Genomic DNA, 116,944 nt, shown 5'->3' with positions numbered 1-116,944 from the left:
CCTTGCTCTGAATCCTCTTTTGAATAAAGGGAGATACTGAGCCAGTGCCCCATAACGAACGAGTCCCCCCGTGAGTCCCGCAGTGCAGGACGTTGCGGTGAGCTCCCGGCGATGCCGTGTGCTCAGGGACAGGCACCGGGTCCCCACGGCCACCAGCCTGGGCCCACCGTAGTCCCTGGTGAAGGAGAGGAAGGAGTCACCCTGCTGTCCGCTCCGGGATGGCACCGCAGTTTCAGCCCTGCTGCGCCCGCTCTGGGGCAGCCGGCGGCTTCATGCGCCCCACGGGCTGAGGCGCTGGTGTTACCAACACCACTGCTGAAGAGTACAGTAAAAAAATAAAAATTAAAGGTGGCCTGGTCCCGTCCCACAGCCCGGCCCTGCAGCAGCACCGGGGCCGCCCAGCGGGGGAGCGTGCAAAGGGGTATGAGGGGGGCAGCGCCTTCCTGCAGCAGTGCCGGCCATTGATCGGGGCTATTGCAAGGCTCTCAGCCCTTCTCGGTGCTAAAATATTTCTGGCTACCTCTAATGGCTTGTCAGTTGTCAGTGCTAAGTAGTAGGGCTAATTACAAATATCGATTTTGTTTTACCTTCCCTTTTTGGGTTTCGATTCAGGCTGCTTTGCTGGGATTAGAAATGATTTTTTTTGTTTTCATTTTCCAGCGATGCGTTTCCCAGCCAGCCCTGCCGGAGCTCTGGTTCGTAGGCAGCAGTAAAAATAAATAAAAATCTGATCACAATCGCCACCTGGGGAGGGCAACCCGAGTCCCCGGGCGATGCCGGCGGGGGAGCGCAGGGATCTGGCCCAGCGCCACCGCAGCCACCTGCTCGCTCTGCACCGGGGTGACCGAGCTGGCACAGCCCGCCCTGCTCAGCCCCCAAAATCAGGCCAAAACCCACCCCAATCCTAAAGGTTTATATGGAAACAGGCAGTGGCGGTGGGGAAAGCAGCCCCCAGTCCTGCTGCTGTGCGCCTCCCCCTCCCCGTCTCTGCTCTCCAACGTGCCTGCGTGCGGGGACCCAGCTGCACGCACCGCACAGATGCAAATAAGCCGCGGCGCAGATATTTGCACTGTAACAGCAAAACACCGCGTGGAGCCGGCGGGGAGCCGCGGCGAGCAGCTTATGAATAATTACACCCACTGGCATTTTCCCTCAAACTGTCAGAGGAACGCAGTGGAGGAAGAACATGGTCTTAAAAGGAAGCAAAAACCTAAAATAATGAAAAAAAAAAAATCCTGGCATTGCTTACCAAAAAGCATGCTGAAGCTCTCTGAAGATGCTGAGCAAAGGCTGGCTGAAGTGCTCGGCCCACGCTGCTGGGCTTTGCTCTCAGTGGCCGTGCCCCAGACCTGCATCCTCTGCCCCAAAGGGGTCTGTGGTGGGGCCAGGTCTGGAGGACGCGGGTGCAGAGCCCCCATGGCTCTGGGTACCTGCAGCCCCGTGGGGCTTTGCTGGAGCCCGCCCCAGCTCCCAGTGCCCTGGGGTGGCACCGAGCCCCCAGCTGCGTGCACGGGGCCTGGCGGCAGAGTGGGGACTGCTCCCGGCAGCACTCGCAAAGCCCCCGCAAATCCAGCACCTCGGATCGGTTTGGCCGGCTGCTGGCACTTACAGGCTGCACGGCTGTCAGTGCTCGGCCTCGGTGATGGAGCCATGGGTGAGACGTGGCCGGGACGGGTGACGAGTGGGGGTCACCGGGTACGCAGGGAGCACCCGCCTGCACCCCGGCTCTCAGACATGGGTTTGGGCTTTTCAGGCAGGACCAGCTCCAGCTTTCTGCTTGGAAACCACGTCAAGAGACCACGTGTAGCTGCTCTACGGTTAATATTTTTCGTAACTTAACCAGCTGAAATTTAGAAGAACAGAAAGCAAATCAAACCAGTTCTTCCCTCACCATGCTATTCACTGTGTTGTAGTTCCCGTGCCCACGGTGCCGTGCGTTACTCAGCTGGGGCCGTGGGCGATGCGAGCAGCATCAGCCCTGAGCCTGGCTGCTGCCTCCCTGCCCTGCGGCCGTGCCCCCTTTCCGTGCCCCCTGGCCAGCAGCAGCCCAGCAGCGAGGAGCAGCGGGGAGCAGCGGGGAGCAGCGGTGTCGCTTCTGCTCTGCCAGCGGCCACGCTCCCACGAGCGTCTCAGCAGTGCTCCTGGGTCAGCCCCAACCCCGTGGGATCCCACCTGGGCCATGCAGGGTGCGAGCTCCAAGCAGCGAGGCCGGCCCCGGTGAGCAGAAAGCCTTGAAATTAAAAGGAGCTGTTAAATGGCATTAATCCCCGGTGCAGAAACCTTCACACGCAATTAAAGCGGCATAAATTCAATGCGGCTTAACTCACCGCTGAATTGAATTAAGACCCCTTTGAATTGCGACGAGGACTATCTGCTGGGGGAGTTAATGTGGTTTCACTAATTGCCTTCACGGCTACCGCGGGTTCATCTCCCCAGGGCTGGGGCAGGCGGGACGGTGCCAGGCAGCGGCGTGATGCTCGTGCCCGGTGTCAGCGCTGCGCTGAGCGCGGCCCCACGCCGGGACAGGGCTGCAGCAGCCTGTCCATGGGCACCAATGCTGCCCCGCAGGGAAGCCCAACGACACCTGCCCACGGTCAGCCCCCGCCAGCTGTGTCCCAGGGCTTGGGGACTGTGGAGAGGACACAGTGAGGCTGGGGACATGCGCACCTGTGCAGGACAGGTCCCCGCTGGGTGACCTCGCAGCCCTGCCCTCCCTGAGGCCGCTGCCTGCATCCACCCCAGTGCTCGGTCCCCCCAGTTTCTTTTCCTGTTAAGTGCAGACGTGTTCCCATAGCAGGGCCAGGGAAGGAGCAGCTCGCTTCTTCGTGCGCCATCTGGGAACGTGGCTGAAAACCTTCCCAGTTCCTACATGCACATTTTTTAAAACTTGTCTCAGTTGTGCTCATTCGCTGCTGCAGGAAGAAGAGCATTCCCCTCCAGCAGCCGCAGATGAGACAAACTGCACAAGTCCTTCCCCAGCGCTTAATTACATCAAGCAGTAATTACTGTAATTCTTTTCAATTGGCTCTAATAAAGTTACAGCTTCACTCCTGTGTCAAGGCAGCAGCTCACCGCCTGGCCCCCATCGCCACCCAGCACGGAGGAGCTGCTGGGGAGGGAGCTGTGCCGGTCTTCCCAGTACCAACATCCTGGGAGCTCTCAGGAGAGCGAGGGAAGCCCATGCGGGGAGAGGCCGAGGCGTGAGGCTTGGCTGGGCGGTGACGGTGGCTCCATCTGTCCCCGGGCACCCTGAGCACCGCTGCTCTCACAGCACGAGCTGCTGCTGCTGCTCTCAGTGTGCCCTCTGCACGAGCCTGGATTCAGCTTCACCCTGGAGGAGCAGTGAGCCGTGAGCAGGAAACCCAGGAATTTGCCCCAGGTGTAAAAGCAGATCTTCATTAAGGTAATAGATGGAGCACCTCCCTTCAGACACGGCTCTGGTGAACAGCAGCAGCTCAGGAGCTGAGTATCGATAACCCAGTGCCCGGCCATTTGTAGGGCAGCGCAGGAACTGAACATCGGCTTTAACATTACCCTAAATCCTCCCTGCTTCTGCAAGGTAGGGCTCTGCCTCCCCACCAGCCGCTGACAGTGCATTTCTAAATGGACCGATTAAGTAAGTTACATCCATTAAACGTTTACCCTGATGCACCTCCCCTCCGCAAACCTGCGCTCCTCTCCCGCAGGAGCAGCGCAGGCGCGGCGAGAGCGGCTCCGGGTCCTGGCTCAGGTGGAGCCGCATTAACTGGGTGCTGACCTGGTGCTGCGGAAGTCTGTAGCATAAAACCAACCCGTGTCTACTCAAAGTCTAAATGGATATAGATGTCCGTTCCTTTTAATATACAGTTTTTTATTTTTTAAAGCCAACTGATGGAATTTGGGGGGAATAATGCATTTATTTTGAAGAGAGCTACTGAGCAGCCCAGGGAATATAACCTTTAAGACAATTATATTAAAACCAGGAGAGAAAAAAAGGTCATATTGTATAAAAGCAGAAAACAATTACAAATAAGATCTGCAACGTAGCTACTTCATTAACCCTTGACTGCCAGCGGGACGAGCTCATTAGCTTGCCCTTTTAGGTAGATGCCTGTTCAGATGTTAAAGGCTTACAGAAACTGTTAGGAAATCCAGCTATTTATCAGTTATACTCAAGAGGCTGAAATGCTTGGAAGCATAATAAATTCAGCAAAATTATCCCAGTAACTATTTAGTCTGATTCTGATCAGCAATTTGGTAACCTGACAGCAATAAGCTTGATATAGTAAATTGATCAAGATAAATCAAATTATAACTTAAACACTGCCAGCGACTGGCTCCCAGATTTAGTTGCAGTTAAAAACATTAAATACAGAACAGGCCTCTTTCCATTTTAATGGATGCTTTACAAAAACAACAAACAAGACTTTGACCTGCTCAAACCTTTCCTCGGGAATGCCGGACTTTATTGGTAAGTGTAAAACACACTGAAATTCATAAAATTTAAATAAGACAGCAAAATTATACCTTGTAGCTACAGTTATCACAAATAATGTATAGTCTAAATTGCAGCCTGAACAAACATTATTCGCTGGGCTCCTTCGCAAGCCCAAGGCAGGATGCATAGCAATTATTAGAAATGAGCACAATGCCAATTTGCATCTGAATGCCGGGGAGGGGGAGCGGGGCGGGCTGCAAACACGCTCCATTCACAGCACGACAATACACCGGCTGGTAAAAGCAACTTTATTAGTGTCCCGCAGCAAAATACATTAGTAATTTGTAACCAGGCATTAAAATTCTCATCTCGTGTCATACAAAAGTAATCGCTTTCCTTTCGTGACGCATCGAGTGTCTCACCAGATTGTCCCCCGCGAACACGACAGCCCCAGCACAGGGCCGGGGCGTGGGCTGGGGCTCAGGCTCGGGCAGGGAGCAGCAGCAACGCGTGGCACGGGCAGCACGAAGCTCTCCCGGGCCCGCTGCCCCTTTCCTCGCCCCCAGCCAAGGCCACCCCGGCTCCCCGGGGCCAGGCGAGCGCTTCTGCAGGTGCTGGCCAGGCGTGAGCACGTGGCCGGGGCAGCGCAGCCAGCGCCCGCTGTGTTTCCATTCTCCTTTCAGCGTACAGAGCTTAGTCCCTCTCCATCCCCAGCAGGAATACACTAATACATACAATAATACATTTTTTTTTTCTCATTCTCGAGTGAAAAGATCTAATTTTTCCCTCTTGATCACAATGCAAAACTGCAGTCTCCAAGCAGAATGATTCAACTATCAATGTTAACTGTTAGTGTTATTGTAAAACCCTCTTTGGTTATAGAATATTTTATTTAAAGCAAGATTATACAAAATATTTTTCAGCTAGAAATACACCCCTGAAATCTAAAAGCAATCTAAATTAACACACTCTTGTAGGCTGAAGCTATACTGAAAGGACTTATAATTTGAGTATTTCCCCACATGATCTAAACAAAGTTATCAAAATTATATTAAGTAAATACATTTTGAGGAATAGTAAACTTTTGAAAATCCTTAGAATATTAAAAGTTAGAGTTCAGGAAGTAGCAGTAGTGGGCTAAAGGAAAAATAACCAACAGAGACACCGCTTTAAATACTCTCCATAGCCTTGAATTCACTGAGAGCCTGCACCGGGTTAACGTGTTTCTTCTGGGACGCTCTTTTGATCTTAGTTTGGGTCTCATCTTGTTTCTCCCTCTTGACCAGGGGCTTCTTCTCTGGAGCCTTCATTTTCCAGGAGACGGCGGGGAGGTTGAGCGAAGCCATTCCCTGGGACTTCTGGTACTTGGTGGATGCCACGTAGGAAGCCTTCACGGTTTGCACCACGGCGTTCATCAGGTTCTTGGCTGCTTGGATCAGAGACATGGCACTGTCCACCTGCCAAACGTCAACGCGAGAGTTACCCACTGTTAACGTGCACACACACGGTATTCCAGAACACACGATGGGCCTGGGGTGCATTTTGTATGAGCACTACAAGTGACTGGGCTTTCTTTTGAAATCTGAGCTTCCGACCTCAAGGCAGTACTTTTCCTTCGACACCCCGCGGTAAGGACCTGCCTTGTGCACCAGGAAATAAAAAGAGCAGCATTTGCACATTATCTGTGCCTTTTCCATATTCACGGCAATTGAAAAGATTTGTATTCCGCTGTTTGCTTTTGTGACTAAGCTTTAACAGTAGCTTATTCGCTAATGAAATTAATAAAGTCGTGGTAATATCTTAATCACTGGTAATAAACATTTAAATCACCCTAGAATATTAAGTTGTATTAGAAAGGAAGGGATGTAATTGCCTCTTCAGGCCGAGGTGGTTCCTGATCGACAACAGCATTAAAATGAGAAAAAAAAAAGCTGTGTTTGCTGAAGCTTTGGTGTGTGGCAGAGCGACCAACGGGGAGGCTGGCAGCGGGGTGCAGGCAAGGGGACATGAGGGTGCCAGTGCCCTGCTCTGCTGGGTGACAGCACCCAACCAATGAACCTAACACACATCGGCAGCCCGGGCAGTCAGGTGAGTGCCCACCCTCGCCTCCCTGCAGCTCCATGCCCTCAGCAGCAGCCCCCACCCGCTCCCCCACTCACTAATGCTCCCGCTCGATGATTTATGACCCTGGCTGAAAAGCAGCCGAGCGCCAGCAGAGATGGCACGGAGCACTTCCAGCTGAGCCTGGCCACCAGCCTCGTCGGGAGATTTGGGTCTAAATGCTCAAAGGCAAAGGGAAGGACCGCCTCCAGGCTCGGGCAGGAGCGTTTCAGTGCAGGAGGCGGGCTGGGTCCCGAATGCTGGTGGCCGCGGGTGCCGTGTCTGTGTGTGTTTGGTGCCATCTCAGCTGCCACACGCAAGATCAGGACCTGCGGCGTGCGAATGCCAAACAGTCTTTGGCAGGATTTCAGCATCTCTGCTCAGCTTACACAAGAACCCGGCTGCCTCCATGCATTTCAATTCCAGCACTGACTGCATCTAAGGAAGATTCGGGGGAAGATCTCGAAGCCATGGCTCACCCAGCAGCAAAGCCGATGCAGCAGGGGCTGGTTGCTTTGCATGGCGCTGGGACCTTCCCTTCCATCACGCCGTGTTCTGAGCCTGACAGCGGCAGATCTGATCTGCACCCTCCAGCAAACCAGTGTCATCTGCTTTCCCTGCCCCAGCCATCACGCTGGAAAACACTTTCACTGCATGTTACTAGTGCCATGATTCTTCACAGTGGGAAGAATCGTATTAAACGCAATGAAAGCAAGGAGGTGCTTTTCTAAATGAACTGCCAGATTGCTCAGGGTGCAAGCTCTTACTGCCTTGGTTATAGCTCTGCTTCCACAGGATGTTTGCTGCATCCAGATGGGGGAGGATGCCAGCGCTGGAGAGAATTTCACTTTTAGACAGCGCTTTCAGAAGTCCCTGGATCAGCCTCCACAAGCAGGTCTTCACCTGATAATCTGACAGAGGCTTAGCACCACTACTGGCAGCATTCAGCCCCAGTGGACAGATTCGTGGAGAACAGATAAAACCAGGAGATTAGACTACAGATGCCAGCCTGTTCATATAACTAATTTATGGCAGAAGGGTATGTAAATTCTAAAGACACTGAATAACTGCAGTAAAACCCTGGAGTACATATTATTGCATAATGACACATCTACTACTTTGACAGCACAATGCCTTCAGCCTTACAGATAATAGGACATCAGGCATGCAACAGAGCTGCACAGCAACACATGTTCCAGCACATCCCATCACTCAGCACCACGGTGCTGGCAGCACGAGCGTGTGGGGCTGGCAGGAGGAGCAGCAGACGGCCAGCACCCCACGAGGGAGCTCAGCTCACGGCAGCGTGGCCCATCGCTGCCTCTGCAGCTCCTTGTGCAGACCTCCCCCAGCTACGGCTCCTCAGAGCACTACTCCTTGGGTCTGTCTGTGGGGAGAAAGGGGCTGTAAGTCGAAGGATCTGAAGCATTTGAGTGGCAGGGGGTGCTGACTTCTGCTTGATTTTAAGGATTCAGACAGCAGTCTGGGACTACCAGCCCCTTCTGTTCCTTCTCCGAATTTCCTGCCTCAGTCATGACAAGGATGGGCAAAAGCACTGGAGGCCACACGTGACTGTCTAGGGCAAGGAGGAATATGCCAGAAGAAATTAAGAATTTAGTTCTGCTCTCCTCCCCCCAGATGACCCCAAATAGATTCCTCTTTGGAGGAAGCGTTTCATGAAGTACAGTGAAAAAAATTATTTGCTAAGTAATGGCTAGAATAAGGAAGCAGGCTGGCCTACGGCAGCTTTCAGCTGTCATAAAACAGAGCAGCCACTAAAAATCCCTGCACTCTTCAGGGCAAAGCTATTTTGAAATATTAACATCTCTGGAGCATTTCGGGACCCCAGCATGTTCCAAGGCTGTGCAGACACATGGGGTAGGGTTAGCTGTGCTGATTAAAGTGATTTAACCTCACTGAAAGTGAAAAACAGTCTGAAAAAATGGTAGATCACACAGAGGTAAAGTGAATCTCTCCACACACACTGCTGAGTATGGAAACGTGAAGTGTTTTTCTGCATTTCTGTGTTTTCCCCCTTTCAAACGGTAACAAAACCAGTGAGGCAGGGCAGGCGGGATTACAGACTTGGCATGCACTGAAACTTGGACTGAAAGCCCCAAAACACCTTGTTGATATTCTGTAATATTTAGCAGAATAGCTTAGCCTGGAGTAATTGTTACCCCTGGAGGACAAACCGCGTGGAGCGGGCACACTGCAGCTCCTACGTACCCCGGACACAACCAGCTCCCCGCCGAGGTTCTGCACTTCAGCCTTCACTTTGCTGCAGATGTTCAGCTGGTGGCAGTACAGGGCGATGCGCTGCAGGTAGGCGAGCAGGTCCTGCTTGCAGGCGGAGTCGGGGCACTGGAAGGAAAACCAAAGGTGAGGTTTCACTCGGAGATCGACAGAACCGGAGCTGAGCCACTCAGCGAGAAAGCAGCCAAGTGCATGCGGTGCCGGTCCGGACAGCACTACGCTTTCTGTGGAGCTTTGGTTGCCAAAAGACAACCGAGCAACACACAGGCAAAGCTGAACGCACACAAACACCCACAGGCAATGAATTCGGCCATCGCAACCCCAGCTCCCTGCGAGGACACAGGGGGTGCCCAGCCCTCCCAGAGCAGGGTCACTGACTGCCAAAGCCCTTCCTGTACACGATGCAGGACACAGCAGCCGTGATTTGACATCCAGATCTCAAACTGCGACTCACAGAAGTTACCGAGTCCAGCCTCAATCCCCAGTCTTAAGTACCTGACGCTAGCAAATGACAAACCCGCCAGTTACTCGATTATATCCCGCAAAACAGATATTTCCCTGCCTTCTGCTCCCATTCTGTAGCGGTGTGGGAACCAGATTCCTCGCCATGACATAAAATGTTTCAAGTGCACGCTGAGGCACTCAGCCATGCAGACGGCAGAAGTCTCTGCCAGCTGAGCAATTGAGACCGCAGCGGTTCCAGGGGCCGCAGTGCAGCTCGGAGAGCTGCCTTCCCCAGCCCAAAGGAAGGACGGTCCCTTGGCTGGCAGCTGGATGATCGATGAGTCGGCCTCGTGCTGGGTCTTGAAAGAGGAGCCCAGCTGAGGGGCAGCCACAGTCCCAAACAGCTCTGCATGCCTACGCCCAAGAGGTGACACGAAGCCTTTTGCTGCCCACGCCGGTCCCGCAGCCCCGTTACGCACGGCAGCGAGCACGGGGGCGAGCAGCAGGCCTAGGGACAGCTGCCCACCTCAGGGCTGCTGGCACACTCGGGTGTGTGGAGGCTGGGGGATGAAGGACTGACGTGCCCTGAGCTCTGAAAAGCCTCTGCCCGTCAGCCTCCTGTGCTGCTGCTGATAAATGAACACAAGGGTGGGCAGCTCGGAGCCCCAGACATTGCCAGCTGTGCTCACCCAGGACAACACATTTTAAATGTCTCTGGATGTACTCACGAGGGCAGAAGCTGCTGCAGTGGGTGCACGGGGTGCTGCGGTCTGGCAGGCTGTGCTCTCGTGCCCACGGCAAGGCACACCACGGCTGACAACTGTCCCATCTCTGAGAGAAGCCGGCGGTTCAGGCACTGTGCCCACACATGAACAAACGCCTTCAGCTCCAGCTCGACGTGCTGCATGTGGCGCCGTGCCCCACGCACCACCCCTTACACCCCAACCTGGCCCCAAGCAGGTGGGGCTGGGGGCACGGCACTGCCAGCTCACGTGCCAGTTCCTCCTCTAAACATCTTCCTCGCATCGTCCCACCGGGCATTCACAGCTCCCCCTCCTCACAAAGCCAGCGTCAGACCCAACGAGGTTTTGTTTTCTGCCCTAGGGCAGGCAGTGCCCAGCACCACGGCAGAGCAGGAATCCAGGCAGCGCTGATCAGGAGCAGGGCTAAGGCCAACCCCTGCCACAATCTCCATCCTTCCCGGGTGGTCACACTTCAACCAGGAACTCCTCGAGCTCTTGCATCAGGGTCTTTGTACACAACCCTTTGATCACCCAAGGCAGCCTTGCCAGGCTCTCACATACAAAATTCAAACACCTTTCCCTGGCCCCACGGCAGAGCCTGATGGCAAGCAGAGCACAGCACCCTCAGCTTTTCCCCTCCAGGCTGTGCTGGCCAGGGCAGAAAGCCCCAGAGCCGTGTGCTGGCTGAGCTCTGCCTGGCACTGCCTGCCCCAGAGCAGCACCAAGAGCTCTGCAGAGCAAGTGGCTGCAGTGATTTACCAGTGTCGGATGTGAGAGGGATGGAAGAGGCTGACTCTGAGCAGCACTCACTTCTTGCTTGCTCTCCCCAGATTCTGCTGAAATGCAGAGAGCTGAGCAGGCTGCGAGAGCTCTTCTACAAACACCCTCATTCACTGCCAAATCCCATCTCATCCACTACTCTCTGATGCAGTACAAGGCACCGGCAAATGAAGATTCATAATGGACACAGTAGGCTGGGAAGAATAACCTTAAATGTGGCAGCAATTTACTACTCCATGCTCCGCTCGGAGTCAGGTTTATTGCCTACCACCCCACAGCCTCTGCTCGCCTTTCAGAGAAAGGCAAAACCCCATCAGCAGCAGGGGCTGACCCCAAATTCTCACCACAGACCTCCCGTTAGCTGCAGCTCTGGCTCTACAAGATGGGTGCAGCAACCCAAGCTTCCCTGAACAAAAAGCCAGAAAAGAAGGCACCCGAGCAGACCCCTGCGCTGCCACGGTGTGCACAGGTGGGGCGATGTGAACCAAGCAACTGATCTGCTCTAGCAGCCTTTTAACTCTAGGAGCGAGGCATGGGTAGGTAATAAATGCATTTTCCAGGGCCTGAACAAGTGTTTTTTAAAGCCAAGATGGTATTTCAGCAGAGCAAAGACAAAACAGCTGTATCACATGTTGTATGGCAGCCTGCTGAGCCGTGATTGAAGGCAGCCCCGGCACACACACACACAAAGCACCACCACGGGGCTGCGGGCGTGCTGCGACAAGCACAGCGACATGTGCGGAGCTCTGGGGGCATCTGAGCCCGTGTGAGCACACAGAGGCTGCAATCACCTTCTTACTCCCAAGGAAAGCTAATGAAAACACCTGAGGCGGCTGCAGCTCGTTCCTGGGTGCGTTGTTTCCATCAGTGAAGTGCGAACTGCGGGTAACAAAGCAGCAAAGTTTACAGGTTAATTTCTTAAGTGAATCAGTATTAGTCAGCAGCGCAGGGTGTTTCAGAGGAAGTCCATAAACACTGCTGGCCAAAGAGCTAATGAAAAGCTGGAATTAGCATTTTGGAAAATGCTCTCCATCTCCCAAACAGCTCATCTAACAAGGCGAGCGAGTGGCACGGCCGTGGCTGGAGCTGCACGCTGACAGGCGCACAGTGCGGCACGGCGCGAGCATCGCTGAACGCCAGGTGCTTGATGGGCTGTGGGTTTATGGAAAGCATTTAAGGGAAGGCACTTTCCAGGGAAGAGTCTGCTGCATGTTTACCAATGGCTGAAGAAGGCAACAAAACATTAGTGGGGTAGTAAAAAATGGAATAGGGAATGTTATTCAGCTGCATAGATCAGCGTGACAGGACTTGGCAAACCACCTCCTTACCGTGTGTGCCATTTCTGTGAGCAGAATGGAAAGCTCAGTTCAAAGACTGATGGTGTTTGAAAAGAGATATATAACACGAGATAAAAGACAACAACAAAAGGCACCTGTGTATGCCTCTATAATCCCTGTTTCTACATAGGAACACTCAGAAAAACACCCAAAAGGCAACAATTTCACCCCCGATTAACACGCTGCCGCAAAAGCCAGCAGCCAGGGCGAGCTGGGAGGCTCCCACAGCAGGGCACCAGCAGAAAGCTGTGCCACAGACAGAAACAAGCATGTGTTGGGGGCACCCCTAACAGCACCACCCCCTAAAGAAGCCCAAGGAGGACACGAGATGTCTGTGAGCAGGTATTTTGCGTCCTGATGGCAGACCTTGCCAAGATGCTGCTACAGCCTCGGTGCTGGCTGCTGGCAAAGCTGTGCTGGCTGCTCCCCTTCACACCCAGGAGCTGTCCTTGACCCTCATCAAATGCACGCACACATTCGCATCCCACCACCCAGCTGAGCTTCTGCAGAAGCAGAACCACTTTCTTCCTCCCTTTGTGCGAAGGAAAGGGGCAGGGAGGGACAGAAGAGCTCTCCGACAGGGTCTGCTTCCTGCAGGCAGGCTCCATCCCCACACCTGGTGGCTGTACGGGACCAACCGCAGACTTTCTCACTGCTTTTAGGGTATGAATGCCACTGTGATGCTGTGCAGCAGCTGGGCCTGGCACTGCTTGGTTGTAGATGCCGAGAGAAGGCGTGCAGGGGGAGCAGCTCTTGCTACAGGCCGGGCAGTGGCTGTGGTTCTGGTGACAGAGCAGGACAGTGTGGCACCCAGCACGTGTCCCCAGGCCAGCCTCCGTGCATACCGACCCGCAGGAGGCTGCTGGAGCCCTTTGCTGGGACAGGAGACACGGGGCAGCCCCTCAGCTCCACCCCGATGCTGTTATCAGGTAACTGGTAGCAACCGCCCACCGCTATCAAAGAGCAAAAGCAACCTTTTTTTAACTTTGCGAGTATTTCAACAGTGAGCGAAATACATGACAAATCGTTGTCTTGCTGGAAATCATTTTCATTTGTGTTGTACTCATAACTTCTTAACATTCTCCCATTCAAAACAAGCAGACTGCTATTTTGAGTGAAAGATGGAATACCTTTGGGGAAATTTGCAGGCTGATGGCTAGACACTTCTCAGCAGACGTGAAATACCTTGTGTAATAGCTTTTATGGTTTCAAAGGAAATGTGTCGTAAAACTGCCTGACAGCACAAGTTAGGAGCTCCTGACATGTGAACACGAGGGGTCATGATTCACCCGGTGTCACATGGTTAACAGGACCCAAAAACACCTCCATTCGTTAAAACCCTGTATTAGGCACAGGAAGGCATTAGTGCTCCACCAGAACGGCCGTACTGTAAGTCCTCTGTGGCTGTCAGACAGGTCTGCATTAACAGATTGCTACAAGTTTCTAAAGAGTATGTAAGCATATCTAATGAAATATGCAGGCTGAAAGTATTAGTAGGGGATGGAGTTAGAAAAAAAAAGCTATATTCTTGTCAAAATGACTAACTGTACACTCCTGCTCGTATTTATCTTCAAACCTGTGCTTAATCTTTTATATTTGTAAGGACTTTATGTCTACTAAAAGCAACCATTTAGCTCCCCTTCTATCTTTTGACATGGCTCAGTGCAGAAAACCGTACATCAAGTTTGCATAAAACACATGAATTAAAAAAAAAAAAAGCATTGTAAACCTTCAGCATAAGATCTCCTGAGATCTATAACACAAACTGTTCCTTGCTTCATTTACCTAAGGTAGCAGTGACACCTGATTCTCCCAGAAATATGGTTGTCAAAATGCTGTAGCAAGGAGACCCATTTTAAAAACCACTTTTCAACTTTACCTCCTCATCAAACACTTCACCGCATCATTAATATATTCGGGTGAACACAACATCCTCTGGATGCAACACTTAAGAAAGATCTGCATTACGAAGATTTACTTCCAAAGACAGCTTTAGTTGAAACCTTGTATTATGAATTTACATTCAAAGAAAGACCGAAAAGCAAGCAAGAGCTGTACAAAATATAGTTCATAGTCAGTCGGTTATGATCTCAGACTTAACCTACTTGCATTTCAGGGTCTCCCTTGCAGGCAGAGCATTATTACTAATGCTGATGTCTCTCTGCAATTTGGGTGTGGGCTGAGACCAAAGGCGCTTTTGCTCAGCCCAACCCAGTTTCTGAAGTGGCACAGGACAGGCAGCTGCATTACATCAAACCCCCAGCTGGCCATACTCAGACCTAGAGAACTCTTCTCAAACACCTCGGTGCACACAGCACAGCACCGTGCACCACAGCCTGTGACAGCGCAGCAAATGCTCAGCTCACGCCAAGCCTTGCTTAAGTCTCCATCAGCTCTGACTGGACAACAAAAATACACTAGAGAGCTTCGATAATCTGATCATTCGGTCTAGGGGGCATTTAAAAATTGTTTAATATTATAAAGCTGCCTCAGAAATAATATTAAGGGTTGTGCAATAGGACACATGTAATAATTACAGTATTGCCTACACAGTCTCGCCATTGCTTTGGAAAGTACTCGGGCATATTCTGAGCGTGACAAAAGCAGCTTGAATTTAGTTTCAGTCCTGTTCAGTTAGAGAAACTGGCCTAGATACTATGTGACATGAAGCAGTGTTGTCATATTGCTACCTTAAAATGGTAGGTGTTTGATTTAAGCCAGGGAGCTGCTAGTTTCATTGCTGGACACATTTAACATTTTGCACTGCTTAGGGTGGCAGGAGAACAGCTAGAAAGAAAAGACTATTAGACAGCTCTGAAAAAATCAGTTTAAAAAATAAAATGAAAAACCTCAAAACTAACCATATATTCTTGTATTCACTATGTCTGCAGTACTGAAAGATCTCCTATTGCTCATTTGTGCTGGAGGGTTATGAAAATGAATTGTGACTTACATGGTCAGCAATAGTCCGTCCCAGCTTGTCCATCCTTGACCCAGCCTCTGCAATCTTCTTGGCTGCACTAATCACATCTGATGTATTTTTTAGTGGACCTTTACCTCTGCAAAACAGAACAGAGTCTACCTCCTAGCACCAGAAAAGCAGAAAAATGAACAATACACTGCTGTTTCTACTCCATATTACACTGGCAGTACACCTGACTGCGCGAAGGTTGCACAGCAATAGGCAGGTCACCGGTGTGACCATTACAGCAGCCTCATTTCCCAGTCAGTTCCCACCCCTCCACCCCACCCCCAGACTCTCACCATGTTCAGATTAAATCTAGGAATAAAAACAACTTAAATTTTACTGTTTCGAGCAACCTAATTATGATGAGAGATAACATTTTACAAGACAGATTTGTAATTTGCATGGAATGCAACATCAAGTTTAAAAAATAGCGTTGTATGAAGTCTAGTAAATGGATTTCAAAAGGCATCAAAAAAACACTCTTTCTTTTGCAAATCACTGTACTAGGAACTGTTTCTGTAGTATAGCAATATCAAGAAGCCCATAGAATTTAATGTTTTAAAGAACTGAGCAAATATATATATATACTCTTTGGGACAAAAATCGCCCTCAAGGAAGAAAGAATGGCAGGAAATAACTGCTATGTATCTATAGATCAATTTAAACAGTTATTACCACCCAGTCACTGCATAGTAATGCATCTCCCAAGTTAATACACAGGCTTTAATAGGGTAACATTTAAAGGAAATTATAAGAAGTAAGACTCTTAAGAGCACTTGCAAAATATTTCACTGAAGGATCACCAGCTCAGCCAATGCTGAGACAAGGTGGTGTGTGCACAAACTAGGACTCACCTGGTGAAGTCTGTCATTTCCATCATAATCATACACATTTGTTTTGCCAGAACAATTATATCATTACCGCTGTCATCCCATTTTGATACTTCAGCATCCAATTTACTCTTTTCTTCCTGGAAGCTTGCTACTTGCTCAGCAATCTTAGCTTTTTGCTCTTGAGGGAGCTGAGCCATGATAGCCTGAAAGAGAGAGTTTTCTCACATTTCCTTCTCCAGCTGCTTGTAGAAGGCTTCTTGGAACATTTCACTAATAACCAATTTAAGTCATGTAGATGGGGGGGATAAAATTTTAAAAGCAACCCTCTACCTAGAGGGTTCACAGAACTATTTCCTTCCATTTCAAACACCAAGTTTATGCTGTATGCATTACTACCAGCACCAGAGAAGAAAAAGTGCCCACAAAGACAAGTTGACATCTGAAACACGGGCACTGCATAGTAAAAAAATGTGCAAGTTTGCCACATGTTGCTATCCCTCAAAGAAAAACTGCATGAAGAGGAGGGACTTGCCTTTTCTGTAAAATTTAAGTGTTTTAAAAGGAAGATCCACTTGGGTATCTTTCAGTGTTGGAATACACAAAAGAAACATTATGAATCTCATTCCTGCAAAACGCTAGAAATGCTATTTAGAAGCATGCACGCTGAGAAAAGACTAAGTGAAAATAAAGAGTATGTGCTTACTCCTGAATAAAATCTATTACACCAGGTTTACAGCCTGTGTAAGTCTCAATGCCCTTGCCTTCTTAAATAGTAGGGGCCTTCATGCCTCCAGGAGCACACGAAAAGGAGTCTTAGGATGAAAAAGCATCTGGCAGCTGCAGTACTAAAAAGTAAATTAGAAATGTCTGCATTTAAATAGAAGGAGGAAGAGGGATATAGGAGTAGAGTGCTTGCCCAAGGAAGGAGAGCATAAAAACCACTCTGAGTTAGTGTAATTCCAAAGCCAATGTGGCAGAAGTTTGATAAATAAGGCCTCACTACTCCTTGGCTGGTTTCAGACCAAAAGAGCCTTCTCAAAAATCTTTCATGGCACTTTCCCCAAGAGGATAAAATTGTTATTGATCCAGAAAGGAACATGTGAAATAAAAACAATACGTAAGGCCTGTTTTTCCCTCAATGTACCAATTTAAAGTTTTCATCTATTAATGATTATATATTGCATATCAATGCTTTCATTTTTTGCAGTCATAGGGAATGTGGTTAGTTTAAATTATTTCATTTTCAGGCTGCTTCGAACATCATCTTGATTAAATGCTCAGTGGCCAAACACATGCGTAAGAAGACATTTTGTAAAAAATGCCTGAACTGTAAAGTTATCTGCTTCTTGCCCACAAATTTAGCATTTGCCTGTTGTAAAAAAATGTTTGTACAATGGAATTATTTGCCCCATATCTCCCTGCAGAAACTCACTTGCCTAACTAAATGGCAGTGCCTACTACAATGTCTGAAGCCAAAGTATCACGTAGTTCATCGCTATTAAAAGGATTTTGATCTTTCAGAACATTCAAGATAAAATGCAGACACCAGTGATGTCCATGAGACCAACACTGCTACATTTTTCTTAAACTCCTTTTCAGAAGACAATTAGAAACAGAGCACGTCTGTTTTCTGATCCAATGTTTTCACCAAAGAAGGTAAAATAAGTTGGATTTTCAAGCCAAGCTAAATTGTTTCTTGAAGGTGGGACACGCTTAAGTAATACTCAAATTTCTTCCTTACCCTTGCACTTTGTCCAGCAATGAGCTGATCATCTTCAGTCTGAATGCTTGTTCTGCTTCGGACATCAAAATCCTCAGTCTCAAAGTCAGAATCATCCAGCTCTTCAGGAGTCTGAGAAAAGATAAATTCAGTAAGAGTCAAACAGATTAAATGGCTCTAAAAAGCAAAGAGAGAATGGAAATAAGTTCCTGTAAAAAATATTCAGTGTTTTCAACAAAAAAATTAGGACCATACCCAGCTTATCAATGTGTGACTATGTACATGGCACTGCTCAGGTTAAAACACGATAGGGATCCCCAAAATTACTGACCAGTAACTAAACATCTGACATTTGTCAAAGGACACTAATGCACTCAAGAGTTGAAAGACACACACACAAAAAGCCTATACAAAATGAATCTCGCTATTCGTGACTTGGTTAACAGTAAAAGCCTCACCTGACATTCTGAAGCTAAAATTACATACAACTTCAAGCCCTGCTTCACAACCACAGATGTCTTCTTTAGCACAATTATGAATCAAAGCATCGATTGAATTAACAACAGACAAAATATATCGAAATTTATTCTTATCCCCCAGGAAAAGCTTAAAATTTTTAGCTAGTAAGGGCCAGCTTTTATGCTGTAGGCTAAACTCATCTGACCTAGTTCCTGCTTGCCTAGAATTTATTTTTGTTACTGCCAGTCTACAGCTGGCGAAATTTTTATAAAGCTTATCAGTTTAAACAGCATGTTTGTTAAAATACTACATCTTTGCCTAGAGTGGCACTTCATGACAATTTTGCAGAGCTGGATCAACAAAGAACTTCACTGATAAATGCAATGAGTTGTGATTAATAGACAAGATGCAAATAAAGTCCCTGTTCTTCCGATTTCTTTCCTATGATTTGATTTTTATAAACTTGTTTTCCAATACAGACATCTTGCAATGCACTTAAAGATAGTTACGCAAAACAATTGCCAAAAATCAAAGGTGGCTGACTATGCTGACATCAAGACCTAGAGAATCTCAGCCCCCAGCTCCTTCCCACGCCTTTAATAGAGTATGTCCGCAAAATTAGAGTAAGGACATACACTAATGAGTAGATGGGTGTGTGTCAGTATTTAAAAAAAAAAGTGAAAAACAAAACCAAAACTATTCTGTTGCATCTTTAGAGAAATGCTTACAGTATTCAAGCCCCTTCTCTTCCCATCTATCTCACAGCCAAGGGCAAAAACCGCTCTGGGGGCTGATGGGAGATTGCCTGGGCACCAGGGAGAAAAGAGCTTTATTTCAGTAACCTACAGGTACAGGAAGATTTTAATTCCGAAAACAGGCTGCCTAAGCACAAAAAGTAGGTGTTGGAATGACTTTTCCTTCCAGTTTCTATAAAGAACAAGTGAACCAGCTCGTTTGCCCCAGCAGCCCCCCGCAAGCGTGGTTACTCCTGGGGCTCAGTCACAGCGTCCTGGGGAAGCAGTGGTCTGGCACCTTCTCTTTTAGCCCAAGTGCTTTCTATACCTTCAAGCCCTTTGGACAACAAATGCTAACATTCTGGCTTTTTTTATAGGTCACCGATGTGCAGCAGCGTGCTGCCGTTAGCTCTTGGCAGCCGCGACGCAGCCGTGGCACCCTGAGATGGGAGGCGCGGCGCGAGGGGAGATGTCAGGATTCCTGGCACTGCCAGCGCTGCTAATTACTGGCGGCGTGGAATTGGCAGTCGTACTTTCATGTCCTGAATAACAAGGACTCTAGCAGGGGGTGAATCCAATTAGTTTGTCTGCATAGCAGGAAAGCACTGATATCTTCATATAGCGTTGGCTGTCTGTAAATCCTGGGCATAAGTATGAAGAGCATTCTATGGGGAGCACATATGTGGCTGTCAGCTTTTCTGATTTTCTGTCCGATTCTTTGCTTTAAGCAGCAAACATGGCAGATAGCATTGCAATGGTTCCTATAATCACATATATTCTGCGGCTGGATTTTGTCGATTTGCTTATCACCAAAATGCATCTGCAATGGTTACCACTCTGAGAGATGACGAGAGTTTATCTGCACGGCATTTGCATTAGAGTCACAGGGGTACAAGGGAAAAAGGAAACAAGGAATAAAACCACTACATTTATCTTTGCTGTGCCTACCTCCTGACCATTTTTACCATGCTAATATTCAAGAAACCAGCCGATAGGTCAGCCTCAACCAGAACTTTCTTTTCTGCATCCCTGCAATTAACTGCAGGAGCTCTTCTGCATCTTCACCTCATGCCTCCCACCAGACCAATGCTGCCTGACCCACCAGCAAGTAGGACACCGACTGCACCTGAATGAAACATGCACGTACGGAAGGGACAAAGCTTCCATCAACTGGTCTCTGTTCAATGTGTTTAGCTAATTAATGAATCATGTGCTTTAGAAACACACAGAGAACTATAGCTGAGCTCACCTAAACCTGTTTTCGACTAACTAGCATTAATTCTCAAAACTTACTTAAGAGACATCAGGTTTTATTTCTATGCTCTCAAAGCATCAAGAAGCACCTATACCAGGAATCCACTCGCTATTGTTAAATCAAAGGTCACTGATTTTAGCACATTAATAAGCAAGGCATTAAACACGATTTTATAGAAGATGTGTGAAGAGCATTTAGCATCACCTCTCATGGCTATCATTGCTACTCACATCTCTTTAATGAATTTGAGTCAAAACGTACTTCTGCAGTACTACACGGAGTGATTAGCAGTTTTTAGACTGAGAATGTTAGTACGAGCTAAATGAAAATCTTACGCTGTCTGCTCTGAATAAAAGTGATGCCTGTCAGTTCAATGAAGGTGGGGGAAAGTGAGTGGAGAAATAAGAGAGCTGTTCAGTAAAGTTGCACTCACTCTGATCATCAATACAGCTTTCCGGATATCTCTTATTCCATCGTACACCAGTCGTGAAGCATCGATAAACTCGTTTTCATCCATTGGCTGAGCAGGGTCTGAACTCAGTGCTTCCACAGCAGCTTCTACTTGCTCAGTAAACCGTGGCATAACTGTATGAAGGACACAAACCAACAGTCAGTCCCCACCCCAATACCATTTGCTGCTACATACCCCCATGTGCATGTCTCATTGTTAACTACTACTGGAAACTCTCCAACGGTTCCCTTTAAACTCAAAACATTTGTTACAAATGAATACCAATGCTGTTGCTCCAGTCTTAACTTCATTTCGTTTTCTGTTTACCCTGCTGCTATTTGTTCCTCCCCCCTGCACAGTGAGAAATTTGTCACACCCTTTTCGTGGACAAGGGGAAAACGCCCAGGGAAGCAGTTAGAATCTATGGGATAAAACATTAAGTGTTTATTTAACATCCCCTGCAGATACACATCAATGGGGGGGAGCCATGAAGCTCGAGCTGAACAAGCCACTGAGGCAGGGCAGTTTGCACTTCTGTGCTCCAGTGACTCACTGCAGCCACAGGAAGAACATCACAGAACCATTTACAGTCTGTTCGGTTCCTCAGTGTCACCCGTGATTCTTCATCAAAGTTGTAATTAAAATAAAAACAACAACCAACGCTTGGCACAGCACTCACTGAGGCAACCAGAATCATTCCTTACCCTACATGGATGTTACCGGCTAGTTCACAGGCAACACCCACATGTGTTGTTATGGGGTGGGGGACAAGAACCTACAAGGCTTCTTTTAAAAGCTCTACAGACATATTACAAAATTTACCCTCCGCTCTGTTGTGTCAGTGCCACCGAAACCTTTCCAGCCCTGGGTACAGTGCTGCAAGATGGTCAGCACATCCTTCAGGCCCTGACTCACCCTCTGGTTCTCTGACTTTCTGCGGCTCACTCAATGACAGCCGGCACATCCAGGGAGACCTTTCGCATTGCTGAGTTTTGAGCCAGTCAACAAAGCAAAATTACTTTTCTCATTTTGCAACAGCTCTGCAAATAACTCCCCCTAATTTTCATTATAGTATGTAAATGGAGCCGTTAATAGATTTCACGGGTACAGTAGGATCCATCTGCCCATCCACTTGTAAGCAATACGAACTCAGAGGTCCTGGAGGAACCACTCTTACCTGTGTTGGACAGTAACTTCGTTGCTTCCAACACCTTCTCAGTGTAGACTCCAGGCTCGTAGTTATCCATTTCAGAAGTGACAACATGAATGACTCTAGCAGCACGTCCTCGGATTGCACCAGCTGTGCGGTCTAAGCCATCAACATCTTTTTCTTGGAGAGCAATGACACATTTGTTTACATCTTCTAAAATATGGTTCTCTGGTGGTAAAAGAAGGAAGATTTAGACAGTAATATCTTCTTTTCCGCCATGCACATCAGCATTACAATTTCTCAGTTTGTGATCTGCACTAAAAGACCTCCAGACAGATGCTGTAAAGCATTAATTTTTAACCTTGCTACAACCAGCAAACAGCTGCCCTTCCAAACCGGCTGTCAGACAAAGGTCAGTCCATTCATCTGGTGGCATCCAACGCTCTTGTCCCCTCTCTGTACTCTATTTTACCAACAGAAAAGCTGAGTTCAGCCCAACCCTCCCTAAACATGTTTCTTTCCATATTCCTCCCCTCAACTGCCGAAGCCCTCGCTCCAAATATTTGCAGGCCACTCCCGCTGTCATTACGCGGGGGTGGGACGATGAGGCACCGGCCCCAGTGCCACACCTCATCCACTAATGCCCTGGCAGACTGGGGTGCTTGTTGCACATTTCTAGCTTCCTACATAGTGTTTTCCCACAACCAGACACTTACCAGCAGAGTATTACACTGTTAGTCCTGGATACACTTTCGAGACATGCAACATATGCAGTGATTTATGCAGAAAGCGTTCCAGCACCAGAGTGCTCACTGCCTCCCAAGAAAACAGAAAATAAAGCCAAAACCTCCGTTTCTAATTTACTTTCAGGATATACGTTTTTATAAAGAGATATTTTCCCTCATTTATCAAGCTCAAGAGGTCCAAATGAGTAAAAACCCTCAAGAGATTTCTGAGGATGCCTAACGAGGTTTGGATGCTCATCTGCTGACACCTACCCAGGATGTTTTCCAAACTCCGTTAGGCACTTCTTTAATGTATCAGTACCAATGATTTGACATCACAATCCAACATTTCTGCTGCTTTGTAAGAAACCTCCTTGGAAACATTTCTGCTGTGTCCTTTAAATAGTTTCCAGCGTTACTTACCATTGCCTTAATCACACCACGCTGCCAATCTGTGCTACCGAAGTGGCTTTTATTCCCTACACAGGTAGTAAAAGAGACATTTTGCAAGAGCTGGTAGAGCTGAGCAGCCCATTGAGTTGGCTGATAGAGGATTTGTATGAACTGGCTGGAAGGACTGCTGCTGGAAGAGTCCTGCATAATTTACATAAAATTAACAGAGCCAGATGCAATATTGCAAGACTTCTGTAAGCAGCCTGGACAAAAATGACACTTGTGAAACACCTCTGAAGCAACTCGGAATGAGCAAGTTCAGCTGAGGGCAGGATGTGGCCCTAAGAGAGAAAAGTGCAGGTTCATCAGTAATCTGACAACTCGGTGAGCAGACAGCCAGGCTACAAGAGCTCCAGCAAGGAGCACACGCAGTGTCGGTATTAAAGCAAGAGGCAGACATCCCTGCAAGTTACAAAAACAAAAAGAAAAGCATCAGTGTCAGGCCAAAACAGGGACTGCTTATTGCCTGAATTCCTACAAGAATAAAGTACATTGGAAAGCCTCTTCAGATGATGTGAACTTTAATAAAAGGCACTGACAAAATGAGGATTGGTATCTAAATGCCGGCTGATCAGCTGATGTCTTCCGCAGATGCAAAGTGGCCAGAAAGGTAATTCTGTGGGAAGACAGATAATCCTCCGCAGGGAGGTCTGCGAGGGGCCCTGGGAAGAACGGGCCTGTCATGTGCATCTGCTCAGGTTATATTCTCCAGCTGGATGATAACAAATAAGACTTGACACCGTTCTGTGTGCTCGTCTACACACACGCTACTACGTGTCCTACAGGCATATGGACCACGAGTGTCTGGCACAAAATGCCATCTGCTGAGGCCAGGGTGGCAGCGCCGGGGAAATGCTGACACAGGTTCAGCGCCAGTACCTGCGGGGACATTACGGAGCTGTCCTACATCAAAGCTCACAGCTCTCGTGCTGCTGAGCGGGAGAAAAATCTCACAGCAACGAAAGGTAACACAGAACGGAACAGCAGCAACAGCAAAGGGATCGTGTCCTACCCAAGGAAGTGTAGGGAAAAAATGGTGCAGGTTGGTACTGAGGTACGAGAGGATAAAGTGGAAAGACCGCATTTTTCCAGTAAGAATATTTTTAGAGCAAACAAAGAAATACAAAGAACAGTGAAAAGGTAACAGTTGGAAGTCCCCATGCCTGTCACTCCTCAGCCCACCACCACAACACACCTTCCACCGCCTCCCCATCACAGCAATCAGGAACTCCTTCCCCAAGCATCATACGAAGTCAGCCAGGGGGTCTGGAGGCTAGAGGAGGACCAAAATGTGGAGCAACACCCAGAAGCTGAAGCCACAGATACAAAAATATAACCCTGCTTTTCTGCTGTGTTCCCTGGGGAAGGGCTCAGGACCATTCCCATGGTGGACCTTTTCTTGACAAGGGACACTGGTGAAACCAGGTGGAGCTGTAGTGTCAGTAGACACTGTTATAATCCGAATCCTTGCATGTTTGCACATTTCAAAACACAAGATGCATTTTGTAATGAAGAAGGATAACCACGGGGACCATGAAGGCTTCAGCCACACGCTCTTAAGATCAGCACTGTCATGATGAGCAACCTCTAGCTTACACCTCTGTCAGCCCCAGAAGAACAGAAGGCAGCACACGGGATGGGTTTTAAGAGGTTTGGAAGGAAATCCAGGTAATTTTAGAGCCCTGAATGTGATGATTACACGGTGCCATCAGCAACTGCTCTGAAGAACAGTCAGTGGGAACACAAACACACGCAGAGAGCTAGGGAGGGGACTGACAAGGGGATAAGTATTGCGGGAGGTACAGAAGAGCTCTGAAATGAGCAATGAACCAGGCAAAGTCTTTGCAGACGATTAAGAGATGACTGAGTAAGCACACGACAGAAGTCTGTACACTTACGAACAGCATGAAGAAACTGAAAAGGGAAAAAATTTGTTGTAACTTGCAAGCTTAGCTGCAAAACTGCGCGTTCAAGCTTCCTGGTTCCTGTACAGTCTCCTGCTATTATCTAAACCCAGCACCTCTTCCATCGAGCCTGCACAATTAATACAATTCCAGCCTAAATTGGACAACAAAGCATACACTTTCTGCTAGACAGCACAACAAATTGTAGGAACGTGGTATTATACACACGCACACACAGACCTACAAGAACGCTTTTTAATTTTGCTTACATCCCAGTTAGTTATCAATTTAAACCCTTCTGTGCACCAAGATCCTCATAACCCCACGAGGAACCTGGCATAAATCATAGCCATCACAATCTTATCCAAAGACACGTTTAGGCTTTTAGCAGAGAACTGGAGTGGTGGCATTTATATGGAAAACATTTATCAAAGTTCAAACAAATAATACTCGAAGCAGTATTTATTGCTTTAATATTTTTCAAACATCTCTTTGATAGCGCAGCAAAACCAGTAATTGCTGGATGCAGTTGAGCATCTGAAACAGTCCCAAACCACAGCACTGCCCTGGCACTGTTTTGGGGAGCATGCACACCCAGGAGGTGCTGTCTGCGAGGCAGCCTGCTGTCACCCCAGCAAAGAAACGGTCCCAGCCTATCGCCAAACCCTTGACACTTCCCAGAGCAATTCAACAGTGAGCCAGCACCGCATCCTGTCCCTCAAAAGCCGGTACCCATCTCTTTGAGGGACCTACACAGGGAACAGGACCAGCCAGTCCCCGTGGTTTGCCCCATTTTGAGGCACACCTCCAAGTGAACACAGCCAGGCGGCTCGGTACGCGCTGTGTTTTCACAGACCGACAGTTTTTTCCCTTTGAAACGTTTTGCACACTTGTGGGCAAACTCCAAATGGAGCCGTGAACTTCAGCACGCAATTCTCTCTAAATATATTTCCCCAGAAATAGGCTCCTCGCAGCTGTGCCATTTCAACTGCTGCTGCAACGAAGAGCACGCAGAAAGAGAGAGAGAGGAGGACATGCAATTGCTGAGAAAGTTTCTGCTAACTCATTGCAAAGGAACCTGGTGTTCAGAACCCAGGGAACCACAATAAAACATGTAAACAGGTGACTCTTTGTAGAAACACTACCTTTTTAAATTTATTTTGAATATTTATTTTTTTTTAAAGAGGGTCTTTTAATTCAGTACCTCAGTATTTCATGTACATTTTCTAGGTATGTTCACTTGGTACCTCTGATCCCACACATCCTTCTCTAAAATCCTTCCTTACGGCTGGGGTTTCTAGGTCACTGGAGATGCTCCAGTCTGCTCTAGGAAAATCAGACCCTCAATTTGTAGTGGTAATTTGTGAAAGCTAGCGCAGGCACAACTCATGTGGTTATAGCACTGTGTCCTCTGACTACAACGGAATTAGAGGACATGAAAATAAAAATGCCCCTATTATTTCTAGGTCACTGCAGCTACTAGTGGGTCTTTATCACTTGATGCTGATAAAACAGGTTATCTCGGCAAGCACTGTGACAAAAGGAATTATTACTGTATCATGATAAGTACATGATCTTCTTTAAAAACGTTAGGAGAACTGACGGGATTAAAAATATTCACTGAACATTTTCTGTGCGAACAGTTTTAATTAACTTGTACGATCATAGTTTGATATTAATTTTTGTTTTTGCAAGAAGAGTCTGAGTTGAACTGAGGGATCCTTTTTTCTGCTAGCTCCTAACTTGAATGTGAACATGTTCTATTTCCCCCAGTGTTAGAGCGAGGCTTGTCTCCAGTAGCTACACGGCAGCTCACTGGAAGCTCAGCTAGCGATTCAAGATCCAGAGACATGAAGTGTCTTCCACTATATTTAAGCGGATCTGTCTACTGACATGTAAATATATACATTTATGCATGCTCACTCTGTAAGTGCAATGACAAGTTTCCAGAGTACCTGCTAACTAAACTAGCACTGTTTTCACACTTGGAAAAATACCTTTTCTCCTTGTGCCAACAGCTCCCGCTCTATTTTTACACCACACTCGGCAGCAGACAACGTGTACCAGGTGAAGTGTACCAACACCATCCCTTCCAAACGCCGGGGAAGGCTCCAGAAGGCTTTTATTCCAGGAATAAGCTGGGTTACTGTGTCTCAGGTCACCCCCTTACCTGATACAGCCAGGAAGTCATCAATGGAAGTAATGTCATCGACGGCGTCAGTCAGCACGCGGACCTGCCTCTCCCACTGCTCCTTGAAGAGCTCCATGTTTTCCTGAGCCAGCTTGCTTTGGGGTTTAGCAGCCAGAGCCAGTGCGGCATTAATGACCTGCAAAACACCTCTGGATTTTTAAAGCATGTTCTGAACTCGACAGAAAGGTTCTTTGTGTTTATCCAATGAACTCAGCAGCAAACAAAGCAAGTTGAATAAGTTTTCTGGAACTTGATGTTTAAACACAAAAGTGTTTATTCTGATGCTTTCATGCCCAGCTCATACCTGCTCCCGCGTTTATTATGGGCAGTTATTACATGCAAGGACACTTGGCCCGTATTCACACCAGCCAGCTTCACCTTTCTTTAACAGCTCATGTTAAAGAGGTGCAGCTCTCTGAACACGGGTCATGCTGTTACACATTTCACACAGGACGACATTTAGTACATTGGAGGCTGCATTTCCTAAGCTAGGCACTAGAACCTGAGGAAAAAAGGTCAAAATAGGATTAAGTTTACACGGTTTGAAGTAGGAACAATATACAAACACAAAAAATAAGGACAGATTTTATAATTTACCTTCTTTTCTTTAAAATCTTAGTCTGTACCTTGCCAGTAATTCTTACAACAGCTTAGGATTCCTATTATGGCTCTGGAAAAGCTGAATTGGCCAGAAAACAGGAGGTTTTTTTATCTGATGCTCCTCCCAAACCCCCTACAAGTTTTTTTTTCAAACCCTTGGCCTGTAATTTCCTCCGATCCTGTTGATTTTCTGAGCAGAAGAAATGTTACGCACACTGCTGGGCAACAAACTTTTTGCTGTGCTAACTCATCAGGTAAATACCTAAAATAGCCTCCTCACGTGTGGGAAGGAAGCAATCACAAAAGCCTGTTCCTCTTCCAGCATCAGCTCTGGCTCCGCGATGCTTCAGCAAAGTGACCTGGGAACATGCCAGGCACGAGAAAACCTCCAGTCAGACCGACACGACAATCCCAGCCTTGTTTTCAAACACCTGGGTGCTGGAGCTAATTAACTCCTAAGCTCAGCGTGTAATTTTTCTTCTCCACTTTAGGACTGCATTAATTTCACGAAGCCGTTGAACAAAACATGCAAGCACCAGATGTTCCCGCGTTTACAAGATCTACTTTTTCTACCTGCTTCATTTGGAAGTGTCACAAAGCATTTAAAAAAATCCAGAACTCACTAAACGCGGGAATGATGGTGATGTCAAACATGTCATGATGGCACTGAGTGAGTCAGGCAGGAGAAGGAGGCTGATTCACCCGAGGGACGCGAGGAATGGCACTGGCTGAGCGAAACTACCCTGCTCTGCGAGCTGCCAGCCTGCCTCCAGACAGGCTGGGAGCTGGGGTCACACCTTGACACGGGCACGAGGACGGGCTCTGTAACACCGACAAACGTGAGAAATGACCTGCCATGGGCTGCGGTCTGATGGGGAGACCTGCGGGGCTGAAACACACCTTGAAATCCTGGCAATAACGACACCGTCCCTGTGCTGACCGAGCAACGCGTGGGTCTGCTGCTGCTTCCCCTTTCCCCAAATTAAACCATGAATTCTCGCTTTGAGGGTATGCAGCTGTGGGAACCAGGAGTCCCCTTTCAGAAGACTGCTGGGGTGCTGGCTGTTCTGACCAGCCTCACACTGCCCATGGGGTCTGTGGCTCCCAGGTCCTGCAGGCTCTGAAAGAAGCCTTGTGACACCCACAGAAATGAAGTTCAGAACTCTAAAATCAATCAGAAATGGAGTTTTTAGAAAGGGAAGCCCATTCTCTGCTCAAAGCTCCTGTTTCTTCAGTCTAGCCAATGCCATTTCTTGCTCCAGACTCATTTCTGTAATGCACTATCTATCAATGCAAATCGAGATATCCAAATTTTATGAAGATGAATACAAATAACAGGCATTATGCAAACAAAAAGGGTGAGACAGGCAGTGTTCCAGCAGTCTGCTCTGCGCTGTTCTGTAGCTAGTAACCACTACTACAGAGACAGAGATGGTGATACGAGGGCTCGGGACGTTTTATCCTCCTCTCCTGTAGCTACCTTGGCTAATATTGGCCCAGCAAACACACTTTAGGCACTGAGACAGGTCAGCCCTCGTGCTGAAGGAACATATTGCCTCTGTACCTGTGTGCTGTATGTCAGGACAGCAGCAGCTGTCTGAACAATTAATCTTCGTCAACAGCCCCTGTCCAGCCCCAGATGCCCACATTAAGCAACTCCTCATATCTAACACGAGAGCTGTCAGAGAGAGAGGGCTCAGCGAGTGCCCAAATCGCTCAAATAAGGCATCACCCCAAACCCAAATGCAGGAGGCACAAGCTGCACCGCTGTCCTCCAGGCAGGCCGCTTATCCAGCTGGAATAAGATTCTCGTTTTGTACGTGACACCAGAAAAAAATGATGGTCAACTCAAATGCGCCTTAAAAAATCTGCCCAGCAAAACCAGCAGGCAAGACCTGCCTTGCCCACGGACCCCTCCTGTGCTTAGAAAGCAGCCAGCAGTGCCAGAGACAAGGGCAATGCACTGGTGGGGACATCAAAGGCTACTGAGTATCTCTGCAGAGCTAAATACAAAATACAGCTCAGTTCTCACAAACCCACAAAGGTTTGTGGGTTTTGTAGGTGTGCTCCCATGCGTGCTCAGGAGGAAGAGCCCTTTTTATAGCACATATTCCATCTCACGGTCCTGAATCCATTTCTACACATCTAGCATCTTATCTCCATCTGCAAAGCGGTCAAAATGTTCAGTTTTAGCAAGGATGATCACAACCTTCACTCTGTCAAATATGCAAAGCTTAAGCTTTACACAGACAAGTTATCCTGGACATCGCTCACATCTATTTGGGTGAAATATCCCAGGGATTACTGATAAAATCCTAAAAAATATCTATTCAGGTAAATATGCTCTTGCATCATGGCTGGTATCCAGTGACTGATTTGCCAACAGATGCTTAGGAAGGCATGGCAAAAGGACAGAAATACCGGATTATACCTAGTCTGTGGGTATGGTGGGTGGTGAGCACTGTAATTCCTTTATTATCTAAAAATGAACGCTTTGGAGGTAAGGGTTAAAGGATTGACTGAAGTACACTATTGCTCCTCCAAAAACATGAAGCACTGAGCATTTAATTGTAAGAATTAATTTAAGATATGAATAACTTACAGGAAGGATATATATAGTCCAAAAATAGGAAGAACATGGCAAGACTACCTGAAATGTGGCTGTTTCCATGTAAAACATTTGGCAATTGCAGGGACATATTCTGTATCTCAGAGCTCCTCAAAATTCTGCCAGAGCACTGTGATCACAATGACTCACTGAAGTTGTACAAAGCAAAGAATCAAACAGGGACATTTTAAGACTATCCAGAAGGAAATGAAGCATGGCAAGAAAGCACACTATTTTTATCGGTGCTTTGTTTCATGTAGCAATTGCAATGTTCAAGTCAGCCCAGCGCTCGGTAGCGTGGTTCCAGCCAGTTGCTTGGAGCGCCTTTCCTCTGCCTCCAGCACAGCCAGGGCTTGGCAGCTCCTGCCCTGAGATCTGCGAGGCTGGGGATCCAAAAACCTCGCAGCTGATGGCTCAATCTGCACCTCACATCCTCCTGGGAAGAACCTGCCGCCTTCCTCCTCGCTGAAACTAAAGATCGAAGACAAAACCCTTCTGCCCCCCATCTGGAAGAGTGACAGGAAGGCCTGAAGGAAGCTCTTGCACGCTGTGCTTTCCTAGAGAACCCTTCTCAACACTGGGCTGGCACAGCCAGAGGAAGAAACCTCACCTGGCAGAAGGAAATTATTGCCTATTTATTTCGCCTTGCAATCCTCACCTCTTGCCCCTTAATGTCGTCTCGGTGCACACAACACCCAGAAGCCACGTAGCTCCCTGGGTCGGTGGCTGCAGGCACTCATTTCACTGTTGCCTCAGTATTTTTATAGGGACTTTTGATCTTTACAGGGCACTGTTCCTTCTGCACTGGCTTTAGGGTGTTGCTGTCCCACAGCAAGAAGCACCCAGCCACCTCCCCTCTGCTCACTGAACACCTGCTCTGCTCAGTTCAAATATTTGGGATTTTTTTTTTATTTGTTTTGTTTTTAAATAAAGATCTTGGTGCATCAACTTTCTTGTGGCCATTTGGGTAATGAAGTGGAAAAGTAGCTACATGGCCTTCCAATTTAGGGTATTTTACATTTGTAGAAACAAAACCAAACCAACCCTGAAGCAACCCAACAAAAAAACCTGATAAAACGAGGAAGGGGGAACAGAAGCAGAGGGAGCCCAGCCTTCAGTTCGGCACCAAACCAGTTCGTGCCCTGTACCTCCAAAGCTGCCACAGCAGCCGAGCCCAGCTCAGGTGGATGCTAACACCGGTGTTTTTCTGTTAGCTTACTGACAGCTTGTAAAAAGCTGCTCATAACTTGATTTTCCACACCCTAGGTCCCAAAGTTACCTCCAGCATCCACCCTCCTCCTGTCCCCCCCTCTGTTCCTAGTTGCGTTTTGCTCCGAGAAGGAACACGGGCTGTGAGCAGGACATTTCAGTCACTTCCACTTACATCCAACCCCGGGCTCGCATTCGCATGTCCGTGTGTGCTAACCCTCTCTGTACCTCCATACAGCAAAAAGCACTCTGCAGAGACTGATGAGCTGAGATGCCTGGAAGCAAAACACACAGCAGATTGTTTTGCACTTTCGCCAGCTTTAATGGCAGCGACCAGCAAGTGCCTGGATGCTGAGGCACCAAAGGGAAAAGTTTGCTCCTGACTTCCAGTTCTGCGCTCCTGTATATGAGAGGTTCTCTGACCACTTTCCCTTCCTGTGGTTACTTTAGGTGCCTACGCAGAGGATGCTTGCTGCTGTTGGTCACTGACAGGCTTTTACTGGAATAACATGACCTTTTCCAGTCTAGCTTCTGCTGCTGTCAAAGTGATTTTCTATTTATATCCTGTGCATGCATAATTATCCTATCAGTTTCCTGTATAAAGAAAAGCATTTTCTTTTGTAGCTGAAGGCTCGCATTATAATACCAGCCACTGCTGAAGCTGCAAGAATGTTGGAGGCATTTGTCTTGGTGTCCCTTTGTGCTGCTTTGTTCTGTGTTTCACTGACTTGAAGCAATGAAGCTTTGGGAGTTTCAGGGCACGATGTTTTTTCTGGAAGATGTTCTGCTACAGCACTCCCCACATTACACTGTGCCAGTGATGAAGAGACACAGTCCTTACCCACTGACATGCCTCTTACCTCAGAACTGAATCCCTTTCTCCTATCATTGATTCTTTTAATGTACATGCAGAGAATCAGTAACTGCTCAAGCTTCTACTATTATTCCTTGGATGGCCACCCCTGTCCTGTGGTGGTTCTTCACAGGGAGCCTGCACGGCACAGATCTGCACCTAAACGTTAACTTTTCAACAGAAGTTTTCATGCACTTTGGAGCCTCTATGCAGGACTCCTCATATGCTTTTGCATTTTGTTTGTCTGTGGCAGTAGGTGTGATCAGCATATGTAACCATCTGCCTCATCAGAAATCTATACGCAGCAAATTGCTTTTCAAGCTTTTCCAAATTGGAATGTATGGATGTGGAACAGCAGTCATTAAAACAAGACATTAATATGAAAAGAGCCAATTTATTTTTATTATTTTTTTTAATAAAAAATGTAATTTAATGCAAGAATCATCGGAAGCCTGCTTAATCGGTGCCACTCACTGAGTGTGCAGGGTGGGCGAGCTGCACCAACTGCTGCCTGTGCTACAGCAGGCATGGAGCGAGCACGAAAAGCAGAGGTGGAGACGGTGCCTGGTGCCCTGGCGAGGCAGCCTGTGGTGCTCAGAGCCACCCTTGGTGCCCTGCAGCTGAGAAAGCAGGTCCCAAGCACCCGTGCCAGGGAGCTGTGGGTCCACCCTGCTCCTGCAGGCTGCCACCCAGGGGATGTTGGTCCCAGGGGTGCCAGGACCCAGCCTGTTCTGGAAGAAGCAAGCACCCAACCGACAGAAGCTCTATTCCATAATTATTTTCTGAAACTCCCGGTCGCCTACAATTTGGCTAGGAGTCGACAGATGAACTTTACAGAGGCTTTAAAGAATGCGAAAGTCAACAAATAGCTGGTAGAAGCAGCTGCAAGTGACAGCAGACTGTCACATCAAAAGGATGGAGCAATCCTTTCCCTTCAAGAGCTATACTGGGGCATTTTCACTGTTGCTTTCTAAACACCTACAGCTTGTATGATCAGAAAGACTGCTATGGTTAAGCTCTCTTCTCAGACATCTTTAATTCAAAACGCTGTTACAAAACAGCTTTCGCAGGCTCCCAAAGCAAGTACTTCTTGGAAACAGAACTCAGAAGCCAAAGTTGCAAGCAAGGATCCAGGTTTTTGAGTTGAGATAAACAAAATCTTTCACTAATTTACCATTGGCAAGCTCTGTGTTTAGCAAGAAGGCAAAGAAAACTTCCCCCAGCACTCTGCTAGGCAAATGGAAGCACAGGCAACTATTCCAAGTATTTCGCAGCAGTACTTTTCCATTTCCACTACGAAAACATCTTAAATGTTTAAAAAACAAAATGCTTAGCTGTAATGATCGAGGTCTTTTGTTCCTTCCTCCTGACACACCGCAGACACACCTAGCAAGGCACACGGATGCAGGAAGGCAGGTAAACCCTGGGGGATGCTGGAAAAAAGTCCTTTCACTTCCACAAGCAGATTTTCAGCAACACATGCCTTCACAAACAGAACTCGGGCTGGCTTCCAAGCCAAAGCTTCACAGAGCAGCACCAGTGCCCCCCGAGCGCTGCGTGATTTCTCCCCTGCACGCCCAGCCTGGCAGAAGCGACCCAGCGGGCTGCTGCAGAGCACGCAGCTCGTCCTAACAGCCCTTCCCGGGCCATCAGAGGAGGCTCTAAATGCTATATTTAGCCTCCAACTTTGCATTTGATTCCCTGCTAATTGGCTGGGGACTCGCAAACAGCAAGGATGATGTTACTCACACGGCTTTTCTGGAGGAAACAACGATTTGCAGCAAGCCACACGATCCCAATTTAACTGCTTGCCGGTGCAGTGACTTTTCAGACCATTTTCTGCACTTTTTTGCTCAAAGAATTAAATTTCAAATCTGAGAACGTCTGAGCCCTTAGGTGACAGGGGCAATGAATGAATTCTCGTCTGTACCAACAAAACTTCCAAGCTTTGCCTAAAGAAACAGTTTGAAGTGTTGCACATTCCTTACTCCTGCTGCCAGCTCTGGAAGGCTAGTTACGGCAAGGGACTGACTAACTGCTCTGCCCGAGATACAGCTTTTATAATTAACTCTACAGATTGATTTCTGCAGAAATCATTCTTTAACCAGGAGTTCCCTACTCCCAGAATGGCCTCTACACTGCTAAGCTATTTAAGAGGTTACCTGGGAACTTAATCAAGCGCATTAAATTTCAGTTTCATCCTTTCCACCAGAGCAATGCCCTGAATTAAATTTCTTACATCGTACCTCCACGTGATATTGATATATTTGCTTGAGTTTCAGAGTGTATTGTAATTACTGATTGACTTGACTCATTCTGAATGCAGCATCTTTCTGGAAAAATACCATCTAAGCAAAAAAAAAAAAAATGTAGATAATATTGGAGTAAATTTGTATTTTATGCCTAATTCACATGTTTGTAACCTATAGAGATCCAAGAACAAGCTGTGCTTCTTGTCAGGAATAAACTGCTAAATAAGCATATAATTGCCTTTAAAAAAAGCACCTCACTAAGCTGTGTAACTAGAAGCATTTAGAGATTATACAGAATGATCAGAGTTTGGGGGTGATCAGCAACACTCAGTGAGGACAAGTGTGCTGCATCGCTCACGCTGGCATTGGACAAACTCCTGTACTGTTAAGAGAAAACACAGATGCCATTTGTAAAACAGTTTAAACAAGTGCCCCTAATTATCTCAGGATTCACAACACGTTTAAATACTCCTAGAGCATTAAACTATCTATTGGAGAACACATAATGTAACATAAAAGCGTTCTTTCAAGTACTAGGAACATCTATAGTGTCATTTACTGATCTCTTGGTGACTACCCTAAAATCAAGGCAGACTGCACTGTGGAGCAGCAGAACTGAAGGCTTGGAAACTCAGCCATGGAACTTACATAAGCCCAAACCCATCAGTTCTAACCTTCCTCACCCGTTTATAGATAATCAAAGCTTCCAACACATGCTACATGTGTTAGCACAATCCCTGAAAACAAAGGTTAACAACTGCACTTCAGTCTTTGTGACTACTGACTGTAGTTGATTATTTCATGTTGACTTGATTTTGTCTAGCCTGGTTAGTTTCTTTAGGAAAGAGCAAGCCCTCATACCAAGTATGATGACTTTGACTTTTAAAAACCTATTTCTTACACATGCTTAATTCCAGCTCTAAAAATTGGGACCTTTACTTTTAACAAGCCATATATACCACCTGCCCTGGATGTGGGAGGATGGTAACAGCACAGCTGATGCGCCGGTCCCAGGGTCTGATCCAGGAGTGCAAACCACACAAGTCCACCCCAGGACAATAAAAGGTCTCCTGGATAGTATTTAATGTTTTATGTTTAGGTGCTGATCTTCACCTATTTAATAACACTGCTACTAGAAAGTAATAGGAAAAATTAAACTGGTCCTCCTCCTACGTGCACCTACCTATAGGTCGGTGTACATATCTCACTTCCTTTAGACTGATTTCAAATATATATATCTATGGGAGAACTTGAATAAACTCCAAATAATTCTGAGATGATGAACCTTATTTTCATTAAATGACATTTGACAACTTTTGAGTACGTATTTTCCGTTAGCATCCAGTTACCAACAGCAGCTAATTTGTGTGTTTTAGACCTGAACTTCCTGATGCTTTTAAAGACGTAATCGCAAGAACTGACAGCACTCCGCAGTCTTCAGGGGTTCATTCAAGTATCTAGTTGTTGACATTTAAAACATCAGTAGTATCAAAATGAAAGAGGATAGCCTAGTTCTTATATAAACCTAATTTCCTTCGTGCCATTAAGAAGTTATTAATTAAAGGATAGTCTCAGCCAGGTTCAAACTCTTCATGCATAGCCAGCTTCCTCTGATCCTAGTCTATCAGGAAGGTTTTTTTGACATATTTACAATCTACTCAGGAAAAAAAAAAAGCCATTCATCTTATAGCATATATCAGAGCAGAGGTAGTGTCTTCACAACACATCTTCCCACAACATGAACGTGCAGAGTAAATCACTGAAGCTTCACTGGGTTGCTGTCTCGGAGGTTACCAGAATACTCAGGCACAAGGAAGTTACAGTTATTATGTGAAGAAGAGCCGAAGATTCATTCTCATCACTAATGACTTTCTGTCAAGTAGTTCTAGATTTCTAAGTTTTGATGCATTTGATTTACTACCCGCGTTAAGGAAAACACCAAGTTCTGCAGGCAGACAGGTCCGTAAAGGTACACCAAAGGCCAGCACTGTGTACGGCGCAGGCCCACTCGCCCAAACAACCTGGGTGAGCCGCGTGCTCTTTGTTACCTGGGGACACAGGGCCTCGAGCTGGCTGGCTGACATGCGGACCAACTTCACACCTTCTTCGTTATTCGAGATGGAGCAGGCCAGGTTAGCAACCTGTGTCAGGGGAAAAGAAAACAGAACTGTTAGAACTGATTGTTACTTTCCTCTACAGGAAACTTTTCACCCACCCCAACAGTGACCACTAAAATGCAAAGTGCCCACATCGATTCAGTTGTAACAAATTTTGAAATCACTAATGACATTTGCTCTGTCTCGAGCCATAAAACATCAGGTCATAAAACCATAGCCATACAAAGAGGACAGAGATCTGTGTTACCACCCTTTCAGCAAAGTTCTCACCAGTAAAACAGACAAGAGCGTCACTGGCAGCACTTGAAGTCACAGTTAAAATGCCCACTCCAATTCAGGAGTGAGACAGCAGCAATCACACAATTAAAAAAACAAACCTGCTCCAGTGCACCTCGGGATTAAAACTGATGCTTGTAACTATATGGAAACTCAATTTTTCTTAAAAGATTTCTACACCCTGCTGCGCGTGAACCCTGCAGATAGGCACACCAAGCAATTCACGTGTGCAAGCGGTGCCGAGGTGCTGCAAAGCTCAGGCTTTGTGCAGCATCAGCAGAATGGTGCACGTCAGCTACAGGATACCGGTGTTTGAACACACTGCTTTAAACTACTTGATGCACTTCTTATTTAGTCAAAGGCTGCAGAATCAGAGAGGTGTTCCTCCAGCCCTCCATTTGTGCTGTGCTTCAAACAAAGGCACGTGCTGGTACAGGTGATTTGAAGAGCCATCCACAATCCCCTAAAATCAGAATAGCATCTCGTGATGCTACAGCTTTACTCCAAAACCTTGACCTGCTGCACAGCAGCATCCCTAAGTAGGGCATCTTGAAACAGAGGACCTTTTGTTAACAACTGCCTTTTAAGAGTACACAGGATGGGGACAGCACAGACTTTTTTGGTAATTGGAGATGTTCCTCATATTGGAGCTACTCTCAGGGGAAGGAAGTCTGAACTAAGTTACGTTTCGTGGCTGACAGGTGAATGACAAGCATGTTATTCTGAGCCATTTGAAGACAGAGCTGTAAAAATAGTACGAAGTGAACTGAGATGAACACTGAGTACTGTCCTTTCAGAGACAGAGCAACCTGCAAAAGAAAACAGTAAATGTGTTGTAGAAGCCCCACTGTAAACCAGCAGATGCTCGCCAGCACCAGTGAACCAGATTTCTCCACGTCCTTCTCTCCATAACCTGGGAAAATTCCATCCTCCCTCTAATTAAACCATCCTGTGCGTTCGTATTCAAGTTGCTTTGAAGTAGTATCGGCAGCTACAGCGTATGCTTTCCCCCCTCCCCAAGTTGTTCCCTTTACAGCAGATGTTCCCACACGGAATACATTACTGTCCCACCAACCACATGCCAACATGCCTGCACACTCTTTCATCAATTCCGTTATTAATTTTGGGACCACGGCAAGTTCCCATCGTGAGGCACGCAGCATCCTCCTCCCCCCAGAGCCAAATCAAGTTACAGAGGATGTAAAACTGTCAGCTGTCAAGACGAGAGGTAGGTTTCCAGCGCTGAACGACTCAGTAAACAGATGCAGTGGCATATATTTGGATGAAAACAAACTGAAGTTGAGAGAAAGACTATGCAGCATCAACACGCGGCACGCGGAACTCGGCCAGCTTTCAGATATCCGTGCTTTACTTCCCAACTTTCTTTTCCACCAGCCTGCAGAGAAAAGACCTCCATATCTCTAGGTGAAGCTGCTGCAAGTCTTGAGCTCATTGCAAGGTTGTGCAGCTTGCGCCCAGCTCACCAAAGGCTCTTTTGCCTCTCCTCCGTTGGCACGTTTGCTGCAGCCCCACACCCTGCTCCCCTCTGCAGGGCATGACCACCGACAAGCAAACAGTAACAACTCGTCAGGAAGGGATTTTATTTTGAACAAGAGGGGTTTTGTCTTCTAGATTTGCTGTATCTTAAATCCCCAGCTCACAGCGAGCTGCAGTATATTAAGCTTTTGTTTAGAGGCTCAAAAATAAAGAGACAATAAGATGCCATGATTTAAAAGTCAAATAAAGATTTTGTTGTTGTTTTAAGCACAGGTCATATTTTGGAGAAATACCAGTTTGCCAATACTTTTTATGGTCCATATTTTCACGTCATTTCTGCCTCCCCGGCAGCAGTTACAGTTTCTAGAAGTGAGAAGAACACAAAGCCCTATTGACTAGGGGCTGAATAAAAGCTACATTGAGGCACTACAAAATCAGCCTCTCCGCTATCTGGAGATGTTGTGCTCTCTCTCAAGCCAAGTGTGATGAATCAAGCACAGAGAATCCTCGCTCTGTCTGAATACAGAGAGGCAAAGAAGTTGGTAATTGAGTGTCCCCGCCATGGTACTATGAAATTTTGCTTTTTTGCACAGTCATTTTTGTACAGTCATTTTTCTCCTGAATACCTCACTGATGGCAATTCTTCTTTAGAAACTGCCCGACTGGGACTGCCAACCTTCATGAAAGAAGTGTGTGTGCTTCCGTGACTGAGCTTCTTTGGCAGTTTAAAACAATCCAGTTGCTGGCTGCCACATCCCATCCTACTTCTGTGCCTCCAAATCTCAACACTTCATTTCAGCATGCTAGTCCAAGAGAAAGCTATTCGCTCTGGCAGATTAGCTTCCCTGCCAGATTAGCACGCAAACGTCCCAGCAAACCATTTGCTGAACACCAGACCAAATGCAAGGAGGTGGGGATGACTTCAGAGCGCAATGGACTGAGCCCTACGTCCACAGCAACGCGGCGCTTACTGCACCCAGGGGCAGACGCTTTCAATCTGTTGAAAGAACTCAAACCTCTTAAAATTCAAACATTAAATGCTATTTCAAATTATTAATCAAGTTGCAAATGACATTACAATTACATCTTTTAAATCGTCGTTAACTATCAGGTGCTCTATGGCTTGAATCCTGAAAGGGCACGTACCAGCTGCAGCGGGTGGCTCTACGATTAAGAAATTGAATTTTAAGAGTATCCGAAAGCACAGTTCATCAATAACTCCTGTGTGATGTTTGACAAACAGCTTCAAACTCCCTGTCAGAGGAAAGGATAAGGAACTCCCAGCCAGTTATCTGGCACGTGCACATAATACATAGAGTTTTGCAGCCCAGATGAAGATCAAATGTGACTAAATTTGTTCTAAAGCATGCAGAGCACCTGGAGATCACATATATTTCTTTCAAATAAAACAGAGCACCTCAAGCAAACAGAAGTTCCCTTTAAATCAAATGGAAATGAAATAGTTTTTCCATCTCGCCAACAACGTAGCTGACTGTCATAGTAAGTGGTCAGATTTGATTTAGAAAGAACACTTGTGCTTGAGAGCAAAATAGCAATTGAATTCCCGCTGCATTTGTTCATTCTTACCATTCAATATCATCAAGCCCCTTTACATAAGCACTGCTGGCACAGGCATCAAAGGAGACAAAAAAAAAAAAAAAAATTGCAAATAATGTAATCAGCCATAATGACCAATTTCTTGAAAGAAGTTAAAAATACATAGGGAGATGAGGACGGGCTGGAGAAGTGAGAGCGAGGCGGCTCAGATACCTCTTGCAGCACAGACAGACCAAATTAAAAGCCTCTTTTTGATGCAGTACGAAGACTCTAACAGTGGAGTACACAGCCACCTCCCAGACTGCCTCACATACCCTAAAGGGCCGGACAGACCCCACACAGCTGCAGTTTGGATGGATGAGCTTCAGCCCAGCCCAAGGACAAAGGCGCCGGGCAGCAGCAGGACGCACGCGGGCACAGCCACGACAGTGCCGCTCCTTGCTACAAACTACGTTAAGGAATCGTGCCGAGTGAAACCCCAAGCTGGATGAACTGATCTGCTTCTGGAACTCAGATGTGATTGTTATTAGCAATGACACGGGAGCACTGTGAGACAAGGGACGCCTTTGGAGGCGGCACTGGTCAACCAATTCCTCCCAGCGGCAGGCCCGTGCAAAGGGTCAGCCAGAAGTCATTAGCAACAAGATATGTTTCCAAAATTAAAAAATAGAGAAAAATCACGCCATCTGTCACAGAGATCCCATCTTCAATTCTAGTTAGTTTTCTGCAGAATTTTCTATTTTTAATCATGAAGAGTCCTGGTATTTTTACAGCAATTTTTTCCTCCATTAGCAACAATTTGCCAGCCCACGTGTGTGGTGCCGGCTGTTCTAGACAATTGCCTCCTCTGACATTAGGAAGGTTTCACCTTTTTCACCTGAAGTTCTTTTATTTATTTATTTTTTTACCTTAAAGTCTGTTCTGATGCCAGTTAAGGAGCTGTGTCTTCCAGCAACACAAAGACTCCAGCAGCCTCACCTCCACGAGCTTGGGATCATCGCCAACCTTCTCAATTACACTCTAGGAAATTTTGAAGAAACACAGCCGCAGCTTTGCAGCAGTTAAACTGCCTCTGCACTGGACATCCTAGCTTAGGGAGAGGGGTTACTTTATACAGGACTGTTTATTAAAGTCTTAACAAAATGTTTTTTCAATAAAAGACAAAAAGCGCAAGAGAAAAAAGGAACCATAACCTAACACATTAACTCTTCTTTTTTTTTTTTTTCCTCCCCAAGGATTTTGAAGGCTGATACTGAAAACTTGCATTACAATTTTTGCGTTGTGCATGTGGACTGACTTCAAAGCAGCAGCACCGAGCTTCTCCTTGCTTACAGGTCGTATTTTCAGCACAACTTCTTCAGCAAGCCAAACGCACCACGTGCTCTGTAGTGGGTGCTGCATGCAACCAGCCAGCAAGCGTAGCCCCCAGAAGGCTCTGTAGTGTTTGCTGTTCCATAATTTACTTCAAATTGGCAGAGCCTGCCCCAGCCACACGGCACCGTTATAAATAAGGGTTATATATGGCTATGCAGGAGACACTAATTGAATTTAAGAGTCTGACTACTCTTGCTTTGAAGCCACAGTTGAAAAAATACCATTGCAGAGTTTTCAGAGTCTTCCTATGGAAAAAACATTTCACATCAACCAGTATCCTGTCGCAAGCGATGCCCACAAACCCCAAGCAAAAATAACACAAAAGCCGTGTTCCTTTATGCACAGGTGATTCAGGAATTTCAGTAATGTGGAAACAAAGCTTTCAAAAAGTGTCCTTTCACTTTTTAATTTCTGATTAAACTTCAAAATTTCTGTTTTTTTTTTTTTTTTTTTTTTTTAACTACAGTTTCTCTGGGAATCCAAATTCCTGCTTTTACAAGCTAAAATTGCCCACTTTAGATGATTAAAAAAAAAAAAAAAGACAAGCAGCCATCAGATACTTTCCTCTTGAGGACCTGCCACAGAAAAGTATATCAGATGCTCACAGATTACATGTGCTGTAGCTGAAATTTTTTTCCTCCCCCATGTTAAGAAAACAGTGCAATGCAGGATGGTCAGAGCCCAGAAATTCATTTAACTGCAGGAACAACTGTTCTGGCAAATGTGGCAACTGTGTACTTCCAGAAGAGATGTGTAAATTATGCAATTTCCACCTATCTTGGAAATAAAGGCTTTTATTATTCAGCAAGTCCCTATATTTATTAATTTGTTTATGTACCACAATATTCAGGATGATTCAAGATAAATGCAAGCATTCTAACGCCCAGCCCTACAAGGTACTGCGTGAGTGAGCTTGCCCTCTACCTACAGCTCTGCGAGTGCCCCAGTTTTGCAGAGGCACGGCCAATTAGGAATTAGGCAGAGCAGCTCCACTGCTGGTGTGTGCGGAGGGATGGCAGCGAGGACGTCCGTCCAGGTCCGCAGGGACTTGGAGCAAGTCACCAGGAGTCATGCTGTCAAGTGCTCCCTGATTTTATATGACTTAAGTAGTTGCAAGTGGCTGCAGCTCCGTAGCAGGTGCCTTGCAAGAGATTGTTGTGGGCACCAGTATCCTAGTGTATTAACTTAAAATAGTAAAGGCTTTAAATAAAACAAGCCACATGCATAGAAAAACTCCAGACGTAAAGCACCGTGGGGAACGATGGACTAAAACTGAGATAAGGGCTATTTCTAGAGTGCTGCAAACTCATGATTACTCTCGCGCAGAAGACGATAGCAATTTCAATATCAAGTTTTGTTATAAACACATGGTTGGGAAATTTAACCTAGACGGAACAAAACTGGCAAGCAAACTGTTTTCCTTTTTCATTCAACAGTTCACAGGCAATGAGGAATGGGGGTTGTGAACAACGAGCAATGGTTGTGCTGTGAACTTTCTGCTCTCCATAATTTTGAAGCATCCACGTTATATTTTCACAGCAACCTTGCTCTTGAGATAAAATCTCAAAACTTACATACTGTAAGCTGTGTCTGGGTGTATAAAGATCTAGTTAATGAAGAAAGCATCCCATTTGGCTCTCAACCCAGATGAGCTGTCTACAACTGCCTCACCAGCTATCCAGTGCTGTCCTGTGAAAGCCCTGTTCAACACTGGTGAGCATCTTCCATACCACAAGAAAACATCTTTCTCCAACAGTCAATCTCACATGTTGCCAAAGCTGCACAGAAAAAGGCACTTTTTCATGTAGTTCTGGAAATAAAGTGGTTTTGCATCATGACAAACTGAACAGGGCTCCATTAACAGAGCAGCTAGCACAGAAGGGAGAGCGCTTCTCCCTTTCTTGCAATTCCCATTTGCAATCAAAGAGGGTGGAAGAGGTGTGCAAAGAGGTGTGTATCTGCAGCATAAAACACGCAGTAGGAATGTGCTAACTGTACAGAAATATCTTTATTCACATCCTGGTAGATTATCTTTTCTACTGACCTGACCTATAGAGCAGAGCTGGTAAAGGAGAACCAGTGTATGACGTGGGCACCGTGCCCCTCAGAGCTGCAGCTGGAGCAGCAGATGTAACGATTGGCACGGGAGCTATTCCTTCCTCAAACAAACAAGCTAAAGTGATAAAATGTTGTTATAAGCACAAAACACATTAGTTACACAAGCTGATCTGAGCTACCATGACAGAAATCACACCACTGGTATGTAGCGCGGATCTGATCCTAAGCAATAGCAAATCCTCACCTCGGATGCCTCTTAGCAACACAGATGTTTTTCTGTAAAATCAAACCATTTCTAATAGTGCTATCTGGACACTACCCGGATAAGTATCTTTATCCGAAAAAGCCTCTGTGTTTATGAAACTGGAGATCTTTCCTATCTCGCTTTGCTTATCGCTCAGCATGCTGTGTTATCATATTACCGAAGGTTTCCAGCTTGATACCTATCGTTAGCTGTTTAAACCAGTTTTTGGTGATTCAGCCACCTGCTCGTGGCAAATTTAATGGGAATTATAAATACATTATGCTCTTGACGAAGGTGACAAAATACTAAGAGGAATGAGCTCTACACAGACTTCAGGCAACTCCTTGATGGCACTACATGACTAATAGTCCAATATTGCTAATGAGTAAGATGATGAAAATCCAGTATTGCATCAAGGTTTTTAATATATTAAGAATTAAAACATTTATGCCACATCTATAAATATTGTACCCAAAAAGCTATTTTAAAACGCTGTTCAAAATCCAAAGACTCAAATATCTGGATAAGAAAGCAGTCCAGGACTCCAGTGCTTTCTACCTACCTCTGAAGCCATCACACCAACAGCACCCATGCTCAGCCATGCTTACATTTCCTGACAGCTTTTAGGGAATTCCCCTGCCCTACCAAATGCTGTTTCCAAAGGAAGAAGGAAGAGAGGAAATACACAGCTGCTTCTAGCAGGGTAAAAGGACATTAACACAGTTTTCCAGACCCTAACATCACTCACCTCCAATTTCTACGCCCTTGGCCCAAGAGGTTAAGGGCCAAGCCCCTCACTCTCAGCAATCACACGGATAATGTAACGACTGTCCCTGGGGAAAAGGAACAGCAGAAATACCTCTCCTCCAGGGAGCAGTAGCTAACCGGGGTGATTTTCAAACAGAAGAACATGTATCCAAAACGCAGTCACTGTCCAGATACATGAGGGTTTAACTTCTTCAATCACTTCACCCCTCCATTAGTTTCACTGTTAGATTGATTACTTTGCTTCTTGTATGTGTATTTGTGATAGAATCTAGATAGAAAAATTATGCTGAAGTCTCTTATTATTCTTTCTTCCAGATTTCTTCCTACTGGATTTTCAATCTCCACCACCATTCCTCAAGCCCTATCATAGGTAATTTGGTGTAGCATGGAACATGGGCTGAAAAAAAAAACCCTTACAAAACCAAAAGTCACCCTATTAAAGGTCACTTCATTTTATTTATGTATACTGGATTAAACTTGTACACGCAGTTTTGTTGGAAAATTAACTTTTTTTTTTTTTGCTGAGGCTTTCCTACTTTACTGATTATGAATGTGTATAAGGAAAGCATGTTTTATGAGTAAAACTTAATTTATTTATGAATTAGTTGACTAATCAAATGAACTTGCAAGGGAAGTGCATCGGTTCTTGAAGAGTGTCAGATTTTAGAGGGCATATTAGAGTTATGCTGGTCATTTACTGAAGACATTTGTTTTAAATTGCTGCCAAGGTTATCCATAGACAAATTAGAGAAAACGTGCTTGTTCTTTGGAAGAGCTATTTTGCTGTGTGTCTTAAAACGGGAAATTACTCTCAAGTCGAACCAACTCTGCCTCTCCTCTCCAGACCACAGCACAAGGACATTTCTCTTGCAATACACACTTATCTTCAAAATAAAAGCAAGATGATGACAAACTTCAGTTTGCAGATTTTCTCCCCCCCTGTAAATTAGCTCACTGAAGAGGAAAAACAGGAGCTCAGACACCATGGTAATGACTGATAATGAGCCTAGCCTGGTAAATGCCAAGCTTTGAGACTAATATACCCCAAAATTCAGAAAAGCATTTCACATCAGTGTTTGATTTGGGTGTCAAGGGCTGTGCACTTTTCTCCCAACACTTGTTTGTCTTTCAGTATTGATACATACCTCTAATGGCAAGCATGAAGAAAGGATATTTAAAGAATGAGCAAAGCCAGTCCCCTCCCGCCTCCAAAGATGCTGGTTTTATACACTTTATATAGCTTTGGAAATCAGTTAAAAAACAGACAACAAATTATAATCCTATGAGCCCAGATTTATGTCTAGACCTGCTAGTCCTGTGCTTCATTTTTAATAAGTGTGCACAATGTCCAAACTTTAACCTTTCTACCTTTAGTAGAAAGATAACTGGCCACACCGAGGCAAGTTGCATCTCATGACCACAGGATAGGCAAACCTCAGTTTTTCAAAACCTTTGTGTCTCAAGCCATTCTCCAGGTGCCCAAAGCTAGCTGTTATTTTAAACCCCAAGCTATGCTTTACCCACTTCAGATTTTTTAAAAGCCTTTCACATGAAGAGAAGAAAAAAAAATACAACATGAAAAACAAAAAACCAACCCCGCAGCTGTTAGGCTCCCTGAAGAACATACAGGCTGCAAGTATGAACAAATCAGGGTTAAAAAAAAAAAAAAAAAAAAAAAAAGACACAAAAAAACGTTGTAAGTGTGCAAGGCTTTGGGCTTTTGGAGCATGGTATTTTTAGACTGAGGTCTGAAGAATTATTCCAGAGTACTGGGCTAGACAGTTAGGGCAACAGAAGGGGAAAATGTCAGCATGAGAGGCTATGGATAGCTTACGGAGTTAAAAGTGCCCAAATGTGATTCTTTCCAAGCAAATAAATTTGCAGTCTGCATCTGTTCATGGGTTTTCACTGGAGATGAGAAAATCATCTCTCTGTATGCAAAATACAACCCAATGCATTAAAAAAGGCATCAGATAAATTAAAGTAATTGGGAAAAAAATGATGCTTATGAAATATCATTGAGAGCGTTCACCTCCCTGCTCTTATCAAAGTTTCTCCAAGAGAGATTTAAGAATAAAATTCAAGTCAGGAAAAACATCTGACACAGGGTACTGGACTCATTCCTGTACAAGATTATTCTCTATTTTCAAGAAGCTACAAACTCTCCTTTTCCAAAATACTCTTCAGCAAGCAGCTATTGTGAGCTTTTACCTGCACTCTGTCCTCAGCTGTCTTTTCACTACCTAATTTCTTAAGGTCTGAAAAAACTTTTAAATTAAGATTACACACTACAGGGACAAATCAAAATCTAATTTTTATTTTTTCTAGAGCATTCAATAGTGTAGCAAAATGTTTCTTCTCTGACATTTATGGCTTTCTCACTTTTCTGAGAATAGCCAGAAGTGCCATTACAGCGGCTACAGCGAGCGGCAGGGAGGCGGTTTGTACATAAGCACACTTCAAAGACTGGGATGAGTGAAAAGTCAGCACCGTGCTAAGTGACAACACTGAAAAACAAGCACCGCGTTTCAGGACAGTCTAGTTTCTAGGATGAAAAATTTAATTTAAGGACATATCTTTCCTCAAGAGCAAAGTTACAGGTTGGAGAGCCACGGCTGCTTCACCCACCACCAGAAAACCCACCAGAACAGAAGTAGACACTTTACAATCAGTAAATTAGGAAGACTTTCAGAGTTCACAAGTAAATTTACCTCTCTCTCTTGCACTGGTTCCCAAAGTGGTATCTCTTCCATTATTCTCATCTCCTGCATTTAAATTGGCTTCTCTATCCCCGAATCAGACTCGGGAAGAGTGCTAGCTAGTTAATGGGCTGTTAGTGCAATTCTGAAAGCTATCTTGGAAATATATTATTCATCTGATCTCACTATTTCACCATTTCTCAGTTTTCAAAAAACAGGATAAGGGGGCTGTTATTTAACCACAAGAGAAGAATTAAATGGAAGCTCGTTTGGATACGGCTTTGGCAAGGCTCATCTAAAAGATACAGACCCAGAGGGCAAAGCAGGCTGCTGGGGTCATTACTTACGTTGGCTGAATTTGTCTGCCTGGCCTTTAGGAACTACAAAAGCTAGGCAGTGGTTTGCTGCCAAGAAGGGAAGATTTTAAAAATAAAAATACCCCAACCGCATGCCTGGATATCTTTGTAGCTGCTTGGAGGGCCCATGAACACCTCTACAGTGCAGGAGCAAGAGCTCCCCATGCTAACCCAGGGCAGAGCCAGCTCTGTTTAGGCGATACCTGCAACAGTTTAGTGACAAAAATAAAATAAAACCAAGTCCCCTCTAGTGCCTGGTTCACCAGGAACACAGCACTGGCTCCTCCAGGTCCCAGGACGGAGCACTGGGTACCACAATCGAGCTGCAAAACTTTTAATTAATTCAGCTGGGAATCCTCCAAGTTCCCTCTTGCAGCCTGCATCTCTGATGCACATTTCTTCCCTTTTCCTAGTATTAAAGGAAAGGGCACATTCTGTTCTGCGTCTAAAACACAGGAGCCTGTCAGTCACGGCGTGCTACACACCACCACCCGGTGCTGCACTGCAGCTGTTTTGTCACATTTGATGCCCTGAGTCACCCAGCAGCGCTTCGGAGGGTAGGTACGGGAAACTCCCCAGCACACTTATCTTCCCCTGAAAACAGGTGGAAGCAATCACTCCTAACCTCACCACGTGGAACGTCTCCTCTTCTGCTCTTACACAACCTTTGTTGTTTCTCTGGACACCTGCAGTTGGGTTTTCTGCCCAAGAGCAGACTGGTAGGGGAAGTCGCCAACAGCCCTCTCCGTTCTGGCAGAGACATGCAGAGATGCTGCAAGTGCATCCCTTCCCACCCCGACGTGCCTTCCTTCACCGTGAATTTGACACCAGATGACTCCGCAGCCGCTCTCTATCCCCCTGAGAGAGGGGCTCGCCAGGAGTACTATTCCCCTCCTAGGCTAAGCAGCAATATTAATCCAGCTACATTCACGGAAGAGGCTCATAAGTCACCCAAGTCATGCTACTCTGTAGTTACAGTTACATTTTAGACAGCAAAAGCAATAAGCAAGCCTTCAAAAAATTGTTTCAGAAGCACATCATTTCAGCAGAACCTTTTGCTATCAGTCAGAAATATTGTTTAACACATATTTCCACAGGAGCAGCCCTTCTTGAAAGGCAGGCTGTTTGCCTGAATAGAGGTTCTGTAAAATCCATTTGCAGTTTGGCATTTTGCACGCAAGGTAAGGTCAGTAAAAACCGTCCTTGCACGCCAATGCCTAGAGCTACCCACTGCTTTCCAGAAGCCACACGTAACGTGAGCGGGCAGGGAGCGAGGGGAAGGGTGCAGCAGGGCACCTGCTCCTCTGCCTCTGCTGATAAATGTCTTGTGTGGGTGCTGTGCATCCCTTGAAGAGGTGCATCTACAGCAGAAGACGCACAAATTAGCTTTGTAACATAAGAGGGGAGGCTTTAGGCAGAGCCCCCTGCAAAGCGTTCCCACCCCCTGACACGGGACGGCCGCCTCTGCGCTGTGGTGCCCTCCCCCTGCTGCTCTGCCAAACAACCAAAAGCCATGAGTCTGTTTAGGATTAAATAACTTTGAAACTACCTGAGGATGGCATTTACACTGAAACATGTCAGGCCAACCAAGAAGAACTGAGAACTTCAAAAAAAAATGAAGATATTCCTGACCTCCCCAGCAGCCCTGAAGAGCTGGATTAGCTCCGTGTACCCAAGACTATGGGACAGTTCCATGCACTGTGCTCAGCGCCCCTAAGGCTTCAAAAAGGAGCAAAAATACAACAAGAGGAGTCAGAGACTATGCTTACTGATAGTAGGTAAGTCTTATTCTTGAGTAATTTAAATCTGTCAAGTCGCATGAAGCAACTCCCAATGAGCCTAAGAGCTGCACGGGCTCAATTACAGTTCAGAAGCAGTGACACTACGACAACAAAAATATGCTAAGCACTTTCTGACAGTTTCTGGGTATCTGCTGGGGTTAAACACAATGAGCAAGCAGATGCCTCCAAGTGCAGTGAAATGCACAGGAATTTTTTGAAGTTTATTCCTGATGGCATGTTTCTTCAGCAATAACTAGAGATGTTTGTTTGCTCCTTGGCATTTAGCATGAACATGCACAAAACTGTCATGAAAAAAATGGCAAGAGGACAAGGTTACCAAAATTTTATAAATACCAGGCATGAACTTAGCTTTCTCTTTTAAATGCACTTATCTGTTGTAAAGTACTACCCATCGTGGTAGACTAATGGACTTTAATGCATTTTAGTTAAGACTCATTCTCATGCAAGTTAAATGCTCCCACCGATTAGCTTTAATGTGTGCAGCAACATGTGTTCAACAGCCTTTGTTTCTTTTATTAGGAAAAGGTGGGAGGGATTTGGTTTTGTTGTTGGAATATTATTATTTTTTTATGTCCATTGTTTGCTCTTGACACACATGTGAGCAGGTCTTCATCACGGAGCCTTCATTTAAAAGGCCTGTTCACAGGCACTGGTATTTTACAGGAAAAAAAAAAAAAAAAAAAAAAAGAAAGAAAAAGAACTCCAGGCTTCAAGCAACAGGTAAAATGAAGGTCATGCAACCATCTCCCTTACACTGTATCTTTTTAAAGTAAAAGTAACAGCATAACATACTTACGTTATATAATCTCTAAAATTACACGGGCTATGTAGCAGTAGCTGCAACAAGCTTACATTTTTTTTTAATATTAAATTGTATTTAAATCCATTAAAATAAAACTAGAAATCAAACTTACATTCTACTATTTTCTTTTACGTGTTTACTAGTTGTTTCAACAGAATTGAAAATAGTATTTTGCTCAGTTTTGCCTTAATTTAAAGAGTGCTAATTTAATTTTAATTCGTACCGTCTTACCTCAATCAATTTATTGGCATGTTCACGGAAAACCTGGGCATATTCTTTAACTTCTTTTTCGTTCCCATTCTTGGCAGCTTCAATCAATACTAGAAGTGGAACATTTGTTTCCAGAAAAGAATCTGATACATGGTCCATAACAGCTTTGCGGAGCTGAAATAAAAATGAAAGAATGAGTAATTTTTCACTAGTGTTCCACTGCTATTTTCCTTTCACTGTATTAATATATAAAGCTTAAGTACTTCTGGTGTTGATCCTTCTTTCTTTGTGTGACCAAGATTTTCTCTGGTCTAAGTCTTGTCTATACACTTTTTGCTTCAATTTAAATTAAATCTCCTTAAAAAAAAAAGGATTAGTTATACAAGTGCGAGTCACCAGCTTGGCCACAAATATTGATTTAGCAACTCATATTGGTTTTGCCTGAGCAAATTTGCCACTTTCCCTCAGCTGATTAAGTAACATGCTGATTTAGCTTTTAATTTTTCTCTACTAGAATAAAAATATTTTTGAATAAGCTTGATCCATGTTCACATTTACTTGAAAAAGGGAATATGCTGCTATAAAAAACCAGAGAAAACAACTGACATTACATTACAGTTCTCAATGAAAATAAGCTCTACAAGACCAACAGAATTATAAAATGTAACTGATTATGTTTAAAAGCCATAAAGTATGATTATTTTTTTATTTTTTTTATCCCTTTTGCAATGAGGATGGTAAAGACTCCAATACCTTTATCACACAGTTAACAGGGCTACATCTCCACCCCACGCTGCCATATGAACCAGGTACTGGAAGTTTCTAGCTTTTAATTCACTTCTTAATTCACAAGAAGCAGGCAAGCCCTTTACAGTTGGAAGCAAATCAACAGATGAAATACTTCCAAGAGAGAAAACATGCAGAAACGCATCCATTCGTTTCAACGAGTATTAACTTCACACACTAATTACCTGTCTACGCAAGTCTCTGGTCTTTTTGGTCATTTTATCGATCGCAGAGTTCAGCGCATCGCTTCTTTCCTTACGTCCAGCCTGAAAAACAAGAGGCAGATGTAAAAAGGTGTTCAGGGTCCCAAAATAAAACCAGCATTATTCATTTCAAGACCGTCAGCTTCCTTACTGATGTAAGAGATTACACAGGTCAGAAGCAGAGCCTCTGCCTCCCTGATCCAGCACCATTCCTCCTGGCAGGTTTCAGCAGCTCAAGAGCATCTGACAACAGAAGGCTGCATCTTTAGCACTCATCAGCTCCCTTTCTGGAAAAAAGGATGATTTCCTACACTGAGACTGCTTTTTGCTCCTCAGCAGCCAGAGCCCATATTTAAGCTGCAAGTTTGAGATTTCTCCGACAGCTCTGTCAACAACCACACGGTTTGCCCTGGATCTCAAGCCCCAGACAGCTCTCCCTGCTTCAGCCCTCAGTCTTTCCCCATCTTGGCTGCTGAGATCGCCCAGGTCGATGGATTTGACCCAAATATCCCCATGCTGCAGATGAGGCAGGGTACGAGCAGCCCCGGGGGCTGTGCAGCCCATGCAACGGAGCTCCCTTGCACAGCTTCAGGCCTGACTATCACAGAAGGCTGTTCTTGAGCAGCCAATTGTAAGCCAGAAATCAATTATATTAAGGTAAAATCCTTATAAGACATTTGTCAGGGATGAAATCCAACATCAAATAAGTATCCAGGCTCACCCGCTGGGAGCTGGATCTCACCGAGGCTCGGTGCAGCAGGTTTCACATTAGCACCGTTGTTAAAAGACAGAAAGGGGACAAGGTGCAGTGGCAGCTTCTCTGCCCCTAAGCAGATGGTGGGCTAAAAATGTCCTAGTATGTACCAAAATGGGAGAGCCAGACACAACAGTGGTGGCCTTACGGTGTCACAAGGAGTTTTTTGTTGTTTTTTTTTTTTTTTTTTTCTTATGTAATACGGCTGGTATGAGAGTTTTATGCAGCACATTTTATGTGACCACAAACTAATTTCTGAACTTCTACGCCATGATCAGGATAATTGTCCTGGTGGGAAATAAACTGATAAATCAATTTGCAGCACTGAAGTGAAGGCATGCCAATAAGCAGTTCTGCAGATGCCAGGCTGGTTTGAAGCCCTTGCACAGGCAGCCTTGAATCTAAAACACGAAGCAGAAATAAAAATTAAACAAAAACCGAGAGGGGGAAATTGGGATGTTGTCAAGTCATTATAGTTTAATGAATTTTTGAAGTTTTGTCACTTCCCTGATCAAGCAATTTGATTCTCATCACAAAAGGTAACTGAAAGCTGGCTGAAATGAAAACCAGGAGCTTGTTCCAACCATGCCACAGGCTCCAGCAGACCCGATGCTGGGCCATTCTTCACACTCAAAAATGAAAGCAGAAATCTTGAAATAAAGTGAAAATTAATGCTGCTTTTTATTGAACAGCATGCTGTTCCCATGCCCGGTAGACACAAAACCCGAAGCCCAGTGAGGCTGGGAGGGATTTGTTCAGCCTGCACCGAAGGCGGCCGTCCAACGGCGCTGGGCTCTGTCCGTCTGCACCCGATGCGCCCCGGGGCAGGCAGCGGGCTCCTTGCAGCCACCAAGCCACCTGAAACGACTGAAATCTGCCCAGTGTCACCAAACAAACTGACATCCTGCTAGGAATCACAAACCTGTGATTGCTCCTGCTCCATATGCTCTAACAGCCCTGCAGCACAACCATTTTAATGAACCCCGAGCATCCACCCCAGTACGCCTGGGCATTTTTTCCAGGCGCACCTTTGGAGACGAGATATATACTCATCCATTAAACAGAAAGCCAAACATTCGGCTGCTCCACAAAGTGCCATTTTACTTCTCCCCGGGTGCCCCTGCATTACCATCTGAACGGGAGGCAGGAGCACGCTTTTGATGTGAATCCACCGATCGCTTCCACTTTGCCGTCCCCGGCTTCACAGCACGGAGCAGCCTCGGCGCGCGAGGTCTGGGTCCCTTTCGGATGAAAGGAAACCAGGAGATGGCTTCCACTAATGGATGTTCAGTTCATGAGACCTGACCACAGCCAGCCCTACATAAAATGCCCTGAAAAGCGTGCAACGCATACATTAGAGCCCAGGCAGCTCCAATTTCATGCCGTTGATCTGTTCCTATTAAGCCGCGCCATGTACTAACACAGAAATAGCTGTATAATCCCAACCCAGCACATTCGAGCAAGGCAGCTCTGCTTTATTTCCATCCTGTTGGCATTCAGAAATTTTAGCACAGAAGCTTGTCAGAAAGAATTAAGAGCACTTGGGACAGTCGCGACACCAACCACCCTGCTAATTGAGCCACAGTAATTTAGCACCTCCTGAGTCAGCTGCTAACCCCACACCTTCCCTAGGGCTGGGGCAGGGGCAGGAGCATGGGATGAACACCAAACACCCCTCTGCAGCTGCACAGAGGGGACCTGTGTCATTCCCACCCAAAACCACCAAACCAATTCTAAGCGAGGCCCTGGCCTGAAGACAAGGATGTCAAGTTGTGCCAGTCTAAAGTTGCTTGGCTTTTTTTTAATATATACGTATTATTTGCATACAATTAAACACAGCACGCTAGCTGTGGGGCCACGTGCACCCCATAAAGTCTGAGTGGAGCCAGGACACTGGCTGCTCTGACCCTCGACAGCATCTGGAGCAGTTACGCACCCTCCTTGGCCATGCTGATCACCTTGTCCAAGCCCCATGAATTTCACCCCCGGGTTCCACCCTACAGCTCAACAATTCCCGCTTGAGCTGGGCTCTACAGCAATAAATCACGCTTTAAAGGCTCCAAGTGAGTGCTCAGCACCTCTGGGTAATTTGTTCCAGTAACCAATTACTCTTGCTATTAAAAACTTGGCCCTTGTTCCTAGCCTGAACTTCCTCGGAAGCCCCCTGATGCCACGGAGAGGAACATCTCCCAGCAAGCAGCTTCTACGCATGGGATCCGGACTGACAACGGCAAACCCCGAATATTCAGGCTGCTGCTGGGATTGTTGGGGACTGTTGGCTATCCAGCACGGCGTGCTGCTATCTCTGAGGGGATCACGAGCTCCGCAGGCAGCGGTGCCGGCAGCAGCTGACAGATTCAGTGGGTTTCATGGGGTCACGCTGACCACGCCACTCATTTTGCATCATGACACCACCGCGCTGTCCAGTACAACGGGTAACTAGCTTAGCCATGCGGCAAATTTACTTTCTTTTAAATCAGATCTTCATAAAAAAGGCTAGAACTGGCATTAAAAATCTCACGTTTCCCTCACCCCGTCATTTTTTGCTCTCCCACCACCATCGCTAGGCTGCTTGGGAAGCAACACAAGCACTCCCTGTCACATCCTTGCTGTTCCAGCTCACGCAGCTATCCCCTCTATTTTTTTTTTTTTAATTGCTTAAAGCAAAGAAAGGGGATTTGTATACAAGGAGGCAAAGTGGAATCACTAACTCAACAAAGCATTCCCTTTGTAGGCCTGCCATCTGACTCAGAAACAAAACCCGAAACAAGTTTTTCCTGCAGCTACTAACGTTAAAATCCAACCTCAACCGATTCACAAATGTAAAAACGGAGAGCACGGCGGTGGTAGCAAATGAACGCTATCTTAAAGCGACCAGGATCAGCAGTGCACGTCCTACAACGCAGTTATGCAGCCATGTTTTTATAGCTAAATATCAAAAACTTCCATTATTCATCTCGGAGTTTCACCTAAGACCGGGGAGCTATTGAGGACCGGTGCCCCCTGCCCCACAGCCATCCCTCATGCTGCTCTACCCAAATTAAAAAAAGGTCATTCACAGAGGGATTTCTGCTTCAGGTAATCTCCAAATTGTCTTCTACCCTGTTGGTAGAGCAGGCAGCACCATGGTTAATGGCTGTGATTGAACAAGTGACAAATGTGTGCTTGGCAAACCTTCCTCTGGGCAGGCGGGGGAAGTTGTACATCAGCGTGCGGGCGCTGAAGCAGGGCTTGGTGGCGAGGCATTAAGATGTAGTGCTCGGATTCACGTTTGTCACATGCTTAATTTTCACCTTGACGCCTCGCCTAATTGCATGGCTACGAAGGATGACCGCCCGTACTCCTTCATTACCCCCATAGCAGGGCTGCAAACAAATTCCAGATGCAACAGTGCTGATTCAAGACCAGGAAGGGTAAGCACCGAAGCATGATGCGTGAATTCCAGCAGCGTTTACCTATCTGATACCTGACGGCCGAGGAGACAGGAACATGTCCCAGTTCCTTATGGACACGAATGCAGAGTCTCCTGCAGCTCCACCAGGGCTCCCCAAAACACGGGGCTGCATGGCGTCTCCTCCATGCCAAAAGTGCAAGGAGGTCGCCCAGCCCACATTTCCATCGAGTCAAATTAGCTCATTTGTTGTACTTAATACGCTAGGAAGGCTTCCACAAGATGTCAGCCTAACGAAATGACACTGCTGGCCTCGGGGTGCAGCTCTACTTTGTGAGCGCGCGCATCTAGCAGGGAAACCAGCTCCACTGCTGGGCAGCGAGCAGGGCAAGGGAGAAGCCCCCGAGAGAGGCATTTGGTCCGAGCACGCTTATGCTCGAGAACAAGCTGGTTTTCCCCCATTTTCCCTCTTGGGTGTTACACGTGAGGATTTTGGTTGTCACCTCGAAGCGCCTGTTCTGGCGGGAGGCTCCAGATGGCACTCGTATGTGGCTTTCCCCAGCACGCAAGCGAGTTTGCAGCCTCCGAAGAAATGCAACGGTGTGAACTCTGCAGGCAGCTGGAGTTTCTTCCCAGCCTATTGCACCTTGACACCCCAGGCAGCTCCCAAGGCACAACGCGGATATCAGCACAGAGTTTCGGATTTAAAAAAGAATCAGATGCGTGCTTTCGGTAATAGCTGGTACTTCATGACAAGCGTGCATAAAAACATGTTTTGCTGAGAAAAGCGCCCATAAAGTTCGCGTTAACTGTTTCCCAAACAGGAAACCTGCTGGCAAGGTGCTAAATAGCCCTTGTTTGGTTACGGGCCAAAGAACTGAGAGCTTCAGAAAGGAAGCAACTTACCGTGTTTGAACACTAACTCTTAACTCCGTGCCAGATTACACAATCTTCACGTGGGAGGAACCTACCACCAGGCAGCAATGCAAAAAAGCAGAACCCTTCCAAAAGTTACCTAAACTCAGCCTCCTGGGAATAATGGGAAGAGTGGCACAGGAGAGTAACCACCTTTGATCTCCGAGCTCTTTTCATTTTATTAAATTACACCCTTGGAACGTTATTTTAAATATCGTGTTATCGCATTTAGGCGTTATTAAAATTCAAATCAAGGCTTCAAATCAGGGTTTTGCACCAGCTTAGCGCTGTGAGAAGCACAGCTACAGGTACATTGCTGCAGTAGTCCCACAAGACAGCTGGCGGCTCAGGCTGGATTTCAGTTTGCATATTTTTTGCACAGTGAATGTTAACCACGGAGAAACTCTTTGAATAGGTTTGCGCAACTTCTTTGTGTGTGTTTCTTTCAGTCTGCAGCAAATGTGAGAATAGTTACCATGACGGTGCAATTCAGTACATTTACCTAGCATTTTCTGATTTATCATTAAAGATAATTATTTTCCTGAGGTGTTTTTTTTGTTTGGGGTTTCCCTTGTTTTTAAGCAGTTCACCTTTCTCCATGCCTCCACTTCACCTAATGCTTCCTCCTCAGGCATGCTCTGGAAGGGACAATGCCACAGAACGCAGGTGCTGCAGGCAGTGTGGGTTAGTTGTGCTGTGGGACACAGAAGGGAGAAGAAGCAGGCAGAAAACGAGAAGTCTGAGTTTAAATTAAGAGCCAAAGTTTAATAACAAAGGTAAATGGCTGCTTTCTTCTAAGACCTCCTCTGACAATTCATCATCTCCCCCTGTCAGCACGGGCAGTTTGTTATTCTCAGCTCATCCCAGTCCCGAGGTCATAAATGATCCCTCGCTGCTACAGAGCAAACATCGTCAAGTGCCTCGCGTTGCACCGTCGCTTTACATCTCAAGGTGAAAATAAAAGACAAGAGTAAAAGATGAGAGCTGCTCCGAGGCGCTGGCAGCAGGAAGCTGACACCCCCGGCTCACCCAGAGCAAGTCAAGGCCAGGGCAGCCTCTCCGAATGGCTGCTGCTCGCACCCAAATCCTAAAACCCCCAGACAGCTCTGATGCCGTCTATTCACACACCCCTCAGTGCCAGCTGTCCCGCAGGAGAGCTCGCTGGGGATAAAGGGACCGGGGAAATTTGGGACCAGCAGCCAGGAACTGGGCCGTGCCGCCAGCTTTGCAGGGTCACGGGTTCTGCAAATGCATCTCGGCTCAACAGCGCGCACGCTGCCCGCCACCTCCTGCACCCACCTCCGAGCTGCTAAGGCACCGTGCCCCTGCTCCCGGGGTGCAGGGGGACTGCCAGGAAGCCCTCAAACTGCTCCGAGCCCCAGCTGGGAATGCCAGGCTCCCAACTCGCTCCCCTACGCTCCAGTGCCCAGCAACAAGCGAGCCCAGGAGTCAGGGCTTGTGGGAATAAAAGGGGGAAAAAAAAGAGAAAAGATTTCCCAGTTTTGTAACTGCGTGCTGTCAAGCTGGATTCCAATTAAGTTCTTTCCTGTGCTCTACCGCCAGCTTTCCTTTTTTTCCAGAAATTTCCCATCATTTGAAACATTAGCTCCCGTCCTTTGTTCCGGGGACGTGTGCTGCACTTCCCGACACGGCAGCTTCCCCTAGAGGAGTGCTCTTTCTCTCCCCCTTTCCCACTTTTGCAGGGACCCCGGTCGCATGCAGGCTGTTGTTCTGCGGAGCTCCGGGCTGCCAGATCCCTCTCACCTCCCCGAGAGGCCGGTGCTAATCAGCATCCCCTATTCACACCGTGTGCACTCGCCATCCAAAAGTTGCTTTCCCGCAGCCAGGTTTAACAGGCAGCCGGCAGCAGCTAGCGGCGAGGCGCTCCCAGCCGCAGCTCTGCGCTGCTCCCAGCGCCGGCTGAATCGAGCGAGGGTGCGGGGGGGAGCGGGGTGGTGCAAGGCTCTCCCCTGCCTCGCATCGCGGGGACGAAGGACTCCTACAGTTGATTTTTCTCCCCCTCCATCAGTGGTCTTTAACGCGATCACAGGATGCAGCACAATGCTTTAAAACAGCAAAGCTTCTGGAAAACCCAAACAAAAGGAACGTCACCAGGTGACGTCAGCCTATATACAGTCCTGTGTGGTCGCAGCGCATAAGCAAACCCATTCTTGTACCGCTTCCCTGAAAAGCTTTTCAGTAAATGCACTCATGCTACTCCAGGAGCTTCTCTCAGCAATAAGCCACCCATCTGCCATCAACAAGTTAGGACTAAAGGAACCCACAGCTGCGGAAAAAGAAAACGTGAGCTTCAATTAAACAGCTGAGCAGCCACAGAGGAAGAAAACTTGTATTAAGCATTGATTTTAAAATTACAGACCTGTCAGAGGAGATCAAGCCAGCGATTTCAAAAGGAATATTCCAAGAGAGCATCGTGGATTCAATTTTGCACTAATATCAAAGGACCCTAAAACGCAGTAAATTATTCAAAGGCTATCTTACATTAGAGCCTTTCACAGACTCACTGCGTTGAGTCTAAAACTACGACTGAATGCAACCTCCAATGTACTCAAAAGAATGGGTAAGTGTATGCCTTTCTCTCTACCTTTTAAATGAATGATCGGCTGTGTGTTACAGCAGCAGCTAGGTGCTAACGCACGTTTTGCTGAAGTGAACCTTGTGAAAGAAATGTTTTCCGATCGTGCCGCTGTAATCCTCCGTGATAGCGCTAAAGGCTCATCCTAAGTGTAATATCCGAGTATGCTGTGCTTAGTAGTAAGTTGTTTCTTGCATTTAGAGTAAGCTTTTCGGAAATGCATGGAAATGTTATCTGCAGTGAAATCTTCCACCGTGATGTTCAAAGTATACTGATAAGGATATCCTATCTTGTTGTTTTCCTAAATTATATTCTGCAGGCTTACATTTCAAGTGGCCATTAGGGGCTCGTATGCTGGCAGCACTATATGCAATGAGTATGGTTTTAAAAATGCTGCCTGCCTTGGGCATGGCTTGTCCACCAAAATGTCGCTGTGAGAAGCTGCTCTTTTACTGTGACTCTCAGGGGTTTCACTCAGTGCCAAACACCACTGAAAAGGGCTCTCTAGGTTTGTCACTGAGGCACAATTTTATTACTGAACTTGAAAGGGATCAATTTGCAAGCTTCAGTCAACTTACTTGGCTTCACTTAGATCATAATCAAATTGCAACAGTCAGAGAAGATTCTTTTCAAGGACTATATAAACTTAAGGAATTAGTCTTAAGTTCCAACAAAATCTTTCATTTGCCAAACACAACTTTTAGCCAGCTGCTTAACCTGCAGAATTTGGACCTCTCTTTTAATCAGTTGTCCTCTCTGCACCCCGAGCTGCTCTACGGCCTCCGCAAGCTGCAGACCTTGCATTTGCGCTCCAACTCCCTGCGGACGATCCCCGTCCGCCTGTTCTGGGACTGCCGTAGCCTTGAGTTCCTGGATCTGAGCACAAACCGCTTGCGAAGTTTGGCTCGCAATGGATTTGCAGGATTAATCAAGCTGAGGGAGCTTCACCTAGAGCACAACCAGCTGACAAAGATTAATTTTGCTCATTTCCTCCGGCTGAGCAGCCTGCACACGCTCTTCTTGCAGTGGAACAAAATTAGCAACTTGACGTGTGGGATGGAGTGGACCTGGGGCACCTTAGAAAAGCTCGATTTGACTGGAAACGAGATCAAAGCCATCGACCTCACGGTTTTTGAAACTATGCCTAACCTTAAGACCCTGCTCATGGATAACAACAAGCTGACCACCCTGGACTCCAAGATCCTCGGCTCGCTCCCGTCCCTCACCACCGTGGGCCTCTCGGGCAATCTGTGGGAGTGCAGCCCCAAGATCTGCGCCCTGGCCACCTGGCTGAGCGGCTTCCGCGGCCGCTGGGAGCACCCCATCCTCTGCCACAGCCCCGACCACACCCAGGGAGAGGACATCCTGGACGCCGTGCACGGCTTTCAGCTTTGCTGGAATTTATCGGCCGGGGTTACGTCCGCGGCTCCGACCTCCGCGGTCCCCACCACCGAGTACACAAAAAGAATAAGCTCCTCTAATTTCCATATGGGAGACAAAGAAATTCCAACCACGGCAGGCATGGTCGTCACCACCGAAGAACCTTTCCCGGAGCCAAACAATGCCATCTTCACTCAAAGGGTAATTACAGGGACAATGGCTTTATTGTTTTCTTTCTTTTTTATCATTTTTATAGTCTTCATCTCCAGGAAATGCTGCCCTCCCACATTAAGAAGAATTAGGCAGTGCTCAATGATTCAAAACCACAGGCAACTCCGATCCCAAACACGGCTACATATGGCAAATATGTCAGACCAAGGACCGTATAATGAATACGAACCCACCCACGAAGGACCCTTCATCATCATTAATGGCTATGGACAATGCAAGTGTCAGCAGCTGCCATACAAAGAATGTGAAGTATAATACCTACATGCCATCAAAAATTAAACCAGATAAGTAACCTATTTTAAAATTGTAGGGGACCTACATCAGATTCTAATTTTTACAAATGTTGACATAAAGCCTAATTTTCCAAGCTACTTAATGGAAGCATTGTTTATGGAGTGGTGCAGTATTTTTAAGTTTTTTTAAAAAATAAATCCATAATATTTTCAGTGTTAAAGAAGCAATGATTACATTCAACTTGCACTCCTAATGTTTAAGAGTCTAAAAAGATGCTCACCTCAAACTATGTACAATGTTTCATGTTATGTAATTCTATGACTGTGTGTAAACATTTATACCGGAGTCTCCATATTCTACTTTTTCTAATGAAAACAGCCCGAGTGGAAGGAGATTGGGTATCTGCACAGAGATCTGCAGAGGAACATACACTGCATTTGTTCGCCTGCAGCTGTACGATCCCAAACATCCCAGCTGGCTCAGCTCACTTTAAAAGGCAGACTTGGAGGAAGGTTTTCCTCCTCTGATCATTTCCACTCGAGAGTAAAAAGGGGAGAAGGGAGGGGGGAAAAAAAAGTAACAAATGTTCAGGTGGGGATTTCGATGCATTGGGGACCGGTGAATTTATTTTAACTACAGTTTTCCTACCTCCATATTCATAGTTTGGCTTGCTTAAACGTACCTTGCTAAAGCTCACAGCAAACACAGACAGGAGCGGTTCACACGATCACAAATTAATCAGGATGACTCTCCCGGCGCTTGCAAAGTAGCCAGCGTGGCTCAATTAGGAAGGCTCGGTACGATGTGATCGATTCTAAATATTAAAGGCATTTAAATCGCATTGGATCTCTGGTCTGACTGGGTAATGCTTTTCATGAATTCAGCCTCATTACTCACGCCTATGAACAAACATTTCCACACCTTTTCATGTGTAAATACCCTTGATGCAAGTTTTTCTTAATGAAAAGTAAATATCAACTGCGAGGTTAAGAGAGAGGGAAGGAAGGAAGAAACCTCTCTTTGTCCCCCCGCTGCCCCCCCGGCTGAGGCTTCCTCTTGCCTGGAAGCTATTTTCATGCACTAACTCTGCTGGTTTCTCTGGAGACAGAATTAGCCCCTGTAATATAAGCTCTCACTTGTCCTCCTCTTCCAAAATTCAAGGTAATTACCAATTCAGAACCGCGTACCTTCTGATAAGTTAGGACGATATAATTAGTTTATAGAATAGTTCACTGAAAAATGCTTCGTTTCTTACTTGATACGGGACAGAACCTAAACTAGGATGCCATTAAAAATCATATATAAATATATATAGACACACACGCACCTCGTTCCTACGGAGCAATTTGATTTCTTCAGCCAGAAGTACCATACTGCTATTTATAATATATTCTGAAATTATATGTAAATATTTGCAGATCTATGCAGCGACAGTGGTACAGAGATGCCACGGGGGTGGGCGGGCGGGGGGGCTGCACAGGATGACATTATTTTTAAGTCAACTGCTCAAATATTGTAAACATTCTAACCAAAGTTCAAAGGACCAGAGGGACGGCTTATTATTTTTTTTAAGTATATATATACATGTATGTATAACTAAAAACCGTGTTGTGTCCAATGCTGCAGTGTTAAACGATTACCAGCAAACACAGATGAAGAGAAATTCCTCACGGTGTTGACATACCTTGAACGAATCAGTAATTACAGTATGCTAATTGTGTTGTACTAAACTATTCCGCAAACTTTTTAAACAGAAAATCACTGCATAAAAATCTGTTTGCTATTTCACTCTGCTTTTATATATCTGTATTACCACTTAGTGAGGTATTTAGGGTGCAATTATACAACAGTTTGATGTTTTATTGTGAAATGAATTCGTCCAAGGCAATTATAGCAAGATAAGTGTGACTTCTGTTCAGATTTTACATAAAGGTTTTTTCAATTACTGGTTTTGAAGATATTAATTTGCATCACTTTACTTTTACATACAGTGCCCTTATTATAAAACAAATATTTTTGTTTACTTCCTGTGACTCTGTACTTTAATAGAAGAGGTTCAGTGAAGACTGTGGTTTTCCATAAGACAACTTTGAACCCCCTTAACTGTTTATAACACGATGACCCAATTTGCATCCCTTCTAGGAAGTCAATTCCTGATTTTAGTACAATAAATCTGGCGAGGCAGGTGGGCAATGAGGGAATATTCCCTATGATAAAATCCCACGAGATCCAAAAGGCCGGACCTAAGGTGACAGACACAAAAACTTTGTGCATGTAGCTGCTTGCGGAGAGCCTTGCTTCATTCCTCACCAGGAGCAGGAGCTCGCTGCTCTTCCCTCTGGCCTGGGCAGACCACGTGCAGTGCCAGCCGACCCCACGCTCTGTGCTGGGGAACAGGGGAGCAGACACTCTGGGGAGTGATTCCCACGTAGGCACCAGCAGAGACAGAGTTAGGACTGAGCTCATTAATTATGCTGGCAGCCTAACGACCTTACTCCACCAGCTCCTCCCAGCAGGTCCATACTGAGCCCGGTGCCCCCAGCTGCGTGCTGGAGGGAATTGCGCCCTGCTGCTCCCTGCCCAGCCACCCTGCCGGGCGGTTTGAAAGGTACCAACCCAATCCTCCTCCACCAGGGCGCCCAGGAGGTGCCTTCCCAACTCCCCCAAAGCCCTCTCCATCCTTAGCACCTTGTAATTCTTCCCAAGAGTACCCACAGGTGCTCCAGCCAACAGGCAGTGCTGGGTCAATCCTCTTCTGTGTCCCATCCCAACTGCAAGCCCCTCGTACCCAAATACCATGGCTCACATCTGCCATTTCCCAAACCACTTGTAGCCAGGTTCCAGGCATAAATAAAGTCAGTCCATAACCATTACGTTTAGGGTAATGGGTACAACAAAACCCACGGGATGTCAAACATGAGCAGCAAAGTCAACTGGAAGTCCCTTGGGAGGGACAACAAACTGCAGGGAAAGCCATCATCCTACACCAGGGCACCACAAGAGGCTGTTAGTTTTTGTTTCATTTATTCATTTTTAAGTCACTGTCTTCCATTCGCAATGGCTTGTGACTCTTCCAAAGCAGGGATTGTAATAATTGCCTTGTTTAGGGAACAGGAACCAGGATGATTTGGCTTCAGTTATCACTATTCCTGTATGAACACTGCCTGATGACAAGAGGTTGTTAAATTGTCCTCCCCAAATATCATCTCTGTTCTACAGCCTCAGTTTCTACCATCCTAAGTGGCACTACAGGTGCCTCACCACCTCCTGGCACAGCATCTTCAAGCCTTCAGGGCCTTTTAGGAAGGAAAACTCGTTCCCCTGCTCCTGCCTGTCCCACCCAGAGACCTCCTCCAGCCTCCCTGCTTTCCCCTGCTTCCTCCTCCCCACCCTCGTGTCAGTGAAATGCAAACCCAGCAGCACAAGCTCCATTTTTGAGTCATCGTGTTGGAACAGGTCTGAATTAATGCTTTCAGCTCCCCTCTCGTTAGTCGCTCTGCATTAGATCATCCTTTAAACGCACACAACTAGGAATTACTTGATCAGGAGTAAAACGGGTGAGCGCTGAGCCTCCGACTGAAGGGCTCCTCTGCCAGTGGCAGCAGAGCTCCCGTTTCCTATCAGAAGGAAGCACGATTCACGCCACCATATCCACGTTTGGTTGTTTTGCTTTTCCCCCAAGCAGAAGTTACCCGATTTTGCAGAGCTAGGCCCAGCCTGCCCGCATCCCCAGCATCTCAGCTCCTGTCCCATGACGTCCCTGGAAGACAGCCCCCTATTGCTGACACGTGCAACAGAAACATCCGGTGGCTTTAATCAGAAATCTGCACTATGTGCTTGTTTTTTAATGTGCCTGAGTTTATTTTCATTAAAGTAGCACAGAAATAAAGTTGATTTAATTTTGCGAGCTGCACAGCTATTAAAATCCATCTGTTCAGACCTATGAAACCTACCCAGAAAGCTGAGCTTCATCTTCAGCTTTCCATAAAAATTAGAGTTCAGGAAGGTACACGGCACATCTCCTGCCCCAGAAAGAAGAACAAGCAAGGGAACAGCAGCAAAACCCAGTGGCAGTGCCCAGCAGCAGCTCCTCCCTCCCTCCCTCCCCGTGCCCCTCTGCGCTGCAGTCCCATGCACCAAAAGCGGTGCCAGGCTTTTTAAGCACCATGCCAGCAGGATGCCTGGAGATCATCTCAGAGTCAGCTGGAAACACAGCACTTCGTGTCTGGTATAAAAACCTTCCGAGAGAGAGATCTAGGGAGAGGTGACAGAAGCTTTGATGGATATAATCTGGCCTCAGACAGGGCAAAACTTGTGTGATTTAAGAGCAAAACACCATGTGGCTTGTGCACCTGTGATGTACACACTGAAACTGCTAGCCTTCAACTACTCTTTTGTTAAAAAAAGACAGAAAACACCACACTTTTTCTTTTCACCATCATGAAAACATTAGTGAGTGAACTATTCTACCAGCGTGGCAACCAGAGATTAAGAGTCCTATGCGCACTGTAATTAAGTTATGGTTAACGAGCCGATTCCTGGTGGGAGGGGGTACAAGTAACGGAGCAAAATTGAGTAAAAAAAAAAAGTGCAGTGTACAGAAAGATTTTGTTATTAAAATTGTGTATACTGTAAAACTGAACTCGCCTCTTTCTTCCTCCTTTTCCAAATAGAGGTGCCCAAAGCTGTCTTACACTGAGTGCAGCCTACATCCCTTGGGTCTCAGAGCGCCTCAACATTTTCCACGCCAGGTTTGGGCTGGTCCATTTATTGGAACTGCAGCACACACGGCCCTTGCTGCTTCCCTGCAGGAAGCAGAACTCTTCTCAGCCTGGATGCCTCTTGACTAGCAAGAGTTGCTCATACAGCAGGGGAAGGAGCGCGGACCCTCGGTCCCTGGTGGGGCAGCAGCTGGGGCGCAGCAGGTCCAGGGGGACCGCCGTGCCCTGCCAGGAGATGTGCAGGGACAAGAGACCCCTATCACTTAGAGATGTCAAACGAGCAGCACGTCGCCCTGGCTTTGAATTGCAGCAGCCCAGGAAGCACATGGCCTGCACCTCCCTGACGAGTATCCTTTATGTGGGCTCCTGTAATGAACAGGAGCGGCGCTTCAACAGCACGAGGGAAATTTCTCATGTAGGCAAGTGACAAGTTCGCAGACACAACCCAACAGACTTGATATAACAGCTGAAAAAAGGAGGAGTTTCAGGATGTTCTAAGGTGACTACACACACTGAACTGCCTGCTAAAGTCAGTTTAGTGACTGAGCCTGAGCTGCATTTGCATTTTTCTTGTGCAAAAGGTTTGGCTACAACAAATTCTCCTAGGTTCTCAATGCCAGCTGGCTAACCACTCCTCAAATCCTTCTCATACTTCAAAGCAGCACATGATAAGCCTATTTTCTTAAACATTCAAAGAGACCAATTTTAAGACAAAGGCCATCTTTCTAAAATGCAAAGCCAGTTGCTTTCACAGGGAAAAGCAGGATGCACAAGAGAAAAAAAAACGATGCTCAGAAAATACTATGCAAAACTCTTAAAACCAATTAGTAACAAGGAAATACCAACATCCCTAGCAGCTAGCTTTTAAACGTAGGCTGTGTTAAGACAACTGCAAAAAAAATTTGAGACTCCAGAATCTGGCCAGAGAGGACTGCACAAACGGACTGGGAGCTGAAGCACACCCAGGCGAGCGCCGCCCGCCTCCTCCCAGCAGGCGTGCAGGGCAGGGACAGGGCTCAGCACAAGCCTTCATCTGCCCATAAAAGCCTCAAGTTATGTTCATGAGAAAAGGGTCTTTATTAAATTGTTCCCTGTCAACAGTTTCATTGCCATTAGGTAGTAGGAAAACAGTTGTACTATTAAAAAGCTTTATCTGTCATATTTGACATCGAGAGCCCTGTGCTCTGGGAATTATCCCATGAAACAAAAACTGACTACAATTGCCTCATGCACTGAGTTCTGCCTTTATTTCTGTGCTACATGACTGAAGAGGTTTGGCTACTGAGGGCACTCAGCAAACACTTCCAGGCTTAAAGGTAACCAAAATATTTTAGTTCTTCTGCTGTTTTAAACCAATACGGTCTTACAAATTCTTTTTTTTTTCATCTTTCTTAACCTGTTAAAAGGATGAGATCCAAGACTTAAATACACACAAATCATTCGAGAGCTTCTGAACCGGCATCACAAGCACAGCAAGGAGCTGAGCGGAGACCACAGCTGTGTCTGGCCGTCCATCTCGAGCCCAGCACAAGGTCATCTCTCCAATATGTGGCACACGCACGCAGAACTAGAGTGGTATTCTGCACCGCCAGGACATTTTAAGAAACTGGTACATCCTCCTTTTAAAATTACCAAATTATATTATTTTAAATGCAGTTCGAGCAAGTTAATCCTGTTTTCTCCCAACAGACTCCACGACTTGTATGCTGAATACTTAGACAAACTAGACAAAGTGCTTTTATTTTTCTCTCCCCTAAAGAAGGGTGCTGTGCATCCACTGTTTGACATGGGTGTATTATGTTTTATATCAATTTAGAAAGCAGCTTTATTTCATGAAAGGTCTGGAAGCAGAAAATGTTCATCCATCAAGAAGGTTCCTAAATAATGAATGGGTCAATTCTTTACAGTCAAAAGCAATTAATTTTCTGTATTATAATCAGAAGAATAAATCTGAAAAATCCATTCTAATGGCTCTGAATCCGAAGGTAGCATGGCAGCTGAATTTTTAATTTTAAAATACAAGAGCAACGAGGACTTCTGCTGTTTAAACATACAATCTTCTACCAAACAGAACAGCTTTACTGCATATTTAATAGGTAGAACAGGTTTTGTGAGACCGCGTGAGATTAAAGCCAGCACTAGATACAGGAAATGCATTTCAAGTAGAAAGGTCCTTCCAAGACGCTTCCCAACCATACAGCTACAGAAATCCTGAAATATCCTTTACGAAGTGTACAAACTATTGTAGAAAAGCTTACTGCAAGAAGCAGCGCTACTTATATGATTGCAAAGAGCTAAAAATATTGAGAAGAGTGTGAAAATGAAATCCAGCTCAGCCCTACAGTAAGTACTTTTATTATGAGCTATTTGCTCTCTCCTTTAGCTCCTAAATAATCCATCACACGCCCTGAACCTCTGGCTCAAAAGCCATGTGCTGGTTAACTGGGACTATCATTTCCTGCCCTCAAACAGACTCCTTCAACCCTGATACCACCTTAAGATTTTAATCTTTCAGAGAAGAAAAACTGTCGTATTAATAGAGCTCTTACTAAAGCTAATAATGATCCAATCTGTTAGCAGTGGGAATATGGGCGAAAGGATCGGGACGCAGACTGTAAATGAGCTCCTGTCACCGAAGGCACGGCACGATGGCTCACAACAGGAAAATACGCATGCATTCCCCTCCGGTGAAGACACCTCCGGAAGGTTTGTTAGCACTCAGCTCAGCGTAAAGTGCTGCTGAGATCCCTGAGTCAGCTCTCCTGCCCCACGAGGAGCCGTGCAGCGGGCGCATCCTCAGCATGTGCCGAGCCAGGAACGAACCCGCAAGGTGGGGAAGCCACGCTGCGGGGCTTGCTGCAAAGGTCCTGTGCCTAGCCTCTCAGGGAGATGAAGCACCACCTCTGCTTTCCCTTCAGATAAGATGCGATGCCTCGGGAAAGGCGTGGAGCTATTCATTGATCAAGCCCAGCCCTGAAGCGCAGCATCCCCAAACCAACAGCCACAGCTGTTGTGCCAAGGTCTACAGAGGCTTAGGATTCCCTCCATACTTGAAATTCTGGCTGAATAATTTAAGAGCGAAGGAATTCTTCTCCAATCTTTCCAGGTAGTCCTGCAGATGGAAACGGCCGTGCCACTGCCTTCCTGGGTAGGACAGAAAGGTGTCACCCAGCTCAGCACCTGGCAGGAGAGGAAAACAGGGACGCTGCTGCCAGAGATGGGGCACAGGCTGCCAAGACTGCCCTCTCCTTTCAAGAACTGGAAGCTGTATGGGTATCAAGTGCATACTTTCAGGGTTCAGACCTTCAGGAATTTAACAGCCACAGGGTAGGCAGGCAGAGAAAGCCACCTCTCGTTTATATTCTTCTCTACAGATGACCGATTTAGCTCTGGGACATCTATCAGCACCATGGCAGCTGTGAAACTTGGAAATCGGGGAGCGCTGACTGTATGACAGATGCCTTTTCCCTGCAATTAGCATCTACTCCTAAAACACCAGAAACTTAAAAAGGTTATTAAAAAGGTTAAGGTTAGACGTTTGATTAGGCTGGACTACAGGAAAAAATACAGCGGCAGGCACTGCATCTCTGACACACCACCCGAGGAAAATAAAAAGCACTGCACCTTCAGCAAGTTGCTGTAGGTTATGGTGGCAGCTAACTTCCCAGCCCATCCCTTACTGACAGCGCAGAGCAGCATGCTCAGTGTGCTCTACGTAGTGAACTTTTGCCAAGTGTTAGCCTGCCTGTAAGTGGAGAGTAATTCTCTACTTCAGAGCAGCTGAAATGTGTCATTCCTTTGGATTAGGGACATCTGCTGCCCATAGCTAAACTCACTGGACACCCACGCAGCCCGCAACAATGTGGTCAGGAGTAAGGCATTCCAGGGATCTGGGGGCCACACGCTGCAGCTGAAATACCCCTCAGCCTGGGGAAGTACCAAACAAGCTGTGACGCCTCGTGCACGCCACATTTCGGATTCACTGGCAGCACAGGCGTTTGTTGACGGATCTGGAACCTGGAGAGAACCACCACTTTGTTCCAAATGGGAGAAGTGTTTATGGAATGAATTCCCGGCTCTGCTCCCATGCCACAGAGCTACCCTCACCAGCAGGGGCTGGCACAGCACAGCCCCCCGAGGAGCAGCGAGGTCCCGACGTGCTGCAGCTGCACGCACACCCACAGCAGCAGTAGGTGCAGACCTGGAAGCGCTCCGTGCCGTCCTCTGACACAGCTCAAGACGACTCGGGGATCTTCCCGTGACTAACAGCCACCTGACAGCAGGCTGTAAAACACTGAAGACAAATGAAAGCACTGACGAAGCGGAGAACTACTCCAGTGCAGCACGCAGATAAATTTCAGGGATATTACCCCTTCATATCTACAACTGTCCGTGGACAACAATTAATTTGACAAAGCGTGCCAATGAGAGTGTCCAGAGACACATGAAAAAGTTTTATACTACATTCAGATGAGCCGGTGCTATTAGAGTGCTGAATGCTTGCTTCTTCTCAGTGGGCTCTCTATCATTTAAATAAGCCCAAGTAAAGCTGCATCATCAGAAGAGGAACTCTCGGACACCTATTTTCACTGTCCATTTATTCCAAACCAGTCATCTTCATCAGGCAAATTAGTAAGTGATCATCAGCAAAAAACAGTTTCAGTTGTTTATGCAAACTTAACTAGATCACAGCACATTCCTTCTGCTCACTGCAACTCCCCTGACCGCAGCCCGCACCGTGACAGGCGGGATAGCAACGTGGAGACTGCAGCTGGGAACCCAGGAAAGCAGAGGGACCCACTCAAAAAGGATGAGATTAGGTAATGAAACAACCCAACCACTCCATTCATCTAAAATACTTAATGCTATACACGTAAGGAACATGTAAAAACCGTAATGGAGATGTGACACAGCAGAATGCACATGAAACAATGCAAAGCGTACACAACCGGTGCCCCCGGGGTACTAACTGCAAATAACATTTAAAAATCAAAAGTTAAATCTCAAAAGAAAAAAAAAAATAAAAAAAAACAATAGCAAGGAAGTTCTCCTAGGCAGTGCAGACAAAACCTCCAGCAATTCAGCTTGTAGGAGGGTTTGTGCCTCAGCTGATGGGGACCTGCACACAGCACAGATGTAATTGTGGCACCAGACTCCTCCAGTATTACATTAGTCAGTAAGTTCACGTTATTTTCATCTGTATAAACCACATCTGGTCATATCCTACCCTAACTTATGTCTGGTAAGATTGCGTGCCTACTTCTCAACCACCTTTTTTCTGAGCTTTTTACCTATTAGCAGCTGCAGGCCATCTGTCCTGCACCTTGGCTATTTCCTGGTCATCTAACCCTGCAGCCAGCCTACGTGTTGCTGGTTGCCATACCCTGCTTTAAGTGGGTAAACTCTGCTAAACTATTACTCATTTTTATCCTGGGTTTTGTTGATACTGAGTTTCCTACATTTGCTTATGCAAGACACGTTTTAAACTAGTGAAAGGACTCGGACTAAGTAACAAGACCACATACCTGACAAAGCCTGCTCACAAAGCACAATATGCGAGAAACGACAATAGCTTCCTGCGATCTGACTCAAAAAAAACATTCTGAGCAGAAAAAAAAGAACTTTTTTGATTATTAAAACAGCTTCTTCCAAGGCCATCACATAGATAGATTTATGTTTTGACAAGCTTTAAAAAAAATTCAAATGCAATGCATTGGGAAAGGCCTATTTTACCATTATCTTTTATCGAAAGCATTCTACTGCCTTTGAAACAGATATTTTAAATTAGTAACATATTTGTAGTCTTTCCATTAATATAAAATGCTCTGGAAGTCTTACTTCCTCATCTGAGGGCTACAATTTGCAGTTTTACTCTTGCACAGTCTGTTCCCTAACAGGAAAATCAGGAGAACACACTAGTTACTCGTCTACCAAATTTCACGACATTTTATCTTCAATTGCAGCTCACCAAAATCCTCAGGACCACCCCAGGCTAAAACCCATTCCTAATCCCACCTACCTTGCTCCAGAACTGCCACTCCAGGACAATGCTGGAAGCTCTGGGAAATACCAGGGCTGGTTCGCCACCACACAGGGCTGGTTGGTAAGCTGCTCATCTCTTCATGCGAGGTGCCAAGTTTCATTCCAAGCCCAGGCAGGAGCCCAGCTCCTAAATAACTACTAACCTGTAACACATCCGCACACACAAACCCTGCTTGGCTCCAGCTGCACGGGTAACTACCAGTTTCATTCAAATGTCTTCACAGGCAATAGCAACTGAGCAAGTGCTCCTATAAGCAAAGGTGAAATCAAAGCTTTAAAATTACTGTGCAGTGCTATCGATGTATTATTTCTTGAGGGAAAAATGATATTGCGACAGCACAAAGTAATTTTTTTACCATTATATTCACTACTGATCTTGGGGAGGAGGGGAAGAGATGAAAAAGATCTCTGGTCTGGAAAATAGAACAGATTAAAGTGGTACAAAATGTTTGCGAAAGAGCTTTACCAGGTAATGGAGTTAGCAGTCTTCTCTCGAGGCTTATTCTTATATCTAAAGAAGTCAAGGGCATGGGTTTCATGGTAACACACATACAGGCTCTATGCCTCTGCAACACATTTCCACCACAAAGGCAAAAACATTTAGCCATACAGATGAGGAGTAATGCTAGGAAAGTCAACCTTTCTCAGCATGCATCCTCATCTCCTTAAAAGCCAAAAGGAAAGCTGAGATGGGCAGTACAGCACACCCTAAAACCGAGTTTTCCTAGTTTACATGAAATCATGATTCAGGGGCAAAACCAGGATCGAGGCACAGTTAGGACAACCTCTAAAAGCAGGATTTCAACCCAGCACATCCGGAATCTTTTGCAAAATGCAAGAGGTTTGTACTTAGCACCTTGAACATTTTCCAGTTGAGCTCTGACAGCCAGGCTGCAAGGCTCTAACTTGAAGCTGGTTAAATCTAGCAGGTTTCCCCCACCCCTCCTCAAGCAGCAAACTCCTTCCCCACCCATCCTCCCTGGACGGCTCTATCAGTTCACATCCAGCCATCAGGTAGGAAGGAGAGGCACCCAAGCTCTACTTTACAGGACTCCAGCTGCAAAGAGGTTATTTTGCAGTGGGCTCAGTGCCCTACAGCACCTCGAAGTGAGTTTGCAGACCTGTTGTATTCCTTCCATCTCCCCACCATCCTTCCCCTGCTGTGAGTGCTCAGGATGCCGGGCTCAGGCTGCTCCCTGCTGTGCTAAGCCGAGAGGAGGTCTCCTCCTGGACCAGGGCTTCAAGCCCAGCTCTCCCTCAATGCAGCAGAAAGCAAAAAGAAAAAGACAATGTGCAATGGAAAACCAGCGAATTGGCACCATTCTGTAGTGAAAAGAAAACTCTCTGCAGCTTTACAAGGTGGGTCTGCTTAGAGCCCTGAGAAGCACCCACCCAACTTGCTGCTAAAAACTCCGTTTAGCCCCGGGGAGCTCCTCCTTGCAGGCGAGAACTGCTCTGGACCACCTCTGACCACACAGCCATCGGGTGAGGCCTCATCCACACTGCCCTCGACTGACAGCGGAGGAGCTGCAGGAGGGCAGCACAATATTTTTGTCAATACTTACGGCTGTTTCCCCAGCAGCGGGTTTGCTGAGTGACAGCTAGTTTAGCTTGGACACAGGTCAATTCGTCTCACTTGCAGTATCGCTGGGCAGATCGCGTGGAAGGATGGATGGGGGAACGTCCCAGAACACCAAATCAGAGGGACAAAGTGCTGCTGAGCCACAAGACAGCTGCTGGGGGTGGTGAGTAATCTGCTACCGTGGAGTCTCTTTTTACAGGCTTGATTTTTCATTTTTATGTTAATTGGTAACCTAGTCTAAAGAATATCTCAAGTTTTCCCTCTGTGAATTACACGAACTAATAGATATATCCAGAAGTATGAAAAGCAGTCTGAGGCTTACACCCAAAGTCATTGTAAAAGCCTTGAAATATTTTAGTTTTTATCATACTTTACGTGCATGTGAAAGGCTTTAGAAATAGAACAACTAAAATTGGAACAACACAGACCCCTGCAAAACTCAAATTAAAAACAGTGAGCCAAGACAGCATATGCCCTTTCCAAGAGGAAGAGAATGCATTATAAATCTGGGAATAAAGCCACCTAACTCCTGGCAAGACAGCTCAGAGAAACAGATAATAAAACAATCCTACCCATACAGTCATAAGACATTCAAAGCGAGAATTAATGTATCCTTTATTCATTATTAGAAATATAAATAGCTTTAGTTTGTGACAGATTTTTAAGTATTTCCTGTAGAAAAGGATTCAGCACACTTACCCTGCAACATAGCAACGAAAAACTAGACGTGAAGTTGTCTTCAACAGGAAGCAAGAGGCACCAAAATAACTGGAAATAGCACCAAAAGCTGACTAACTGCTGAGGGACTAGCTAACGAGCACCTCTAGCCTTACCAGCACCAAAAAGCTGAGAAACATCTCCTCTCCCTCCTACACACAGATCTTGGGAACTTCACTCTCCTCCATGGAAGAGGAAATTGCTTGAACCAGGAACAACCTGGCTGACCACGAGGCTGCTGATGCTGAAGGAAGCCAGCAACCTCGTAGCTGCTCCGCTCACCTAAAGCGAGGGACTCCAAGCAACTGTCCAGGATTAGAAAGGCACTAAACCGTGGCATGCATAATGTCATACTTTGCAGAGACACTATCAAGCCATTATTTACTAAGTTAACTAATTAGACAGCCACCCTTGCAGATAATGAGGATGCATTAAAGTATTTAAAATTCTAGCACAAGCCTGACACATACAAAGTGGCTGCCCTTCTTCAAAAGAAAACTAGTGTCAAAGGAAATAAACCATTTAGGAACAGTCAGCACATCTGAGGAGGAGCGGCACCGTGGCATCATCTAAGTGTTCAGAAAAAGGAAGCAAAGCAAATCAGACAAATAGGGGATGCAGAGGTACCTCGCGTTTGTATTGTAGCAGCCACTACTCACAAAGAAATCATTAGATAGATGACTTAAATTATCATGAGAGATGATAAAGAAGCAGCTATTCAAAACAAACAATTAATGTACAGAACTGTACAATCTGGTGCAGTGAAACAGGGAAATTGAATGCACTTAAGCTGATAATGATCTGAAAAACACAGTTGGTTAAATTCAGTTTCACACCAAGCAATAAGCTGTAACTGAACACAGAGCTCGCTGCAGCCTAGTACTGAAGGCTTTCCTTTACACACACCCTGCTTCCGACGTGGGGAATATAACCAAAGCCACAGAGAAAGGCTACAAGAAGAATAAGATAAATTAATCTGTCTGCTAGAAATGACACCGGGAACACTCTGGGGCAGCACGAGTCCCCTGTACACTTGATATAGCCTTGCCCTTTCAGAAAGGTTTCCTGAACTCCGGCTGATTTGGGGGAGCAGGAGGGGCGAGATGTTCCCAATGCCTGACAATGCCAGGAGATGTTTTCACAGCTCCATAAAAGCAGCTGAAGATAAAAACGCAGAAGTTTAGAGATTTCAGCGTCTGTCACCAAAAAGGTGCTTTTTACATTATCCGCAAATAAGTCTTCAGAGTGTATGGGGAGTCCGAGGCCATGCCGATTTGCTGCTTAATCACCACCATTTCTTCTACATTTGCATTCCCCCTCGGATCTCCTGACCCTTTTAGCAGCAGCTCCCATCGCCTGGTCCCACAGCATCCACGCGCACCCGAGCAGCAGCAGGAGAAGGCGGCGCCCACCCGGAGCCGGCACTGCCGTCAGCCTGGGCAGGGAGCTCAGCCCCTGCTGCATGAGCCCTGTGATACAAAGCCTGCTCCAAACTGCCTCTTCCGACTCAGCCCAAGAACGTAAATTCGGAAGCCTGGAAGGCCCTGTCCTCCTCAGTCACAGATGTGATTTAAAAGATCCCCCAGGAAGGGCTGTGAGCACCTCGCAGGCCATTAGCTCCAGAGGGGTCAACTGCTCAGGTGCAGGACAGAATGGCTTCAGTTTTTTTCCCCTACCTGAACCTCATTTCAGTTATTTCCGCATTAACTTCTCATTTTCTTGGCTTTTTTCAGTCCACTGACCTCTAGAATTGGGATTCTTTGACTCCTGGAGAAGTGCCCAAGAACTCATTCTGCCTCTAAGGAAATTCACATTTTGGCATTTAAGGGGAACAGTATCAAGTGATAGAGCTGCAGTCTTATTTTGTACTTGACATCAGAGCTCTCCTGTCACCTTCTTCCCCTGAAATGACTCAATGAAGACAATTCTTCTGAAGTTGTCCTCAAAGTAAAGGTTCAAAGCTGTCACAGGGATGAGTGAGCAAGCCCCAGGCTGCCAGAGGAGCACGCAGGGTATGGCCAGAGGCTCAGGAAATTTCCCCCTGCACAGCCCAAGAAGCTGAGCAGTGAAGTAAGGAAGATACACAAATGACCTCCACTCCCCCCTCCAAAAAATAAGAAAAAAAAAGAGGGAATTCAAACCTGACAAAAGGCACCTGGCTGGATGCTGTAACACGGCTGCTCAGCCTCCACATCAGCAGAATTACTTGCTGGGGATTGGAGGCACGTGGTGACTGCTAATGAAGGTGTTTTGAGGAAAAGTTAATGCATCCTTAAAACAATACACAGTGTTTGGTTGAAAAGAGGTTACCGAGTAGATGGAGGTATCAGGGCTTGGGCCACCACTGATGCTCACGGCCGTAATTCACTTGCCTGAAAATGAGAAGTGTCCATCACAACCGCCTAACTGGGGACACAGGGCAGACTGAGGGGGCTGCAAACTAGCCCTGGGTTATCTCGCTCCTGAGGAACCAGGATTTTTAAAAGCATGATATACCAACGTTGCTAACAGGCATCTTCCGGAGTGAACCTGAAACCCATCAGCAGAAGTGGTGACAAGTTGGTGCCAGGGAAGAAAAAACTCAAAATATAGATAAATCTCAAGCACCTAAGCAAGGGGTGTCTTGGAAGAAGTCACAAGAAGACACTTCAGGATCTCCAGCATTCCTTAATGTTTCTCTCAAAGAGAACTAAAGACACAAACAATGACAACTGTATTCACACATCAAGACAACATCAATAAATTTAAAAATATCAGAATTATCTAGTCTCGTATATTTTAAGGTCTTAAATGCCCTGACTTGCCCCAACTGCCCCTAGGTACAGCCTCTAACTATACAGTATGTTCCTAAATTTGTCGTTAAAAAGTGCCTGCCCCACTTGTAGGTGAGAATCATAGTCCAAAATTTAATTAACTGAGCACACAGGCAATAAAAAGTACATCTTTTATTTTTCCAAGGAGTCTGTCTTTTAAGTAAGAGACCAACGTGTATTCCATAGAAGTCAGGCAGATGAAAGGCAAGCTAGAATGCAAATCTGGAGCAAGCAAAAAGCAGGAGGGCCCGAGAAACCCCCCTCTGGGCACACCTGCGTGCTGCCAGAACACCTTTGCCTGCCCCAGCTAATAAACCAGTCTGCAAGCAGCAGGACCAACTTGTCCGCATGCACAGGAGCTGGAACTCAGCTCTCAAATTATCGCCCTGCACACCCCCACGTCTCCTGAGCTCCCTTTGCTGCACAGAGCTACCTCGCTCTCGAGACGCTGTACCTACAAAGTTGAAAGGAACAGGAAAAAAAACCTTTCTGCTTTCAAAACCTTTGTATTTTCCTTCCTAAGCAGTATCAGGCTTCATTTTTCAAGCTTTTTTCCACAGGTTTTATAAAGTAACTGATAACGTCAATTCGAGTTACCATATTCAGTAAAACACAGCTGACAGCACCTCAGGCATACAGAAAAGATTCAGAGCTGAGAAGCTTTTTTTTTTTTTTTTTTCTTTTTCTGGCCACATATGGAAGCAGCGGAGCACCCTATGAATGGCAAAAGCCTGTTTCTGACAGTCGAAGGCTAACGTACATGCAGGATGAGTCAATAACCCACGAGCAGCTGCACATCACGCAACATTTAAGTTCAGCCTGAAACACACAGACGATAGGGAAAAGCACTCACACCATATTAAAGGCACAGCCCCTCGTGAAAGCACGCTTAGACGGATGGGACTTTGCCTTTTCACTGGCTCCTGCTAATTTCGCAAGTGCCCTGCCTCCCCCCTCGTGGCTGGATGCCCAGGGAACCGATTGTTGGTTTTATTTTTAATTGGCGCTGAGAAAAATGCATCTTTTAGTGCACCTTTGCGGGGAAGTTCTCAGCCTGAAAGCCCAGAGCTTTGTTGCCGTATCAATTCAGCAACGACAACCTTGGCTTTCTGAGCAAGCAGCCTCCACAGGCACAAAGCGAGGCTTTGCAAGGAGCTCTGAGCAGAAAGGGGCTGAGCCCTGGCACAAGCAAGTTGTTTCTGCGCTGCCTCTCCTCTGCCCATTCGCCTCCACCTCCTGTCCCTCCTGCTGCAGAAACACGGCCCTGTGCAAACCAGAGGGAAACCAAATTTTTCTTCTATTTCAACAGCCTTTTAAGATACGGCTTAACCCTCATCCTTTCCTCGTGCTAGAGGAGGATTAAGTCACTCTTCTGCCCCTATTTACATTCAAGAGGGCTGCCACTACTTGGATAAGCCACAAGTGCTAATTATTCCGTATTGATTTAGTTGACTTTCCGGGACAAAGTAGGTCTGGAGCTCCAGGAGACATTATGAGCATTACAGAACATCAGCTTTCCTCAACAGGGGAGAACAGGTTAGGCAAAGAACGCGGTCTGGATGGTAAATACCACCTCACCTAGAGCAGGTACCCCAGGTTCTGGTCAAAACCTGGACTGCCTGCACAGAGGTCTTTTTAGAAATGAAGAGATATAAGCAAGCAAAAAAAAAAAAAAAAAAAAAAAAAAAAAAAAAGCTTAACAGCTTTGCCTATCACCAGAGAACCGGGGAGGATATTACTGTTAGCAGACCATAACACAGAGCCATGTGTGCACACGCAGCGCCTGTGCCTTCTCTCACTCTTATCTTCTAAATCCCATTGTGCAGGCAGATAGGAACTTAATCCAAAGTTGGTATTAGAGCACGGCTAAAGGAAAAAAGGGGAATCCGGGACTTGAGATGCAAGTATTTTGTTGTAATGCAAGAAGTGTAGCATTCCAGCTTTGTAATAATTCCATCATCCCTTTCTTCCAACAAGAGAAATTAAAAAGCCCAGTTGTGTGTGTAATACTTCTGCACACTGAGAGCATGATCCTGCCAGAGGCTAAAAGGCTGTTTATCCACAGATGAGCAGTCACTGTGCAAACTTACATGCTCTGTTCTATCTATACTCCCTGATTTTGGCTTTGAGAGAGTACTCAAGTATCACTGAATAAAGCTTCACAGTTGGCAACTAAATATATTATCTTACGTAGGCAGATAAAGTTCAAATATTTTCCTACAAAACAGCAGAAATCTGAAGTGGACTAAGTCACAAAACAGAATTTTAAGCAGAATCCATGCATAACATTATAGCATATTTATGGAAAATGGTTTACAGCTCAGCAGAAGTAAAATGCTGCTAAAGACCAAGCAGCACACCATGATCAAGTGGGCACAGCTCAAGTCTTCCACCAATCTTCAGGAAGTGTTTGGACAACACTCTAAGACTGATTTTTTTATTTTTTTTTTTGGGGGGGAGAGGGGGCAGTGGTCCTTTGGGGACCCAGGAGTTGGACCTGATGATCTTTGTGGGTTCCTTCCAACTCTGATATTCTATGACCTTAAATGCCACCTGAACAACATTAAACCAAGAAGGGTCTGGATTTGTTATGTAGTATTAGGAAATACTAGATGTGTTAGCATTGAGGATAGCACATGCCTAACAAGAAAGGAGAAGTGGACATTTCAACGCTACAAACCTAAAAGGTAGGGGCAGGAGAGGAAGGAGGTGGTGGGATGGAAGCCTTCACTGCCACACAAGGTACCCGCAGGACTCTGCTCTCAGGTTTAAGGACAGCACGAGGTTCAGCTCTGCTTCAGCAGAATTCAGCTGCTCCTCAAGGGGCAGTGACCTTCCTTCTTGTTTGTTTATTTAGAATCCACAACAAAAATGCTGAGAAGCGTGTAAAGACTGCAAGTAGAGACCAGTTACATAATACAGTTTAGTCCAAATTCCAACTGCTGTCAAGTCTCTTCAGTTTAAAAGTTATTTCTGCTGTTTGGCACCAAATGTGGTTAGCATGGGCTGAATGCAGCGCACGGAGGAGAGCAATGACTGCAGACTGCAACAGGCTGCTCAACCCACCCGGGAACCAGACTGCAGGTGTGCCTTGGGCTTTCCTGACTTCCCATAAGGATGCATTAAGACAGTCATATTCTTCTTTAAGGAATGCATTTTCACTGCACAGCACAAAGGCTGCCTGAAGAAGTATTCAGAACTCTTAAATCCTTCCATTTCTTTCCATAGGCCTCGTGTTACTATGTAAGAAAGAAGAGTTTCCAGAATGCCCTCTGTAAGCAACCTGGAAGCTCCTTTTTGTGGCTCAAAAAACACCCAATTAATGCCACATGAAATTCTCATCATACTCATCAGGCTTCACTCCAAGCATGCTCAGTTATTTATTCTACCTCACCCTGTAAGCATTACAAGCTTAAAAACAGTACCACTTGAGAAACTTATTTTTAAAAGCATCATCTTTGTCAAACCAGTACCATCTATGGCAACTAGCGCCCAGCACACCAGCACAGCTCCCTTTCCTGAGCAGCAAGCTCCATGACAGGAAAATCCATCGAGGCTTTCAAGCCATGTCCATCACTTCAGCAGCCGAGTGTCTTAAACTGACAGAAACAATATTAAAAAAAAGAAAGTGCAGATTATCTCAAGGCAGATTTTTATCAGCATCTATCATAAATATGGATCAGTCTGACATTTTACTTCGTATCTATTTCCACAGAAACAGTTCCCTGAAAGGGCTATACAAGAGCCCTTCCAAATACACAGATAAATCGTACACAAGTTTAACAGTTGTGAAAATTCACATGTTCCTTTCAGAGCTTGATGGAATATAAAGCTCTGGGTCACTATTATTAATAGTATTATTAATAGGTAAATTCAGAATGAAAACCCATCTCCATTCTCTAAGTCACATGTATGACCCTTAATGGTCATTCTGAAGACAAAATTATTTCTCCCAAAACATACTGAAGATGTGAGCTAGGTATGCTCTCACCCACTCATTTTCAAGCACCGGAGATGCTCAAGGAAGCTTTAGGAAAGAAAAGCAAACCAGGACAATTAAGATCAGGAAAACAGTGCACTTGTTTGGAGAAGCACACTTTTGTAGCTGTGCTGAACACAGAAACAATGTGAAAAACAAGCATTTAGTAAATCACGAGACAAGTCTAAAACCAGAAGTGCTGAGATCTACTTCAGGTATCCTGAGAGCCACGGCACTCCTGCCAGCACACAGGAGCTCCTACCAGGCAGTGCAGTGCAGCAGCCTGGGGTTCAGCTGCCCCACTTACCTTCAAGCTGTGCTAAAAGCCAATATTAAAAGAAATACAGGCACCACCCGCCCAGACACACCCTGCTTCAGGCCAAGCAGCAAATGGAAACTGGAAAGATCGGCTGAAATAATCTGTGCCTGGAATGCCTGCTCTGAAGCTGGCCCCAAATGGTTTTTCTCCATTTGCTGCCAAGCACCTCTAATGCAATCCAGACAGTCAAGGACACAGGCAGAATGATAATATGAAAGCATTAAAATTCCCGTTGAAATAGGACCTGTCAAGCTACTTTATGTAACATGATTTATCATTTCCAAATGTAGTAACAAGGGATTTTATTGTACAAGAGCATGTTGTACACAATGGGGCTCTGGGTTCACATTCCATCCTAGCCAAACTAGAGTTTCTGACAAACTTTATGCAAGTACCAGTCTGAGTTATTTGTGTCTGCCCGAAAGGGTAGTTATAGGCATTAGAAATCGGTGGGGTATGGAATAGACTTTAAAATGAGACCTCTCTGCACCTTTCTGTGCATACTAAATAGATCTAAACACCTGTGATTACTGCCGCCAAATGGCTCTAAAGCAGCGTTCATGGAAAGAAACCTAACAGCCCCCATTCCTCCAAAGCCTCTCCGTCAAACGGAGAAAATGGACTGTCAAAAAAGCCGAAGGAAGTCCTTATTTTCAGTCTTACATGTCAATCAGTTAGCCCAGCACAGCAAATTGGTGTCTTTTTCAAGTTCAGTGTAGTCAAACAGAGCAGACCAAAAATTTCTGCTTTAGCTTCCAGCTGACATCCTGCACTTCCTAATCTGCGAAACCCCAACCTCAAAAAATATGACCTTGTATGCCTCCCATATTTAACACAGTGGCTGAGATGAAGACAAGCTGCCCAAGCTCTGCACTAATAACACCCATGGGGAGTTACCGCACAGAGCACACACTGTCACAGCTTGAGGTTTGTGGGGTTTTGTGGCTGCTGGACACGTTACCTCTCCATCCTACGTACCTGCTTCTTAAAGCTGCAGAAGTGTTTCGGCTCTCATCAGCCCACTGTTCTTTTTTATGAATTCACTTTAACTATTTTAGATAACTTGTGACGAAAGCTGTGTGTGTAAATTTGAGATAGAGTTGACCAATACAGTACAGAAAAGCAAAAACAAGCATTGTGACTGCTCTGTACGCTGAGGAAGAAGGTGCACCATCTGCTAGCATAAGGGCAATACTGGGATAAGTTAGTAGTACTGTCCAAAACCCTTCTGCTTCATATATTTTATCTGGGGGCAAACTAGAGCCAATCAATATCTACCCACATAAGATTATGAAGTTGTAACAAAATACAATAAAAACCATCTTCTGTGCCTACTCCTGAACTCTAAATGCCAGCTCTCTTACCAACTGCTTCCTTGGTGTAACACTGAACTTGAACAACATTCAAGGAGATGCTTTGTTCTGTCCTCCTGTCTCAAAGTCTGTCATCAATGACCAAACTCACATATGCTGTGAATTTTATTTTTTTAAATTTCATTAATAAAATATACACTGTGAGCTCTCAAATGCAGCATCACACAAAGGTCTGGCTCTCGCCATCGATTAGTTATATTACAAATTCAGCTGTGACTGAAGCGGGCAATTTATTGCATTCTAGGCAGTTGATCTCGGATCCAAGACCTCGGACTACTCTGCTCTTACAGTGCTAGTCAGAATCAATAATGAATTCTGTTAAACCTCCCCATTCTTGCTGTGCCATTCAGCACTAGCAAGAAGTATAAAGCTTACTCAAAGTAATAAAAAAAATATCACACTCAGATATTTGTGTTTGCTATTTGAATCCAGGAGGGATCTGCAGTGCTGGTTTAAAAAGGAAAACTATTTTCTGTTAGAATCATGGGCTGAAATGAGCGAGAGCCGTAATGGAAGCCGGCTCTCCTTGGGGGAAAATGGAAGATGAAGAAGGAAAAAAAACACTAAAAATTGAATGCTACAATTAAGGGATGAACAGTTGGCATTTTTAGGATATAAATCAAGACACCAGCTAATAAAATGGTGGATGAAGTTCAACAGACAGAGGCATTAAGCGATGCACAAGAGAAAGACGATCTGACTTAACGTTCACAAAAACAGACCCCAACAACTACGACTCAGAAGCTAAATCTTCACATAGCAGTTCCATCAGCCCCTCCGGACAACCCTTAGCAAGGGGGCAGCCACCCTCGCACCAAACACTAACCAGCACCCAGCCCTCAGGACCAGGCTACAACCAGCTGATGCAAAACTCTGTGAGAGACACAGATCTAGGCAGGCATCGAGTCCTCCTTCCCCCTACAAACCCCGTCCTACTGCACCGTGCTGTTTAGCACCAAGAGCCCAGCCAAAGCTGAAAGGTGGTGTTGAACGCCTTCCTTATGGCAAGCAACTAATAAAACTAGGACACTTCATTCTGGGAAAGAGGAGGCAGAAGTCTGCTACGTGGTATGGCACAGAGAAGGGTAAGCAGGGAATAGCTGCTCAGGCTCTTCTGAAATCAGATGGAGGGAACAGCAAACCGAACAGACAGAAGGGCGCTCTGCTTCAACCTAAAGGAGGTGCTGCTTCATGCGCCACGATTCATCTTCTTCAGCAAGGAGCCTTCCAGCTTGTGGGTGCTGCAAGTTCCTGAGGGTTCAGAAAGAAACTAGAAATTCAAGGGGGAAAAGTCCAGCATGAGCTATTAAACACAGTCAGCAATGCCAGCTCTGGAATTATCCGAGCTACAGACTGCTGGCATCTGGGAGCTATTTTGGGCCAGTCAGACTGCATCCTTCCCTTGTCACTGTCCTCCTTCCTGTAGGCATCCGCCATTCACTACTCTCAAGACAGGATTCTGGCCTTGATGTAAAATTTAGTCTGATCAATTTGGGCCAGTCTTCTGTTTTGGAAATAGTTGTAACAGGTGTGCCAGATGGACACCAATCCAAGAAAAGAAGATACAAACTTCTGTAACAAACTAGTGAAGGAGCAACTCTTGCCCTTCTTCTAGCTATGGGTTTCATCACCATGCCAGCAAATGCAAGGGTCAAGGCGACCTGTGATTCAATTTCTTTATTACTGAAAATTGTTTTCAGACAGAAGTTTCCGCCACACATCATAACACAGCCAGCAACGCTTGAAGATTTACAGAACCCTCGGGGACAGGCCTGAAGAGACAGCTAAACCATGGGTCCAAAACACTAAACTTGGAGTTATAAACTACCTGTGGAAAAAGCCTTTTTATTACCAGAGATCTGAAAGAAAGCCCAGAAGCTAGAGGAAGTCACTAAAACAGAAGGCATCTAAAACTAAAAGGGAATCTGCCTCAAGATATTCCTGTGCTTCAACCTTTTCAGAGTATTGCTCATCCCCGTTTTCTCTTTGAAAAAACAGGTCTCTTGGTCGTATTCTACCATTCAACATTTATGATGCACTGCGAGTATCGTGCAATTAACAGATTTAATGCCCAGTTCATTTCCATCTTTAAAGGTAGGATGGAGAAATGCACAACAGGAGATGGCTGGGTGCCGTGCTGTTGGTATCTCGTACACGCACAATACAGTAATAGCAGAGGAAACATTAAAAGTAGCACATCCCTGCTCTTCCTGTAGATGAACCAAACGCTTTTATAGGTCCCCAGCTATTATTCATTCTTCAGCTTCATCATCCTGTAGTTTTTTCTACCCTCGGTATGGATTTTCACACACCATCCCACATTTTCGCCATAATTTATCTATTGCTTTTTCCACTCCATTTCACTGAATTTCTAATCTCATTTTCCCAACTACACTGTCTACAATCACAACATAGCACTGACTTTAAAAAATTCAGTATGCTCCACTAATTTCACAATGTGTTAAAAGAGATAACATAGGGAATACATTCTTTCCATCTCCACGCGATTACTTTAACTTGCATAACGGAGACAAGAGTACACAGCCAGAGGAGCGCGATAGGCATTATGGCACAGGGAAGTCAAAGCTCTGAGATCTTACGCAGGTATTGCCCATCTATCAAGGAGAGAAACGCAACCGAATCTGTTGTGCACAAGACTGAGCATTTACTTCCTCCACATTTTTAATTAGCATTTGGTGGATGCTTTATCCTCAGTCATGCTGATAGGCCTGCATCCAGTCCAGCAGCACATTTGTTTGAGGGATTACCACGGATGCCTCATATACTAATAAAACACCCTGCTCTGAAAGGCATTTCAAAGGGCGCATTGTGGTGGTTTGCTCCCCAGCTGCCACCTCCAGTTCTATACAATATCAATGCCAAGCACAAGCTACTTTCACAAGCAATTAAGGAAGACTACATGAAGCACCTAGCTCAGCCCACAGGCTACGTGGGACTTGTCTTTCAGTTTTGCTCAATTACTTTGTCCTTGTCTTCCACTGGTAAACAGAAACCCTCATTTTATTTTCTACCTTTCACTGCACGCCTCTGTTCTCCAAATAACAACCACCTAAGTCTCACACACAGACTTTGGACCGCTTATTTCACGCTGAAGTAGCTTTCACCAAAAGACAGCAGAATCACAGGTAAGGAGGTAAGGTACCTAACACAGCAACCTTGCGAAACAAATTCTGCCATCTGAAGAAAATCTCTCTGAGCTAAGTTTTACCTCAAACATGCTCAGAAGTCTAAATAAGGCTTCACCTCAGCCCCTTATGATTTCTTCAGTCAATCTTAGCTGCCATGATGCTACAAACCATCTCACTGTTGTCATTCCCACAACTTCTCACCTGAAATCAATTCCCTTTTACAATATTTATGTTTAAAAACCTGATTAAGCTTGAAGACTCTTATGAAATCCCAAGCTTATCACTCAACACTGCTAAAGCTATTAAAATTAAAAACCCCTGGGCTAAGGAAAAAAGAGGCAGCATCTGATATTATAGCATGATGCCTTCAAACACAGAAGCTCGTCTTCATGACACACCACTTTTTCCAACTGTAGAAACACACTCGAGCTCCAAATACCGTATGTACACGACGTGTAGTGTAATGTACAAACACTGGAGGAAGGCTTCTCAGTTCAATATTTATATCAAACTCCTCTCCAAATTTCCTACTAAATATTTCAGCTTTAATTTTCTACATCACTTCTGATCAAATGGAATAGCAACTGCAATTAACTTGATTCTGAAAACCTATGCCTTCAGCTAAAAAGTTAACACATTTAAATTTTCCAAGCTTCAAAAAAAGTTAAAAAACACTACTTTTTTCCATAGGCCTAGTTACTTTATGCAAACTGAGGAGGAAGACGGCCTAATTCTATAGAATTTCTACACAAACCAGTATGTAAGAATCATAACCTAAAAACAGTACTATGATGACAATAGAACAGAGATCAATTTTAAGTATCATAGATGATTTAAACCTATGTTTGATTCTGCCTCCAGGCTTGCCTTCTGATAAACCTTTCAGTACTTCTGGTTAGCGCTCAAATCCAGTTTGGGAGTAGAACAAACCAGCTTCAAGACCCGCAGCTTTGACTCCCCTATTTTTGGATGATCTCACGGAGCTAAAACCACAAAAAACAAACAAACAAACAAACAGAACAGAAGATACTCACATTCCCCATGTACTCTGAAAGTAGATCCTGCAAGGCCTGTCGCACTGCATTACACTCTGCAACTATCCGTTCCCGTCGGTCATCACGTGTGCAGGATGAATCAGCCATCAGGGCTGCTCCGCTAATGATGCTCTCCAGGCGCTCTTCCAGGGAAGGCCTAAAACGCTCCTCACTGAAGGTCGATGGATCCACAATGATTTGTTTCTGGTAAAATAAAGGTTTTGGAAGTTAGATATCAGACTGAGCAGTAAGTTACTGTTAAGTCATCAAAAAGACCAACGCTTACAGCAACCCCCTGATCAAGCATGAAAAGCAAAATGACATTCTGGCACCAAGAGTGATTTTCTTGAGTAGTTTAGTAAAATTACTAAAAGGTCCCCCATCACATTAAGTTGCTAGTCATTTCTTGTGCTGCTTTGACAGCTAAACCGAACTTGGCCACAAGAAGTCTCATTATATGAATGGCAAAATCAAACGTGCCAGGACAAATAAAGTTCAAATACAGAACTCTTTTTAACTACATGTCAATCCAGACATGCCTTCACTATTTAAACTTGTCAGATATAATTACCTCATCATGAACAAAAAACATGAAAAACAAATGTCCAAAATTAGTCCTATATATAGTACTCTGGTGTCCTAGTTTACCCAGTCCTCCTTTCACCAGTAAGCAATTATACAGGTAAATATATAATAGTGTTCTCAAATATTCAAGTGAAACATCAACATCAGTGTTTAAAATAGGGAAATAGATTTCTTCGTGGAAGAAGACAACTTTATCTTGAAAGATTATTAGTAAGCACGGATTATACTGAGAAAAATCAGTACTGCTTATTCAGCCTTAAGCATCTACTTTTCAAGGGGCGAGTATCACCCTCCATAGAAAGCTGACCAAGCAGCAGTGTGGAGCATACATCACCTTGTGAGTACTTCCAGGTAGTTTAAATAAACAGGTTCTGCAGTTTATTAAGGAGCGTGATTTGGCCATTTCAAATTTTGCTGGTTTGTGTAGGTTTTGCATAGGTTTTCTTCCAATTAAGTGAACAGGAGGGGAAAATGATGGTAACTTTTTATGAAAGAAGCCCCGAAGTTTCTTGAAAAAGGAATTTTCCACACTCAGTTTGTAGTCCAGCTAACTTCAGCGTTACTGTCAGTACAATTGGTCTCCCTACTGAGTAACCGCACGGCCTTCACAGCAGGTTTAGCCACAGCACATGTTCTTCTAACAGTCCCATTTTCTCCTGAACATTTTAGCCATGCAGACACTCCAATGGTAGTATGCTACAACTCCAAAATTGCACCATATGAATGGGAGAGAGATAATGATTATCTTGTTATCTTCTGGTAATCACTTAATATTTCACCAGCACAGTAGAAACACTTTAGTATTTGGGAGGGCGTGTGCACAACCTCTATTACAGGAGCACAATAGCACTCAAATGTTAACAGGAAATGAAGTGCAGGGATAACATCTGCAGAGAACCTGAACACATTTGTTTTGTCCATCTCCTTTGGCAAGGATGAGCAGACAAAGCCCTCGCACACAATGCCCATTCAGGCCAGCCTGCTGAACAAGCCCTGCTGCTATTAGGGAGTCGTGCCACACAGAACTAAAAGCTCAGAAGCTTAACGCAGGCTGCAGCCAAAAAAAAGTCTCTGGCCATATATTAGAGAGCTCATATAGTAAAATATGAGCACGGATCAGAAATCATATTAAATGCTTTGAATTAGATTAGCCAATACATGAAAAACAAGTCAGTTCAGATTTACTTCTACATACCAAAGCCAGGCCTTAATGTCACGTGCTGTTACCAGAGCTGCCTTCCTGTCCTACAGGGCTCTGATCAAACCTGTGGTCCTCTGGGTGCAAACCCAAGGCACAGTCTTAAAATAAAACTCAGGTAGCTGAATGCTCAACTGATGGAATTTAGGAGATTTAAAACCAAATTCAGTCCCAAAGATCAAGATAATCACGACATCTCGTTACCCAAGAGGTCGCATAGAAAGGCTTTACACTTGGCATAGGGAAAACCTCAAATAGCATTTTATCCTTTAGGGAAATGGTAAAAGAAGTTAAGAAACATGGCAGGAAATTAACACAGAAGAGCAAGGGTGCTACAAGCTAAAATAGAGGTGAACAACACTTGGGGGAAAAAAGCATTATGCATTTTCTGAGCAACAGACCTGTGTTATTTAATAAGTTTTAGAAGTGAGCTGGTGCCAAGGTGTTTAAAATTCTGAGGCCGAATCAGCAGTAGACAAAATACTGGCTTCAAAAGGAAAGTATTCTCAGTAAAAGTGTATGGCTATCCTCAGTAACTTACAGAATACAAGATAAAGAATATGACAGATCAGTACAACACATCAGTTTGAAGTGATTTCATTCCCAACCAAAGATCATATTACACTTCCCACTTCACGTTCTTCTCAATAGGTAGTTTGGGCAATTGCAAATATATTATTCACTTTTAAAAAGTCATTTCTGTCACCTACAAGAATACATTACATAAATATATTATGAAATAATCAATTTCAAATAAACCAAGGACTTACATCTAATGTATCAGTAGGCTAAGAGCTATTTTTGAGCTAGTTTAACTTGACAGCCTTCAATCACTGAGAACAGCACCGCTCCTTTCTATATTCTATCAATCCTAGTTTCAAAAGAGCCATATTCGAAAAAATAAAAGCCTGCTTCACCTGGGACTTGCAGTATTTCAGTAGAAAGTGATTTTTCAGGTAATATAAGCAAAAGCAAGCTGTTGCTCATAAATCAGGTGAGCGAAGGCAGCAGTCGGAGCTGCCACTTTTTACATACAGGTTCAGAACTTACATCAAAGTTGTTCAGAGCATAAGCCAGCTCTCCACCTCCACCCTGCTGCTGGGCAGCATCATCTGATGCGGTTGCTTGAGCTGCATTTGAGATGCCAGTGACCGCCTGCTGAAGCTGTTTGTAGATCAAGTCCCTGTTAGCTTTGTAGGCAGCCACATCAGGGTGCTGCAGACAGGCCTGAGATGCGGTATAGAGAATGGGAACGTTCTTCTGCAGGATTCCTCTGGCTGCCGCCATTTGATCACGGTGACCTACATCTTTCAATTCCTATTAGGAAAATTAAAGAAAAAGTCATTTGAAAACAGTCCCCACATTCAATCCATACACTGTCTCCCTGCATCTTCAAGAGACAGGCAGATTCTTTGGCTAGTATGCTCAAATCTAACCCAACCTTGAGCTCTCCCCATATCCCTATTATTAATAGCTCAACTCATCTTAGAACACAACAGCTCCACAAAAACTCAAAAAAGTACTGTAGGGCAATTCACAGCTTCACATTTCAAGATCTGAGACATGTTTGCTCCTTGCCACACTACAGGACCAGCACTCTGAAAGCAGACAATACCAGTACATCAGGAGGATGCATAAGTAGCGACCTCAGTCTTCCACGTCTTAAAATAAAATGTGCTTTAAGATGCTTAGACATAAGTGGCAAGCATCATTTAACTGAAGGAAGAAAAAAGAAAGGCAATCTCTGACAATCGCTAACATTAGTCTATCGGCTCTATTTCACAAGTGATTAACCCAATTAATTTGTGCAACTAGCACAGAGATACTTGTTAAAAATTCACATGCTTGTTCTGTATGGAGCAGCTCAACCAAGAGAGCCTTGTCATGAATTTGCATCTGAGAAGCCAGATCTTAAATTTAAACTCCAAGACTCACAACCAGAATGCCTTCTTTAATCACACCTAGAAGACGGAGCTCACTTTCCTTAAGAGACTCACACACTGAATTTTAGAAGGACAAGAGTATCATCTCATTCAACTTCTTGTTCATCTCCAAAGGGAGAAAATAAATCCAATGACTATAATTACTGCTAATTTAAGATAAAGATTTAAGAGTCCATAGGTCTTTTCCAAAACACTTACTACTGCAATTCTCTAAAGCATCATCACCTCTGTTTTGGAATGAAGTACCGTGAATAGATAGAGGTTCTGAGTCCAGCACAAGCAGTAAGGTTTATGAAAAGGAAGAATGAACACAATTATTAGCAACACGAACATTTTCAAGTTACTTCTTAAGCCTTACAAAGAGGCAACAAAAATGAAAAAAAAATGGGCTGCTTTACCATACAGGGGAAAAAATCTGACAGACCCTTCAAAATGGATGTGTAATACAAGACCTCTGTAAGATGCACACTAAGCAGGGAGGGCACGCCAAGCAGGCTTACAGATTTAATGCAACCACTTCCCATAGTGTAAAACAATCCATCATGAAGCAGTTTAAGAACATTTATTGTATTGCCATCGTAACCCCACTCCCATTTACTGCAATCAGATTCTAGATACATAACCAACTAACAATCCATTTTAAACTGAATCCAGTTTATTTTCAAAGATGAATCCATGCAAGCAAACAAGCAGTCAGAGATGCATAAGCAGTTTTGGTTTGTACAGAACAACAGAATAAGAAACATGCTCTAAAAGAATTATGCTGTTTCAGGTAACTCTGACTGCCAGTACTTCTACTTTCTTTTGAAGCTTAACTTACAAAGGAGTGAGTCACAACAGCGATGTTGAACAATACCTTTACACGTGACTTAAGGTTAAGCGCTAGCTATGCAAATACAGGACATGCACAAAGCAATCAGGATATCAAACCCTTCCTCAAACAGGCATTTCCGTGCAAGACTAGCCAGCTATGGTGCATTGCTTGGCATGGCACAGTGCTCCCTTGGAAAAAGCTGTAATTCTGTTCCCAGCCGTGCCTTTTGTTCCGTATTTAAGTGACCAGGGTTCACTACATCTGTGCAAATCACAAAGGCTGTGTGGTCTCGTGGTCAGAGCACCGGCCACAAATTTGTCTCAATTCTCTTTCCTTACCCACACCTGCACTGCTGCAAAATGGGAAGTCTTGACATCCATCAATGCAGTTCTATAGAAGCAGCATTTCATTAAGGTACTAAAGCATTAACAAACAAATGCTATCAGGAAAATTTGAGTCAGAGGCAATGTACTACAGCTGAGCAGATTTTCTGCTTACCAGGCAAGCGCCATTCAATTTCCTAAAAACCACTGAGTGCAACACAATGTATTGAGAAAAAAGAAAAAAAAAAAAAGAATTAGCAGCAGCAACAGGTAGTCCCCAAGAGCAGTAAGGCTGCCTTATTTTCTTGTTTTGAAAAATAAAAATAAATGATATATATGGAAGAAAGAGTTGCTATCACTATACCTGCTGCCTTTTGGCTGCCATGATGTTAAGTTTGTCCACCTCTGGCTTGAGGGCTTTGTACTGGATACCCAGATCCTGCTCTGTGCCAGCATTCCTTAGTTTCAAGATACCTTCTTCCACCTGAAAGAATATACAGATATATTCACATATTTTTCCAAGCATTCCAGTACACAGTTTAGAAAGTTATGGGCTTTCAGAATGGGCTTCATAGCAGACAAAGTGATCTTCCTCTCCTGCCTTTCACTGTTTGGAGAGAGACGTGTCAAGGGCTAACAGTACTTCAGGCTGAGCTCCATGCTCACCAGCCAGCAGGGACAGCCAGGCATGTGTGTCACAAAGAGCCCAGGGCCCTGGCAGAGCCCCGGCTGCGGCTGTCAAAGGGTAAGAGTGGAGCCCTCACACCCCAGCTGAAGCCAGCCCAACACCAAGCTGTGCTGCATCTCAGGTTCTGCACAAACCACCCACCTCCTGCTCATAAAAATAAAAGCCTTCCTTCTATATTCCACATTCATTTGATTTAGTCCACTGAAACTACTTGTTCCTACTAATAACTAGTCACATCTGCTAGATACAAGGGAGTAGTAGTCAATAAGAAAACCAAATTATTTCTTTTGATTAAACGATTTATCATCTGCTGTTCACAGACCACAGTGCATTAGTCTCAATACTAAAAGTTGAGAATGAAGTGCAACGCAGAGTCAAAAGCCACTGACAACATCTGTCAGATGTTTTTACACTCCTCAGCTGCACACATTCTGCTAAGAGAAAAAAAAAACCTGCCAGCATCACCGCTCCAGAGGCAAGCCGCTGGGAGTGAGCTCCAGGGTCAGTACGACAGGCAGGAGGCAAAGCCAGGCGGCAGAGCCAGCGCGGCGTGCCAGGCACGGCTCAGAGCTGCACTTACTACTTTGAGCTGGACAAGCAGCTTGTAGACGTCTGCCATGTCAGCCAGGATCAGCAGGCGGGTGACAGCGGAGAGGAGGGCGCGTGCCGCCCGGACCATGTTCCCTCGTTTCACTGAGGAGCAGGGGTCATCGGCAAACTCCCCAGAGGCACTCTTCATCAAGTCACCTGTGCGAAAAAAGATTGTCCCACTTTATTGTCACGGCACTCCTGACACAGTGGTAAGGATTCCTGGGGGACCTGATTTGGAAAACAAAATGCGTTTGCTTAAATACAGCCAGGGCACCACACAGAATGGGGAGAGTGGGGCAGGAGGGAGGAAGGGCTCAGTAACGACACTTTGGTCCTTATCTCAAATTATACAGGTGCTAATAAGCCACAATCCCCTAGGGACACAAACACAACACGGCACGGCCATTCCGAGCAGAACTGCAGTCTCTGGCTATTTCGGACTACAATGCTTTCAAAGCTCCAGTGAAAGCTTTGCTTTTAAGCCGAAAGCAGCAGCGTGTCCTGTAAACACACGGGGAAGCGCCACAGCTCGCGGGGCTGTAAACAACTCGGGGCGATGACCTGGCTGGCTGCGGCGCCGCTTGCACTCGGGGCAAGGCTCTGCTTCGTGACACGCTCCAGCATTTCATAGCCTGTGGGGCTGCATCTGCTGCGGGAGGAGACTGGGCTTCAGATGGTAACAGCGCAGTTGGGTAACCACGAAAAGCAAAGGCTGCTTTAAACAACAGCAGAAATTCCTCTAAAAGCCCAAAGGATCATTTCTGTGCGTATTCAGATGTAAAATTTGGATTCTTCCCCCACACACACACACACCTCGCCCCCCGAGGGGCAGCGTTTTGTTCCCACCGTCACAGCGGGGAGGTTTGGCATCCGCTCCAGTGCTCTTGGACTTTGCTGTGCTTTAGGACCGTTTGGCAAACGGCTAGGATTTAGTTTAGCAAACGCTAGGTACCCAAGGTCACAGATCTGTGGGCAAGGGGAGGTGACCAGGAAAGCACACCAACTGCTTTATGACTAATTGCTGTGTCAGAGGCTTCCCAAACCTGTACGAAAGCATCCACGTGGCCAAAGGCCAGAACCAGAGTAGCACATTTTTCACAGATAAGGGAAGAACCTCAACCAGTGCTGCAGAACTGAAAGCTGATCAGTTCCCAGCAATCCCACTACCAAACGGGGCTGGGAGAGGTCCACGTCTAAATCCCAAGACGATGCTGTGCCAGCACTGCCAAGAGCTGGCCCGCTCCCCCAGCCAGGCAGCGAGCGGGGCGCATCCTCTATTTGGGAGACATATTTTGACTACTCAAAAATCCCCTACAGCTGGCCCTGGAAGAGCTTCCAGCACCCAAGCTCTCTGCACCTCCAGAGCTCAGCCCAGCCCCAGCACAGCCAGCAGCCTGGCCGAGCAGCTATACCCAGACACTCCGTTCTGTTCAGATGCACCCTCCTATGCAACACCCTTCCATCATCTTAAATACTACTACGAAGAATGGCACACAACATTTTAAGATGAAAACGCACCACTTCAGCACTGTGACACATGAAAAAGCTGCTGTACAAGCGCAGATGAGCTATAAATGTCAATCTCAAGCCATCCCTTACCCAACTTTTTGAGGACCATGACTCATTACTTTAACAAGCGTTAAGAGCTTTAGTCTTTCTGTTGGTGAAAAAGACAAATGTTCCTCCGGTGCTGGAAAATGACAACCAGCCATGAAATTATGAAATTATGTAGCTGACAGGACTCTCTTTATTTATTCTGGAAAAGACTAATAATAGTGAAATTCATTTCACCACCCCAGGTATACAAATCGATAAGCCATTGCAGCATTTAAGATATATGCCACAACCGAGCTCGTGACAAATATTCCCCCCTTCATCCACATGTAAAACTCTCACTTTCCCAATCCCCCCAAAACAGTCATGTTGTTTTCACCAATTTCCTATTCCAAACAACCTAGAGGTGGCCACTTACTTCGCTCAAATCTCAGCAATCACTAAAATGATCCTAAAAAACAAAATTACCTTCCACCCATCCTTTAATTCATAATTTCACATGCCAGTCTCAAAAAAAAAAAAAACACTATTCCTTTTTATTTTAATGAGAGATTTTGAAAGATTTAGTAAGTTTCAAACAGCTTGTCAGAGTGTCAAAAGACAACCAGCTCTCTGGAATTAATGGAAGATGAAAGTTGTTGCCTTTTTTTTTTTTCCTCCACAAATTAAAGAAAGCTAACTCTCAGACTTTTTATAAAGAACTCTCAGCAGGTGCAGTTATTTTAACTAGATTCAAAGGGTAGTAGGGAACAGTGCCCCGACCTTTGTACGCAGCCAGGTACTGCGTGTGGGTGTTCATTAGGAGTTCGACTCTGAACCAACACGGTCTTCTCATTTTCAAATTGGAGCCAGAAGCAACAAAGCAAGTTTAAAAGTAGGATTTCAAGAATTAAATAAAAAATATACACTGCAAGAGAGTCAGACTGCAACTTAGATTATACAGCTGATATGAATTCCTATACGAGTAATCTGTTTTTCCAATGCCACCTTAGATTTTTTTCACTAGATATTATAAGGGAGAGATAATAAAAGAGAGTCAAGGGAAGAAGAGGCAATGGTAGCCATACTATGATCCTGTCAATAAAACGCTAAGAATTCAATTAAATCTAATGGAACAAAGCCCATTTCAGAAATAGTAAGATTTTAGTCCATCAAAAGAAAATTACCATTTTCTAGTCTCATTCCCACTATGCCCACAGGGTCTGACAGCACTTTCAGACAGCACTATTAATCCTCCTCGGCAGCGTGGTGCACGATGACCATGACAGAAAAGCTTTCTCTACGTGAGCACCGCCTGGGCGCTGATCGGAGGCGGAGATGGGCAGAGGGGAGGCGGGGAAGCCCTCTGTGCAGTTCGGACACACACAGGCACCGATGCTTTTTTTTTTTCCCCCTCCCTAAGCCACAAATTGGTGCCCATGCATCATCTCGTGCCCTTCAGCACCTTGCAGTTTAAAGCCTGTCTGCAGGCTGCTCCTGTCACGGTATCAGCAGCACAAGGAGTGCCACCAGCACGCCAGCTCCTGCACGCTCTCCCCCAGCATTTCAATGAACCACTTCTGCTGCTCTGGCAGACACAGCGTGCACAGCCCTGCCTTTGCCTGGGTCACTGTTGGTGCTCCCTGCCCATGATCCCACAGCTCACGGCTCCTTCCCACCCCGGCCATGCCTCTGCCTGCCCGCGGCTCCCTCTCTCATTTCCCCCACGGCTGCCAATTCCCTGCCAAGTGATGGTGGAGATAAAGCCACAGCTTGAAGACTTTATTACCCTGGGTACTGAAGTCCAATCTTCCACTACTGCCACCTTCGTTGGCCACCATGAGGGTGGGAAGAGGCTGTCCTGGCATCCTACTGGGAAGGACAAAGCCTCTTCTGCCCTCCAGCAGGCAGCCAGTGACTGTATTAAAGGCTGTATTTCAGGCTTCTTTCTGCCATATCAACGTGGGAATTGATACTTGTGGAAACAAAAGCTTTGTTAATTCCTTAATCTTATCTTCAGTTAAATCCATATGCTGTGCGTATGGCTCATCTGCAGTTTGTGTCAGACCTCCCTTGGGTTACGGCTTTTCAAAGGTCTCAAGTTCTGGGCTGGGGAATCACTTCTAACACAAGGAGCGGCATACTCCTCAAACATTGTTCTTGCAGGAAAACAAGTGAGAACTCTTTGCAGCCTTTCAAGAAATTAAGCTAACTGGTCACAACAGAGCTGTAAAGTTGAGTATTTCCAAGAACTCAGTGTTTAACGTGAAGCTATTCATGCAGCTGGCTTCCTTCTGGTCTTTTGAAATCCTTAAGCTGTGCGTCTCGTGTGAAGTACAGCTGAAAAAAAAAAAAGCTTTACACTTTCATAATCTGCCCCACTGTTCAGTTTTGGAGAAAACTTACTCAAACACAGGGCTGAAAGGAACCATGCTGAATCAGTCTGTCCACTTCCCTGCAACCACAACCATGCGACATGATCAAAACCCACAGGCAAACTCATAAAACCATCCATTCTCTTACATCAAACCCTACACACAGGCTCGTGCTTTCTAATTTTAAGCTTTAATTTTTGGTCTGTCATGTAAAATTACCACTGGAACAGAGGCAACAGTAAGAACACGGGTAATACCCTGGATCCTCATGCTCACACGGATACACAGAGGAAGTGAGCTATGGCCAGTTCTGCAGGAGAACAGGAACACCTTGGGCAGCCAGACCTGAGAGATCTCCTACCTGACCCCAGAGCTTGCAACCTGTCACAGTGCCAAGCATCTGGCCCAGAAACCTTATTTGTTCCAAAACTGCCCAACAGCACCGGCAGAGCTGGCTGCTTCAACACACAGCTAGTCCTTGTCTCTTCCAGATGGTAAAACCCTACAACAGGCTCGGGAACAGGAGCTTGCAGTGTGAGGAGTAAGGCAGGGCAAGACCATCATTGCCCCTTCCATGCCCCAGCAAAACCAGAACGGCTGAAATCAACGTGAGACACTGCAAGGATGCTGAAATCAGAGCTCACAGCAGACATTTTCCCACTACTACAGCTTTTCTATACCACAGCAGGATCTATTCTGAAGAAAGAAAAAAAAAATAAAATCTTCAGTTCTTTGTCTCCACTACTCTTAAAAATATTCTTCTTAAGTAGTTTCACTACTTCAAAATAAGTCCAAAAGTCCAAACCCTTAAAGGGCCAGAAATCCTACTTTGGGATTTCCATGAAGCTGTTTAATATTTAAAGCCAGTTGTAATTTATTCTTACATTCTAAAAATCATGAAGACTTTGAAGTGATCCACTTATATTGATTTAGTATGTAGCCATACTATCACTCATTCTAAATAGCTCTTTTCACTTCTTTGTTTTTACCCCCAACAAATGGATTTTATGAACAAGCCTGTTCACTAAAGTCGTGTACCCTCTCAATCTTCTTGCTGAGATAAAAAAAATTTTTTAATTTTCTCTGATGAGACAAGTTATCTATTGTCCTAATCATCTTCATAACCTCTGTCTACATTCATTCATCTTTTTTTATTACGGTATCTAAACCTCTCCCTACTCTAAATAGAGGCATTATTAATTCTATTTTCCTGTCTTCTGCAGAAGATAAATTGGGTTATACATCTATAATCTTACTGCTGCCTTCACAGACACAGCCAGTCCACAATCACCCTTCTGCTGACCAAGGCATCCAGAGTTGCTGGAGAGCTGGGGTTGTTCAGCCTGTGCCTAAAGGAAAGCTGGGGAGGGATTCTTTGTCAAGGACTGTAGCAACAGAACAAGGAGTCATGGATTTCAACTAAAAGAAGGTAGATTTAGATTAGACAAAAAAATCGAGTCCAACTGCCTGGCCACTTCAGGACTAACCTAAAGTTAGCCTTGTTATTGAGGGCATTGTTCAAACTGCGCCTTGAACACTGACAGGCATGGGGCATTGCTACCATGCTTCCCTCATCTCTCCAGTTCATGAATCCAACCAGTCTGCCACAACACTGCAAGCACTTCTGAAGTGCAGAGCCTGTACATAAATGGGTTCTGTGAGTTTTTTCCTGTCATTAGCACTACAGAAGCGCAATCCTACCAGCACAGACCCCTGGGCATGGCAACAACAACCCTCCCTTCCTCAGACTGCTGTCTCATTTTCCACCACTTGCTTCTAATTATCTCAAAGGTTTTATTCCCGTACGAGAGACTGCTCCACTCAGCTCCACCTGCCCAGACACTGCCACCGTGCTGGGGACACAGGCTTCAGGCAGTGGTGCTGCCCCAGCAGCCAGCAAGCAGCTGAGGGCACCAGTCATACCGGGTGCATCTTTGAGCCTAACCATCACCCATGCAGCTTCCTAAAAGGGATGCAGCTGTCCCCTCTGTGCACCAGATCTCATGCAAGCCTCCTTCTGCAGGAGGAAGCAGCATCATGACATTCAGGTGGCAGTGCTTTTTCTCCTCCAGCACCTCTCAGCTCTGAACTCCAGCTCCTCCGTCAGAGACCATGGGAAGTTTTGGCACAAAGCCTGCATAGTTTCAAAATCAAATGGGGCCAAAAAGTGAAAGGGTCATACTGAAGCTTCCTGTAGCAGTCTTTCCTACCAGTTTCTCACTGTAGTATACAACCACAAATTCAGAAAATTCAATTTTGTAATCCCAAGGACTAAGTACACCTCCCTCACACACTAATATCACTAAGAGCGATGTGAAAATATACACAGATGAACTCGGACTCCCAATAATGAGCAGCAATCAAGCTAGCACCAAAGAATTAAAGTCCTTCGAGACAATGGGGTCTCTTTTGCTGTTGCTTGTTGTTAAATTAAGCCAACTCAATTAGCCCTTTACATTGCAGCCTTCTTATGTTGATCTTTCTTTGGTCTGTCAACCTGGCTCGTCTAAAACTTAAAGCCATTTTCAAGAAATATTTCATCACTGTGCAACTTCAGCTACAAACAAGTAATTAATGCTAATGAGTTTTTTCTTTTTTTGCAGCAGCAGCCACCATTAATACCAGTTGACTGGGTTTCACTGAAGCATAGAAAAGGCTCATGACTGGAAGAATGATAAATGATTTATGAGGAACAACATTTACTAGTGCATATTTTAGAGTAAGCCAGCTCCATAGGCTTTCTTGGAAAAGACCTGTAAGAAAAGCAACAAGGAAAATGATAAAAATCAACACTAGATGTGGGGGAGGAAGTCTGGAATATTTAATCAAAGTCCTTGCATTCTGTTTGTCGCTGTTTACATTTTGCATATTCAAGACATCCAGTTCTAAGTCAATACTCAGCTCTTCCTCCTACAATGCTGTTTTGAATACATCTGAATTTTGCAGAAGGTAATCGACAAGTTTTTGAGACTTAGTTCTGTAACATTTATAGGTGGTAGTCTGTAGGGGGGAAAGTTGCTTCTTAGCCTAAATTGAGCTTTAAATACTCTTCAAAGACTCAGCCCTCCTCCCTCTCTCTCTCCTCTGAATCTCTGCTTGGGAGATTTGATTTCCACATAAGCCCAGTTAATAATTTTTGCTAGAGGAAGCCAGCTAGACAAGCTGAGAAGCTACACAAGTAAACAGGAGCATAAACATTAGAACTAACAGTGAAGGGTAACGGGAACATTTCTACTTGCTATGAAAAATTCTAGTTCAAAAAGCTATCAGATGCATCTCTCTTACCTTGTTTGCGAACATCTTCCACAGCTGCTACCAGCTCCTCCTTAAGGAACTGGCTCTCTTTTGCAATCTTGTCTCCTTTGTCCAGGAAATTCTCTGTTGCTTGTTCAACTGAAGCAGCCAGCACATGGGCCTTCTTAGAGCGCCCTCGTTTTTTATTAGAGGGGCCCTTGTTGCTTGTGTTAACCAATGTTGTAACCTAAGGTTATGAACAGAAGGGGAAAAAAAAATAATTTCAGATGAGAGTAAGGTCACAAGCATTTTTCTGGTTTTAGGCAGCATAGTTGTAATGCTTCCACTACTGTCAGCTCCAAAGGTTAGGCTAGCAAACAAGTGTTTTTCACTTCTCTTTAAACATTACCATGCTTTCTGATTCATTAATGAGCTTTCTAAATTCAGCTAAACTACTTAGAGATCTTTCTTATCAGAAGCAGACCTGAAAATTTCATTTTAGGAATAGAATTCTATTTATATTTTGATGAACTGCAATCTCAATAACAGGCCACAGCTATTTGGCATTACACTAGAAAGAACCAAGTTGAGGATAATTAGGTTGGGACAGTTCTCCAGGCGTAAAAAGACTTAAAACAAGGTTGAAGCCATTAACTACAGAAATCGAGCAACACAATATCCTTTCAGGTCAAAACAGTGAATATTACAGCCAGCCAACTAAATGCAAAGCAAAGAAAGGACCTCAGAGCTGAATCCATCTTATCAGTAAGTTAGTTCAGGTTGATTCAGAGAGGGAAAGCCCATCAGCTGGGAGTTCCTCAGCTGTCCTTGAATGGGAAGCACTTCTATCTGGTAGTCTCTGCTCATCATGTATTACAAATAGTTGCAGCAAGGCAATTTGCTCAGCTTTCCTCTCTGCATTTTATCAGTCTCATCATTCCCAAAATTTGAGATTGCCAGCACCGCCTTTTACGCTACTTGAGGAATGAATTACAGACACTGAACTTGGACAAAAAGGTCCTTTAAACAAGTCTGCTCAGTTAAGTTTGCCAAATTAGGACTATTTCTGTTAAGGAAAGGCTCCATCAGCAACTCTGGCATCAAAGCAACACAGCAGATCACCAACTGCACAGCCAAGCATCTAGAGGGGAACAAATGGCAACTCGCTTCAGAAGTATGGACTGCAACTTGGCAATTACAGGGATGGAAACACTGGAAACAACTTAATCATTTCAGCTCCTGCCCTGCACAGGCTGCGTCCAGTTCATATTGTCAGCTTAAGAACGCCACAGTTCAGGAAAACAACACCAGAAGACATGAGTTAATTCCTGAGTGCACTTCAGAAGGTCTGGAGGAGAAAGGTTCTTGGAAAAAGAATCTTCAAAATGCCCAAAAGGTACAGCTTACACTTACAAGACTCGTTGTAGCCTCCCTATATTCTGTGCATTTCATTGAGCAACAGACACCATGCAGAAATACGCTTTTATTCACAAATCCAGTGAGAAGCGTGGGCAGAATTTCAAAAAAGCATGTATAGCTTGTAAAAGATGTACTGAAACAGTGACAAATGCCATAAAAGCATATTTCTCATGTGGGACCCAGTTAGGAGGGGTTGGTAACCAATATACAACACCAGGCTGCTATAAACGGGTTGCAAGCATTCCTTCACAGGAAACTGCTGCCCCATTGCCTTGAAATTAATAAAACAATCCACTGGGAATTTCACCATTTATCTGAATATCTTTCCGAAGAGAACGATAACCATAGGTAACCTCAAAGAAAACTTATGAGACCTTGCTTCGAACAACCACTAATAGCCTTAATGCAAATGGGATCTGTCAATCCTGAACAAAAGTTTACAAGTGACACAACACAGCCTATTAAAAACAAGTGACAAATAAGCAACATAACGCACAAAAAATAAGTGAGAAAAAAAGAAGTGTGACAGGTAACCGGGCGGTCGGTAACCAGGCTATTAATTGGTTTTTACCTGTGTGACCAGCGGCTCCAGCAGTCTCTCCACCGCCAGTGTTCTGATCTCCAGGCTCTTGGGGTCCCATTTGAAGTTCACGGTGCCGGCAGTGACGGCCGTCATCTCTAGAGGAAGAGAGCTCCATCAGTACTTGGTTTTATCAGCTCCATAGGAACTTATGTGGAAACAACATAGAGCCAGAAGCTATTGAACCCACAGCGAGGCCATTCTATAAGTTAAGCCTATACTGCATATGGCAATATTATTTATCACCAGGTCAGCCAACGCTAAAGAACTGTGATGGCTTGCTGTCACTTACAGGCACTGCATGTATGCTCCGGTTTGGAAGTAAAACCATGCAAACAACAAAACCAAAGAAGCACCCCAATGCCCCAGTACGTGAATCAGAACAGTGAGAGGACAGGTAACACCGGCTCCTGATCAGCGGCCTCCAAGCAATGAGAAAGGGCCTCAGAGGCGAGGTGGGACTGGAGACCTGAAGCTGGAGGTGAAGCACATCACCCCTGCCCACCGCCACCACCCCTGGGGCAGCCAGCTCCTGGCTCCAGCAGCACCCAGCAGCTGCTGGCTTGCCCCAGGGACTCAGCACCACTCAACGTTGGTGCTGCAAATGCTTCAGCAAACAAGGAGCTGGGGACCAGCTCAACTCGCTCATCCCATTCAGCCTCATGAAGTACAGGAGTAAAGGAGCGAATGTAAGGTCAGCCCCACGCAGCCAGAGAATTCAGCTGGTTCACGTTTAGAGGCTCAGATAGCTGTTACACTGCCCCTTAACATTTACATAGGAGGGAGAGAACAGATTGGCATGAAGAGATCTCTTAAAAGCTGTCACTGAGCCCTTCCTTCCCATTGCGCTTTTATGCCAACGTCCCAATGGAACTGCTAAAACGATCATGGAAAAGGTTTAGTGCAATTACTACAACTGTTCTCCTCTTCTCAAGGAAACAGAACCCCGATCACCAGGTTAACACCACAGCACTACATAGCACAGCAGCTAATGCTGGTGATCACAGCCATACCTCCAGTTAGAACAAGCACACAGGACCAGTTCGTGGTACGTCAGACACCACAGATTGAGCTCATCCTGCTTTAGGTTGTCCTCAAAACACAAACCTGGGCTCGGCATTGTCTTGAAACTTGGTGTTTTCAGAAAGCCGGGAAGAGTCATCAATTCTCAACATCTCCTTCCCCCCTCCTCCTAAGCACTCCTGCTAGAGTTGCTTTCAAAGCTTCTCAGCTGGTATTTTTACATCTTGCTCTGGACAGGACACTGCCCGCACAGCATCTCAGAAGACAGACTGCTCTGACAGCACCCGGTGTCCCCGAGCTGCCAGGCGAGCACAGCAGCCCGCTATTTTTAAGCAGGAGGCAAAGCGCTAATTTCGGTGCCCAACCATGTTTACAACACACACACCAACAACCAAGTGTTTTACAGCAGCACGGGCAGTTACACAGCAGCAGCAGCATGCACACGGATGGTTAATTCCCATTCAAAGCAAAATCTCCAGCACCCGAGAAGCTCAGAGCAAGGCAGCAGGAGGTCAGGGCCAAGCATCACCTGGCTGCAGCCAGCAGCGCCTTCGGCAGGTGTCTGACACCAAGGAGGTGACACCAAGGAGGCGACACAAGTGATAAAACACTCGCTATGATACCAAAACAAATCTTTGCCCTGAGAAGTGTCCACACAGTCACGTAGCGAAGCACAGCTCTGCAAGGCGCAGGGCAGGAGCACCCACCTCACCTGCACAAACCTCTCCACTCCCTCCGTGCCCCAAGCGCCTACACTGCTGCAGGGAATGCAAGCTTTAAAAGCTGAAAGCTTGGAGAAGGGGAATAAGGAGAGGCCGATGTTAGCGTGTGAAATACTCCTGATGGTTTTAAAGCAAAAAGCTGGAAGGCACAGACGAAGGGCCGAGCTGCGACACCTCCCTGCCATGGCAGGGGGAGAGGGCTCCCTCCTCCTCCTCACCCCAACAACAGCGAGTCCCAGGCAGGGACTCACAAGGTCACTGGCCTCATCTCCCCCTTTCTGTTCTGCTGCTCCAGCTCTGCACCAGCTCGTGCCAGGGCCCAGATGTGCCGATGCTGGCACCAGGCGAGCAGCACGGCTGGCGTGGGAAGAGCAGCAGGCTGCAATGCGACCTCAGCACAACGTCAGGAACCACGGGCTCAGGCTCTCCAAAACCCTGCACGTCCACGCTGCTCCCCAAGGTCAGTGACAGCAAGCTCTCCTCCCTCCACAAAGGTAAGTTTTTCAGGTGCCAGCCTGTAAAAATGCATTCAGAAACCCCCCTCTGCCCACACACATCCCCCTGCCCTGAGCGAGGCATGTCACTGTTTTACTCCCTCCTGGTTAGCTGGTTGTGAATGCTGCCTACGTAAATAGCCAAGACAAATATGCTGAAAGCCTTTATGGTTTCTGAGATACATACCCAGGACTCTGGAAAGCCCATTAGCTTTCCAGGTAAAAGCTGTTTCTGTATGTTTAATGCTGTTATGCCTCTTTCAGAAACAAAGCGCAGGGCTGGAGGTAACAGCAAGAAGATACATTAATTGTATTAGGAGGATAATGAAGGCAATTCATCTGAAAACAAGTTCGTATGACGGCTCACGAATTGGCCAAAAGTAATGGTCCATAAAACCACTTAGTATGAACTTTATTGAAGTTTATCTTAAAAACATGGCTTGGTACCAACTACACCGTTTGGCAGCTACAGCTCGGGTACCACTCGCACGCTGCAGTAGATACGAAGCTTTAAATACTTGCAAAGAACACAGCAAAAGATGAGAGCCTTCAAATACGTGCGTGAAGTGGGTGGTTTGGGGGGATAAAGGGACAGCTGCCAGGGGCAAGTGAAAGCAGGGCTGTACACCTGAGATGGGGAAGCTGCGATTTGGTGGCACTTCTTGTGCCCCTTGGATCCCCCTAGGCTAACATCCAGCACACAGCGCCAGCGGACGGGGTCGCAGTGCAAAGGCTGTGATGTCTAACGGAGATGAAGATCCCCTGGAAGCCAGACACTGCTGCAGGCCAGTGCAGCGCCTCTCGGAGCTGGGACAGCCCAAGGGCTGCGGAGGAGCCTCTCTGTGCCACAGACTTACCAGGAGCAGGACATACCCCAAGCAGAACTCTCAAGGACAAAGCACTGCGTGCTACGAAGCAGAAAAGCATGAGCAACACTCAGTCTGAAGCACTGGAATATACAGAAAGACGTCACCGCACAAGAAGCCGCGCTTGCCCTGCCCGTGGTTCCAGAAGCAGCAGGGAAGCTGCTGCCGAACCGCCGCTCATCCTCCCACAGCCCTCCAGGAGCTCATTCCCGGCTTCACATCCCACCCGCTCTGTGCTGGCAGAGCTCTGCCCATGGCTGAGCGATTAACCAGATGGGGAAGAACTGATTTGGCTGGAGGGAAAGAAATCCATTTCTGCAGGGCGGGACGCGCTGCCCATCTGGCTCACCGCACTGCCACAAGCACTGCCAGCAGAAGCAGCCACGGGGCGAGAAGACAGCTACAAAGACGTTCAGGGGGACACGGTGCGAGGCTGGGTGCTGAAAAAACACCATCAAGAGGGGCTGGGAGGGCATTCCTGCTCCCTGCTCATTTCAGCCTCAGACACGAGGCCACGAGGTTAAACCACGCTCGCAGCCCGGAGGCTGCCCGCAAACCCTCCAGGCCGTTCCAGCGGTCCTGACGGTGCTCGGTGTTTCTGTAGGTGCCCCGCAGTAACGCACTTCATCCTCCTGGTTCTGGCATGCACACAAGGCCACGACAGGTGGGGGAAGATCTGGAGCTTAAGGAAGCCACTTTCAAAGCTCCCTGCTGCTTCCAGAAATTTCAGTTCCCAGCCAAACAGTATCTCTGCAAGAGCCATCCCTGGATACCTCACCCCCTGCCTCCTCCAGCAAATCAACAGTTCAAGCTGAAGAACAGGTTCCCGTTACACTCCCAACTTCGAGCACACACTGTTGGGGTACAGACCCTCCTTTCCCTGCCATAAACCTGCCCCAGCCTCCTGCAGTGAACTGTAATGCTCTTGGGGTAGCCCAGCCCATGCACATGACCTCGCTGCGCTGCCTGCAGGGCACGGGGCTGCACAGCATGGGTGGAGGTGAGCCGTGCTGTGCCATGCCGTGCCATGCCGTGCCACCCAGCTGCACCCATGACAGTGCCCAGCCCTGGTCAGGAGAGGCTGTGGCACGGCCAGCAGCAGCTCACCCTGGCTGAAGGACGCCGTGCACACGCTGAAGGCCCACGGAGCTCTGGGAGCACAGCTAGAGGTGGCAGCGCTTTCCAGAACCACTAATTGGAGGCTTTAAGACTAACTACAGGTGCTTACTGCCAGAATAGTGGCATGCAAACCATTTCTGTTCTTTGGCAAGGGCAAGAACGAAGGCACCCAAGGCTGACAAAGGAGCCGTCCTCCAACAGCGAGCTCTGTGCACTGACACAATCGCAGCACCAGGGCAAGGTGTGTACGGTCGGGGTTTCCATCCAGGCTGGGCTCCCAAATGCACCTGGGGGCAGAGCTGGCCCTGTCTCAGGCAGCACTGAGCTAGCAGGGCCGACCTGCGCTGCACCAGGCCATCCCCCGGCCTCCTGGGCTCTGCACCACAGCAAACCTCTCCCACCGGGCAGCCGCAGCCCTAACCACGGGGCTCCCCTGCTGCAGGGCAAGCCCTACCACCTTCTGCTGTCGGCAGCAAACAAGTTGGCCTCTCCCTAAGCCTCTCACCCATCATCTTCTACCAGTCCTCAAATTTCAGCTACCCTGACACGGAGCTTCCCGAAGCCTTACTGAGCTGAAGCACACCGCCCTTCTCTTCAGGAAGACAGCTTTCCACCCATGGTCTGAGGAACGCAGCGGGGTCAATGCTGGGCCAAGCACAACAGCCTGCGTGCTGAACTTGAGCATTATGCTGTTCAAAAAACAAACAAGAGTATTGCATGAGTAGTTTTGACAGTATTTTGTCTGTACCTGGGATACCTGGGAGTTCACTCTCCATTCTCGCTCCCTGTCTGCCACCCTAGCTCCCCATTTTGTGCAGCTGATCGTGCCCAGGCCCAGCAACATGCACTCCAGCACATTGTTTTGTGGCTTAGTTCTTCCTCTCCTATTTCCCTATGCAGTCACAGTCATTCTGAATTATATCCTCTCCTCTAGTGTGCTCGCAGAGTCTCTCTGGATATTCTGCACGATGCAGCGTGATTATCCCTTGTTCCATCACCCAAGTCATAAGCCTGGCACAGGGCGGGGTTCGTGACAACCCAGCTTCATCCTCCAGCCAGAAGGCCAGCCACGCTCCTCCACTCCCAAAGGAATTCTTCTGGTTGGTTTCATTACCCAAGCACCGAACCCATCCCCTAATCAGCACGCCTGCCTCCTTCCACACCTAACGCAGCGCTCCTCTCAGAGGAGGAATCGCTGCTGGCCAGGGCTGTTGGGCACACATGGGGCTTTCCAAGGAGGTTTTAAGTGGTTTTGATTGAAGCTGTTTATTTAAAGCCAAGCATACACGACTAAGAGCAGACAGCCATCCTCTAACATAACAATCTCAAAGTCCTTCTGCTCAGCTACCAAATCGTTCTCTCCACCACAAATGCAGTGAAGTTTTTACCTCTACAGAGAGCTCTAGTACTGGGATTTCACCACCTGAGATACGACCACAAACTATAGATGCTGTGCTGACTGCTCCTTAATTATTAAACTGTTTCCATCACTTGAATGTACTCAACCCCGTGACAAGTTTTTGCACAGGCAGCAGTAACCAGCCAAGTGGGAGGAGGAAATCTCCCTTTGGGTAAGCCTGCATCTCGTCAGTGCCCCTGGGGGCATGGTGCCCACCCGCAGCCACCCCCAGCACCTTTCTGCAGGTACCCCTGGTACCACCATGCAGGAGGCCAGTAGGGAGCCACCTGAAGCCACCAGCCAGCACCCAGACGTGCACCTTCACGTAGCTGCTGCTGCAGCAAGTCTCTAAGTAGCTTGCATTAAAAAAGAAGGAAAAAAATAAAGGAATATGTTCTGTAAGAGCAGGTTTTCACACCTGCAATTTCCTCTGGCTATCGTTAAGAAGATAGAACCAACCTCACCAGCCTTCCTGGGACCACAGCAATGACTGCACAGCTCCAAATGAACTTTTTTTGGAGCAGTAACTGCTAGCAGCAGCCTCCCGCCTTCCTTACGTAAGCGTTAGGCTTTGATTGTTCTGTTCTGGCATCATTATCTTGCCTCAAAGGAGCTGGAATGGCGGAGCAAGCCAAATCACAGCAAGCACGGGCAATTACTGGTTTTTTCATGCCACATTAAGGCTTCAAGTCATGGCTGATATCCTTACAGGATGCAAGAACCAAACTCGTGCTTGTGCCTGCTTAACTGTCCAGATGGATACGGCTGTACGGCCCAACAAGCTTCCCATTTATTTCTGTATGGCTTGTGGCTTCCAAAATACACCTAGGAGTCTAACTACACACAAATAAAACTGATGAGGTATCGGGCACTGCTCTACAAGGCACACAGGCTTCTCCTTAGCGCAAGGATCTCTGTTATAACCAAGATTTATTTTCACATTCTAGCTGCAAAACTTTACCTTTGGGGAAGGGAGACACCACAGCCTGCGCAGGGAGCTATCAGCGTTCCCAGTAAGCCCACTCATTCCATCTTCAGGAAAATACTGGTGCCATTTATGCCAGAACATGCAATACCAACACCCAGAAGACACCTTCCAAAATCAGCACAAGTAATCACCAGGTTTTTAACCCATGCATTTCAGCTGCTCTTTGGATCGGGACTGCAGCCAGCCAGAAGGGCCATGCACCCGCAGCTTCAGAGAGGAGCAGCATCTCTTGCTAACTCAGCTCTGCAGCAAAAGCAATCTCACCCCCCCAACCCCAGCCCTCTCGCCACCACTCTCCCTAGATTTAAGCTTGTGCTGACAGCACCTGCAGACAGGACAAGCAGACCCAGCTGGAGTGGGGATGTCAGAGCCCGGGTGAGAGCCGTACATCTGCGGGACCACTTCAGTGCCGCTCCTGAGAGCCCTCTTCCCACCCCTGAAGCTCAAATCCCTGGGGAAGTAAGGCTTCCCTAAGCCATTAATGGCAGAAGAGCTGCCTGCCACTTACAGTATGAATTTCAGACCCTAGGGGAGCCGCAGGAGCTGGAGATGTAATAGCTAGGCTGGGGCTACAGAGCACACCGCCGCGAAGCCCAGGCCGTGCCAGCACAGGTTCCCATTACCGATGTAAGTTAGCAGTGAGTGAACGTGAGGAAAAAGGGACAACCTTGTGGCACAAATCAATTTGTTAAAAGGGTTCCTCAAAGTTTGTAATAAATTGACCTACTTTATCAGTTGGCACAACAATTTGCCAGTTCTGCAAAATTAATTCTTGTTTAGCTTGCAAAAAAAAACAAAACAAAAAAAAAAAAAACACACACACAATTGCTAGCAATAAAAGGCAAACAAACCCGGGGTATTTTCATTCGGATCTTCTTCAGCTCTCCATCTGCAACAAAAGTGCAGTTTAAGCTGTGGAATCAGAAATAACCAGGACCTGACCCCACTCCAACCACATTTCTATTCCCAAATGGATGCGCTGTTATGCAATACCCTTCCGTGCTTTCAGCTGACCCCATCTCCTACATCTGGGCTTTCATTAACAGTTATGGAACTGCAGTATGCAAATACGGGGGCTGTTGGAGCTGACACTCATGTTTTGAAAGAAGAGAAATGAGACTCTTCTAATTAGAGGTTTGATAAAAGAATTTGCTTAAACATGGACAAAATGGACAGTCTATACTGAGAGAGAGTAAACACGATACTCTTCTCAATTGCACCACCAGCACAGAAGCAACTGAAGACCACGGAGCAAGAACTCACCATCATGTTACAGAAGTGAGAAAGCATTTCCTCCACTGCCTTTTCCATTTGCATAAGCTACTGAGAGAGCAGCAGCCACTAAAGCAAAGAAGAACGTGAGCTTAAAGATTCCTCAAAAGTACAATGCTTTCTCAAGTTTCAACCAAGTCATTTAGAATTTCTTTCCCAGGCCTTCGCTTTCATTCAGGAACACTCATCTAAGAAGTGACAAAGCAATTAGTGGGGGGAAAAATACAGAATAAAATCCAGAAGTGATAATGCCCAGAAATTCTCTTTATGCACACGGCAACCTTCAATAACATCTTTTCACTATAAAGAAGGAATTAGTTATGTGGGAATAAGAATTGCACCATCATTGCACGCCTCCAGACAACTCTCAACTTGCAGCTCCACCAACACATGCTGCTGGTTAAGAAGGAAGGAAAAACAGAAAAACAAACCCCAGGATGAAGAGCGAACATGAATGTAATACACAAGTGTTGTTTGGATGAGCTAAGTGTCTTTTAACTGACTGCAATTATCTGGAGGAATAAGTACGGGAGGATGCTCTAACAAACACCTTCTCCTCTCCCCACCAGCCTGGAACAAAGCCAAAGACACTGCCAACGTGGAGGGGATGGACCAACAGCAGCTTCACAGCTTCTCCAGAAGAGCAAATCAGGTAGTAATAATTAAAAAAACCTGTTGTAATTAATTTTTGGATGCACACCGCAGCTGTCTGCAAAGCCACAGCCAGACCCACCAGGCACGAAGTCGCTGTGAGTACGCAGCGCTCTGCCCGGACAGGAGCCTCTGACGTCGCTGCCTTAACGTGTGGATGGCCAGTGAAAGCAGCTTTTGGAATTAAAAATAATAATAATAAATCTCATTAATCCACCCACATTTCCAAAAACAGGAGGAAGGAACTGGAAGGTTTGAGAGGAAGGAGTCATTGCTTGATGGTTTTTGCTGGGGGAGAAAAAGAGAGGGAGGGTTAATCTGCTAACAGCGATTTACTGAGTTAAAAAAGGAGTTACAGCCTGCTTAAAGAAACTTTTCTCTCTGTCTCCTCACCTCCAAGAGGAGGAAACAAGACACAGCTCCTGTCCTGTCCCACCGCCTTTCCACCAGCACTCGGGTTCTGCTGAACTCTGCACCCTTCACTGATAGCCACTGACTTGCCAGACCCACGACGATGTTCTGTTAAACACAACCAAACTATCCCTGCAAACTCAGTAAAATGGCTTAAACCACCTGATGGAAGAGTACTGATACACACAGACAAGAAAGGAACTTTTGTCCCCCCAGCCCTTTCAGGCTATAGGATTTTTAACCCCGTACAACTAGCTTGCATTACTCTGTTTCACTACAAATAAGCCTTCCAGCTTTTTTCTTTTTTGCTGGTGTTTTTTGCATTGAATTTCATTGCTTTTCTCCCTAATCCCAGCTGAAAGTGAAGACAAAAATAAAAAAAACGATTATACTGCTTTCTTCAGTGTATTAGTACAAAATTAGAGCACTTTGAGGACTCCAGCAGCAGTGGAAGTGCCCTGGACCAACAAGTAATGGCTAAGCCCACTGCCCTAGGAGCACTCCCCACAGCTCTGCTCTTAGGGCACGTTGCTTAATGTGAGTTCGGAAACATGTTTCCAGTTGTAACAGCAGAGATTCGTAATAAAACACATTTTCCAAGTGGCAGTAACTATAAACCAATACTTCATAGAGAAATTTCAGCCATTTTCACATGACCAAACCAGGTGATGGCTTTTTGCTCTCCCAGAAAATCCAGCATGTTCCTCCTTTGTATCAAGCCTTTCAACTCCCAGCCAGGTTTGTGGATTTGAAAGAAGTTAAGTCACTGAACTGTGCCTTTTGGAAACAATGACCTTTTCTTACGTTGTACTTCCTCCTTTTATTGCTTGCTTGTTCCCCTCCCGTTTCGGGTGTTACACACTCCCACCGCCCAAGAAAGAGACAGAGAGGGATACGGAGACAAGAAGCTGAACGATTGTGAAAGGTGGCCAGGGTCAGAAGTTCTGAACGGGGCCACCACCTACGAGCATCCACCAGAGCTCCGAGGCATCACATGGAGCCACTAGCGTGACACAGAAGGCATGGGACTGCATGGGACTGACCCTGGGGTTCCTGCCCTATCCCCTCCTTCTGGTGGTGTTACCTGGCAGCCTGGCAGAGGACCCGTAATTTCAGACCTCACCAAGGACCAGGCGACGGGCACAGAGCTGATGGGACCCATCCAACCAAGGCCTCCCCGCAGCCAGGGGCGTGCGGGCAGGACGGGAAGCTGGGCGGGCATCTCAGCCGCGCTCATCACATCACACCAAGCGCCCCGCTCACCACCTCCAGCTCCTTGTTCTGACTTCTCATCCTTTAAATACATTATTTCAATGCTAAGATGCTTCGGCTCAGACACCTGGACACCAGGTACTGCTGGAAACGAACTGTTCCTCCACACTGACAAATCACACGTGAAGCCCGTACGGAGCTCGTCACCTCCACGCATACCCGCAAATGTTATTTTATGAATTATCCAAGATCCCAAGCATCTCCTCGACATTGAGCAATGAGACTCGCTAGGTCTCCGAGTCATGCCAGAGGAAATTAGTTTTACAAGCATACATTACAATGACACATTTGCAAGCAGGATGGTACAGGACAGGCAGCTTGTACATCTCCATTAGCTGCATTTATGCAGCAGAGACCCGCGTGCACCTTCCCGCGTCTGTCAGCACACAGCCAGCTCCGTCCTCTGCTGCTCGACAACGCTGCCTCTGAATACAATTATTATTCTAGTCAATAAAAAAAATTACCTTTCTATGGCTCCAGCTGAAAATCTCAAGAGCACTTTGCAAAGATGAATACTGACTTGCCCAGTGCTACGCAGGTTAAACACCATTTTATAGGCACACAGCTCAGCCTTGTTTACATGAAAAATTAAGCTGACCCTTCTGGGTATGCGAAGCTATATTGCTAGCGTAGCCTTTGTGCAGACTATTTAAGTGGATCTCGTAGGCAGAGTTTGTATCACCCAGGAAAAAAGACAGGACATGAAAAATCCTCCCTTAAAGCCTTAGAGCTGCTTTACCACCTGTGAAAGCACCCAAAATAAACTGAACGAACAAAAACTTCGAACCCTTGAGGGGGTGGGAAAGGCGGTACAAGGGCAAGGGTTAAAAAAACGTTCCTGGTAGCACCACTTCTTTTTACTTCTGACTCCTTTATTAATTGAAAGGAAGCAAATCTGCTATTTCCCTGAACACCCTCTCAATCTGGTGCTGCACAGCAGCAAGGACAGAAGTGTCTGACCCAAGCTTTCTCATCTCCAGAAAAAAAAAATAAAACCTTCTTCTCCCGATCCTTCATCGGCTCTCCACAAGCCCTCTAATTTCAGTCTCTTTTTCTTAAAATAGCTGTTGAAGGCTGCTCCAGAGCAGGGAGCACCAATGGGCTCTCAGCACTCCAGACCTAACTTACACCAACATCTCATTTGCTCCCTGGCATCAGCTCCCGCTGACCAGAAAGCTTTCTGAAGCACCAGCAGCAAAGCATTGCTCTGCTCCCTAACAAGGCAGGGACAGCTTAGAAAACTGGATGTAGTTGGGAAAAAACACACAGAACTAAATCTGTATCTCATTAGCAGCAGCAAAACCCTACCTGCCACGCTGCTGCCACTGCTCTAGCTTATTTGCTCGCCCCCTCGGAAACATTAAGGAATTTAACTCACTCCTAGATCATCACGTACATCAACACTCCTCCTCTTTGTGTCATTTAATATATTAAAACAGCCCTGCTGGGGAGCTGGTGGGCATCCAGTTTGGTTCAATGTTCTCACTGCTGTTCCACTCCACCTTGGTAAGTTATCCCCGTTAGTTAGAACTGCCCCCAAGCTTGCTTTTCCCATTCGTAGCTGCCTGATTTAAAGAAAACATTTCAAAATATACTCTGAGTTTAGATGATTAATCAAGTAGCTGTCTTATAAATTAGAAAAATGATAAGAGAATTAAGGCGATGTCAAGGGCCTAGCGGAGAACCTCCCTTTGCAAACTGGGGTAGTTTAGATCTGAATACCGAATAATTTCCATCACTTCACACAGCACAGAAAAAAGGTTGCTCCCCTTTGATTCCACCAGAGCTGTTTATAAACATCTGTGAAAGGACCAGCAGATGTTTCACATGGTGCAGCTGGGATTAACTATCAAAAATATGTAATCATGCTCAGATAAAAGGTAGCTGGCTCTTTAAAAAGAACAGTCGAGGAGGAATTATGAATCATATTTGAGTATCAGATTTGCTAGTAGGAGAGTGCTATAGTAAGCCATTACGCACAGGAAAACAGAGTCACGCCCATTGTCACCCTGACTGGAAGCCGATGAGTCGCAGGTTTTCAGGAGAAAGATCCCTTTCGCAGCTGCAGTCACTGCATGCCTGCTGCGACTCCTTTACCTCAAAGAAAAACCTCACTGCATCTACTCCTACCTGCCACCGTTGCTTCCCAGTGCCACAGGTCACCCTCAGTGCTCAGCTTTTCTGTTTACTTCCTCCAGCAAGGGTGCTGGTACATGGCTTTGTGCGTACTTTTTATTTTCAGTCTCACACGCTGGATTAAAATAGTATGGAGCTAAAAGTAGTAATTATCAAACATCTGCACTTTCTGTGAAGCTGCAATTCTGTTCAACCAATGCACGAGCTACAAGCTCACTGAGCGGAGCTATTCCGGATTAGCTATAAAGCTAAATTAGGGTGAATTCCCAGAAGTAATAAAGAACCCAAATCCTCAAGGTTATATACATTAACGTTCCACAACACGAGACTCGGAGCAATTTCCAATTACGGCAAGATAGCAGAAAACAGTAACAGCCATTCAAGGCTGTGCTGGGTGACTTTGTCTCAGTCTGGTATGGTCCCAACAAAATAACAGTCACTCCTCTTTCATTCACCACGTTTCCTCTGGCGTCCAGCAATGCCGAGAGATGCCAGCAGGACTGAAGCTGACACAACACAGCAAGTGCCCTGACAGGATGGCACGGCCTCCTACGTCCTCACCCCAGGCTGACCTCGCTATCCATCTATGACGAGTAGATTGCTTTGGCCGTTAAATGCTTGTGAGCTTAACTAATTCTCTCCGTAAAAAAAAAGAAGTTTAGAAATCAAATCGTAACATTAGACACAAGTTCAGTGCGGGTCTGACTTTCCACTGAAGCCTATTTCCAGCCCATAAACATTTCTACTTATGTGGATTCTTTTGCAAGATCAGTTTCTCCATCTCACAGCTGCAGAAGGAAGATATTCATGCCACTGAAAACACACAAATTAATTTGCTATTACATCTTTCAATTCACTTTATCAGACCCACGGAAGCCCTGTGAAGAAGCTGTACATTAACGTTTGCCATTACACGTCAGACCCTGGAAACGCTGATGTTTCACAAAGCTGGAGGATGTACCGAGACCTAAATATATGCTTCAGTATTTTAAAGTCAGGGCAGGATTTCTAATCTCTGCCCGCTGCGCTCCCCCCTGCCACCTTGGGTAAACTTTTAATCTCGGATGCGGAGGCCTATTATTAGAGCTGGCTGAAAAAACATGAACGACTGAAGGCACGTTGTTTGTTATGGACAAGGTTGGGGCAAAGCATTTTAAAAACAAAAACTAAGTCATTGTCTGTTTCTCCTGAGAAAAGTCAAAGGCATTTCCTTCCAAAACGGCTTCTCTGTGAATAGCAAACTGTTAATGACTCAACATCAAACAATGCCCTCTTTAAACAAGAAGTTTCAATTCGGCAAGCAGAAACAACTCTCACCAAACGCTTAAGGCGGCCCTAGCACGCAAAGACCCAGCGTTTTGGGCCATAAACTGGGCTTTCAGTCCATCTCAGAGCAGGCCGGAGCTGAGGAGCCCCAGCCTTTCCTGGGCTGGCCGTGGAGGCTGTGTGCTGGGAGCAAGGCGCTGCCAGCAGGGCCTCTCCCACCGCCCCCGCTTCCCCGCAGGAAAAACGCAGGAAACAAGGAACCGGAGCGAGCCCCGGGAACACCTTTCACAAAAACACAAAGGGAAAAGGGAAAATAAAGGGGGGGAGGCGAGGGGAAGCAACACAGACCCCGGCTTAGCCCAACCCAGCCGCCCCCGGTGAGTCTGGGTGCTGCAAGCAGGATTTGGGCGCTCGCAGCCCGCGTGGGACAACACAGCTCCGGCAGGGGACACAGCCCAGGGGGGGGAGACCCAAGGAGCCCCCCAGCTCCCTGCTAAACCCCAAAGCCACACAGCTCCTGGGGGCTCCCAGCCCGAGGCACCGTGGGGCGGGCAGGGGTAGGAGCAGGCCGGTCCATCCCAATGGGCCGGGGTAAATGGGGCCGGGAGCCTTTTGGGGCACGAGCAGCAGGACAAAACTTGTGGCCTGCAGAGGAGCTCCGCACTTCTGCCGCACGCTGCCGGGCCGGAGCTGGGCAAACAAAGTTGTGCTGAGGGGAGCTGCCGGCCCGGGCTGTGCTCGGAGCACGGGGGCACGGGCACGGGCACATTATGGCCTCGGGGGGGCCGCCCACAGAGGCATCGCCCCCACCACCCACCCGAGCCCACCCCACGGCGCCCCCCACCCTCCCCAGGGCCGAAACCTTTTCCCCACCCCTCCCCAGCCACCGAAACTCGCCCAGAGTTGGCCGAAACCCCAGCCCCTGCCGAGCCCACACGCCCCAAAGCGCGGCCCCAGAGCCAGGCCCGGGCGGCGCCCCAGGCCCCAGCCCGCTCCCGGAGCCCACCCCCGGGGTCCGGACCCCGAGGGGGCACCCGAGGAGCCCCCCGCGAAGGGAGCCGCGGGCACGGAGCGATCCCAAAACGCCCCCCCCGTACCCAACTCCCCCCCCCTCCGGCCCGGCCAAAAGTTTCCAAGCGGCCCCAAGGCGGCGAGGGGCGGCCCCGAGAGTTACCGGGGAGCTGGCGGAGGGCCCCGGCCGCTCTCTACTCGCTGCTGCCCGGCCCCCGGCCGCTTTGTCCCGGCCGCCGCCCGCTGCCGTCCCGCGGAGGCTCTGGGCTCTTCCGGCGCCTCCCGCCGCCGCTCCCCGCCCCGCGCCGCCCGGCCCGGCCCGGCCGCTCCCCGCGGCGCCGCCCCCGCAGCGCCCGCGGCCAGGTGAGGGCTGGGGGCGGCCCGGCCGCCGGGCCCATGGTGGTCGCAGTGCACCCCGCGGCTCCCCTCGGCCCTTCCCCGGGGGTCCGGGCCCGCAGCAGGGCCTGCTTCAGGCTGGCTGGGCTGGGTCCCGAGGTGGGATGGAAGTTTGCAGTGGGAACTCCTCGTGGGGATGGAAAATGGCCGTGGTGGTGAGCGGCTCAGGCACTGCGCTGGGAAACACCACCAAGGCGAACCGCCACCCGACACA

General features: G+C 46.2%; 2 protein-coding genes across 2 annotated transcripts; one reads left to right on the top strand and one right to left on the bottom strand.

Annotated features, from left to right (window-relative positions):
* Positions 1–4,257: 4,257 nt before the first annotated feature.
* Positions 4,258–116,624, bottom strand: CTNNA1 (catenin alpha 1). The gene is made up of 18 exons (XM_084295530.1): positions 116,498–116,624; positions 101,696–101,802; positions 99,757–99,952; positions 92,553–92,719; positions 91,649–91,768; positions 89,255–89,521; positions 86,422–86,625; positions 51,174–51,254; positions 50,224–50,376; positions 36,491–36,583; positions 26,900–27,056; positions 21,675–21,875; positions 20,480–20,631; positions 17,620–17,730; positions 15,900–16,081; positions 15,031–15,136; positions 8,747–8,881; positions 4,258–5,874 (listed from the first exon to the last, which is right to left on the bottom strand). The coding sequence occupies exons 2-18, from the start codon at positions 101,798–101,800 to the stop codon at positions 5,587–5,589; spliced, it is 2,718 nt and encodes a 905-aa protein (XP_084151656.1). The 5' UTR covers positions 101,801–101,802; positions 116,498–116,624; the 3' UTR covers positions 4,258–5,586.
* Positions 59,109–60,713, top strand: LRRTM2 (leucine rich repeat transmembrane neuronal 2; the record flags this gene model as incomplete). The annotated part of the gene is made up of 1 exon (XM_084295195.1): positions 59,109–60,713. A coding segment is annotated over one exon (1,605 nt), but the record flags the coding sequence as incomplete, so codon positions are not given.
* Positions 116,625–116,944: the final 320 nt, after the last annotated feature.

The sequence above is a fragment of the Netta rufina genome (genome assembly GCF_964035555.1).
Source record: "Netta rufina genome assembly, chromosome: 14".
Lineage (NCBI taxonomy): Eukaryota > Metazoa > Chordata > Aves > Anseriformes > Anatidae > Netta > Netta rufina.
This window is presented reverse-complemented; position numbering and strand designations above follow the sequence as displayed.

What these genes read in the sequence shown, in the direction of transcription:
- CTNNA1 (XM_084295530.1), bottom strand. Translation starts at nt 101,800, where the DNA reads ATGACGGCCGTCACTGCCGGCACCGTGAACTTCAAATGGGACCCCAAG. An exon ending in GGAAGATGTTCGCAAACAAG is followed by an intron (nt 92,720 to 99,756) that starts GTAAGAGAGATG and finishes TTTTTCGCACAG; the next exon opens with GTGACTTGATGAAGAGTGCC. An exon ending in GAAGTTACTGTCCAACACAG is followed by an intron (nt 20,632 to 21,674) that starts GTAAGAGTGGTT and finishes TCCTTCATACAG; the next exon opens with TTATGCCACGGTTTACTGAG.